Genomic DNA, 105,630 nt, shown 5'->3' with positions numbered 1-105,630 from the left:
AAATAAGTTTTATAAAAAAATGAATTTGCTGAAAGGATAAATATATGTTTTGGTTGATGTGATGAGAAAGGCTGAAAATTATTGCTATATATTATCAAGGAAAGATATATTATCAAAAGTTTTTATTTTCATGAGGAGGTCGTAGATTGGTCTAAAATAATGAAATTCGATGTCTTATAATTCGTTTAACTATGATTACAAAAAAATGGATTTTTTTTTGTATAACTTGAAAGAATATTTTACCTACAACTTTTAGAATCAGAGCGCTGCATAAAAGTTTAAATTTAGTAATTTTTTAAGCATCACATATATGGATTCGAGCGACATAGTCTGTGCGTGCATTCGCGCGCGTTTCTGTGCGTGTGTAGTTAACTAAATAATTTTTTTAAATTTTGAAGAAAGAAAGGGCAGTAACAGACTCATTGAACGGCGAAATAAATGTTTCGCTTTTCAAAAATGCAATTTCTAATTTAACATTCATGCAACGTTTTAAAAGGCTAATAAATTGAAATAGGGGAGTAAAAATCATTATCAATTTTTTTACGAAAATTATTTTTGTTTGAATGGCAATATCTATTCTTACAACTTAACCATATCTTTTTTAACATTATGTAATGCATTTATGATTTTAAATCTTACTTATATTTTTAATCGCTCTCTCATTTTTGCCGTTATTATTATAAATATTTAATTATTTTGTTATCATTCCTAATCAAATGGCGTCGGTTATAGTATCACACATTTATATCTCATCAATTTATATTAATTTCACTCAGTTTATATTTATATCCCTGGGTTTACATTTATTTTATTCCAGTCGAAGAATAAGAATTTTGATTTCTACTTTTTCTGATCTCGATAAAACAAAGAAATAAAATAACTTTTTTATACTTTTTGAGTTATCAAAATGATTTCATTCATTTATGCACGAAAATCGTATATTCTGCATTTCTATTAGGAAAATAATTGCATAGTGTATGCATAGAATTCAAAACTGAAATTTTTAAAAAATGCTTTGTTCTGAAATAATTACAGTTTTTAATACTTTTATGCTTTTACTTTCTTATATACTGCTTTTCTCATCAAATATTTGTGGACTGCAGTGATAAACTCTCGGCTTCGGATATGGCGGCTTATGGGTTGGGATATGAAGCATCCCACAAAATCCGCCATGCACATATGTCTGATAGGCATAAAAATATCATCACTAGCCATCAACATCTTCGTGTTAATGACTAGCGATACAAAATTCGCCGTTGGTGACTAGCGTTTAAAATTTCATTGCTAGTCATCATCTCACCCACGTGTTCGAGTTTGTGAGTCGGGGATTTTTGGAGAAAACAAAGCTAGCTCAAGACTTGCACTCGGCACCTGAATAACACGTAGAATTACACGGTTCGTCCCGAAACAATTTTCATCTTCAAACCTGAATAATAATTAATTTATTTAGAACAAAATAAAAAAAAAATGAAAAAGCTTAAAATCACTAAGATAAAAAGCATTTCATTTCAAAATTGTATAAAAGAAAATAAGTGGTTTATTTAAGGAATGAATTAAATTTATTTCCAAAAACTAGACCTTCTTTAATTTAAATTAATCTACATTACAAAGATTAATATTTTTTTCAGTTCCTGTTCCTCTTTAACATGTTCCACGAACTTAGGATTCCTCATTTCAGAACGAAAAGAAAGAAACAAAAATGAATCAAATATCAATAATTAATCACAATTGCGGACAATCAAATTCATTCTTGCATGATTTATGTAAAGTTTATTTGCATTTTTAGAAATAAAAATTTTCTTGTGCATTTTATATGATTATAAAAAATAACGTGATTATTTTTTGAATGATAATTCATTATAAGTGTTTTTCATCTTTAAAAATTGATCATATAAATGAAACATTATGGCGAAATATTTTATATCATTTGAAAGAGAATCAGATGTTTTTCACAGTTGGAGAAGTTTGATTTCTTTTCAATTTTATTGATTTTTAAACATTTTGAAATTATTAAAATAAAATGTACAAAATAAAAAAAAAAAAATGACATTATAGTTTGAGACAACTGAAGATACTCGTGTTGCGTGTGGAGAAAAAGTAATGCCTTAGAATATTTCTCAATTAAAAATGACTTTGAAAAACGCTCTTGAATTATTCTTCAACTCAATACAAAAATGGACGAATATACTTAGTGAAACTCCCACTGTTTTTCGTTCATGGAAATGGCATTTCTGTTTCAGAGTCAAACACAATACGAAACCAAAAACAATAATTAAAAATCAGAATAATGATTTTCATTAGTGATTTTCGTTTTCATTCATTTAAATAAATTACTTGTATCAAGAATTCAGTTTGAATTTCTAGATGACCAAAGATGGAGGTACCCATGGATACCATTTTTTTCTCACTTTTCCCACACAAAGTAAATTAACTTTATTTCCTCTTATCAGTTGAGCTATCTCGTGATAGAGATTGACAATCATTTCCTCGATAACGTTTTGTTACAGAGCTCTCAAAACCTTTGCATCAATATAGTAGGAAATCAGTTCACGCTGTAGGGAATGCTGACATGACTGGAAGCTGACGGTCTTTACATTTGCTTCCTTTAATTCTCCAATATATGCAAAGAGTCGCATAAATTTAAAGTAAGTACAAATATATTTTTAACAATTATTTCACATGATAAGTCGATATTTCTGTTAAGTATATTAAGATTCTAATACAAGATATTGATATATCTTTTATTGATTAAATTTGTGAATAAATAGTTCTCTTGATATTATAAATTTTATCATAAAGGACACAAATACTTTTGCAAAATAATAATAATTTTTAATTAATGATACGCGTAAAAATTTCCACTCCAATGGGCTAGTAATAGTGCACAGAAAGGGACAAACTTCAAAACACGATTCAGCGGCAAAAATATACTGAAAATTATCTTTAAAATGTTTCCAAAAAGGAACCTTATGAAATATTTGAAAATAAAGTATTTCAAAATTTAAAAAGTCTGCTAATCGTCTTACATTTCAATATATTTGATTCAAGAATTCCTCTGATACTTGTAATATAGGTGAGGAAAGCAATTTGAAGTTGCTACTTTATTTGTTTGTTTTCAGAAAATAACTTCATTGTTTAAAATCTGTAGTTACTTGTTATAACATTTTATAGATCAGTTTCTTTGGATAACATGTATAAATGTTATTTGGTAAATGCCCAATAATATGTTAATTAACTTGATTCTTTTATTAATGAGACTTATTCCGTTTTTGTAAAGATGCAATGTTGTTATAATTTTTAATTTACTTATTTGTGAACTAGAGTGGTGATATTTATGAGTTATGTGTTTCTGTTGATAATACAGCATTTCAATATTTTCATAAACTAATTATCAGTTAATCAATCTTAATAAAATGTTCATATGATATGAGTCTCTCCATCTGACAATAAATTTGAGAAAAACTGATTGTAGTAATACATAATATTCATAATAATTAAAAATCAATATATTAAAGACTAAAAGAAACACACTTGTGTTAGAGAATTGAAGAATAGAAAAAGTTTTTTATCACAAGAACGGACGTAAAAGTAAAATCGTAAAGGCCCGAGAAGCTGACTCCAATATTATTAAAAATTTAGCCACAATAATAAGACAGAATATTCTAAACATTTAATAAAGGGTAAAATATATAATAAATATGATTAAAAATAAATAATTTCCAATATTTAAGATATAGTTTTCTTAGAATATTTCCATCGGCTTTATACTTTTAAGATTTTGTTTTGACATTGTTAGTCTCAATTTAAAAAATAAATATTTTTTTTCCTTTCAATTCAGTAACAACAGTATATTTATCTAAAGTTTTCAATTTTTACTATTTATATTTTTCTGTCACAAACGTGGCACCACGTAGAAGCTAATTTGACAAAAAAAAAAAAAAAGAAGTAGAATATAGTTATATTTTGCTACAATAATATGGGATAAAAGGAGTCCTAAAATTTTGTTTGAAAATCTGCAGATTTTCTAAAACTATTATCCATGTCATCTAAATCACATCATTGAAAACTATTTTGATATTAATAAAAAGTTCCAAGAATAAAATATCAAAACACATAAATCAGATTGCAATGATAAAGGTCAAGAAAGCCATATTTAACATGATAAATCTAGCAAGTAAAACAAATAAAAACAAATTCTATAAATTTCTACTGAAATAGCTTCATTATTTTAACTATAAAGCACAACGATGAAATTTAAGAAAACCCCATTTAGCATTATAAAATGAAAAATTACCGTCGGGAGGGCTAAAATGATCCAAAGAAATTGGTGAATTCTGTAAACTTTGTCTCATTTATTTATATCAAATCACAGTCGAGAAAACCTCATTCAACATTATAAAACGAGAAATTCTGATGGCTCAAATTGAACAAAACAGCCTACACATTTGATAAATTTCAATTAATTATAAAGTGTAGTATCGACGTTATTTTCCCTGTTATCACAGCACAAGAAAGTAAATAAATATTTTATGTGTATTTATGTTATTTTTAACAATATTTTTCGTCAAAAACATTAGTCTTTGAGTCAAAAGAAGATATATAGTTTATTAAGTCAAAATAAGATTTATAGTTTATTTCAGTTCGAAAAAAATGTGTTCCAAGTGTAAGAATATTTTTGTTTAACACACCTATTAAACCAACAAAGGAAATTTAAGCCTCTTTATGTCCTATTTAAAATGCATAAGTGTGGTATTTTTCAATATATTTGAGTGAAAGGGATTTTGAAAATACTTAGAACTGTGGATGAATCAGCAGAATTCTTGTTCCCTTAAATGCTATACGTGCCTTCGACAAAGGCTCGAGTTTTTTCTGAATAATTCAAAAAATTCTTGTGATGGGAAAATAGGTGAAGAATTAGTTTTACATTTAATCTCATTTGAATTGTTCCATATTTGTAAAGAAGGAATTTTGTAATCAATTTTTCAAGCTGCTCCGCCGTACTAGAGTTTCAATAGTTATACTGTGGTGTTCCCGATGATAGAATAAGAATTTCATGCTTTCAGAATTTCATTATTAATTAATTATCTACTTTTATTTACCTTTAATTCAAAATGTAAAGAGCCATCTGGTAGTGAATTTTTTAAAAACATTTACAAGATTCCTTTGGTTATAAAATGAATTATGATATACGTTAAAGACAAAAATTTCAAATAAAAATTATAATGTATGCTTAAACATTAGGAATGAAAATTATTAAAAATCTACAGATTAAAACAAAAATCGTAGATGATTGAGAGATTAAAAAGGATAAGAAAATAAATTAAAGCTGAAATTAATATTAAAAAATCATAAGCAATAATTAAAAATTAAAATGTATTAAGAGGGTGGACAAATTTTAATTTCCCGGCTTCGTTATTTAGAGAGCTAACGTAAATCAGTTTCATATATTTTTGAGATTTTTGCTTGGATTTTTACATTTTTAATAAAAACTATTTTCTATGAATGAATGCTCTATTAACAGCGTTGTAAATCTTTTTTAATTATTTAATGTTGAATGTTTTCACAATGTGTGGTTTATGTCAATGCCGGAGTACAGAATATTGACATTTTCCATGTCTATGACAAGATAATGAAACTCAGTATCAAAAATTTCACTATAACTACATTATTTCCTATAAGTGCAAATGTAGTTGAGCATTTCCCTGCATTGTTAGCTTCGTATTAAGAAAGATAGAGCAGATATTCTTTATGGTTACTGAATTAATGCTACATTAGTGGCCGGCAACAAAATGTGAGTTCTGGAAAATGTAAGAATTATGGCCATATCTCTATTGGGAACCGAATATAGAGATTCTGTTAGAAAATTCCCTGCCTTCTTAGAAAACCTATATAATCAAACAGGATTGCACGATTCCGTCAATTCTCTATTAAGAAAGATAGCGATAACCAGCGAACGATTTTTCCAAAACAACATATTTTGACATTAATCAACTGCATTGTATTTTTTGCCAAATATTTTAAATTCAAATAAATTTAACTTCAAGCTTAGAAATTGTTTTAGTAAAATCATTTTTAAATGGCAAATGACATAATTTTAAATAAATTCAGTCTGTCTGAAACCAGGAATTCCATGAATTGTTTAATAACTTTAAAATGAACCAGAGTGAAAGAGAAAATCTTTCAAATCATGTATACCATTCTTCAATTCAAATATTTTTTTACATATTTCATAGAGGTAATTGCTTTCTAGCACAATTATATTATGAAAATTCATAATCCTCGATTTCAGGTTTAATTGGAGGATTTAAAGACTTTAATGAAATGATATCTGGAAGGACACTTGATCCTTCTTTATAATGTAGACATTTGATTTAAAAAGATCTTATAATTTAAAAAAATAATTCAGTATTTATTTACATTTCTATTGAGCACAATATTCTTTTATTTATTTATTTTTTAACTTAACTTTAACTTATTGCAATAAAATAAAAATACTTTAAAATGGATTTAATCGAAATGTGGTTCTTCGGAGCTAGAGTTCGGTAATCCCTTAGAAAGTGAGCCAGCATATTTTGATAATTGTATAATCATGCGAACAGGCTTTGAATCACTTCATCACTTCTTATGAACAGAAGTTAATATTAGTAAGTTAACAGACCTCTTAGCAATTTAATAGCTTTCTGCGTGCATTAAAATAAAACATGACTATGATTTTCGTATTAAAGTTAATTCAATTCATCTCTTTAATTAATAATTAACAAATTATTTACTTAAAAATGAATAAATTGCGCTCTGAAAATTCCCTTTTGCCTTTACTTTTCTGAAATGATTCTAAGCATGCTCATGAAGAGTCTTACGACTTTTCATTGCTTACCCTTCAAGTATTAAGATTATTGCTGAAAATCTTGAATGTGTATTCATAAAAGCTCTTTATTTCTTTAAATGTGCAATGAGACACCTAAACTAAGAAGAAAGGCAACAAGTTTTTTCTTTTTATGCAATTTCTACATATTGAATCAAACGTATTGATTTTTCAACGTCCGAATAGATGTGCTTTTCAACTTTGTTAGAAAACAATAATCTCAATTAACACTGAATAGTAGCAAAAATGGAGTGAAATTTTGAAAGCAAGTTATTTAAATATAAAATTTTCTTTCTAATTTCAAAGAACTGACTATTTTATTTAAATTACAAACAGTGAAAATTACATATTACATACTTACAATATTCACGTAGAGCATAAAATTTCGAAAAGAAAATAAATCCTTAAGATTTAATCTTGGATAAAATTATAGAAAGCATACAAATGTGGATCATTTTTATTCTTTATTTACTAACTTGCTTTGAAAGACAATTCAAAGAAAAGCATGAACATTTTAAAAAGCTGAAACATAATTAAAAATATAAAAAAAATTCTTGGCAGTTAATGTTTGTGCATTGCTATTAATCTTTTTAAAAAATATTTTCAAATTAAATAATGTGTCCAGATATTAGTTTCAGTTCCAGGGACTATCAAAACAATTCTTTTAAGCTTAGAACTACCTAAATGATAAAACATGGTGCGTTAATTTCAAGTAAACTTTTTTTAAATAGTCTGCATAACATTGAAATCGAAAACAAAATAAAAATATAAAGGTTTTTATCAACAGCAAACAAACTAGGAGTGTTTTAGTGCTAAATTATATTTGAGATATTTGAGATAGCCATAACGTTCCTCTAAAGCATAAGATTTCAACAAGAAAAATTGAAAATTTAGAAACAAGTAAAATTATTAATAGCTTTAAAAATGTGAATCACTACTATTCTATGTTTTTCTATTGAGTTTATTTAAATGTAAAATATTTCATGAATATACGTTCTGAAAATTTAAGAAATGGGAAATTTATTAAAATTACAAAAATATTTTTATTATTAATACTCTATATTTTGGCATAAATAACTTTAACGAATATTTTTGAATTTAATTTAAATAACAATATATTTTTTCCATATTACGGTGAAATATCCAAAAGTTATCAAAGTAATATAAGATATATTTAAATATTTATTATAATTTAATATAAGATATATTAAAAATTATGATTTTGTAACCTTTTTATATAATTTTTAACGACCTACAAATCGAAAACAAAATCAAAGAGGATGTTCTCCAAAATTCCTTAAAAAAAAAAAAAAAAAAACCTTACATTTAAGTGTTGAATTATTTTTGAGTTGTATTAAATTATTTTCGTACGGCGGAATGAAATATGTGCCTACAAGTTTTTCAAGGTTACTCTATGTGCGGTCAAATTTAATATCACGGGAAAAGTAAATAAGTATTAAATAATAATTCAATTCTAAAGTATTTGAATTCTTGAAAAATTTACCTTAATTATTAATTTAGGATTTTCTTACTAACAAATAAATGCACTTAAGTATTTTTTATATATTTTAATGAAATGAAAAATTTTAAACAGATATAGCATTTAAAATTATCATGTTACAAGAATTTAAAATAATCAGTTAAATGAATAATTAATATTGAAATACATTAAAAATTATTAATTATACAATAAATCATTTAATAATGGTTTCCGTAATTGAATTTCAACACACATTATAATCTAATAATTTGCAATTAATAGAATTGTTATTTCTTATAAATTTATTTAGTTGGAAAGTATGTCAATAACATTTTTCAAATAGCATGCATGCCGCCTCTCCTCAGCCCAGCTGCCTAGTCTAAAACCCACCACCTGCATGCTGTCTCAAATGTTGTATGCTATCTCAAAACGTCATATGTAGCTTACAGTTCTGGCTGTTAAATTAAAATTTTATACTTTGCTGTGTATGGGATTTGACATACAATATGTTTATACAGCGACGTATAATTGCGACGATAAATATCTTATAATGAATGAAATCTATTCAACTTTTTATTTCCTTGAAGGAAAATTGTTAATTTGGAGAGGGGGGGGGGTAAACAAACTAAAGCAAATGATTTTGTTAGAAGGAAATGGAATATTGAAAATAAATATATTCTTATATTGCTCATTTTTCTTGACAGAGCTGATTTTATTTCAATAACATTAATGCTGTCTGTCATAAAGGCTTTTCATATTTCAGGTCAAAATGGCACCGTGGGCTTTCATGAAGGTGAACTACCTTCCTATGACATTAGGAGTGGTGTTTTCCTTTGGACTAGTCACCTGTTTTGTAGTCGCTGTCTTAAGAGGAGACGTCTCTCCTTATATGCCATTTATTAGGTAAGATAAATATAGATTTTTTTCGAAAACTTCAGCAGTTCTTTTATGCGATGTTCTAATAATAATTATAGCAAAACCCAATCTATAACCTAAATAAACCCAATCTTAACCTAAATAAATTATTATATCAGTAAATGTAGCAACTGAGATTATTCGTGGTTTATAAATGTTTTATTAAACTTTGAGGGGTTTTATTTAAAGATGACATAGATTAAAGAAAAACGACTTTTTTCAATTTTCCCAATGACTACTCATTTGCCTCTGTTTAGAAGCTGCGGTTCTAGCAATGGGCAGTACGGTAGAACGAAAATGGCCTTAATTTTTTTTTTTTTTTTTTTAGATTTTAGTTTTGTAATAGTGTAGAAAAGCTGTCTTTTAGGTTCAAAGACAATTTTAAAAAATTTGGTTGAAATATTACATTATCTTAATGTGCCTCAAAAAGCTTGAAATTTGTAAAAAAATTGAAATAAAAAAAATTTAATGTACCTTTAAAAAGCTTTCTTAGATTTTAGTTTGGTAATAGTGCGGAAAAGTTGCCTTCTAGATTCAAAAACAATTTTAAAAAATCTGGTTACAATATTTACATTATCTTGAAGTGCCGCAAAGAGTTTAAAATAAAAAATTTGAAATATTTATAAAGAGCTTTTGAAAAAAATTCTTAGATTTTAGTTTGGTAATGGTAAAGAAAAGTTAGCTTTTAGGTTCAAAAAAAATTTTTTTTTAATTCTGGTTGCAATACAACAATATCTCGAGGTATCACAAAGAGTTTAGAGTTTCTAAAAAAATTGAGAAATTATAAACTTTGATAAAATAATTTTATGAATTTTTCGTTCATTTAATGTTACAAAAAATGATTTTAAATACGTATATAAGCATTGCAGCTGGAAAAAATTATTAATTACAAAAAATAATAAATAAAAAAATATTTTTATGTCAAATTTTGTGTTTCTTATTTCTGTATTCTTAATTATTACAAATGTTACAGCTGCAAAATGCTTGTTTGTACTTCATTGTCACATTAAACTGTTTTTTTAGTTAAATTTTGGCATATTCACTCGTGAGTCAATATTTTCTCTTATGTATCCTTGTCTTGCGATTGAACCACGGACATTTTGAGCCGATTCGGCAACCAGTTTCACAGCTCTTTCCACTGCTTGCATGTGTCAAGGAAGCCGGGGAAAGTCGGTAACCGAGTCCCATATACTATTTGGTTCAGCTTCAGATGCCTTCTGCGTAAAGTCTTCGAGAGAGTCACTGGAAACATGTTTTAAGAAGGGGGTGGGGAGGCGTTAGCAGTTACGTCATTTTCAAACCATGAGATCATGTTGATATAATCCTATACATTGAAGTTTATCTTTGGAACTTTAAACTTCCTGACTCTGTTTTTACTTTCTATTCTTGCTTTTAAAACACGTCGTAAACCAAGCTCTCTTTGAATTTTACGTTCATCACTTAGCATGGACAAACCGATGTCTTCTAAAGCAGCAAACTACTCATTTCTTTGAATAATCTGGTCAATAATGTTCTTGAGATCATTAGAGAGATAGCGTGAATATGAGATAAGGTTAGAAAGATGTTTGGAACGATAATTACGTGAAAGTTGTAGCTTAATATTAAACCACACAGGTACCTGATAGTTTTATCTTTTCTTGTCTATTTGATGGATCGGGGTGGTTTGATTCTTTTTGTAAAGAACACTGTTGTTCTTCAGTGTCAACTGATCTCGACAAAGCTACTGATTTTAAACCAGCTCTGTCCTTGTCCCCGGAAGCAGACAAATCTCCGCCTTACCTGAATAAAAACCGCTTCGGGGACGATTCAGTGTCATAACTGTGCAATCGTAAAACTGTTTTTATATTTCTATTCATATGACAACGCCTATTTAAAGCTTTTCATTTAATAATTGAGGCTCGCAAAAATCCTTAAAAAGTTGCAAAAAGTGCGTTTTTATGAAACTTTAATGTCCTTGCCTATACCAAAAGGCAACTTTTTCGAGCTATTACAAATTCAAAATCAAAAGTTGATTATTTCTTAAATAAAACATTGAAATGTCGCAAAAATTTTAATTTTATGAAACTTTAACGTCCTTGCTGCACCTCAAGACCTACTCCAATATTTTTTCATATTTATAATTTATTTTATCAACACCAAAAGGCAACTTTTCCACGCTATTACAAATCAAAAATCAAAAATTGATTTTTTCGTTCCACTCTAATGCGCAGAGCTGTTGAATGTTGTTAATGTCTCTCATGATCATAGATTAATTTTTGACAGATAGAATGCCCACATAAATTTTTAAAAAAATTTATCCCTAGATGGGTTTAATTCTTGATGTTTATCATGAAAATTGATTTAATCGGGATAAATTATAAAAATATAAAATATAAGGTTGAAGAAAAAATATTCCCTTCAGTAAAGGGTTTTACTTTGCGCAATTTTATAAGTCATTACCACTGATTTAATTTGACAAAATTATTAAGAATCAAGGTCCTACTTCATCCTCCATTTCCTAGAGAGATCGAAAGAGCGTAACTTCATAATTCACTTTCTATGGAGAAATCTTTTGATAAACGTCGACAGCCAAAACCGCTGAACCAATTTCAATAATTTTAATTTCAAATAAAAGTTCACGACCTCCAGATATGTCATCAAGGGTTACCTGTTCTCCCCTATACTCTACTTTTGAAAGAAATTGAAGGAAAAAACTTCATAATACATTCTCTATGGGGAAATCCTGCGTCAGTGTTTGCAAGACCAAACTACTCACCCGATTTCAAAATTTTCGACTTCATATGAAAGCTAAGAAGCTTAGATATAATTCATGACCCTTAGATATGTCATCAACGGTTACCTACGGTCCTTTACACTCTGTATTCGGGAGAAGTCGATAAAAAACTATTAAACCGCACATTCGGTATGGGGAAATCCTACGACAGAATTCGTAGGATTCAACCTTTAGACAGATTTCAAAGAATTTTATTTCATATGAAAGCTCATGCCTCTCGATACATCATCTATGTTCTTTTACATCCCTTCGCTATTACGTGAGATTTTATAAAATAAAATTTTGGCTCAGTCCTCAGCTTCGAAAATTGGAATAATTTCGCCAATTTTCACCTCCAACTTGACGATATCGTTAGTTTGAATTATAGTTAACCAAACAGGATACTCTATCAATATTGTGTAACTTCTATTTATATTATTATAACTTATATTCTACTTTTGTCGCGATAAGATGTAATTAATCAAACTTGGCTGACATGACTTCATTAATCCTTACTAGTCGTGTTTATCGTCCATATTAATGAAATTAATGAAATCATTAATGAAATCATCAAAGCGGAAGAATTTTGAAAAAAGTATATTGTTTCAAAATAGCAGAAATTTCTAATTTACATTATGGCTGCTTTATAATGATAGAGCAATCTGGTTGGTTTGCTATGCTTGCAAAATGACGACAAAAACAATCGAAATCGCTTTCGTCGTTGAGTTTGGGATTATATTTAACTTTTATTTTGCAATATCGCTCGATAATAAATGTGGGGGAGATAGACGGTACTTGATGAAATATCAAGGAGTCATGAGATTTTATACGAAATAAGAACTGACAGAATCTGTTCTCCCATTTTTTTTTTTATTTAGTGATTGTAACTGGAAAATTCTGTCAAGGGTTTTCCAGTCAGAGAATGAGCAATGTATTGTTTCTTTTGAAATTTCTCCCCGAAATTGTAGATAATTGAGAAATAGGTACAGTTGATTTCAGATAAAATTCATATGACCTACTTATGGCCAGTGGAAGCATTAATTTAATGCGAAATAAAAATTGTAAAATTGCTACAGTGTTTGTCGGTCGGGGAATAATTCTTTGGTTTCGCCAAATGTATTTAAATGCATAGATGGTGAGCAAACAGCTAGTAGCCAAAATGGCTTTTCTTCTTATTTAGAATAAATCAATAACCTTATGTCCAAATTAAAATAACTTTTAAAAAAATGTGCTGACAATTGTGAAGCGCGGAATCGCGTGTTTTGTTTGCTTCCGCCCCTCCCATTAATGGCTTGAAAGATTCAACAAAATACAAGAATGCTTCCACACTTATTCAAAAATCTAAATCTCAAATAACTTGAGAGCTTTCTTTTTTGTTGATTCACAAATTATTTTTAGCATCCAAGAAAAATGATCTAATTTTTCTATTCCTCAGACTAAAAGTAAATGAAACAAAAATAATTGTAAAATTAAATTATTTTTCATCAATTTTAATCTATAAAATGATAAATTAAACTGAATACAAGTCACATTGAGAAACTTTACATAAAAGTATACCTGATATAGATAGTCAAATAATAATATTACCGAGAAGAATGTAGAATAATAGATAAATATATCGCCCTTCATTTATGACGACATATTTAAGTTTTCCTAAGACCAGTTCGATTACCTGTTGCTCTTTTTGATGTGGATTCACTATATTGACTCCTATTTATCTGCATAAATGGGCCCTTCCACCAAAGTTACAAAAATCGACTCATATCGATGTGGAACCTTATCTTATGTAGCATAGCATCTTTATAAGACATCACCTATTAGTAGAATTTCAGAGGTTGTTCTGCGCAGATACAGAGGATTGGTATTCACGCGCAACCTTCGCATTTTTTCAATTTCTTAGGTACATGGGAATTTGACCTCTATTCTTGTTCGTAGATTGTTCTTTGACTGAGGAAGCTTTATCTGGCGATAGCTGTGATTTTTGCAATAATTTGATGGAATTTTCATTCAATTACACTTATATGCTCGTTAGAATGAAATTAGAACTGAATATCTCTTCTGCAAAAGAGATTTATCTCACATACGCACGTTCACCCAAGATTTTTCTTGAGTTTCCAAACGAATTTTCTAGAACTATCCGCTGAATTTTCTGGAACTATCCCTTGAATTTTCTGGAACTATCCCTTGAATTTTCTGGAACTATCCATTGAGTTTTCTGGAACTATCCATTGAATTTAATTTAAGAAATACACTGCTGGTCATTAAAATTGCAACACCGGTAAAGAATGTCAAAATCATATGAAAGGAAGAAGAGATTGGAATATGCAAATTATTAGTATTTCGGTGCATTCAGACGACGCAGGAGGCAGAAACGACAACTGAAGCACTACATAAAAGAAAAATTATGTAATGGATTTCTCATTCAAAATGTTCTTTGTAAGATCGGAGTTTGATCAGAATATCGTGTTATTGTAGCCATGTATTGTATCGTGTTATTGTAGCATTGCAAACCATGGTCATGGGCCCCTGCGAGTCGGACCATCCACCCCTCTCCAGCTAATAGAGATGTGTGAATAGAATACGGTGTGGCACAGACTTGAAGCAGCATATGGAATGAGTTGCTCATTTCTGTTATCCAAACGTAGGTCCACTCCATGACTAACCAGGTGAAGGCCAAGCGTAGTAGCTGTTTTTACTAATTTCGCACCCCTGTAAACCCCCAGACTGCTTACAAATTTAATCATTTTGTCTTCATGTCATACGGTTTATATACAATAAATATTTTTTTTTATTTTTGTATTTTCTTTCCTTCATGATGTTGCAATTTTAATGGCCAGCAATGTAATTAAATTAACATAATCTGTTTAAAGTAGCTGTAAACAGAATTCTTAATTCTATTTTGTTGAATGGAAAAAAGAAGTAAGTACATTTACATACATTTCCTACTTTCTTAAACGAATTTAATTTCACTTTTTTCTTGTTTAATAAGATAGAATTGTGTAATAGATTTCCATCACTTGAGATTAGATTATATTTCTGAAATTTTATACAGTTGTGCTTTCCAGATGGCAAAACAGTTTATATATCTAAATATAAATAAAGGTTATGGTGGTTCTGTATGTATATATGCATGTAAACTCCTCTTCTAAATGACTGGGCAAATTTCAGCCAAAATTGACATACTTATTCTTTAGGAAAAAGAAAAAATTGTCAACTTTTTAAAATGAAAGCGTTATTCAAATTTTAATTTATTTGAAATTAACCTAAACTTCACCGTCTGTATGCAGTAAATTTGGAGCAAATTTTCTTACAAGGCATATTTTAATATCATCACAAAACACAAAATTATACAATTTAAATTATATCGATTTCATTTTGGTACAATATTTATTTCAACTGCTATTGATTTTTAAAAAAAATTGAAATATTAATTTTGAATTACTATACCACAATTTTTTTTGAATTCCTGTTTTATTTTAATACTTATATTTTAACCAAGATTTTATTTGTTCCAAAGTAGTGATTTAGCACCATACCGAAAAGCCGCCCAGAATCAATAGATGAAACTGTGGCAGGAAAAATAAATCCCTTGCGAACAAATGAAACAGATACATGGATGTTTTAGGCTGATATATATTAAACCAATGTTTTCCTTTTTTTCCCGTAGAAACATCAGAGAAAATTGTTCCGAAATAATTGATACTATCATAAAATTATAATATTTACCTTTATAAAGGTAGCAGTTTCTTTTTTGTGCAATTTTTCTCTCAATTGTTATTGTTTCTTTAGAAAATTTATAGCAGGTATGTAAGAAATCAAAAAATTGCAGGCAACTTTAAAAAATACTCTTTCACTGTTTTTTTAAATTACTCTTTTAGTTTAATGTATCTTTTGACAATGCCTTCGTTGATCTTAAAGTAATGATGAAGCAATGCTCAAAACTAAACTTAAGACAATCTCTCAGTCTAAAACAAGCTTCCTTATTTTTCAACATATGTGAATAAAATGTGCATAGTTAATTTAACAATTATTGAAATCTTTGTGTGTGTGTTGGCACTCTACAGGCCAGACCGTTGGACCTACAGGCACGAAATTTGGTACATTTATATCTTGGAGGTCGGGAATGTGCACCTGGAATCTCTTCAGTTGAATTTTTAATTATAATTATTTTAATTATTAATTAAAAACTAACTTTCCCGCCAAAAGAAATACCCACCGCCAAATGAGTACGGCTTCAGTTTTTTTCCCACGCTAATAAGGTTAGGCTTAACATTTTTCGACCGATTATTTCAAACGATTCTGTTTATTTTCTTAATGTTTGATTCATTTGATATTAAACATTGTTAATTAATCAATCTTTCAGATTCATTCTGAAGTACTTTTGAATTAAAATAAAGCAGAATAAGGGAAATTAAAAATTTCTAATCTGCATAGCGTCTAATCTGCATAGCTGGCTTATAAAAATTCATTTTTTTCACATATATCAGCATTTGTGAACAAAATTTGCAGTACTAACAAATATGGAGAGTTATCGGCGGTTTTAAAAATTGTTTGCTTCAATCGATACCCTAATTTTAATTAAAAAAACATTTCATGCTCTAAAAGAATTTTGAGTAGCATAATATTTTGTACAAAGTAGGGTTTTCTGTTAAAAATATTACATATGAAAAGGCTTTTATTCTGGAAATACCAGGTATATTATTCAGTTAATTACAATGACTGGACGGAAAATAGATTACGCAAATTTTATTGATATTCTGGTGATAAAAAAGGCACCTACATAATCGAATGACATGCATTATGAAAGCGCCGAAAAAATTACTTTATTAATAAGCATTTGGGTTATATTTTCAATGCACGATCTCCTCTTATGTATAAGATGCTGCATCGGCATCATTTTCTTTTGTGTGAAATTTATCGCCTTATGCCTTCCACAGTCTACATATAATACTTATTTTCATTCCATTCCTTAATGAAAGTTGAGATATTTCTAAACAAGGAAAATTATTTCATGTCCCTCCTGTGGATATACGTGGATTCTCTTGTTAATTCTTACTTTAACAGACTCCATTTTGCCTTTTTTAATTGTATAGCTAACTCTATAAAAATTTAAGGAATAACCCGATACATTGCTTAAAATTACAAACTCATTCCATCTAAAATGTTGTTTGGTATTAAATTTCGCAATTTTTTTTAGCAGATTAATTTTTACGATTTAACATATTTTCACATTCAACTTAAGCAGACGATCTTAGCTTAAATTGGGTGTCAAACCCTACGACATTTCGCTTCCAAAAACTTCTATGCCAAAGTTCTGCATACACCTAAGAAAATGGGGGTAAATGAAATTCGTATATAAGTTATCTGACGTAATAATATTAAACAGTATCAATGGTAAAGATACCTTTTAATACGTTTCTATTAACTCGCTTTCTGGTCTGTCTGTCTGGCTCCTTGTTTGTCTGTTCAGTGCAATTTTACAATTGATTTCAAACTAACTTCCTGATGAGCTAGATACTTTAAACATAGCTCAGAACTAGTTAACAATGCAATAATAGTTCGGTTTCTTGTGTTTGATACAAATTTTTTCATCAGGTGTAGTTCATAGAGAAGTTAGTTTATAAATTTCACACACACAAGACTAAAAAGCAGAAAGTAATTACAGATTTTTAACTCCATATTGATTGCCCTAAAAGCTTGTGATTCTGAATTTAAAAAATTCTCTTAATCTGCTTTAAAAACGCGGCATACTAGAAAAAATGTTATTTAAATATTTAACTTCTTGAGTTGATAAATAATTATTTATTATTGAGTTCCATTAAATAATTATTTTTATTATATAACACTGAATAAAACTCCTTTCTCTTTGACGTGTTTATTGTTCGTGAATATATGCAAGATAGTACATTTTGCTTGCACATGAAACAACAATGGTACTGCATCATTACTCATATCAAGCGCAAGAAATTATGTAAATAAAGCAAAAAGAACGTCAATACTCGTTTATTCTGTATAGCACATTTATCTCTCATTTAACCGGATAAAAATTTATCGAACGTTTCAAAAATCAAAATTGAAGCCACCGAGCACATTATCAAAGCAGATAAGAAAAGAACAAAGTAATCTCTATATTATTTTTTTTATGAAAGCCAGATAAAATAACAATGCTGTTTGAAAATTCGATAATAATGTTAACTGTTTCCCACATCTTATGACACATTTGTTTCTCATTATACATATTTGTGATATTCAAACATTCAAAGTGATACAAACTTAAAATGCACCCTAATTATTCTAATAGTGCGTCCCTGTTGGACTTGGTAGACTCTTGACATTTGTATCAGAGTTCATAATACAATACTATTTGAAATTTTAATTAACAATTTCTAACTTTTATTGTCGTATACTTTCTCACATTATCTGCATTTGATAACAAGTATTCATAACAAAACATAGCAAGGATTGATTCAATTGAATTTTAATGAATCATCTTTATATCAAAATAACAAATCTTGGGTTAAATCCATTTCATAAATACTTTCCATAAATCATCTTTATATCAAAATAATAAATCTTGGATTAAATCCATTTAAATCTGTTTTTCCCCTAGGGGATGTCAATATGATAAATGAAAAACACAAGTACATAGATAAATATTTTTTTTATCTGGTACCAAATCCGAATTAAAGATTTGTATCAAATTATGGATCTAAAAGTTCGAGACAAAGGGAATCTAAAATTCTATTGATTTTTACTGTTAATTTTCCTTTTTTGCAGAAAATATTATTTTTGAACAAAAGAAAAATTTAATATTCATAATTGAATTAATAAATGTTATAATTGATTTGTTTCTGTCTTTCTAGCGAAACTGGCGGGAAATATCCCGAAGCTGGTCTCTTCAGTATTTTCCTGTATCTTAGTTCTGTCCTAGGTAAGTAAGGATTATTTTTACTTTCAGAACAAGAATTATATTTATTCTCAATAAAAATATAAGTGCTCTTATTTCAAACTCATAGATTATAGAATTTTATGATACTGACGTATGTTGCGGGAGACTTAACTAAAGGAAATATTCAGTTCTTTTCATTCGCTATGCTTCTAATATCTTAAAAATCATATAAAACATAATCAGTTTATTCATAAATTTTGGCTACCCAAAGACAAATTCTTCGTATAGATTATTTACCCATAATGACTTAAGTCCAAAATGCATCAAATGGGGAAAATAACTTTTCAAAGTTCGCTTTTTCCTATAGATATGAGCAGTGGTGGTCTTGTGGTAAGATATGAGCTTCAGGACGGGAGGGTTCGAGACCTAATTCCATCGAAAACCCAACATGTAAGTGGGTCTGTTGCACGCTAAATCCGACGGGGGCCAATCGTCCTCCCGTTAGTGCAGCGGGGAAGTTTGGAAATAAAAGGATACTACCAGCTCAGGTGCCGTCCTTGTCAGGTGCCGTCCAGATTAGCAGGTCCGTCCCAAAACAGCTCTAGTGTTGCTTTTAAACGGGATGTTAATGTAACTAAACTAATCTTATATGATGCATATCGATCTTTAGAGCCAATAGGTTAAGGTATTCCTTTGCGAATCAATTGTTTTCTTAAACTTTCGCTACGATGGTTCTAAATAGGTGATATTTTCAACTGGCTAAAACAATATAGTTTGTAAATTTAATTTTTCAAAATTGTGTAAAGTGATAAACAAATATGGTATATAAACACACAAAAAAATCTTTATAATATATTATTGGGTTTTGTTTAGAAAATTTAACATCCCATTTTCAAACTACACGAAGGCTGTTTCGTGATAGATGTTGTAATTTAGAGATTTGGTCAGATAACTTGGATCTCATTTTAGGAAATTTTCACACCACATCAAAATTTTAAAACGCTAAACAAGGCCAAATGAATCTTATTTCGTGTTAAAGATTAGAAAATATTTAATTACCACCGCAAATTGATTAAAGTGCAATGGGTTTTTATTTTGTTAATATTTATTCATTTGAAGGGATGGTTCGCTTAAACGCACAACAGTGCAACAGCTCCATCATGCTCTATTGCAGAAATTTAACCACTTATTTATTTCATTTTGTACATATTATTTTAAACAATCAACATTCTAACACCATTTATTATGTTGAGTATCAATAATATAGGAAAATGAAGGAGAAAATACTACCGTTTTTTTTTCTTTGTAAGAAAGAGAAAAAATCTTGTTCGACAATTATTTGCTTCAATCTCATTTTTTTTTTTTTTTTTTTTTTTTTTTGCTGCTGCTGCTGCACATGCTTAACAAAAAATCCTAATTCCCTAATTCTTTTTTACCATATGATTTTAAAGGAGGAAGAGTTGTAAACAATAGCAATTAAATAATGTTAGAAACAAAAAAAAAATGTTTTCCGATTGCTGAAATAATTGCGCGAATCCCCAACTTGAAAATAAATTATAAAATAAAAGATAATTAATGATAAATAAAAAAAATATTGTAAATCAGCTGCAACATGTGTCTTTATTTTAAACCTAAAGTTCAGGATTTAACTTCATCTAACCGCAGCTATGTAATTCTTTTTAAGAGAGATTAAGTAATGCAAAAAAGAATTAGAAAATATATTTTTGAAAAAATTAAATATAAATCAATAAATGCTAAGTTAAAATTTCTTTTTTAAAAATCTGACTATATCAAATAAAAAAATATTATTAATTTTATTAACTTATTACTAAATTATTCAAAATGAATTAAAAATTGAAATTTTAAATTATGCAGCAATACACCATTGTGCAATATATCCTGCAAAGTTATAGCCTCCTACATGATTAGAATGCATGAACAAACATTTTTCACTAATGTCATTAAAAATATTGAAAAATAACCCGCTTTTTCTAAAAATATATATAGGTGATATTTTTCTTTATATATGATACATACATCAAATAGTTTCCTTGAAGATTTCACGTGTTTTTCGGAAGAAGGCATGTGAATTTTTTACATTACTCTTACCATAAATCTGTAACTAAGATGTTCTTTTATCAACAAGAGATAATTATGGAGTGCATTTTTCAATAAAATAAGCTAATAACAGTTGCTTTCTTTTCTTCTTAACACAATTACCTTCAAATTTTGGAGACACCATTTATGATTTATAAAATTTCTGATTTTAATGGATTTTAAACTTTTTAAACTATATAAAAGCTCGTTTGAAAAACATCTAAATGGAATTCTTGGTTCTTTACTCAACTGATAGTTCCACAGTTTATTTTCCCCACAAAAAAATTTCAATATCAGCAAAACTAATTCGATAAAATGCAAAATGTTAGGTCACATGGCGTAAATTACAGATAAAATCTTAAAGAATTGTATCTACAAAAGATTTAAAGCTGTTAAACAAGTATTAAACAGAAATGTTACAATGAAGCATTGTTTCCATGGCAGCCGTCAGTAAACTGTTTATGTAGTTATTAAAACAGCAGAATTGTTATTGGCAGGAAATCTAGTAAAATGCATCGCATTCTCAAAATGGTATTATTTAGTTTCTCTAACAATTTTATTAATTTTAACTATGGCATAATAGTTTTTGTACTATATATTTTCAAACTTAACGCCAATTTAACTAGCTATTTTTTTCTTTAAAATGCTCTTTCTGTTGACTTTTTTATAACACTTAACCAATACAGTATTTATAACTGAAAATGTAAATCTAAATGTTACAAAATATAAGTACATATAACGCACATTTCCCCTTTAAACAAGGGACCGGTTTCAACCAAATCTGAGATAATTATCATCTGAGTATAAACACTCTGCGCACAAGACTTCTCTATCGCAGACACTAGGAAAGAGATGGTGAGTGAAAGTCTTAACATACATTAAAAAGATAATAGGATACCTTATAAAAGAGAGCAATATTAACACTTAACACCACATCACACCTCCATTTCTAGAGCTCATGTGACACCTTCCCGGTTTGGTATAGATGTACATGGATTTTATTAAAAAAAAGGAAAAAGAAAAAAGAAAATTACACAGCAATCAATTGGAAAGAAACATACAAATAAGAAAATATGAATACATATAACTTAATAAAAAATGATAAAAACTAAAATGAAAAATAAGATTCACGAGTATTTTCAAATTCTAAATGCATAAAACTTCCTAAATGCTTCAACTACTGTTTGAAGTATTATGATTCACCCCAACATTACAGAGACTTTTAATTGGTAAATCGAAACGAATGCGTAATTTTCATGATGGTTTTAAAACATATTTGGTTATTCCTGAATTGGAGAATGTAAATCTTGAAATCTCATTTTTTCAATTTGAGAGAAAGCGTGAGATGCCTATTGTTTAAATTTGAAATTGGAAGTGTTTGAATTAAGATAAGTTTGAATTCTAATTTTTTTTTCTTTTTATTGAATAAATTCATAGATCACAGTGTTTAGTGAAATTTCAAATAACATTATCTCTCAGAAATGCGTTTATTTTAGCGTAATAGTTTGACGATACTCGTAAGGTATCGTCTTAGGTATCGGTAAGGAAATATCTATAAACCTACCACTGAAATTCAATTGAAAATGGAAAAAACAACGCTTTAGGGGGGCGGGAAGGAATTTATAAGTTTAAATTATTGTAGGAAAACGGAGTTAAAATTCCGTTGCAGCGTTTATGATAGCCTCATTTGATTTATTTGCAGGAAATCTCGTCATTCTAAATCGATGCTTTCAATGAAGGTGGAGAATATAGAAAGGGGAAAATGCACACTTTAAAACATCTTTAGCCCTGGCAATGATATGTCTCTTATTTTATGCGATCAATCATGCTGCATTTTTTATACAAAAAGTCTTATTGTCAGATTTACAAATACATCAAAATTTTTTGAAATAACTGCAAAGAGGATTTGTTGCATTCACTTGGAAACCACTTTTGGGTTATGTTGGGATGGAAACCTTGTCAGATGACTAAGACGATACCTAAGCTGGCCATCCTCTCCAGACTTCCGAACCATAATAACAAAAGATTGACTCACTGCATCAGATTTAACATGCATCAGACCCATATCTTTAGTAGAATAGGGTTTCAAGCCTTATCACTAAGCCAACGCAACCCCAGCTACGAATGGTCAGAATCTCATTACTAGGCCTACGTGGCCCTAGTTACAGATGGGAAGCAATTGACTTTGATGACAAAATAAAGGTGAGTATATGCTTCAAATATTAAAAAATAAAAACAGAAACATATAAATATGAAACTGACGGTAGAAATTCTGCTTCGATTCATCGATTTCACTAATAACTGGTTTGGAAATTAGTTTCGAATTCATTAATTGCTAAACATAAATACTCACCAGAGATTAAGGTGGCATATGTCGGTCCCTTTCTTTTCTAGGAAAATTCACATTCCTTTCGATGGAGTATTTTTCGTGTGAAGGAGAAGGAGGGACATTTTCAAGAAATTTTCTTTTCAATCTGAATATGATGAAAAAGATTAAGCCAGTAGTCTTGTTAAACAGATTGACACGACTCATTTAAAGGTGCTGCATGAAATGCATGAAAAAAAAATCAACAATCAAAATAAATCTTATGAAAAATAAGTTCATAATTCTCAACAAATTAATAAATCAGTGTTATATTTAAGGATTAAATAATTAATTTTGTTTTAGGTTTATCTACTATGTTCACTCGTTTTCTGATAGTAGATGAATTAAATAGAGGAATTGACAGAACCATCGATATTCTTAATAGATCATCAGTTGTCATCGGTTTTATTGCTCTCATGGGCATGGTGGTGGTTGCTGCATATCCGGTAAGAAATTGCAATTGTATTTTTGTATGCCTCTATTTAATTTCACTTGTTTCATGTTTACAGTTTTTGAATTTTACATCTAATTATTCAATAAATTCCTAATGTTCTGAAATTTTACACATATTTAGTATTTATTCTCGATTACAATGCAATATTCCAGAATTTTTAGAACTTAAATATCAATTATTCGATGAATTTTACATTAAATTGTATTCCGTATAAAGGCATCGTGTGAGAATTAATTTAAAAAAAAAATTCTTAGCATGGCTCCAAGGTAATTATAATAATGAATCCTCAAACACATTATGAAGTAATAAGTAAAAAACAATAATAAAAGAATAACAATTCTTAATAACAAAAAATAAAAAAAGCTTTTAGAAGTCAGTTTTTATTACTGTACTTAAAAGTAGGAAACATTCTTTTTAATTATTATTATTATGAATTTGAATGCCAAAGCAAAAGCGTAAAAGCGCTAGGCTCTGAAAAAAATGCTCATAGTAGTTGGAGTTTTAAACACATTCAAATGTATTTTAATTTTTTAATGAAATTTTTAAGAATATTCCCTCTATTGAAATTAGTAGTGACTTAGTTTTCTTATGATATAGTTTGGAAGAACACTCACTTTTATGTTTTTACTCATATGCCCAGATTTTTTAGAAATCGTTCCTTCCAATTTTTGAAAAAAATAAAAAATAAAAGCGTGTTTTCTCTTTTTACTTTTATTTTAAAGATTATCAGCTTATTCCCGTTCCCATCAAAAGCATTTCTTAAAAATTTACGCTTTGGTAATTTGAATGAAAAACTTTCTTTTATTAAATAAACGTATACAAATTCAAATTTATAAAATATTTTCAAAGAAAATTTTGCTTCTAAAATACATTACTAGGTCGGAAAAAAATAAAAAAGCAAGAACTACGCCGCAAATTTTAACTAAGTCACATTTTAAAGATTTGAATAGATTATGTTAAGATTGTCAGATTTTATATTTACTTGTTGGACAAATTTGGCAGCTTTGAGCAGACTTCTGATCGAGATATATCTATGAATTAGACTGAAATATTTTGTCCGCATCAATAATTATATAATTATTTTATAAAACACAATACCAAAAGCTTAATGTAATATGCTTTTTCTCATCTTTTTTTCGATTTATACTACTACCCCATTCTATCTATATATTTAAAATAATAAAAAAAAAAAAATCCACCGTACCAGTCTCCAAGTCCCAACAACTAGTTCAATTCTGTCATTTTGTGTTTCATATGACATACATGGAGGGCAACACACTTCAAGGGTTGAATGCCCTCCAGTACTCTCTGATTTTGAGGTAAATAGGCAGAAAACACAACTTCATAATGCATTTTCTGCGGGGAAATCTTGCGATATAGTTCACCAGACAAATCCACTAACCTGATTTCGATACTTTAGAAAGCTCATGAAAATCAGATACGTCATCAAGGGTCTCCCGCCCTCCTCCAGACTTTACTTTCGAAAAAACACTACTTCATTGTACATCCGCTTCGGGGTAGAGTATTCGTCAGCCCCAACCATTGAGCAGATTTCAAAGAGTTGTATCTCATATCAATACTTTTGACCCCTCGATACATCTTAAATTCTTATCTAACTCCTTTCTCTCCATTTCGAGAGATAGTGTAAAATAAAACTTTGGCATAGATCTCAACTCCAACAACTGAAATGATTTCACCAATTTTCACTCCAACTCGCTAACTAAAGTATGGCTAACCAATCAGAATACTTTATCTTTACTGTACAGTCAAAACTCTGACCTATATTATTGTAACTATAGTTTCATCCTACCTTTGTTATTATAAGATGTGGTTCGTCGATGTTGATTGGCATGACTAAATTATTCTTTGCAATACCAGCCGTCTACGGTTACAATATTAATGCAATTAGTACAATCATGTCGTTAAATTTCGATGAGAAGCATCTTATCAAAACAAAATAAAGTGCTATTTTAAATTGTGACTACATAATAATGATAGAGCATTATAATTGATTAACTAAGCTTGCAAAGTGATGAATTTAAATGGGACGAAAATGGATGGAAATTCAGTCTTATTTTGCAATATGTCTCGAAAATGGAATTACAGGATCTTTGATGACGTATCTAGTGGCCTTGAGCTTTCATATGAAAAAAAAATGGGTAAGATAGTTACATTATATTTTTATATATTGATTGTCTGGTGAAATCTGTTATGATTTCTTCCTTACTACAGAGAACGTAGAATGGAGTAATGCTTTAGAAATACCTCTCGGAAACAGACGATGATTGAGAAGGACACACCCTTAATTTGTTATGAAATTCATAAGATTACTAGTGGCGTTAATTTCATATGAATTAAATACTGGGGAAACAGGTTTAATATTTGTGACAGTAGAATAGTTCTTCGAGTTTTGCCATTTATTTTAAATTTGTAGAAGGTGAGCGAACAATTGGTCACCAAAGGCGACTACTTTAAAGCGATTTCATGAGTTTACATTGAAATTGTTACAAATAACAAAATGCTTTCGGATTCGTGCTAGCACGTTTTCTTTTCAAATGAAATATTCAAGTTAAAAAAAGTTTTGAGATTGAACACAAAATGACAGATGATATTTCAAATTCTAATTAAGCAGAAATATAAGCAACAGACATGTACAGGACTTTTCTGCCATGATGGTCTGTTATTTAGTATGAGTATACAGAGTGGAGCAAAAATATTTTTCTTTTAAATCTCATTACGTTCTTGAAAATGTTTTAAAAAATTAAACATTAAGAAAAATATAGTTGTTGTTTCTTATTTTTACTTTTTTCTCACATTGAAAATGCTTTGCATCTCCTTAACAGATGACAAGTATACCTACCGCCCACGGAATCGGTGCCAATGTTCTGTTCCTTGGTGGGGTCATTTATGCCGCTCTGCAAACTTGGTTGAGCTACAAAATGTCACCATATTACAATGGAACAAAGATCTGCCATATTCGATTGACCATCACAGTGTTTACAGCAATTGCACTCATTGTCAGTATCCTTTATGTTAGAAATAGAAAAATATGATATGTATTTATGTATTCAAAAATATTTTCCCATGACTACTTAAGACTTGCTTATCCCAGAAAGGCTAAATTAAGTTCTTAAAACATCGGTATGACTAGCCAGCAGCTTAGCCGTTAGGAACATTACATCTATTCGTAACGTTCAAACTGCTTTTATACACCAATGATAAAAAGAAAAAAAAAGGTTGAGGATCGGCGCATAAACAAAAGCACTTTTCTTAAGAGTATGTTTATTTTAATTAGTGATAAAGAAGAAGAAAAGAGAAATAAATTGCATTCTCTTATAACTAAAGCAAGATTAACTGATCGCTCCCATTCAAATTTCTCTTCTAAGGATTAAGCAGATATAAATTCAAATATAATGTAAATGGTTTAACATTAATGCTACAAGAATTCCGTGTACATAGAAACAAAGCGATTCTTCACTATTTGAAATATAAATGCAAAAGAATTTTAAAATTTAGGGCCAATTTTCAAGATCAACAAGCACACACCAAAACAAGTATTTTTTTTGTTGTATTTTGCCTGGCAAAAAACAAAACTCCAAAGCGTTAGTAAACACTAAATGATTGGTACTTAACTATTTGTAACCGGTGAGTTGAGGTGCAAACGCAGGAATAATTTAATAACTGTAAAAAGACGTTTAATAAACGGACTGGATGCTTCACAATGGCGATTGAAAACTTGCCGAACTCTCTTGAACATGTCTCGTTTGTTGCTCATTGAACTAAAAGCTCTCCCAATGTTCTCGTATAAATACAGAATACCGTGCATTTTGCAATTAACTTCATACAATAGTGAAGAAAATCAAGTACTGTTCGTCTCAGGATCCCGTGACTGGCACTTTTAGATGATTTTACTATAGAAAGGAAGGTTACGCAGTAAGACCAGTGCATTTCTGGAATTCTTTGTTAGATTTTATCTTGAGCTTAAATTCCGCCCAGTCAGACGCCTTTTCTTTCACTTCATTCCCTTTGTGGCAAAATGTACGCTTCCTAGCGCATGCGTAGAATCTCGGAGGGTTTTCCTATCTGAGAGCTCACAGCATGCATTTAGACTATCTTCTCTGTGACAGACTGGATCCAAAATTCAACTTTTTTCCGTTTTTTGTGTTAAGACTGCATATTAGATTTCATTTACGTATATTGTTGCATTTTTGAGTTGTTACAAACGCTCAAACACTTATACGCGATAAGACTACTCAAATAGCATGTGAATTTCCGTTCATGGATTGATCTAAAATTTGATGCACGTCTGAGTTTCTAGTTATAAAGCAATATTTCAAATTTCATGTATCTCTCTAGTTGCGTTTTTGAACTGTCATGTTCACTCGCAAATGTACAGACATATCTCGCCCAAAATTTTACATAAATCTATACCTATCTATGAAGAAAACAATGCTTGCCATTTTTCATTCGATTTGTTTGTCATAATTTCGACTCATTATTTTCAAAATCTGGCAGTCTGACTTATGCAGGATGACCAAGAAATAACAGAAGGTGTTCGGAGCCCTGTAGCGTGCTATGTACTGGACAATATAACAAAATTTGGCCACCATGCACATTAAATATGCAGTTTTGATTTGTCAAGAAAAAAAAAATGAGTGCCAAAAAACGCCGATAGAGGTAATCCTGGAGATGCAAGCGCATAATAAGTGGAAAAAGAACACATAACTGCCAATGGAAACAGTAAATAGCAACACGCAAATACCAGTGAAAAACGTTTATTATAGCTACTTACAAATTTGGCTCAAGGTGACCACCAGCTTGATGTTCCAATAATTGCATGCGGTACATGAGGTTTTCGACGGAGGTTCGCAGCATATCGGCATTTATTCGATGGACATGTAACGTTATTTGATCTTTTAAAGTAGGAATGTCAGGAACATTGATACACAACGCTTTTCAAGTGAACCAGAACCTCCTCACAACCAGAAATTGCCAAAATTCAGATCAGTGTCATCAGTTAATGGGTGTTGTCTTATACGGATAAAATTTTATATTTTGCAATATCTTCTGCATCGTCGAGAACAGGGTACCTGTTTGTCGTGCTATTGAATATGTAATGCTGATAATTGCTATTGAATATGTAATGCTGAATATGTAATGCTTATTAGCTATCGCCTGATCTATAACGACAGGTGCAACTTCTTCACCGCGTTCCTGCTTGATAACTTTACGTCCTCGGCCTGGTTGTACACCAAGAATTCCTGTTGTTTCAAATCTTTCAACCATTCTTCGTAAGTAAGTTGTGATCATCGGTCCTCTATGTAACTGTCTTAACCACCGGTATTCACGAAGAGCAGCACTGGCATTTTCATCCCTCTGATAAAACAGCTTGACTAATAAGGCGCGTTCACGAAGTGACATAGCAATCGGCGGGAGAATTCTTGCAGAATGACATAAATATGTGGGTTGGATTGAGCTTGGGTTAGCATTACGGGGATAAGCCCCGGCAGGGTCTTATCCCCGTAATGTTGGACTGCAAAGAGCCTAGCTTTCGTTCCATTAACATGACCGTCTTCGAAAAACTCTGAAAGTGGGAACAAAATGACATAAATTCCCGCGACCCTTCTTTTATCTTTGATGTCATGTCACAAAGTACCTATATAAGCAAATTACATAATAAAGCTTTCTATCGCAGCTCCAGGATTTCCCCTATCGGCGTTTTTTGGTGCTAATTTCTTTTTCTTGACAAATCTAAACCACATACTTTAATGTGTATGGTGGCCAACTTTTGTTATGTTTAGTCCAGTACATAACACGCTACAGGGCTCCGAATACCTCCTGTTATTTCTTGATCACCCTGTAAATATAAGTTCAAAAGTATCTTTTTCTGATTCAAGAAGGCTCTAAAGTGAAGATTCATCAAAATTTCAAAGTCGAATTTTTTGACAATTACAATACTTTATATGTGTATACTTCGTATACGAGAAAACAAAAAGAAAAAATGAGACGTTGTACTCCTATTTATACGAAAATACTTCTTCTGGAAGTGAGAACTGTATATATGATTTTAATCTTCAATCGGATTATAGGAACCCCAATGACCCTTAAAAGTCTGTAGCATAGTAAAAAGTGCTGGGTAGTGTGCTTCCTTTTTTATGAACAATTTAGAAATTTGCGAAATGAATGCTTCACATTTGGTATGCTCTTCCACATGTAAAATCTTGCCCCAGAAATTTTAAACCAATTTATAAAATGAATAAGATCCTCTTATATTCAGCCTTTTGTTTTGATTTATACAGACGTAAATATAAGATTTTACCCCTTCGTATGCACCAGTTTGTACTTTTTTTAGTATTTAAAAGCATTTTTACAAAAAATATTCCTATCCAGTTTTACAGACATATTCTGGGGCTTCAGATTTTATAAGCAAATCATAAGACGTTAGATTTTTTTAAAATTTTTAAATCATTCTGAACATGAATTTAAAAAGTAACTGCCAAGCAATACATAAGCTTACACTTTAGGTTTAGTTGATTTTATGACCAATACGGTACATGTGTCGCAAATAAATATTTAAAATCTATAAAAAATTCTTATGGTGCACTTGCATTAAAAACTTTTAATGCTGATAAATACAGAAAAGATAAACAGTGGAAATATTTTAAAAAAACAGCATTTGTGACAACTTTGTCTGCACATATCTCCTGTAAAAGCTACTTTTAGATCATTTTTGTGTCATTAAACATTTGCTTATTTTCATTTAATATAAATTAGTGTCGGTTATTATGCCTCTTGGTATGAGCATCTGGAGCACAACAAAGCACAGTCATTGGACAGGAGGAAAAATGCCTGGCGAAGAGGTAAATTATTAAGCGCTTAAAATCATCTAAATGTTAATAAGTAAAAATTACTTAATAATTAGAAATAAATCGTAAGTATTTATCTCGATTTCTGAAAATATTCGTTTGAAATGTTTTCGAAATTTTAGATTATATTCAAACTTACTTCAAGAACAATGTATGATACTTTCTTTTTAAAAAATGCATTTAAATATGTAATGCCAGGATTAACTTACTTCTGAGCACTGTTATTTTCTTTGCATATACCATCTTTCCATACAGTTGCTAAAATTTAGATATCCATAATAAGTGAAGTAAATAACAAACGTTTCAAAATTTTAAAATGAATCTGTAAAAGTGGCATGCGTACACTTAAAAACAATTATATTAGTAAAATCTATCCAACAACATTATTATGATATTTTGAAAATATTTTACAGCAATAGAAATATCGAACTACTTCGTGGAGATATCGCATAAATATCCTGTGCAAATAAGGAAAAAAAGAAAAGCTATTCCCATTCATTTAAAATTATAAATATTTGATAAAATGCAAAAATGTAATGAAAGCTGAACTTCGGGATGCTAAAATGAAGATTGAAATATCTTGGCCTAGAATAAATGATTCAATGATTTTTCAAATGCTAAATAAGTTTTACAAGTACAAGATCTGCAAAGATGGGCTATAAGTAAAAAGATGCATAACACACTAACCAGATTAAGTGGAGCTACCATTCAAGAACTGTATGAATACATCACTGGTGCTATGAGGAATATTGATGTAGATTTGATGCTGATCTTAAGTCATAAAAATTTGTTCAATCTTAGATAGAATGTGCATCTTTCTTTTTTTATATATTACGCACCTTTATAGTACTTATACTTCCAGGTAAAAGGTGTTTTGAAACCCGGGAATTCATTTATGCTATCTTGTATTTTAAAAGTAAATAAAGTCTAAATTTTAGAAGATGCATCAAAAATAATAGAGACGTAAAAGAATAATTTAAAAAATTCAAAGTGGATGTAAGTTCTGAATTCCCAAAATATCCGAAAGTATTCCTTCATAATTGCCCTAGTGCTTGCAGTTGGACCGAAGGCAATAAGTGAATGGATTTCTGAGCCCCACAATCATTGGACTGGAAGCAAGATGCCACAGGAGAAGGTAAATAAGTTAGCAAAAACGTTTTGCCTCGGACCCTTTCCATTTATCCTCTACACGAACCAAAAATTACTAAAATAATACATTTAAATGAAAGCATTTTTGGAATGTTGCTTTTCCTAGGATATCACAAAAGCTACTAGATTGTTTTCTGCAAGGTGATTCAGAATTCATAGAACAAACATGAAGAAAAGATGAAAAGTGCTTCTTTATTTGCCTAAATTAGCTCCACTATTAACTGTAATTACTTGAAAAAACGTTGACAGAACAGTTGACGTACATTTTCAAACAGAATCAATCTGAGACCTCTTCGCTCAAATATTTCTCTGTACTTTTCCGGAAAATATGAGATAGTTTTTTTTTTTAATTGTACACCAGTCTTTCCAATGACTTTGTCGATAAAATGCCTTATAGAAGATAGATGCGATTTCAACTTTTCTTACAGAAAAATATTTTATAATAATGTTGTGAGTGAAAAATTTATGTTTTCTTACATGTCTATGGCCTCACTTGAAGACAAGTCTTAAAATTCGTCGCATGAATTCTGAAATTTCTTGTATAATTTTTTTTCAATAACAATGATTTGAAAATTAATTGTATCCTTTGGAATATAATATTACAATCTTAGAAAATGAGGTTTTTTTTTCAGCTTTGCATTGTGCGTTGTATTTTCATGGTAATCCGTCTGCTATGTTCTATGACTATAATTATTTTTTGCCTCTGATGTTATATTTTCAATGTTATTCCATATACCATGTTCCCAGATTATAACTTCCATATTATTCATACGAAGAAAAAAATCAGGGTCATTTAATTCAAATTTCGTGGTTATATAAGACATAAATTTCTCTGTAGTTTCTTAAGAATTATTCCTCAAAATTAACTTGGGAGGGGAAACACTTTCACTGTAGATTATTAAAATCATAATATCTATAAGTTTAATGTCACCATGCACAGTAAAAAGTTGTTCCCTTTTTCTAGAAAAGTGGCACATAAATTTGTGAATATTTTGAAATTAAGAGCGGCAGAATTCATACATCGATTGATTCATTGTTTTAAGGCAATGAATTCTTGCTGATTTTCAAGTATCATAATATTTGATTTTTGAACAGCATATTGTATTTTCGAACTTAAACCGATGAACAATAAGATATTTATAATAAATTAATTATAAATCCTTTCAAAATTTGTTTAATAAAGGATCATACTAAACATATATAAAGCAAAAATATTAGGTATTATTTGATTCAAATTTAAACATTATTGCAAAAAGAAATGTGGAACTTAGAGAAACAATTTAAATTAATATTGTAGATAGCTATGTTCACTTTAAACATGAATATACTATTTTCCAACTGATACGGGCATTATATGCAGCAATCGTATGTTTAATTTTAATTTCAAAATCATTGAGCATCTGGCATAACAAAGACTGATGGGGCGTCACAACATAATGTGCAACAGAATGACAGGTGTATTTATGATTGCCAGTTGTTTGCATATTGTTGGCTGATGAAATTCCTACGAAAAGAATTTCATATTTTTAATAATATATTCAAAGAATAATATCTATTTCTTGAATCTCGTACCACGCAATGTTAAGACAATTTTTGTTAAATTAAATTACTTGCAAATTATCTTCCTATTGTATCAACGAAATAATATTCTCGTAAAATATGAATGCAGTTTTTATTTATTCAGTTCTTAAATTTTAGAGTAGCGATTTACTTTCGTTCCCTAGGTATTATCAAAGGCAAAAGCATTTTGTTTCTTTTTAATTGACTTTAACTATATCCGCGAAATATCTTTATCATTCTAAGCATTAAATAAAAATACGAAATCGTGAAATGAAACGCCGTTTGTAGTAAAAGAATAAAGAAATCTAACAGCTTTTTTACTATGGAAAAGAGCACCGATAATTTAAACGATTTAAACGAGAGATGATCCCAAACTAAAGGTTTGGTATGGACTTTCATATGATGCTGTAATCTGTTGAGATAATGATTAACGTTGGCGTAAACTGAGATATTCATGAAATGTACATTATTCTTCAGTTAGAAAACATTTACAGTCGAACATCCACAATCAAAAAAGTCCAGCCATTTCGGTAGAATGTTCCCCATTTCACTGGATACTTCCTTCACTTGAAGAAGTGGTTCTTTAAAAATGGATTAGTCGTAGAGTATTAATAACTTGGCCTCCACGGTAACTCAACATAACTACTTTAGATTTTTTTGCTTGTAGATGCTATGTGAAAAAAAATGTGCATTGTTTTTTTTTACATCTACATCTTAAGGGAAAGGATAAAATTAATAATCATCTCTGTTACGCTGGCAATATTTTATACACGATTTGCCACAATGCTTGGTTGGAAATCGAGTTTATGTTGGGCATTCATCGTGCTTCGAATGTAGCTCAAGTAAAGTTACACTGAAACTATCATAAAAAATGCTAGTTATTTTATTCATTTAACTACTTCCCATTTCTCATTGTCGTTATTATTTTTTATATTAAAGATATCGGACACTCTTTATATATTTATCATGTGCCGATAAGTTTGGAGCAGCTTAGCCAGATTTGGTTCATGTGCCGCTAAAATCTAACTACCAATTCCTTTATATATTACCTAAATCTTATATCGTTTTCTATTATGAGCTTTAAAAATCCCTTGTAATTCATAAATGTCAATTTCATGAAATCTTCCCTATTTTTAAATATTATTGCACAAACTTTACAAAATATTTATTCAATATAAAATTCTTGAAAAATAAATAAAACAATTTCTGCGTAAATATATTTAAAAAAAATTTCTGTTACTTTTTTCAAGAATGTTTTCATTACATGCATTTTTATCTATTGTATTCATCACTCATTAAAAATGGATTTTAAAAAATATCCCACATAAAGAACAAAAAATAATTGATAAATAAGTAAACAGAATAAAATGTAATATTATATTCCTTTTGTAAAAAAGTGTTCGATATTGTATGCTATATGATATTCTCGATATGCAATGTTATTCGAGAATATGTCATGCTATATGACACTGCAAATATCATACACTCTCATAATCAGTGCGTAACATTTTTGTGCTGCTGAAATACTCAGTACATTTCATAAGCAAAGCAATCTAATTATCAAATTTCTAAAGTTTAAGAATGATACTCATTAAGTTTAGGAGCAAAGAATTAGCACATTTAAATTGATTCATTGAAATCTTTTCCTAATCCCAGGGTTTTGGTCTGATGGTGGTGAGTTCTGTAGCTGAGTGGACGATGGCCATCATGTTCCTCGCTTATTACTTCACTTTTATTCGGGAGTTCCAAAAAGTATGCATGCACTTGCGAGTTCAGATGCTTGTGCAACACTTTGACGAGGAGCCTCATGAAGTTAATGTGGCAGTTGCGACCGAACGTACACCGATTGTTATGTGATTTACAGTCGAGGGAAAAAACGGGAGCCAACCAGCTTTATTCTGGCGTCGTTCATCGTACTGTCATAAAAAAGGTGTTATTTGAAAGGGTTTAACGTACTCTTAAAAACTTTTAAATTAAAAATTTCGTAAGGAGTTATTTATATATAAAAATAATAGCAAACTTCAAAATTTTTAATGATTATACCCATTTTTACCCATCAAATTTAAAATCTACATCAAAAGTAATTCGCGGAAACCAAATTTCATTAGCTAAAGCGTATTCGTTTCGAAATTATGAGCTAACAAAATTGTGACTTTCTAATGTAAAAATTAAATTTTGAACTTTTATTTATATCTTAAAAACCTTTAAAGTTATTAGCATAAACGTTTTTATTCCATAATCCATAATGGAATAAAAAATTCTTGAATCAAAACATTATTTATTTTGTATTTAATATTGATATTTTGCATTAATATATCTCTTAATTTAAAATCTAATTGATTTCCTAATTTTTATATTATAGTAGTCTATGTTAATTTCATTCTAAAATGTTCTCTTATTTCCAGATCCAATGTCCACTTTTTTATTTTAATCAATTCTACAAGCGCTATAGAAATCTGATTATATATATATATAATATTACAATCTGTAATTCTTTTTATTGATTTCATTAATCCTTTTAATATGAGTGATTAATAAATATTAAATTTTTAAATCCCAATTTAATTATTTAATTAAATTAACTTTGTTCTATTTGAGTAAATATGTTCTAATATAAATTTTTAATTATTAAACTGGTTACTTCTTACAAAACCCCAAAGGAATAATTATTTTGATAATGATCTATATATTATAATTATTCTTATTTATATTCTTCTAATTATATATAATAATTCTTATAACTATAACTTTCTTTCAAATTTCTATTCATATAAAAAGCAACAAAATATGTGAAAATTAGTTTTAAAAAGTGCTACAATAATAGAAATTAAAGATATGAATGAATATTTAGAGTGATGTTCTGCGGTCTGCTTTTCACGTCTGTAATACGCATATATCCTGTATACATGACTTCATAGAATGAAATCTTTGACAAACAAAAAGCATTTTCATAGAACACTTAGTAATCCATAAAACAGGGGAAAAACTTACATACATTTATCAGTGAATGAAATGCACTACTTTTTTTGTAAAATAAAACAGTGTGTCATCTCATGTCTATTCATGAGTAGCAAGCAGTGATGATAGTATATATTGATAAAGAAATGCAGGAATGAGGCGGAAAAGAATAAATTCCAGTTAATTTTTTTTCCTCTGAATTAGTAAATATTAATATTTAACACAAATTGGCAATTATTTTAAATAATAAAAAATATATTTAATTTTATATATTTTACTCGTGCATCAAAACTTTCCATTTTGGCACTTTCATTGTAATGGAGAATCACGCTCAGGTGTAATTAAACAAAACTTGCAATATTCTTGGATAATTTTTTCCCGAAAGGTATCAAGTTTTTCTAAAATTTTGGCTACAAATATTTTTTTATGAATGAAAAAGCAAACAGTTTTACCATGTGGATTGAAGCTTTAAATATGCTTTAAAAATATGTCAAAAAATACTATTACCGACATCCAGAAAATATCAAAATCTTACACATCTAAATATGGAAACATCCTTAACAAAAAATGCCAAATATCACCCGATGTAATCATGATATATTAATCAAAAGTTGTAATCTCAGTATTTTTTGCGTGGGAAAACTATTCATGATATTAAAAAAAAAAAAAACTGTTCACATGGAAATTTTAAAATTTGTACAATTTTAATTGAATAGACAACCCCTACTAAAATTGTAGGCACAACACCTTTTAATACTCATTGCTATCTTTAAAAAGGTACATTTAGTTTTCACACGGGAATGTAAAATAAAAATGAGTAGCTCCTTTTTTCCCTAGACTGTAAAACCCAGGTCTTGTTATAAGTTACCATAATCCAAAATTTTGTTTGTAAATAGCTATTCAGTTACAGTATTTTATTTATTTCATTCAAAATAACAACATGTATGTTGTTTCATCAGCCATATCTTACATGGCATATATCAGTCATTGCATGATGATAAATAAATGTTGTTTCTTTTATAATGAAAATGTTGTAATGAGCGTCTTTCATCAACAATAAAAAACAAACGAAAAGCAAAAATGCACGAGATACATTATATTTTGTAATATATTTCCTTGCCTTCAGAAAATTTGTGGCTATTATTTTAGCAACAAAGAACTTGTACCGAATTTAGAAAACATGTTAAAAATGAATTAAATTTTTGAAGCAACTCTTTTTAAAGAACATTTTACAAGGTTTTCAGAGATACATATTAAATGTATTTAGAAATAATAAATCATACATGATCATTTTATGAACTTATGTACCTAACCAACACTTTATATAAAAGACATATGATATTTGGTCATAAAAAGTTTGCATATTTTAGTTACAGAGATATAATACATTTATATTTTCCAATATTTTAATATTGATGCCATACAAATTATCTATACTACATCAGAATAAACTGAGAAAAGTATTTATCAGTCAATTTCTGCGAGGATTATAATAATTATTACTTGTGAGGTGATATAAAACATACTTTGATTTGTTGAAACAAAGAAAACATGAATTTTTTTTTATTGTTTATTTCAAAAAATTGATTTTACACAATGAAACAAAAACAGAACTTACTGACACCGAATTTGCTGGAAAGTAAGACATAATATATACATAATCTCAAAATCTACATGCATTTTTGTGTAAAATCCTTTTACTTACGAATTATTTAATATAATTGTTCTTTCTATAAAAAAGTGCGAAAGTTCATAATTTTTATTTCAAAAGTTACAAGCTTTTTTACATACAGTGAGACAAATACAGTGTTTATTGTCAGAAAATTAGCTAAAAAAAGCTGAGAGAGCGTGACATACATCTATAAACAATCGGAAATATATATGTTAATTTGCCAGTCTTAAATAAGTGCACAAGATGGTATTTCACAAATGTCATGAAATTAAAGAAACAATAGTAACTATCCATTAACAAATATGTATTAACTCCTTTATAATAAATATTTAAATCAGAATATTATAATGAACTGCAGCATGAAATAGGCATAAATTGCATGATTTATTCCCGAAAAAGTCACTCAAAAATGAGTAAAATTAGTGAAAAGTTACAGAATATCTAAAAAACGCTTTAGACCTTTTGCAAGGAATTATTCTAATTAAAGCTACTCAGATCACCTAAACAAAGATTATGTAAAGATTTAATGAAATAACAAGATATTATTTGATTCTGAGAACCTAAAATACAAACTTGAGGGGAGAATACAACAGTCTCGAAATTATTGAATAACTTACATAGAATTTTGTACTAATTTGAAAGTTCAGAGCTTCTTATATATGGACATAATCAACACATCGGCTTATAAGCCTCTCTCTGTTTATATAATACTTCCTCACATTTAGACTTTAAAGATAAATATTAAGATATCAGTTCAAAGATTCTATTTAAAGTCTTCGTAATTATTTAAATCAGGTAACATGAACTCATTAAAAATTTATTTATACAACTATATCACTATGCATTTTATACAACAGTTATGCATTTTATACAACAGTTATGCATTTTATACAACAGCTATGCATTTTATACAACGGCTATGCATTTCATACAACAGCTATGCAGTTTATACAAAAGCTAATACTAAATTCTCTTACTAAGATTCTAGTGGATTCCCTGAGAATATATTAAATTATAAAATGGACGTAACAACAGGATTTTCATGTAAAATGTGCAAAAAAATCTTACTAATTAATCTAACTAAATCTTACTAAATCTTATTTTCATGTAAAATGTGCAAAAAAATCTTCATTGATTTATAATAGCTTTAGTAGAAGTACATACTAGACAATCCTAAGCGTACATTTACACATATTCTATTAAGTTAAATTATTAATTGTTCTAAACATACAAAGGAGTCGATTTCTGTTTTATAAAATTTAAATATTGTCAGTAAAAATACTGTCATTCCATACAAAATAAAATCAAATGAGTGTTTCCTTATGTTTTGTAAATAAAATAGAATAAAATTAAAGCATACAATATTCGAAACAAAAAAGGAAGTGGAAATGTTCTAACACATTTAGAATGGAATGTAATCCTTTTATTTTTCCGCTATTTCCTGAACATAAAATAAATTATAAGTGAGCATTTACTTATATGATTTAAAAGGAAATATAATTTCAGCTTTTCGTTCAAATGTAATATTGATCACAGAAAACTAAAAATGAAATTTATGTCATTAACATTTTTAAGTATCTTCGTCACTTTTTGGAGTCACTGGAACCACTCCGATGGTGAGGTGAAACTTGCGAAATTCAATCGAGAGAGTGGATATAAAAGAAAGGAATGCTCCATACATTACCCACTCAAAGAAAGCACTACTGAACATCAAACCAAAGATCTGAAAAAAGTTTCATTAAATTTATTATTAAAAAATATACATATTTTTAAACATAAGCAAGTCATTTTCTCATGGGTGCAACGAAAGAAACTATAAAATAGACCTTGGTTAATTCAAGGCTCAATGAAACCACAATGAAAATTCGAATCATGAACAATTCAGTCTAGATATGAGCAGAAAGCAGTCGAGAATTATTTTAATACGTTACAGTTTTAATAGATAAAACAAAATTAATAATCAAATAGTAAGTAATTAAGATAATAATTATCAATAAAAATTAATAAACTTTAAAATTTAATAAATTTCAAAATCTTAACAAAATAAATCATAAAAAAAAGTATAAATAATCAAATAATTTGGATAAGCAAACAGTATAACTTCAGAACTTTCAATGCAAAAACTATACAATGAAACTTAAAAATAAAAAAGTAGATTTAAATTTTTTATAGATTTCGTAAGTGAAAAATGTTTTACTGCTGTTTAGATTGAATACATTGAACGCAATAAAATTCTCAAGAGTATTAAAGGATAAAAAAAAAAAAAAAAAAACTTATTCACTAACGAACACTGAGAGAACGCAATTTACTGGCGTATTTTGTGACAGAAAAAGAAAACGAAATTAAAATATTTTTTTTTAACATTTTATTTAGCTTTGACTTAGAATTAACCAGAATAATTTTGAACTGTGAATGATAATTGAATTTTATTAAAAAGAAATTCAAGAATCCAGAGAAAATCTCATAACTACTGACGAATTCGAATATTAATAAAATTAAAATTAGCCAGCTTCCACTGTATTTTGTAGAGTGGCATGCTCACCTGTTTCATTTCCCAATATGTAATCCTGTTTAATTTCCCACATTAGTAAACAAAATTAGCACAAATTTATAAAAAAAAATTCAGTGGCGGTCTTTAATTTTGTATATTCAGTAAATATAATTTATATATGCAAATTTAATTTTTCTGTATAATCTGAGATTCCTTAGATATTACAGATTTACCTTACAGATGATTTTAAACCTCCTTAATTTAAACTATAGTTCACATGAATCATATAATCTAAAAAAAGACTAACAGGAATTGAATAGATATTAATTTTTCTTATTGCCGAGAACAGAATTTTAAAGCCTTTTCAAAATATAAAATGAAAACCGAGTTCTTAGAAGAACAATTTAGTAGACAGCACGCAAAGGATTTACTGTGCATCATTACAACCAGTTAAACAGCCCCAGATGTATTTTGAACTAATTCCAAAAATTGATTAGAATTTGGTTTGAAGCATTATTAATCGACATTTGATGTACGAAACTCTATTTCAAACGAAATTTGTTTAACAGAACCGAAATCTTTCTATAATCCTTAAATGTGTAGTGCCATATATTACGTCATTTATCAGTGATGCCGTATTTCGAATACAACAATATGCTATCAAGTTAAATTGTCACTAAATATAATTGGAATGTTTATTAATGTGACTTCAATTAGTAAATAACGAAGTTCATAAGGGTAATGAAAAAAATAATGTTTTCTTTTTTCAAAGCAAACTTTCATTAGAGCACTAAAAAGTGGCTTTTTTCTATCAAAAGTATGAACACGAAAACAAAATCAAACTTTCTATGGCTCTAAAAAAATACCGTACACAAATCTGAGTTTAATTGCAATTACGATATATTTTGATTTTTATGATGGATTATGGCATATTTTGATCTATTTATTGGCTTAATTTCTATAATTATCAATATAGTATTGTTTTTAGTCTCTCAAGTATTTACAATTTTAGCTTCACATCATTATTTTTAATAAAAAAATATTCTAACTTTTAGTGCACTCGAAAAAAATTATTATTTCTTATTTTTTAGTCCTCAGTTTATTCCATAATTCATAGTTCTAAATGTTATGGGATCTGAAACCCAATTTTCATACCTAATGGCACCAGTTCTATGGAACCAAATTTTAATGAATTTGAATTGATTAACTAATAATGTAGGGAGGAATCTAAAATATCGTATTAGCAGTAGGAACACAAGATTGTACAAAATTTGAGACTCCTAGCTTATAAAGTAAAGAAAGAATGAAAAATTGATTTCATAATTCCATCCTCATAAATATGACATAAATTAAGTCAAATGAAAGTATATAAAATATGGTAATATCTTTACTCTCACCTCATCGTCTGGTGTTTTCAAAGCAGGTGGACCAGAATTGACTTTGTTCCATTTGACAAACGATAATGGGAAGAAAATCACAACTATGAAAGCAAGTTAAGTTCATTAAAATGTTCGCAAATATCACACACTTACATAATGTTACTCAAATACACAGTAAAATAAAAAAATAAAAGCCTCAGTAAATATAATACATTCCCATACTATTAATATAAGTTTTAAAATCCAAAAATGTTTCTACGATATCTACCCAAATTCTAAAGTTTCATTAACGACTAAAAATGAGCATTAAAATGTAATAAGGTAAAACAAAGGTATTTTTCTAATAGATTTGTATTTATGAAATAAAATAAAGAAATTTTCAAACTCGAGTTCGCTTGTTTCTCTATTGAACCCTCCTTACAAATTAAAATGAAAAATAATAACTTGATCCTATTTTGTTACTCTAATCAGGACATTATTAATATTATATTCAATACATTATTAATTAGTAATATTATTAGATTTGTAAAACGCTTCTAGAACTGATAGAATTACTTTCAATATAAAACAAAAGTTGCTACACTCAACATTAATAAAAATATTTACACATGATGGCAAATTATGAAAGAAATTTAACTTAATGTACAATAAAATGTGCTTTTCAGAATCAATGAACGGTAAAGATTCGCAATCGTTATTTAATAGCAAGAGTAAAAATATAGTATGGATCGTCACAATACCTTTCGTGCAGGTTCAAAGCGAGGTATTAAACTAGAAATTTAAATCAAATAACGTACTCAAAATGTAACATTGTTTCTTAGAACCTAATTGTTCATCCGTTTAATAAATGTTTTCAGAGGAAAAAAATCCAGGAATTTTTACCACGAAAAAATTATGAAATGATTTCTTTTCTTCCCATATATTTGAATTATTTTTATAGCACTTAGTCCTAAACTTTCGAATAAAATTCAAATATTCATGAGAAGGACTTTTCACGAAGAATAAACCATGCAAACACAATAAAATCGGCTTATAATATGCCATTTAATTAAATTCATAAATCTAAATTAAGTTTTATGAATCTGTTTAAACCTAGTTTTGATTTATAGAAAATTTCCTTCACGGCATTTTTGACGCTTTTCTTTAACAGAGGATAAATTGTTAAAATCTCCTTTAATAAAAAAGAATTATTAATAATATAGATAAAATCTTGATTTGTTTAGTGAAATTGAATGCAATATATCATTTGAAAGGATACGTAAAAATAACAGAAGTAACACGGCAACACAAAATAAGATTCTCAATCTCTTCACTAGAACATTTGCCCCAGGTACGTAATGGTTAATAAATGTTTGAAGAATAATATAGACCATGGCAAAGACGAAATGTACTCCTGCAGCTAACATGTGAGCCCAAAACACTGTTGACACCTGAAAAGAATCAGAAACTTTCAGCAACATATTATAAAGTGACTTTTGTAAAGCATATATTAAAACTGTTTGACTTTAAAAATTGGCTAAAAGATCATTAAATTAAAAACACATACATTTTTTTTTCATAATCATATTCTATTGAAATGTTATAATATCTGTTTACACGTAATCCTGTATGAAGAAAACGAATTTCGATGCTTTCGTTCTATACCATGCAATTTGTAAATGTTACTTCAATGTGTATTATTCCATCAAATTTGTGACGTTTTGTATCTTCCATACAAAATTATTCAAGAATTTTTCCTTGTCAATATTCATCAACTGAATTTTAATGAAATTAAAATAATTTTAAATTATATTAGCAGCTTAATAAAAGAAGAGTATGCTAAGTTTAGAAGAGTCACTCAGATTTTCACTTTTTATAAAATTTCCTTTCATAGCTAAGTAAAAAGTAATGAGTCTATTTTGATTCCTTTTTTTAAGGTAAAGAATAACTCAAAACTTGTAATGATTTTATCTAAAATTTCTCCATTTAAAGCTTTCATCTGAATTCTCAGATAATCCATCAGGAACGTCATGTCATTTGTATCATATAAGTCTTGCTTTCACATAATTTCAGACCAAATTTTTAATTTTATTGAAGAGATTCGCAGATATTTAGAGCCACTTAACAGAAAGAAAACATTTCAAAATTTCTCATATTTTACAAGATCTTCCTAATTACCTTGAAATTTTTTGAGCTGAAGTAAACAAATTATGAATTATTTGGTGTCAATATATTACTTCCAAACATTCCATCCCCATGGTTATTCAGTTAGTTAAATGCATGAACTGGTAAATATGAAAGCGGTCACATTTTTCATCAAATTTCCTCCCTTATATAAACTTGCAAAAATTTCTAACGTGCTATTTGAAGATGTTATATTATGCAGAGTACAACCGAATCAATATAAACTAAATCTTCTTTAATGTTAAACAAAAGAAGATATTATTTTCAAAAATCACAATGGAAAGCTTTTCCATGAAGAAGTTAGTAAGTCTCGTTAAAATTTTTAGTCAGTTACAAAAGTGTTTATTACATATAATGCTTGCATCTGCAAATGAAAATCAGACCTTCTCTTAGACTCAGCTATTTATTTAACGAGTCTGTCGTATCAAATTAACAATAGGCAACATTCCATGTCTCATGCAGATGATATTTATATTGATTCTCAAGTATTACATACGCATGTTCATTAGTCTTTCTCGTAGTTGATTCGGCAACGAGAGAATTCATTTTCAGATAAATGTGAAAATTAAAAGCTATAAAAGAATTTCAAAGAACTTTACTGACTTCTATCAAAGATAGTTAAAGCAGAACCTCTGCGGCTATTCATTATGAACTTATAACTTCAATATTGCTTGTTTTAAAACTTTACATTTATTTTAAAATTCAGTTATTGTTTTATTGAATCTTTTAAACTATTAAAAGCTGCATCATGATGAGCTCAAACCTCCCGCTAATGTATTCACAGAACCACAATAATCTGCGTTTCAAATTAAATGCCATGTAAGCCAAATACAAATTTAAATTATTGAAATAAAATCTCAACATTAAGAAATTGCTAAGAAGCAGAATTAGAATTTTATTTATTTAGTTTCAGCTCGGGCTGCAGAAGCATAAGTCTAGCTATAAATATTCAAATTATGACACTGAATATTTCGCAATATTCTGCAATGAACATTTAATAAGTTTGTTGTATTTAATGCAAAAAGTTTTGTAATTAAAGAAAAGAAATAATCATTCAAAATATTATAAAATGACTCACTGGAAACGCACCGACGCCAGCTAGACCAGCCATAGAAATTAGACCAATAATAGCGCCAATATCATTTAGCTTCATAAGTCTCTGGTCTTCGTTTACTAACAAATATCTCATAATAAGGTTTCGATAACACACAGCCACAGCTCCTGAAAAAATATCATTCACATATTTTAATAATATTTATTAATATTTAATTTAGAAATTTATTCATATATTCAGAAAATTAATAGATTGAATCCTATTGTATCAAAAAATTGCATTCATTCAGATACAAATGGCTCTTAAAGTGTTAAAATGAAAAATGGTATCAAATAATTTTAAAAATATAATAATTCTGGTATCTTGTACAACAGCGAGAAATGTTTAAGAAATACATTAACTGGCGAAATGACTTAATTTTTAATGCTTGTTAAATAAACTTTTCAGTAATTTAAACAAATTTATCTGTAATAATTTCTAATAAATGTATGTTCTGAAAATAATTTCCCACTCACTTTAACTCTGCCTTCACTGTAACTTTAACTTCTGAATGACGCGAGTTATTATTTTCCCACAGAACCAAAACTCATTCGTTTCTCTCTGATGCACTTGTCATGGTTTTTATAAAGATAACAATTGAATTATTTCGTTAAATCACGAAGAATAAAAATCGTTAAAGTGCTCTAATTAATAAATTTAATTTGTTTTAAAGTGGCCGCCTTTTTCAGTGATGCAGAGCAGCAAATGTTTATTGAAATTTTCAGCAATGGGCCGCAAGTCTTCTACCTTTAATCTATCCCATTTCCGCCAAAGTCATTGTTTTAGAGAGTCCAAACTTTTGCATGTTTTAGAGCAAGCCCTAGACTCCAAAAAGGACCATACACTGCAATTATGGGATTGAGATTCGGCGAGTACAGTGCCCACTCTCCAAATGATATCACGTCCGGAAAATGCACCTTGCACCACTCTTCTGTTTTTTTGGTCTTGTGACCTGGTGCTGAGTTTTGTTGAAACTCTCACCTTACATTGCTGTTTGTTGAACCTCTCACCTTACATTGCTGTTTGTTGAAACTCTCACCTTACATTGCTGAAGTGCGTTTTGGCCAACTGAAATTCAACAACTTCTAAAATGTCCCGCTGTATAATCTTGTCTCAAATACAGAGCATAATCTTGACAACGTGAACATTCGGTCTGAAGCATTGAAACCTCTATTGGCGTATTCTTTCACTACGAGCAGACTTAGTAAAATACTGCTCGCAAGTACCGTAAGTACTTGTGAGCATTCAATGCGTAGCATCCGCAGTTTTCTTCACATAGAAGCAGAATATCAAAACTTCCTGCTAATGACGAGATTTTGACTCGAAAACCTTCGATCGATAAATTTATGATGCAAACGCAAATTTATTAATGTGGTGATCTTGTTATGTTGACGGTTGACCACATTTACTATGGGACATTTTTGATCTGCTTATTTCAGCCTATACTTACCAATGCAGTCATCTATCGAGAAATGGTGGAAACAAAGTTGTACATCTATATCAATTAAGGACAAAAAAAAACTTGCATGAACGGATAAAAAATCTTGTATGAAATTATATTAAAAAAAAAAAAAAACTTGCAATATCTTTTCCTTGAAGAATAAAGACGATGATATAATCCGAAAAAAAGCAGACTAATTTTCATTTATTCTTGTTGACGATGTTCTCTGCTTACTTTTTCGACGCATAAAATTGATTGTACGTTTGTTTAATTTGAATTATTTTTGATGTGTTTTTTAACTGGTGTTTAAGATTAATTAAGTTCAATTATTTTGTATATTTATGTTCTATTATAAGTCAATAGAATATTTGAAACAAAACCTTTTATATATGAAACATGGAATTTTTTATTATTATTATTCTTACCATTTGTTATCATTACTCTCCCCTTATTTCTTGCTTGCTAATGAAATCAAATATTTAATTCGACACATTGGATATCTAATTCTATATATTCTGTACACAATTCTATTTGTTCTGCATTTCTTATATATTTATATTTTCCACTACAGTTTCTTAACTTGTTTGGGGAAAGTATTGAACGTATTTTTATACTTTTGTGGCAATAGCAAATATTGGTAAATCGCTTCTCAACTATCTAGCCCAAGCCACGATATATGGAAAAGAAAACGTTTTAGGAGCAGAAATGGACTTGATTATTATAACAAACATTACTCTGATTATCTCATCTGAAAAAAATTATGGCACCAGTTATGATACATATTTTCTCACAGGATAAAAAAAAAACAAGGCACAACGCAATCATGGATTAAAAAGGAAAGTCCCTTTGGCTCCTCTTACAACATGCGTTTAAATATAGATATATTTCCCTTTTCAGAAACTTCAGAATTCTTTAATTCTTAAAGACACTATTCAAAACTCAATATAACTATAACCTTTCTCTCTTAAGTATCATAACAATTTTTTTAAAAAAATATGGTATCTAAGTTAATTGCCAGAAATGCGTCACACTCAATTGAAAAAATGAACACTTACCTGCCACACTTCCAAAAAAAAGTGTATAGGTGAAGATACACATCGCAGGAACCTTGGCACCAGTTTCACTGAAAAATGAAATGGTTTAATTACAGAGGGAGAGAAAAGGAATTAAGGATGATAAAAGGAAATCTCAAACAAGCAAGAATAAGTAAATCTCAGCATCTTCTAAAACAGTCATCAGTTTCATACAACCATTGATATGTTTTCATTACAATCAACGTAAATATAACTAAGTTTAATTAAATAATAAATTAATTAATCCACGCTAAAATTCTAATATCATATGTATTTATCAATAATGTGAATTATAATAAACAAATTAATAAATAATGCTTTTATGCCAACATACAGGAAAGAAAGTTCTTACATATTTTACTTTCGTATTCACTCGTTTTTGGATGTGAATTAAAATTTTGGTTCAGGAAACTTTCAGGTAAGAAACAAAGAAAACATTTTAAGATTCGTTACTACCACAAGATTTTCCATATCATCTTTCAGTATTTGAAATATTTTTTGCCAGAAAATATTTAGCTATTGCTTAAATTTTTGATTTTGTACTTTAAATTATTATAGACAAAACCGTCTTGTATATTACAAATAACTAAGAATAAAAGAAGAGAAAAGTAAAGACTTCAGTTTATGAATCTGTATCTAAATAAAGAAAAAAATAAAATAAAAAATATTAATCAATATAAAATGTTGAGTCTTTCTACGACAAAAATATAAAGCAAATAAACTTTCAAAATTCATAAAATTATAAAATTCATAATCCGACGCAATAATTTGTCAACAAAACACAGCTGAAAGGCAAAAAGTAACCAAAAGTTTATAATAAGAGTAACAAATTTATTTTTAATGTTTTGTAGAATTCTAAAAGAAATGGCAGGATATTCGTAAACAATAGAATTATTTCTCCCTAATTCAAGTGTTCGTCTTAAAACTTAGAATAGTTTACAATTCATTGTTTTGATAAAATTCAAAACAAATTATTGGGTATTTGGATGAAGTGATGCAAATATCTTTCGCATTTTCCCTATAAAACCACCATCTGCGTTTAGAAAATTACTTTGCATTTATGCTTTCCTCTTTAACGTTTTGACGTCGCTTGCAAGAAGTTTTTGAAGGTCCTCTCTAATTCCGTATGTTTACAAGGTATTCGAGTCTTCAAGAATAAAGCAGGTATATTTCGCATATTCCCCATAAAATTACCGTCTACATATACAATATTTCCTCGTATTTATGGTCTCCTCTTCGACGTTTTCCCATCGTTTACAAAATCTTTTATTGGTATTTTCGATTCCCTATGGTCAGAATGCATTCTAAATCCCCAAGAATAAAGCAAGTATTTTTTTTCTTGCATTTTATCCATAAAATTGCCGTTTACATTTACAATATTACCTCGTGTTTATGCTTGTATCTTTGACATTTCCCCATCGTTTATAAGATTATTTTGTTAGTCCTCTTATATTTCTTATGTTAACAGAGTATTCCAACCCTCCAGTTTTCGCTTAAAACCTTTCAGTTTTTTCGCTGCGTACACCAGTCCGGGGAAATAGAGCGGAAGAAAAACAAAGTTAAATATGGAAACAACCATCAGAAACGCATTATATTATTTGTAAAGGGGTTGAAAATAATGTCAATAGTCATTATGAACTTGAAGGACAAACAGAGGACATAAGGAAAAAGAGATGCAAACAAAAACCAATTTTGGATAACATGTTTCAGTAGTAGCAGGGGGGCAATTCCCCCCCCCCGTCGGCAGCGTCTTGCACCCCCGTCGTTAAAAGTGTTTACCCCTTCAGGATGGTTGTAGAGAGATGAGCATTATCGAATACGATTATTTAAAGACAGCTTTGAAGTTAATATATTGCAAACAGTCGAAATATCCAAGTAACGATTAAGGTGTTTTGACTATATTTGGCAAAATAATCGATATAATGGTAGGTCGATAATATGATGCATTTTACGGACAATTTTTGATAACCAACTAAGAACTGAATGTAATGGATGTCAAAGATGTTAAGTTCGCAGATTTTCAGACATCTGTTTCAAATGTTGTTCATTCAGCTTATAATAACAGACAAGCTAACAAGTGAATAAGATATCGACAAGGTGATAGGCTCATTTTGTTGGCAATTTTTGATCGGCCGACTATGAACTCAATGCGGTGAGTGTCGAAGACGTTAAGTCTGCAGACTTTCAGACATTTAATTGAAATGTCTTTCATTTAACTTATATTTTGTACTATTTTAACTTATAATTTGTTCTGGAAATATATCCGACTTAATAAGATATCGCATTCTGCCGACAGTTTTAAGGCGGCCAATTGTGATGAATATCAAAGACTATATCTGCAGATTTTCAGACATTTGATTCAAATGTCATTCATCAAGCTTTTAATTTTCACTACTTTTAGCAATATAACCGACAGATGAGATGAAGAAGACATGATATATATCACATTTTGCCAAAAAGTTTTGATCGGTCGACCAAGATTTCAATTCGATGGATGTCGACGACGTTAAGTCCAAATTCTCAGTCATCTGATTTAAATGTTATAATGTTCATTCAGCATATACTTAATATTATATTTAGCAGAATAATCAATAAGCTGGCAAGTGAATACGATGTCACATTTTTCTCGATTAATCTTTTTCCCTTCGGCTAAGATTTTATCATGGATTATGGGAAAAAAATTATCTTCATCGAACACTTCGATTACCTGCTAGTAGAATTATTAGAGAAATTAAAGCTTTTATATTATTCATGAATAGGACGATAGAGTCATTTTTCATAATTCATCATTCAAATTCAAGTTCTAAAATTAATCGTCGTCTTCTTCATCTAATTGTTACTTACTCAGTAACGAATTGGTAAATTTATTTTATTCATTTCACTATGAGAATTGCCTGACTAAAATCTAGTTAATGATTAAATTAAATTTAATCAAATACTCTTTTTTTTTTTGACACGGTTGTACATATGCATGCGAAAAAAAGTTACTTTACTGTAGCGAAATTATGTGGCTTCATTATAAATTACTGAAGTAAGTAAATTGTACAATTGCAAATTAAGTTTATTTACAGTAAAATATCTGTTTTCTTTCACAATCTAATTTATCAAGCTACAATTATTACACTAGGTATTATCGACTACAACTGACGACAAAAAAAAAATATTTGTAGTATGGTAGTTTTTTAGCTACACTAAAAGAGTTGAACCAAGTATGCACTAAATTACTTCCTAAATTATTCAAACTTTGCAATCAATATTATGACTATGTAATGGGGGAACGTATCTTTTTTTTTTCTTTCAATTACTATTCGCAGCAAAAACTATATGATTTCAGATGTTTCTAAATTTTTAATACATTTTATATAAAGATGTCTTGATGAAAGGATGATTAAAATTGTTATTCATAGAATATTCATATATAACACATTAACCCCTTGTCATACGAATTTACTTAACTTCCTAATTAGATGGTAAATCTTATTTGGGATAATTATTGTTATTTTAATCCCTAGAATAATATAAGGGCATTTGAGGTAATGATGCGTTTTTAAGTGATTTTTGTATTTTAAATTACTTAATACTTTCCTTGAATTGCAGATTTAAACTTAAAAATTTAGTAATTCCATAGCGAATAAAACTCGTCATTGTATATGAAGGGGTTAAGAAAAACCAATGTATGCAATTGAGACTCACTTTTTGGGAGAAAAATATTAGTTTGCAATAACTTTGAATTATAACCGTAAGAACGCATGCTTAAAAATGAAGATAGGGGAATTCATGTTCAAGATCTGATTGTTTCGTAATAAAATTCACTGGTTTTTTAAGTCTAAATATATATTGAAAAATAAATACATGGGGGATCTAATGTTTAAGCAGAACATTTTTCAAGAGATCCTTTCATATCTTTAGTTAGTTTGTAAGTATCTATAGTAAGTTTGTACATATATTTACAAAATATTTTCAATAGTATTCTTAAGAAAAGACATCATTGTATCTTTTCCGCATTTTATATTTATCATGTCAGAACTATAGTAAATTTTTTTGTTATATTAAATGTAATTTGTTGCATTTTTGTTGTGCACTAAAATTCTCGGATTCGAAACATATCTGAATTCCTGCTCGTTGCTGCAAATATTTTGGGGAGGGGGAACTACACTGAAAAATCGATTTTGGTGAAAAAATCGAATATTTTTTACTTATTATTTTATATTTCTGAAAAAGTTTCTTTTATAAAACTTTTTCTTTGAACATTTATTTTATATAGCTTCTGATATAAAATAAGAGCATGAACTTGTTCATTTAGCAAGACACTTCATTATGGCGCAATTTGTGTTCCTATCTATATGCTACAATCTAGAAAGGAATGTAACATATTTTTTTCTAATTTTAGATCTCAGAGAAATTAAATCTCAACAGTCTCATAAAGAAATAGGCTCAAATATTGACAATTTTTGATGGTCATTAAAAGAAACTGAGAACAATTTTTTTACAAATTCCTTTGTAAAGTTTTAACTGTGAAAGAAAGGATCAGCCTCTGAATAAAAAAAGAAGTTAAATAATGCTTGATTTTCTTTAATCAAATGTAAAATTAATTATTATGAGTTATTTTGAAGCCAAATGAGAGATATTGTGCTTGCCTCCCTGTCGGCTTTGTCTTGCCTCCCCGTCGGCAAATCTCTGCCGCCACCATTGCAGTAGGAAACAGTCATGCCTTTTTTCTTCGAGAATAAATATTGTTAATATTGTAAATGTAATATTATTTATTAAAATTTAAATGTTTCAATCAGAGAAAGAACATCTAATTCCACTTAGAAGGTTCATGCCCATACTATGATAATGATAAAATTAAAACAATACATTATACAATATTTTGTATATCCTTCCCCTATCCAGAAGATTAAGAAAATTTTAAAGGTAATGTCTTATAAGTAACTAATAAATGTTCGATACATATTTGGTGTAAGTGCTTGGAATAATAAAGAAATGCTCTATAATATTAATAATGCCAATTTTAAAAATAATTTACATCTTTTTTTATGGAGCATTTTTACCTATTTGTGATTTCCCGCAATTTCCACACACACACCCGTTAATCACAATAATCTCTGTTTATACGGCTTAGTTCTGTGATAACGAGGCTGTGAATAAAATATATATATATATACTTTCGCCTATCACACTATTCTTCTTCTGAGCTCTTTAAAAATGTGAAAGAGGAGTCATACCGTATATAGTGGAGTCTGTATAACGTAGAATAAAAATTTTCTATAAAACAGAAATAATGTAACTTAGAGAATGTTAAACTTTAGTTTCATTCATTATTTTAGTTTCATTTCCCAATAAGATGGATATTGTTCTTTGTGAACTAAAACATGATAACTGAGGAATAATTTCAGTGTTAAACAAAAGCTTTTTGAAAATGTTTTAATACTTTTTGTTTTGTTTCTCTTTCTATTTCATCAGTCTGGTCACATCTCTTTTACGTAAACGGTTAAAAATAAGGAAAATTTCATAAGTAGTAAAAGCATCATCAACTGAATATTGAGCAGAGAAGTCTGGAAAGATTGACTTTCTTTCCTTATTTGTTACATAAATTTAAAAATGCAGTGCGTAGAATATTTTTCAGACAAGGTTGTAATTGCCGCTTATCTCATTTGGTTTAAATTCACAAGTCAAGAACAATATCGTTCGATTGGCGCAGCATGGACAAATCAGGCTTTTGTGCCAAAAATATAACCCAACCAATCAAATCAAGAACTTAGATAAAGGGGAAGTGCGATAGCTTGTATTGGTCAAAGCGATCTTGAAACGCTTAGGTATCACATGAGGTAGCAACCCGATTTTAACTCTAGAATAGAAGGGCTGGTTGCCTTTTTGAAAAACTTTCAGGAGGAATAGGTAACGCAATGAATATCACAGTTGTTGTTTTTACTTGCTGTAGATGTTGAATCTAAAAACAAAATTATTAAAGATAGAAAGACTCTGAAATTGTTTTCTTTATACAAGACAATAAATTCTGTAAATGATATAAGCCCCTTTATTTTATAGGCTTTTATTTAACTTGGTTTATTCCAATTTTGTAAGAATGAAATTTTTCTGTCAAATTTTTATCGTGACAAGCTGGAGCTTAGATATTTTCTGCAGTTATGTGATCTAATATTTAAATTTTTTGAGATTTTAATTATTACTCACATGATTCATTTGAATTCCATATGATAGGCTGCACTTGGTAGTGAATTTTAAAAAATATAATTACAAGATTCTATATTATTTATGATAATATTTTCTCAGATATACTAACAAGTAAAGAGTGGAAAATAATAAAAATAATTTTAAAAGAAAATCACAGTATTTTTACCATCCCCAAAAAGTAGAATATATATATGAAATAAAACCGTAAAAGCATGAGGCATTGAAAACCAGAGCGATAAAAAAAAATCAGAAATCAAGCCTAATTAATACCATAAGAAAACAGAATCCTCAGAATTCATTCAAAGTTTAAGTATGAATATAGTTATTAAAAAAACTCCCCCTTTCACTTAGAACCTAATACGACCAATGTGGATTATTCACCTTCAATAATAAATTATTTTATTAATGATTATTTCCGTTTTCCCGCTTTTTAAAGAATATTTTAATAATTAACTGTTGCATTGTTTTTGAATTGATTTTATTTTTGAATTCATTATTTATTATTTTTATTATTTTGAATTTATTATTTTTTGAATTTTATATCATTTATCATTCCCATCTTCCCTTCCTCCCTTTCTAAGCTGTGCACTCAGGTTGTAAGGAAGGCATTGCAGATAACAACTCAGAAAGGTTGATCGCTTAAATCAAATAATCCTTAAATTAGAAATGAAAAATTTCATTCAATAATATATTTTTTAAACTAATAACAGTTTCCTCTCTAAGCGTGCTAAACTAAGCTCTCAGGCTCTAGGGCATTCCAGAATGAAATTCAGAGAAGAAGAATAACAATTATAATAATTCTTGAATAAGAAATTAATAAAGTTATTTAGTTATATAAATTTAAACCGATGGAAGTGGTCCCCCCGAAATTTTCTCACATACTCCCTAATAAAGGTATCCCCCTCCCCTTATCATTACATAAAAATTGTTGACATTGAGCAAGTCCCAATACTCAGATTTTTATATTCAAAATCCAGCACATTTGCAGTTTGTGCTCCATAGTATATTTTGAAGAAAACCTAGTATGCATTTTGGAAGTTGTTTTTTTTTTTCAGCCAATTAAAAATCAAAAATTGACACAAAACTACAATTTTTGTAACAAAATCACCTACCTCATTTTCTTATCTAAGTCTTCCATTTTTTAGTTATAGCGTTTTCCTGCATGGAAATGTACAGACCGACAAATGGTCAACCCAAGGATGAATTTTGCTACAAATATATATTTTAAATGTTAAAAGCGGGTTCGAAATTGTATCTCTTTGCGTTTTGTAGATATTGTATTTACAAGCATTCGGTCAAAAACCGGGGGGGGGGGGGTTGTATTCAGGGAAGTCTGCTAAGTAGAGACTAGCCAAAATCTCAAGTTTAAATAATTTAGTGATTATAATATTTCCTTTATGTACACTAGAAAGTAAAAATATTGAAAAATATTTTTAAATACAAACTGGAATTACATACTATTTGAAAAAAAAAATTAATTTATTTTTATATACACATTCAAGATTTCAGACAGATTTAATCTGAAGAAATTGACAAAAAGTACTGTTTTAAACGCTTTAAATATTTACTTCATTACTTTTACCTAAAATATCTAAAATATCATACAAAAAATATTCTGATTATTCTGTCTATGAGTAAGGTTTTGATTTAGATTTTTATAATTGATTTAATCCATCTAAAGCTTTAGTTGCTGTTTTTCAGATTTTATAACGTAAATGTATTTTATACTGCGCAGACTTGCAGCTTACCCAAGGCTAACGCACTCTAGAAAACACCATTGAGCTACTAGTTTTACAGCGACAACCTTCCCTTAAGAAGCATTTCTAATTGCTCATTTTTTTTATCTGATTATTTATTTATTTTTCCTTTTCTACAGGAAAGTCAAACTCGTTTGTTCTCATGTTCGGGCACTGAATAACGTCATTAAGGAGTTTTGGAAAACTCATTCAATTTATTTGTGCCGATCTGCCGCTTTTTCCACAAATGCTAAACATAGCAAAGAAAATCCCCTTCAAACAGAGTTTTTCCTTACAGAAAATTATTTGAATCAAACTGTTTTGAAAGATTTTCGATTCACTTGAGTGTTGACCTTGAATCTAATTAATAATGTAAATAAACTGAAAGAAAAGCTTATAGAATTTAAATAAGAGGAGGAAAGCAATGAAATCTTATTCATAATCTTAAAAACTTGTTTCATATATTAATTCTAATTAAAAATAAAAATATTAGATAATTGAAACAAAAGTTACTTAAAGGCTGACGTTTCTCAAATATTTTCTCAGTTGTCATTTCCCAAACACTAAAATAATAACCATTAAGTATTCTCCTCTCAGTTTTCTCGCATATTCCCATGATATCCCAGATAGCACAGCCTATTGCGCAACATTGTGCGATGTATTATTCAATATTTAACACTATTATACAGTACTGTGAATGTTGTTTAACATCATACATATAAGTACAATATATGCTTGCAGTTAGAAAAAGCACATTCAAACTCAGACTCTTTTACTCAGTCAAACTCGTTTATCCTCATTTAGGACATTCACTAATATCACGAATAGATTCCGGAAAATTCATTCAATATATTTGTGCAAATATTTCATATTGTCCACAGTATAATAAGACAGCAAAGAAAAACAGTTAAAGTACCTCTTCATTTTCATCATTAAATAAACATAAATAGATATGTAAAAACAAAATTTCACTTCTATAAATTTAGTATAAAGATAACTTACTAAAATTAATTAATCTAGCACGTTGCATTTTTGAGTTAGAAAGTTCACATATGTAATTAAACAGACTGACACACAATCAACCAGTTAACATATGTGGCCCAGAAGTTTATGGTACAAGACCGTGAGTCAATTTTTTTTCCATATATATTGCCTTGATTGAAATAATAAAAAAAATACCAAATCAAATATATACATGTAATGATGTCTTTTAATTTAAATCCTAATTAATTCCCTAATTTTTATCTTCAATGTGTCTTGTTAACTTCATTCTAAAATGTTCTCTTATTTTCTGATAAAATTCTCACTTTTTTTATTTAATTACGTCTAACAAGTGCTTGACAAAAGTGCTGATTCCATCATTCCCACGCCAGGAACGATAAGATAAAAATTCTTAACCCCTGTACATATATTTAAAAAGATACCTATGATTCTCTTGCCTAAACCGATACGTGACAAAGAAATACCTATCAGAATCTCATAATAAAATCAAACACTGAACGGAAAAATTTCTGTCACTTTATTCTTGTGTTGCGATGGAAACAGACGTCATTTTATCATCGCTTCGTTCTTCTACAAATTATGACACCCACCCTGAAATAAATCGAAGTCAGAAGTTTCTTCCGTTCGGCCACACATTTGCATAATCATGTTTGCACGCACACACACACATATATATATATACAGTGTATTGCCGAATTCGACCGAAAAATTCAGAGGGGTGATAGTAGGCATCAGGAGGATAAAGAATCGCCATACAACATGGGTCCCGAACAACGTTTAATTGGTGAAAATCGCAAAAATATAGAATGTCAGAGAACTGTTGGAAGCTGTAAAAAAATAATGAAAAATAACAACAGGTGTTTAAACTACGAATTTTTTTCTAGTGAAAATACATTCTTAAAACTTTTTTTTCATGCTGGTAACATGCGGATTTCATGATCTAGGGGGTCGTAAATCACTGAAAACTAAAAAGTAGGTTGGAACCCATATTTGTAAAAATATTAAAACTTCAAGCAAAATAAAAGCTTGAAAATATAAAGAATTTTATATTCTATAATTTGATATAAGTATGTAGTGTGAGAACTGTGGAGTTTTAAAGATATTAAAAAAAAACTAAAATGAGAACCAGAAAACATCGCTGCAAAATCAGTACCGATGTTCTCAGAGAGCGTTGTCAAATTCGAAAGAAAATTCAGAGCAAGGATAATAGGCATTAAATAGATGAATAATTACCAGAAAACATAGGGTCGCAGGTAACGGTTTTCAATGAAAATCACAAATCGGGTGGAATTCACACGCTGGATGCTTAATGTCACTTAGGAAGATGTACACTTTTCTGCTAAAGTTTTATTATTAGATAAAACCTGCTTTACGCGATAAAGTGCCTTCACTATCTCGTCGAACGTACAACACAAGTCTGTTATTAACAACTGGGCAGAGTCATCTATTTGGACCGTATCTTCTTCCCGAACGCCTCAGCGGCAAAAAGTACCTTGTTTTCTTCCAGCACGTTCCTCTGGATTTACTACAGGGAACCTCGACAATTTGGTTAATGCATGATGGAGCATCAGCATATTTTAGTTACATTCGTGAAATCCGACCTGTTGTTTGCGAATGCAGTACAACGACCATCAATTCTACAATGCTCATTAATGAATACTTGCTCGCTAGTTTTATTTTTCTCGAACGCATGAAAAATTTACATACGAGAAGGCTTCTTCTTGATTACTTTGTTTCTAATCCTCACATTAACAGGGCCATTCACTTCGCCAGTCTTTCCGACTTCTGTTTCTGACTTTACCTACGACCCTGTATTTTCTGGTAATTTTTCATCTATTTAATGCATGTTATCTTTGCTATGAATTTTCTTTCGAATTTGACAACGCTCTCTGCGAACATCGGTACTGATGTTGTAGCGATGTTTTCTTGAATATCGTTAAAACTCCAAAGTTCTCACAGTACAAACTTATATAAAATTATAGAAAATAAAATTCCTTACATTTTCAAGATTTTATTTTTCTTCAAGTTTTAAAATTTTTACAAATATGGGTTCCAAACTACTTTTTCGTTTTATTTCATTTAAGATTCCCTAGATCATGAAATCCGCATGTTACCAGCATGAAAAAAAAGTTTTAAGAATGTACCTTTACTTGAAAAAAAATTCGTAGTTGAAACACCATTTGTTATTTTTTTTATTAATTTTTTACAGTTTCCAACAGTTCTCCGACTCTCTATATTTTTGCAATTTTCACCAATTAAACGCCGTTTGGGGCTGCATGCTATATGGTGATTCTTTATCCTCCAGATGCCTACTATCACCCCTCTGAATATGTCAGTTGAATTCGGGAGCACCCTGTATATATATATATATATATATATATATATATATATGGAGAGAGAGAGAGAGAGAGAGAGAGAGAGAGAGAAAATATATCTAATACAGAAAGCATAATAAAAATATTTGAATTTAGAATATCTGATTACATAAAAAAAAGAGTTATTGCAGATAAGGAATTGTATTCTTACAAGTGATGTATGCAGTCTTTCCGAATCAAGTTTATTTTTCTGAAACTTAATATAGAAAAACACTAAAAGGATGCACACACAAAAACATATATCGTCAATTAATGAAATATCTCATTCCTTTTTACATTACAAATCTAAGATTTATTTCAGTAGTGGAATAGTCTTCTTTGAGGCTACATATTTTGGGACGGATTTTACAGCTTTGAACCTTAATCGAATGAAGACAACGACACCTGAAATGGAATCTATTATCTAAACGGCAACACCACAAACACCAGAATCTTCAAAGCCAGTAGATTTAAAGTTCATTAAACCCGACATTTAAACAGGATCTTCAATATAAGGAATAAAGTTTTCAATAAAATCGACCCTCTGACCGAGGAGCCAAAATTAGTATAAGGTTAAGTTTTAAGGGAAACTCCATTAAGAAACAGATAGATACGGCCAGAACAACCTTGATTGTCAATTTTGAAAATGACCTCCCAGTTCCGTCTAAACTGATTCTAGGCTCATTTCTAAGAACATGTCAATAGAGGGTTCAGTTTAGTTATATTAACGTCCCTTTGTGAAGCAACACTTCGGCTGTTCTAGGACGAACCTCGTCATTTCGAACCGCAGTCAGATGAGCACCCCCCTCTCCACATCACACCACACATGCATGAGGACGTTTGGCCCGACGGATTTAACATGCAACAGACTCCCTTACACAACGGCTCTGCGGTGGAATCGGGTCTCGAACCTGAAACCCTACGGTTCACGAGCCAAGAACTTACCATCAAGCCACCGCAGCCCACGTCAATAGCGGGACTGACAGATAAAGCAGAATTGAGCAAATGCTCAGCCTTGATCTGCTTCTTGGAATTGACTCTCCCCCATCCTCATACCAACCAAACCAACTTGAAACCAAGAATTGATAACAAGCTCTGTTTTAAAAAGTTCGATTCTAATGACGGTTAGGGTTTAGAGACGATCCCATACATGAAAAAATAGCCACTCCTGTGCAGTTTTAACGGTATGAATAGGATCATTATTTTGTTGAAAGATGTGTGGTCTCATAAATCTTAATTTTGAGGCCCTTAGAAGGATATTACCTTGGAAAATAATTAAATAGTTATGCATATTCGTTATTTCCTAATTTATAATTAAATTATTTTTTCCAGAAGATACCACAAAACTCGAAACATCTGTCTCCTGTTTAGCATTTCCTCTCGTATTCTTTGATTAGAACAATGCATTTGCTTTTCTTCAAAATTCTCGATGTGCATCAGAACAATGATTATTGAATTTACTCACTTCTGAAAAAAATAAAAGAATTCCAAAAGTATGTGGCCTTTTCTTTTGAGCTCTTCTGCTAAGTCAATTCTTCTCTTGGGATTAACTTTTCTTAAGAACGATTTTTTTTTCAAGACTATGGTATATTTCACTTTAATTATGAGGCAATTTTGTTTCGGAACTTTCAAAATTTGTTTACTGCATAAAATGCTACTTTTGGCGAACTAATCTTTAGATTTTGTCTTCATATACTCACCAGACATTCTGAATCCAGGAATAGTGATTTATATTAAATGTTTTCCTCAACTTGGAACTTTCCAAATAATGTTTGCACTATCCCAAGACTTTTCCTCATGCTTTTAGAAATTTGCTGTTGAGATTTATTCCTTTTATAAAGTTTCATGATTAGATCTTACAGGTTTTGTGATATCTCTTTGTCGTGAGATATCTCTTGGTGAATCTTTGAAAAATTGGCCAACTTACAAAAATTAAAATAAAACTTTCAAAACCATCCTAAATAAACAAGACGAGGCAAAAGTTGACCTTTTTAATCTTTTCAGAAGCATGTGACATTACAGAATATCAGAGTACAAACATACTTTTGGGAAAGATAATTTTATTGGTGAAAGATATTGAGACAAATTTATTCTCGAAGAAATGATGTAGTTCCGTCACTAAATGCTCGTTATTTATAACGTTTTAATCAAAAGAATAAATAATACCGAATCAGAACAAAATTTGAGCTGTATTGATCTAAAATATTTATAATTTATAATTTGAGATCTAAGTCGCATACTTAAATTTGCAACTTAATGTTATATTACGAGGTAGGAAAAGTGACTTTACAAATGTCACATCCACTTCTCCCTAACTTAACCACAGAAAAAAAAAAAAGTAGATTATCATTTTCGTTTGCAAACTGGTATATCAAAACTGAATAGTATTTTTTCACTGTAGGATTACAATCAATGAAGATTCTTAGAATTCTTAAACCATTGATAAATTTTAGGAACACCCCGGAAATACACAATCTCATATAATCTATTCCCAACAACAAGGTTTGTTTACTTTTTCCTGACAAGCTTCTGAAAGCTCCTGCTTGCAAAGTTTCAGCTTGAAAAATCAGCTCTAGACTTTTTCCATGCATATTATTAAAAAAAAAATTATAAAATACATTAAACCAAAGTTCTGAAACGCTTTATTTGCGATTTAGAATGTACAACTCGAGCCATGATCAAATTTTCAAACTTAAATTTTCCGATTTTTTTTTATTTGTAGTCAAAACGGGGATCTAAAAGCTGAAATGTTTCATCGTTAAATCTCAAGCCGAGGTATCAGCCACGAATCAAAGGCCACGGTGGCCTGGTGGTAAGGTCTCGGCTTGTGAGCCGTAGGGTTTTAGGTTCGAGACCCGATTCCACCAAAGACCCGTCGTGTAAGAGGGTCTGTAGCACGTTAAATCAGTCATGCCAGACATCCTCCTGCTGGTGTGGCGTGGAGAGGGAGTGCCAGCTCTGGTGTCGTCCTCGTCATCTGACCGCGGTTCAAGATTACGAGTTCCGTCCCAAAATAGCCCTAGTGGTGCTTTACAACGGGACGTTAATATAACTAAATTAAACAGCCACGAATCAAATTATCCCTTCTCAAACTTACAAACTAAAATTAAATTGTTCGAAATCGCTTTAATTCAATACAAAAAGTGCACTTAATCCACAAATACTTCATGTATTATTAGTTGAAGCTTGACAGTACATTTCCACAATGTAGGGGGTAAAATTCGGTTATTTCTCTGTTAGGAAAGAAATTGATTAAAGGTTTAAAAAGCCTAAATTCAATGCATGATACTGAATTCAAGCTTGATAACTCAGACAAAGTTTTGAATTATTTCAAAACAGATTTGAAACATCTACATAATAAACTGGTAGAATCTGACTACAATAAAAGGATTAAAATACTGCAAGGTCGGGTTATTTTTACTACTGTTCTACAGAATGTTTTAGCATTTTCGCAATCTAAAAATTCCTGTTTGTACAGACTTTTCATGTATACTGACCTAGTTTCCAAGGTAATTATGACGTATGAAAACGAGTGGAACCAAAGGATTTTGTTTTTCCGGAATTGCATATATGCATGCATGCGTTGTATCTAAATTCTGTAAAATCTAGTTGGAATTTATTATAATGGCTACTAAATCGTTCATATATTTACTATAGCAAAATTTAATTTTGTAAGGTCGAAAATATTCTAAAAATTCAAGATTATATAAAACATTCATGCATTCTGGCTTAATTTCCTAGGCTTTCTGATATTTCTTGGAATACAGAGTTTGCGTTTATTCAGAACAGTAGGTATTATACATGTGTTAAGCATTTAAATTCAATCGAACAGATGAAGTGTATTCCAACCGCTTCTAAATGACTCAAAAATTTATTATATTAAAACTTAATCTTTCTAAGATATTTCTAAAGCTAAAGGTGAAAAATAATCTAAAAATTTCAATAGGGCATGAGATCTAGGAATTTTGTTTCTCAAACTCGTGCATATACCTGTAAGAGTTGTGCATCTAAATTCAATCGAACCAAATGAAGTTTATTCCAATGGATACTATCGTTCAAATATTCTTTATATTGAAACTTAATCTTGTTAAAACATTAATGAAATTAGGAGGGAAAACTAAAATATAGTGAAAAAAGTTAGTGAACTCTATTGATAAATAAAATCAAAATCTATTAGAGATACTTTCAATTCAGATTAAACTCAATCATATCTACAGCTTGATTATCTAAGAATTCAAAAATAGATCTGGGTACCAAATAATTTTGTCTGACTTAAAAACTCTTCTTTAGTAAACCACCAAATTTCTAGAATTAAATGAATGAATTCAGATTCATCAAAAGACTAACTTTCCTATAAAATGAACTTTCCAACACGAACAGTTTTGTTCTAGGAATTCATGTAATAGAAGCAAACAACATATCACCTAGTTGCTATAGCAATTAGCTTTGACCTGTGTCACGCAGGGGGATCTAGGATTTGTATTCCAAATTGCTGTTAATACTTTGAGGCCGTTAATTCTTCCAGCTAGTTGAATTGAAAGTCGAAAGCTCGATTGATGTTTTGAAATAACTACAAATGTAGATTAAATTTATTTTTCAGACAATCATTTAGAAAAATTACGTAAATCTTAAGTTTATCTTGGAATATTTAAGAATTATTTCATAGCAGGAAAAAGTTTTTTTTAAAAACAAATATCACAAAACAAAGCATTTCTTTCGGTAACCAAGACAAAGCAGAATAACTTTATCGAAGAAATTTTATTACAACTATTTAACTTAGTTATTACAAAAGAACACTGTTTGAAAGAAGAAACAGAAACCAAACAAAATAAATTATATTTACCTGATAAATGGTAAATAAATAGAAACATCTCCACTTCCATAAGCCACAATAAACGTAATTAAAGCCCCAGTTAATAAAATGATAACTTGGACAAGGGGGGCCCATTTAATCTTCTCAAAAGTGTGAAGAACAGGATCCATGGTGTATTTGTAAATAAAGAGTATCCACTTTTGTCACAGGAGCAAGTCGAAAACTTTCACTTTTAGATCAAAAGGCTGCTTTCTGTGTTTGAATTGTGACAAAAACCTTAAGGCTATGACCATTTGGAAAGAACCACCAAGGTAAACAAGAGAAAAACACCACAGCACGTGCTTCGAAAGCGGAATGAGTTGGACGATAGGTCCTGCCCTTGGCCCCCGACGAACGTACTCTGCCCTGTGAGAGAAAACAAACCTGAGATAACTTCCTCCAAAAACTAGTTACCTCCAAATTCATTAATTATATGGTGCTGCCATCTTTTGGAGGATTACAATTTCAGGAATATCTACATAAAAAAAGGAGCCCAGAGCGAATAATAAAAAAGCATTTATTTTATTTTATTTTTTTTGAAACGCAGTCTAACTCCCCTTTCCCTGATTTTTTTATACTGAGGTGTGAAAAGCCTGAAAGTGCAATTAAATCTAAAAAATAATATATAAAAAAATTGATTTTTTTTTTTTTTTTGCACTTAGACATTATATGGAAACTCTAAATGCTAAAATAAATCCTCTGGTAACACATCTAAAAAGTATTGGTAATTAAGTTTATATCTATAATAATATGTTATATTCGCATACCCTCAAATTTATATATCCAAATTTACAACTAATAACGCTTAATAATATATCTAGCACCCTGTGATAAAGTTAAAACGCATTACATGAAGCAAAAAGCCATGCAGTTACTTAAAAACTTGAAGATCCGATTCAAAGATGAATTGAAATTAACACATTATTTTTTCTACGATATGTAAAATTAAATTCCGCTATAACTAGAGTAAAAATTATTTATATACACAAAAAAAGGGACACAATACTTCCGAAAATGTTTGAAAACCTTATATGTCGGAAATGTTAAAAATTCGGCACCCCCGTCTTTATTCACTCGATAGTGTGTATGATTTTGTTGAAATCAGTTTATACTTAAAAAAACTAAATCGTACTTGATGTTGCTATCGTTATAAGTACCAGCAGAGCTGCTGCACATAATTTAAAAGTAAAGAAATAAATTTATAAATGTATATATGTGATAAAATTATCTGATAGATGCATAGTTGTTATGTTTATATCATCTTAGATCATTATATAGATTTTTTTTTGCTTATAATTTCCATGATACGTCATTTTATTTTAAGTCCTTTTTTTTATGAATGTGTGTGCGCATGGTAAAAATATCCATCTGGTTTTTTTTATTATTTTAAATCATAGCATAGATTTTTATTACTTATCATTTCTATGGTAGGTCCTTTTATCTTTAATGAAAATTATTTCTAGTTTTTAGCATTCAAAGGCCAGAGTCCAAATTCCTGAATATCAGTCGTTAAGAAACTATTGGCTCATTTTTTCCCTGATTAATAGAGGTTTCGATGAATGAAAATAAATATTGTCTTTCAGGCTTATTTTCATCTTGTTTGCGCCGTGGTTTTTCCCCCCGTCTTCTATTGACATTCCAAATTAAAAAAAAGCTTGGAAATTTAATTTTATTATGAGTCTATTCATTATTTTAATTTGAGATATAAATCTCAATTTTTAGTCGCAGTTTCCGATAATCCGTTTAACTGCCCGAATATTTGAAAGATGACTTTTTCTGAAACACGTATTATAACTCTTACTGAAAGATTTTAAAACTTATACAATTCTAGTTATACTATTGCCGAGTATTCGCTACTTTTGCCAGAATCGAAAAGCAAAGCTATTTGTTTTGACATAAATCCGAAAGATTTAAAATCTCTACTCCTTGTTTTTCATGCAAAAACAAAAACAAAAAATGAAGTTATCTAATATGAGATTTGCTATAATTTATTTTGTTTAGCACATAAAATAACCATTAGCTTTAAGCCATAAGCTAATAACCACAAGTTTCTAATGAATCCTTATTCCCAATTAGGGAAGCCCATTGCCTTTGGAAGCTTTCAATTTTCTCTCACTTTGCTGAAATCGTTTTAATTTTTGATAATTTTGGGAATAAGAATTTATTAAAATCGTAATTTTCTTTTTAATTACAATGAACTGATTCTTTAATTTGGCGCCCCTGGCAACTGCCACCAGGACACGTGTCCTGTCTGCTCTACTCTAGTTATGACACTGAACACAATGTACCAAATATTCTTAGATTTTGTGCTGAGATATAGAATTCAGAATGCTATCTTCAAAATTTCACATTTTATTTTTTAATTATTAATTATAAATTTGATTTAAAATGTGGCAAAAAACAAGATAACTTGATAATCAATCTAAGCTAGATCGAAACGTCCAGGGCCCTAGGGACTAATAGGGTTCTGAACCAATTTACCTTATAGGTAGATCAGAAACCCTTACAAAATAATAATTTCTAGCCAAATTGATTCCTGTATTATCGAAGAAGCAAAAAGTAAGCTGAGAGAAATTTATAATAAGTTGTAGTTGTCTTTATTAAAAATTAAATGCTAAGTTATTATTATAACAAATTTCAAAATGAAAAATTTTGCATTGTGTATTTAATTGTAAGGAATACCCTTATTATAAATAACACTCAGTTTTATCTTTTAATATGGGTTTTTGTCTACTTGGTGAAATAAAGAATTTTCTTTGGGTGGCAGAAAGAACGATGAATACTCATATTTCTTCTTCGTTGAAAAATAATATTTGCCAAACAATAAACGAAGACTTAATCATTATCCGAATAAAATTTATAAAACATAGATAGATAAGATTTAAACAGCTTGATAATTTTTCTGGAATTAAAGCAAGGAAAATAAATATACATCATTTTTTTTTTCTTTTCCATTTGTATTAATCAGTTATAAGTTAAATATTGCATTTTAGATAAGAATAAATACTGTATATATTCTTTTCATGAGGTAAAAATTAAAAATTTTATTTATGTATACATCTTGTTATAAACTCGGAATCAATTCCATTTAAGTGTTGTAGACCTCGAAATTCAGAGGGCGGCGCTAACACGAGATTTCAGTTCATCTTCAAGAATAAAATTTTTAAATCTAAAGACACCATTCATTTATTTAAATTAAGAGCTTTAAAGTAATAAGAAAGCTATTGAAGGCGGATTTTGATGTTTCATACCAAATATATGGAGACAAATACAGTAGAAAAGCGAGAATTAATGTTCCAGAGCGTTGTATAATATTGCCTCAGATTGTATCACACTTTAAAATGTTGAAGAAATGTACTAATACTTTTCCTTCGCCCCATTCTTTCTTTTCTAGTAGGAAACGGTACAGAAATGGTTTTGCTGATTGATTAAAAGGTCTATCGCCGATGCTGGGACATACCTCTTCCTTTGTAGATGAGCCAATCATAAAGGGATTTATTTTGCGATGATCGCAGTGTCCTTATCTGCGGCTAACCAGGAATTCATATACGGAATCTGCTAGAGCTGGGTAATTACAAAATACACTTTGCTCTTCTTCTCGTCACTACACCTCTTAAACAGGAACACTCAATAAAAAACAAAATACCGAGGTGCTTATTTTTTACTGCATGATATTTCAATATGATTTAAGATGAAATAAAATCATCATATGAAGTTTTTTCCTTGGTTAAATCAGCAATTTTGAGAGGCGGAAGCTCGAACTTTTTGATCGTATCATTTGAAGGTCTTTGTTAGATTTTTTGCATGACAAGAATATAAAAATGAGTACTAAATGAATAAAAAGTTCAAATTTATCTTTTACCTCGTTAAACTACAGGAAGTTTCTCTTTAACAAAATTTTGGCAAGAATTTACAGGGGATAATACAGAAAGCAGATAATACAGAAATTACTTCAATTTTAATTTACTTGAGCTTTGTACTTAATTTACTTGAGCCATATACGAGAAAGTCAGAAAAGCGATATCTTAAATCTCAAAATTTACCAGTATTCTCTTTTACTTATTTACACATAGAAAATTTATTTAAAAATTTATCTACATGAGGATTATAAAGGAACTACTTAAAGATCACTTTTTCCTTGTTGAGGAACATCGAAAATCACATTAAAAAGGCCTCAAATAATTCAAATAATCAACTCTATTCTCCTAATAGGTATATGATCGCTTCACTATGGTTTTTGCTCCCCTAGTTGAATCTTATCACTCCATTAGAAAAAATAAGATGCATTTCATTTCCATTCACTTTTACTTCATCATTTGAATACCGTTAATATATTAATATATTCTTTTTTTTGAGAATTATTATTGTATTAGAAAGAAATTTTCAGAATGCCTAACGTACCTTATCCGAAAATTACCTAAAAATCGCTCCTACGAGTTGCGCTTTCTGAAGAAACACGAAACAAAACAGAAGGTGTCGGCTATTCTTAGATTAGTTGAAAGGAAACTTCATCAGTCACTTTCATCACTTCAGGTGACATTTCGAGCTTTGAGAAGTGTTTCATTTTCGGTAAGATCAACGTTTACAATTAACATGTGTTTGTATTTAGTCTTTCTTTGTATAAATAATGACTAAAAACGATGTGATATAATCGTCAAATAAAATTTAAACATCATTCTTAGCATTAAAGTGTAAAATAAGGAAAGCTTTAAAATGTGGTAAACTAAAAAGTGCTTTATCGTCTTCTAAATAGTTCAAACAAGCTTGTAAACAGTTCATTGTGTGAACATTTTCTAGGTGAGTGTTCTCAATTTGTTAACACTGAACACTTCTTTGTGTTTTTCCAACATGGTCACTTTTAACGCTAACAACGTCTATCGGTTTTAGTTCCAAAATTGTAAATAATTTATTTTTATTTCTTTTTCTCTTTATATACAAGAATAGTTAATAATGAAAAATGTCAGATTTTATTGAGACATTTTAACAAAAAGGAAACTGTAAATCTGTGTTAATTTTTGCATCACATTCATCAAAGGAAGTAAACTATTTCCCAATTTGCCTATCGTGTTCTTGCGTATACAATAATAGTAAAGCGCAAAACGCATGATTGATAATATAGATAAGTTGTATGTACACCAAAATTACAGATCAGTGTCAAATTTTGTGCCTAAGTCTCTAAGGGGTAGGTCTTCTATCAATCTTCTGTGACCTCAAGAAATAAAAAACGCATGAAGAGAGATTGATGAAACTCGCCCTATAGTATTTATATCAAAACGCATTACATTATGTATCAAATTTTTCATTTTATATTGCTCATACAGCATTATGTATAAAATTTTGAAATAATTCCTAAAACCTTCGATGGCAGAATTGGCTTCCCTGTCTATTTCTTAAGCGCAAGCATGCGAGAAAAAATATAGTAGGACATTTTCAATTTTTAATTTCATCTTTTGATATAAAGCGTTTATTTTTAAAATGCACTCCGGTTAAATCTTTAGAGAACCAAACTCTTCATCCTGTGATTTGATATGGAGCTTGAGTCATAAAACTCTACAAAAACTCAGCAACAGTTATTAATATCAATTAACAGAAGAAAGGATGCTTTAAAAAATTGCATGAATATTTAAACACACTATTACCTTTATTACAAGCATTATTTACCTTTATTACAAATTAATAGTTCTAAAAATGGTATCTAGTAGTGCTTTCTTCAATGTAGTTCTATGTTTGACAAATGTGTTACTGTTATCCAAACAAGATGTGGTAAACCTAAAACAGAAGTTTGTACTTAGTTTGTTTCCTTTTATGTCAAGCTCATTCTTATTTTAACATTTCAAAATACGTCAGTGAAATTTTACATAAAGATTCCAATCATTCTTTTAAAATATTAGTGATCACGTCAAGATTTTGAGACTTGATTTCATATAAGAATGAAATCCATAATTTAAGAAGACATTATTAAAATTGTATTCTGTCAATCGTTTGAAAAATCTATAAAATAAAAATGCCTTTCGACAACTTTCCTTCCACCTGTTGTGTGGATATTTAAAATAGGGGGGAAAGAATAGATGTATATAAATTATAAGAAACGAAAGTGATTTTAAAAATTCGCTGGGAAATGCGTCATTTCATAGCTTATGTTGGATTATAAAAAATAATAAAAGACTGTCATATTTCATTCTATGCACAGATGATAAAATATGTTTGAATTTTAACCTTTCCTAGGTTATTTGGGATCTCAAAAGAATTTCCAAATTTATTCCAATTTCTTTGTCATATACAAAGCGAAAGAATCGAAATCATCAAAAAGATTTAACACCAAAGTATTGATTGATCTTCATATTTAAGATCTTTCTGGGTTCGAAAATGCAACTTTTGTAATTAGGCCTCATTATTGATCTTTCCATGAACAAAACGTAAAAGCAGAACGAACTACAGGAAGGAAATTTGGCATCTAGTCTTTACATCAAAATTATATATTTCTATCAAATTTTGGACGAAACCTGTAGAAAGAAAGTCTTCCTGTTCTGTCCCTCCTTGTGGATGAGATCATAGTAATTTGTTTTTAAAATATGCTTGATAAATAAAAAAATTAGGGTTTTATCACCAGAATTATAGAATTGAATCAAACGGGGAAAACACCGTTCTGCTAGTTGACTGTTTATAGGTCTATCTATTCGTGTTGGGTAAGCGCGAAAACCCAAAACTGCATCAGGTTAGATGCTTAATACAGCATTCTCCTCAGCCACGCTTTTCGCGAGACAAATTGAATAGCCATGTATATCAAAGGAAAATGTAAAACTAGAAACCTCCAGCATATCTAGAGGGAGAGTCTTTCCTCTCGACTTTTTCATATAAATGAGCCGCTATGGCCAAGTGGAAAGGCCACGTCATTGGGGCTTGGCATTTACAGGATGGAGCCCGAACAGCCGCCATGTGAGGGGACCCAGTGCACGGTTAATCCATCGGGCTAAATGCCCTCCTCTTGATGTCGCACGGAAGTTCGGGGGAAATGAGAGCATCTCGGATATCTTCCTCGGTATCTGATCCCGGTCAGGTGTCACTCTTTTCATCTGAAACTCATCCTAAAATAGTCTGTTTCTACTTTAAAACGAAGTAGTGCACATATACTGTCTGTTTACAGATTCGGAAACTCTCAACGCTTTTGCCTGTGCATCAGTGGGCATTGATTTAACCAAATTAGGGATAAGATGAAAGATGTAGGAATAGCAGTTTCTTTTTTACCAAGACATATATAGAAAAGTTAAATAAATTCTGAATTAAATCAAAGTAAAATTATTCAAAAATAAAATGAATATCACTTTCGAAAAAAATAATTAAAACAAAATTACGCCAGACGTAATACATCGAAAAAGTACTTTTTTACTCATTGCATATCTCACCCTCTGGAGAAAAATAGCCCAAAAGTGAATGGCGCTGATTCTAAAAAGAAAAAAACTGTACCTCGTTTCCTGTTTCACAGTGTAATGTAGAAAAGACAATAGATATCCTTCTTCCTAACGATTTTATAAAAATTTTAATTTAGATCTACAATTTTGGTCGGCAAAGACTGTATACAACATTTTATTCATATGTTTTCAGTTATCACAATCTCATGTACTCGAAAACATAAACCGACATATGGCGATCCCTTTGATGAATTTTTTCCAAATTTTAATATGAATTTACATTTTTGATGATGTTTTAAATTTAAACTATCGAGTTCGCATGCACTCAGATCGACAGACAGATGAATTCCATCCGAAATTTGATAGAAATCTAACAATTGGGTGATAAGATCACAAACTAATTTTCATTCTTTTTGTTCAAATTGTTTTAAATTATTGTATTCAATAGACAGACAGACATAGCCACAGACAGACAGGCAGGATTCCAAAAATGCGCTCCACTGGGAAGATTGAAATATTCATAAAAATACCGAAGTCGAATTTTTTCACGATTTTAATATTTTCTCTTTGTACACTTCGTTTAAAAGAAGGTAAAAATGCTGAGGGAACCTGAATGGACAAACAAAAAATGTTTGAACTGCAAGAAAATTCTAAAAACTGGAACGGAAATTCGGAGAAAAATTTATGTGGTCTTGATTCTAAGACTTTTGCTATGTGTATCAAATCTTAGAACTAGCCTGCCAAACGAAAGAGATCCGAAAACAACGATGAAATCACTATACGAAGAAGCTAAACATAAAATGTATTGTATTATATAAATATACAGGAAACGACGTCAAGAAAAAATGCAAAACAAAATAAAATGAAGAATTCAGAGCGATGCTGATCTCAAAAATCTTTAATAGTAATTTTCTACAATGCTCGTACCATCTCTAAAAAGAGTGATTCATAGATATTTTTCATAGATTCAAAATACTTGCTAGATCAATGACCCCAGCTTTGGCGACAAACGTGGTAGTCGATTGGGGATATTCTTTGGAGTTTTGATGGCGAAGAGAACTCTCCAGTTGTACATTCTGAGCTCTAGTACTGTTTCGAATTAATGATTTGCCGTTTACTTGTGTTGTACGCTTCTATAAGCGCTGCTTTTTGAGCTGACCTACACTGTGGTTTTCATACCTGTACTTTGTGAGTTTCGTGAAATAGTCATTTTCCAATATCCAGAGGATCGGAGTTTTTTCGACGTTTTACCCACTGGACAGTAGAACTACCAGACAATTTTCGTAACAATATTCGTAAAAGGGGGGGACGACGGAATTTTGTCTTCGATTTTTTTTATTCAGCTTCTGATTTTGTTAATGTACAAGTGTTGTGTTATTAAAGTTTAAAACCCATTACTTCGTAATATATCTAGTTCTTTTACGAAAAAGGGATGAAACACAAAATAAATTTCTAATGTATGATTAAACTAGGATTTCAATTAATGACGAGTTACACCCCTTCAAAGCATATACTAAAAGAAAGATATAAAATAACAAGCTAGATTTCAACTGAGATAAATTAAGTTGATAAACGTAATTAATAAATAAATTTAATTAATTATGCTAAATTATGTTAACTTCAATAAGTTTCTATTAGTGATAAATTATGTTAATTGCTTGAAGTTTATGAAGTGCCAAATATTAAAAACTTATCTCAACTAGATATTAGTTGTGTTTCATTTAAATTTAATTGCTATTCATGATACACTCAATTGGGTAGTTTTAAGCATCAAATTACGAGAGACATAATTTAACATTTGTTTTGTTTAATTTGTAAATGAACCTTCCTAATAGAGTCAAGCTCCTGTATCATTAAAAATTTAAACGTCCGGGTGATTAATCCTCTAATTGCAAATTATCCTTCACAGTATTGGGACTTCACAGTCTTATTTCTCATGTAAACTAAGCAGATAATCATCATAATCTTTCTTCTTTAACTTTCAAAAGTGAAAGAAAACCGTGGGAGATATTCAAACTACAATACAAGGCAAAGAATAAAAATACATTAATTTGCCACTGTGGAATTTAAAGCGAAAAAAAAAAGACGTTGAATCATTTTTTGATACTTCATGAAACCATTGGACTAATTCTATTTTGTCATTTCTATTTCAAATAATTCTATTTTGTGTAACACTTTTACTTATCATGTATTAAATTATTTTATATCAATATGTATGAAAACTACATTCTTTGTTACATACTGTTCTTTCAAAAACTTGTTTTCTTAGTCATTAATTAAATTTAAATGTATTTGAATGCATGATAAATCTAAATTTATTTGTTTTACGCTTATCATGATTTAGAAGTGCTTTTATATTTATAATTAATTCATTACTTTAATCAATCAATTGCTTTAATTTAATTAATCAATTACTTTAAATAACATTATCTATTATTTCGTGAAATAGCTCTGTATTTTAGGAAATAACTAAATTTTGTTTTTTAACGGTAATGTATAAGTGAATTTTTGTTTTAACTATAAAATTATTTCAGCTAAAGATTTTAATCTATTTTATTCAATCACGTTAAATTCACCAGTTTATATCTGTTTCCTTTTTTAATACCTCCCCGAATGAAGTATTAATGATTAATATATACTTACATATTCACTTGTGCATATCAACATTTTCAGTAATATTGTAAAAATGCATATTTATTTGAAAACTACATACAAATTATATACATAAAATGATGCAACTTTAAAAAAAATCACAATTCAAAACACATACTAAAAATAACTGATCTTTAATATACTAGCTTTGATTGATAAATGATTATATTTTTTAGCGAAAACACAATAATTAATATTGCACTTCATAAACGGTCACTAAATATGAAGGGATTACAAGATTTAAAGTAATAATACAGTTATAAAATAAAAAATGATGCACAGAGAAAAAAATCTAAATTATTTTATTTAGTGCAAAATATCAGTTATATAAAGTGAATCAGTGTGTAAAGTAATAAAATAAATGATATACAAATGAAAAAAGGAATACTGTATACATCGAATTTATTTATACATTAAATGCCATATCAGTCATCAGTAACCGATAGTAATCTTTTCGTTCAGTTCACGTCAGCATTTTTTGGCCAACAGTTAGCTTACTATACAAACCGAATTCTTATCATTTAAACGATAAAACAAATATCGGTTACCTGATAAGGACGTATATTAAAAATTGTAATATACGTTCAGATTTGATCACATAGTGTTGATCATATTTATTGATCACATGTAATAAAAATTATAAAATTAGATAATAAAGCAATTAATAACAGAATAGCGCGACTAATGAGTTGTTTAGCTTTTAATAATATTTAAATGGCGTATATTCTAATAACGCTGTACTAAATTTAAGCCTACACTTTAAAATGTTCCATTTTTGCATCACTTTGAAATTTGCATTTTTCAATTGATTGTGTTTAATTTAGAAATTGATTTATAAAATTATTTACTTACAAAATCTCTGGCTTGAAAAATGTTTTCTTGAAAAAATATTAATTAACGAAGAATATAATGAGTAAATAAATTCAATTAAACTTTACCATCGAAATTACATTTTTGGAAAAAAAAATTCCTGCATTTCTTACTTTCATTATATAATTTTAAGCATTTGCTTTTCAAAATTCAATAATCGAGCATTATTATAGGGTAAATATTTTTTAAATGGTGTAAACAGAAAGGCAACGAAAGTAAGCATAGAACTTAACATGTTAAACATCTAAAGAAACTCGTTACATCAATAATGGAAAAAACAATTTTTATGATTTAAAAGTAAAAAAGAAAATGCATTACAATTATAAATACATAACTATAATATATCCAAAAACAATCAGGTTAAATATAAGCAATAATGCGAATAAATTATTTTAATATAACAAACCTTTTTTAATTCCAGTGTTCTTATGGTTTAATTTAGTCACATGGTTATTTGATTTCAAATTTTAAAAAAAATGATTACAGAGATAGTTATTGATTGAAAAAAATAAATTATTGATTATAGATCAATTTTTATGTAAAAAATTGAATTTTATTTTTAAAAAATTAACAGACTAAAATTAGCATAATTTTCATCAACTCAGAAAAGAATTGTATAAAAAAATGGAGTGTCCATGAAAATAATTTGTTACAGGACAATATATTTTGTCTCAAATACATAGTCAATTTGTATACCATTACATTTCATTATTTAAAAAAAGCATACATTTGCATTGATTTTCGTAAGAGGAAGTAAAAAGAAACAAATGTTTGATAAAAGATCATATTTCCTGTTTGCAAGAATGAGGTGTAATAAAAATGGCACACACACACAAATATATATATATATATATATATATATATATATATATATATATATATATATATATTCTTCCAAAGAAGATGAGAGAAAACTTCAAACATAATTTTTCCACAGATTTTTTTTTTTTCAAAACAGGAATCTATTATTTATTAATTATTTATTATTTAACAGTGGTTTGAATATAAGTGAAGTTTCGAAATACATAATTCCGGAATATAGATTAAGAATTTTTATATAGAGGAAGTTTTTTTGAGACAGGCATTTTCTTTCTTAAAATAATTTCTTTATTTAAAAGAATTTTATTTAATTTAGCTAAATTACATCCAAAACCACATAAAAAATTTTAATCTTATAAAAATTTAGAAAATCCTTTTTTGAACATAAAATATTTATATGTATAAAATATTATAGATAAATATTATATTTATATATAATATTTATATAGTATATATAAATATAAAATTAGCTACATAAAATTCTAAATAATTGCAATCAGTAGAAGTTTTCAATTATCATCTAGTTTCGAAATTTGATTTCGTTAATGACAATTCTTTAAACATTCTAGTATCGCTTTTCTGTTCTTTCTTGAAGCACAACTAAAACCAAGAAAATGGTACAGAAAACGGAATAAAATGGCATAGTAAATGAGAATTATTTTTGATTAATATATAATCAAAATAAAAAATAAAAAGCGTGGTTGATATAAAGTTTATATAACAAAATGGCACTGGAAAAGAATATTACTTTTAGAATATAACTGGCCACTAGTTATTACCATATTAATAAATTTGATGAAACTCTTATAAAAAAATTTAATTACCTCGAGAAATTCTTGGCATTTTAAGATATAATTCCCATAATTTATAATGTGAAAAAATAAAGAATTTCAATCAGTTCTAGAAGAGACGATTATTGAAATCAGCATATAATTGAAAATAAATTATAGAAATGCCCAGTTTAACGGCGTAACTAATAATCGAGAACTTCATTTTTCTCTTAAAATCTGTATCCATTAAACAACAAAAGTATTGATTTATTTTTGCGCACTTGTATGATACTCATCAATCATTTTGGTATCTTTTTCAGGGAAGAATAACGAAGATAACTATCACTTAACGTACTCTTTAATGCATTTATGAAAACTGATTAATGTGTCAAACTACGCGATGCATATGAACGTGATAGTGATACACAGAGATGAATAATATTTGAATGATGAATGGAATTTTATTTTATTCTTAATGTTTATAACATAACTACTTTTCCAAATTGATCGCTTAACTGAAAAATATAATTATCTCGCATGATGCTTTGATATTTGAATTTCTTTGATATTATGCACAAAATTGAGTTAATAGGATTCAAGTATTACAGCTGAAAATTAACGTTAAACAGAGATTTGACTATTTTATGCTTAATATTCATAATAAAATAAACTCCTAGAATAACATTTATCTTAAAATCAAAATAAACATCATTTCAATCAATTAAAAATGTTTACATCAATATATTGTATATAACAAGAAAATTAATAATCGAAATACCAAGTCACTTATTTAGAATATTTTGTATGTTCTCAGTAGTTGAGTTTGCTTGTTCTAAGTCTTCTGCCTAATTTTATTACATCAAATTAGTGTTCAATTCCGCCAAAAATTAATTTTAAAAAGTAAAAATAATAAAGAAATTTTAATACAAGAGACAGGAAATTTCAGTGCAAAGACAGAAAATTTAAGAATGAAAAACATTCAAATGACCCACATTAAAATAAAGGAAATATTTACAGCAAAAAAATTAATAGTAATTTATATGCAAAATATTTTTTTTCTATTATTTTATAGGTTAAAGAATTAGGAAAATATTTCTACAATACTGAAAATTCGCCATTACTTTTAAACCTGATTTGTCTCCATAAAAATTTTTAATTATAAAAAAATCTTCCAAAAAATTAACAGTAAGAATATAACACAAAAGAAATTACTTAATGTTAGACAGAACCAAACAAAATAGTATAGCATAATCAAAAAAAAAAAAAAATAGTATAGCATATACAACATTTTTAAGAAACATATACAATCAAAACAGGTGATTTACATGTAGCATGTAATTACTTATAAGCTAAGACAGATGAACAAAGTAGCTTGACTAGAGTTTTCCTTTCATTACATAACACAAAACTAAGCAATATCATTAAAATATTAATATTTATAATGAAAAAATATGCAGCAAAATCTTAATGATTTAGTCTAATGTAGACCAGGTATATCAAAGAAACTTGAATAACACAAAAATATAAAAAATATGTACATATGTGAATAAATGAATGTATTGAATATTTGTTCATAATGAATAACTAAGCTTAATATAAAATACATGTATTGCAACAAAAATAAAAACACATTAAAATGTTTTCAAAAATATTTGTTCGTGTGATATTTAAATATGCGTTCTAAAAATATTTTATTTTTATCAATAAAAACTGATAATTTTTCTCCAGTTTATTTAATAAACATTTTAACGTTCTTTATTTAATAAAATTTTTTTTAAAAAAGTCTTTTATAATATTCTTTATAACCGAAGTAAAAGGTAGAAAATATTTATTTTATCGAAACTGTGTACGTCAAGGTAAAATCGTAAAAGCCAGAAGTGCCGATAGAAAGATTCAGAAATGAGTGTTTGAAATGCATTTACAATTTATTTCTTTTTAAGATTTTTTTTCTTATGATTCTCAACACTTATTAATTTTTTGTAGAATTTCTTTCAGTGCCTTTCTCTTTTACGATTTTGTTTTGACGTCCATATTCTTGATATATAAATTTATTTTCTACAATTTATTAAAATAATAAAAGAAAGATTTTAAAAAGATTTTTCGTTCCCGTTTCTTCATTTAAACAGCGATATATTTTACAATTTATCATTATATATGTAATGGAATCTTGCAATCAATTGTTTCTCAAATTCGCCACCAGATGGTGCTATTCATGTTAAATTGAAGCAAGCGATTAATCAATAATTAAGTTCTGAAAACAATAAAAAGTTCATTTTTTTTCAGGACATACAAAAGCACGAAATTTCACAGTTCTAGTGTTAGAAGAAAGAAAAAATTGATTGGATAATTCCATCTTTACAAATATGAAGCAAATCAACTAAAATCAAAGTGTGTTAAAACAACTTTAGTTTATATGAAGGATACAATGATTTTTAAAAAAAACCGAGTTCTTGCATATTCCGAAAGAAGAAAATAGAGTTGCACATTTTACAAGATTTAGAAATATCTTCCCTTACTTTAAAATTATTCACTTATCGTATCGGAGAAACATAAGAATTATTAAATGACTTATAATTAAATATATCGTTTGCCTTTATGCAGAAACAGTTGGGTCTAGTTTTAAATGAAAATCCTCCTCTAAAATACATATTTTGAGATATTGATATTTTTAAAAAATATTATTAGAAAAGAGCACTAATGCATGTAACAGCATTTTTGAAAACTAGTAATTGCATTATATGCATTCTACAATGCAACGAACTGTAGGTGGGTCATTTTTACGGATTAATATACAAAACCTGCCATTCAAAAAGCAAAAATGAATCTTAATTCCGTAAAATAGACATCCTACTACGCAATAAAATAAATTCAAAATATTATGGTGCAGAGAATTTGAATTATTCAAATCACTTTAAATCTAAAATTTTGATATCATTTTTTTTTTAATTTTCGATTGCAGAAAACTTGTCTATTATATAAACGGACAGCAGTTAATATGTTAAAAGGCAGACTCATTCACTCTTTTTTTAAAAATCAGAATATTTCTCTTGGAATAGAAAGTTAGATTATTTATCTTGAATGTTCTTCGTTTACAGAAAATTCAAACTTATACTCTAAGAATGAATAAACATAATTGCACGAGACGATTCGGTTGTAAAATTTCCGTTGATCAACAATAAAATGATGAAATTCTGTAAGCGAATAGACTTTGTACATTAGTTTTTGGAGCATTTTCCTTCGGTAGAAAACAAATTGTCTCTAAGCGATTAAATGAAAAAGCTTATACTTATAACCATTTTACAAAATATACTTACGACATTTTGGCATATAAAAAAGCAATAAGCCATGTAAAAAAAATCCAAAATTTCTAACGCGTATCAAAATTTGTACGAAAATAAATTGCATTGGACATTTAACAAAGCAAAAGAAAAACGCGATTGGCACCTTCATGAAAATAATATAAATGATTCATGGCGAATAAATCATGATTCAAGAGCAACTATTCAAGGCAAATAACTTGAAAATTTTCATGAACTCAATAAAAGTCTTGAGTGTGTAATTCAGGCATAATCTATTACGCGTCAAGAGCCAGACAAACTTGAGCATCAAATTATTTTTTCATTAGCTGGAAATGCAGTTTTCTATATTTTGCTCATGTTGGTGGATGCAGATCGAGAGATCCATCGCCCCGTTATCAAATGCCTGAAAGTGATGGCAATTTAATGCTCTCAAACGAATGTCAAATACAGCGAAGAAAAGTATCATCAACCATTTACACGAATTGCATAGTACATCAAATTCAGATAAAGAAAAGGACTCTTCAAGATCAAGACAAACTTGGGTATCACAAACAATCTTCTTTATGAGCTGAAAAACGAAATTTTCTATATTTTGCTCATGTTGGTGAGAGAAGCTAAAGAAATCCGTCGTCCCGTAATGAAATGCCTGAAGGTGATAGCTACAGATATGGATTCACTCTCTCTAATAAAGGTCAGAAAGTACACAGCGAAGAAAAGTACCATCAACCATTCACACAAACTGCTCAATACATTAGGTTCCTGCAAAAATAAAAAATTCATTTTGCACAAAAAGATAGTAAGTAGTTATAAAATAGTCGATTTTATTTTCAAAAATGTAAAAAAGATAATCAGACACGCTCAAAATTATAAAAAATGTTTCGGTAGACTTTTTTAACTGCCTGCTTTTCTTAACTGTAAGTAAAAGTCACAACAAGAGACTATATATAAACAGCAATGACACGTAATGCACCAAGGCAGTACAGCAGTAGTAGGCAATGAATTTAAAATAAAAATGATATTTAGAATGTTACAAAAGATGGAACAATTGAAAGGTTTAACAACCGAACGTTTTAAATGATTTGTTAATTTATTTATGGCCTTTTTAGCAAATCAATTTTCTAAAATTACAAAAAAAAAAAAAAAAATTAAGGTTTCAAATTTGAACTTTTTGTAGAAAAAGAAATAAATACCAAATCCTATGATGTATCTCGTATTGTTAATGTATCAGGTAGGATCTAAAAAAAGGACATGTAAAATGGTCTTAAATGAGTTTTCGAGCTATCAGTTTCTTGCTGTAGATTCAATCATTTTCACTAATTATCTTTGATCCGTGAAAATGCCGATTTCTTATATCTTGAATGTCAATGTCACCCATTCAATCAGTAAATGAAGATGTAAAACTTTTTGATATGAGTGTGTTGACTTTCAGTTTTCTTTTGTGGATTAAATATAATGAAAGTTTGCTGTCCATGTTTTAATTAATGAAAATAATTTCTAAAAAATAGAAAGAAATAATGAGCATCCATTAATTTATTAATTCTTGTAACCTCTTTTAATATTCAGTCCTTCTTTCGATATTACGGATGAGTTGAAACAATCATTTGTTTGATCGAATTCTTGATTTTGCACCGAACTAGAGAATTCTCTTAGTAAAACGCGTATTTTCAAGCTTTAAAATTCAAATATAGAATACTAAAATTCAATTATAATATAAATATGAAAATTATTTAAAATAAATAAATTTCATGCAATATTCAAAACCTAAAAAAAAGCAATTGAAATAAATTATTTAACTATGCAACATGCGCCTAATTTGCCAAATTCAGCACTGTTTGTAAATGATGTATGCCAATATAGCTAACGCGCTTGCATTCACTTGGAAAAAGATGGCCACAATATGAAAAGCTGAGATTTAATTAAAGATGCATTTGAAGTTTGTCAATTTAGGCCTACATTCTTCAAGATAACTGGACATTGGTTGCACTGAAAAACTGTTTCGATTGCTCTCTCCAAAAGCAAATATTGTGACTGAAGCAGCGACATTTTTTTCTTCGAAGAAATAAACGGGAATCGAAATTTTCTAAGAAAATAGAAACGTAGAATTTTCATATTGTAGCTATCTTTTTCCAAATGAATTGCACCTTTCCCTGTTTGGCATAAAAAGCACTTTTACTTACCATTACAAACTTCATCATAATATCAGTCTGCATATAAATATTGTCAGAAGCTGTCTTCTTGTTTCCGAACATCGTGCTTAAAGTAGCTAATTATGGATTAAGGAGAATTTCAACTGCTTTCAACTTAAAATTTGAAATTTTTCCTATATATATATATATATATAATTTTCAATGTAATAGAAAAGGATACATGTCGCAAAACATATTGAACACACCATAAAAAGTATAAATCGAATCATAACGATTCGACCATTTCCTTCATAGAAAAAGAGAGAGATGGCCGTTTGGAACAGCATGTACAAGGCGCCAAAAAAGAAAGCAAAGAATGCACCCATCAAAGGTGCAATAAGCACTGAAGGATCCTGTAATAAATAAATAAGAAAATCCCATATAACAAAAAAAGTTAAGCGTCTATTTTTTTAAAAAAATTTAATAATAAGTAAAATGTTTGAACCTCTAAACGACTAAAAACGCCTAAAACGGGTTAAATTTTCTGAATAGTTTCGCTACCATCTTCTTTATGGATACCAAATTAATATTAATTTCTAGCTATTCTACTTGCTGTAGCTCAGGCCATGAGCCAATAGGGATGGGTGATATTGTAACAACCTGATATTTTGTATCATGTATGTAGAAGTATTAGAAACATAAAATTGATACAGATCAAAAGTATCAGCTCTTGATACCGATAAATTATCGTCTCTCCTTCGTTCGTTTCGGTTGTTTGATACTGTATCGAACTGAAATAAAACATCAAATCGATATAGTATCACCCAGCTTTAATTCGCCATATTGCCTCAGTGGAACTATTAGTATGCATTATGTTTAATTTTAGCTACCTATATAAAATATGTCTCAGCTTACTTCGAATAAAACGATTTCTATTGCATTTTTTCTCGGAGGGTTTCTTAAATAAATAAGAGCAATGGAATTTTCTATGAATAATTAAATAAATATTTTGAAATAATATTTTTATTCGAAAAATTTCAAACAACAAAATTATTAAAAGCAAAATAAATCGAACACAAATAAAAATTAAACTTTGAACATGAATAGAATTTTAAAAATATAAGGATTCAAAAAACATACTTAAAAATATTTATAAGTAAAAATATTAATATATAACGATATCTTTAAAACCAAAATGAGAAATCGACATAGAGCAGTTAAGTTACAGCCTTAAACTTACCCATAAATCATTTTTTCCTAGATCCATATTAACTGGAAAAGCTGCAACGATTATAAGTCCTGTAAACGAAACAAATCCTATCGACAGTCCTAACTTGTTCAGTATATTTAGCCGCCAATTTCGTGCTTCATTTTGACTAGATACGTGAACGTAACGAACGGAGATCATAATACTTCCTATAAATAGACCTATGATTACTTGTACGAAGCAAAAAAATTAAATAATAAGAAATGATATTCAATGCAGTGGAATTTAGCTAATTCGAAGCAGACGTGACAGTAATAAAAAACGGAATTAAGAAAAACTGGGTCTAAAATTGTATACTAAAAGAAAAAACTTCAATACCATAAAATGTCCATTAAATTTTTTTTATAATATTTAACAGTTTTAATAAATAATTTATAACTGATAAATAAATAGTCATATTTATAGATAAAATGATGACCATCATAATTGCAAAATTTTAATAGTTTAAAGAATAATGGTTTTAATAAACAGCAATTTAAATAATTAAGCAATATACAATATTTTGAAAACAACAACGTACAATAAAACATTCAAAATAAATTTTACATGTCATAATAGCAGAGATATTCAGTTGCGAAAAGAAATCAACATTACAATTTTACATATCGTTGATACAAATGAAAGTTGTTGAATGTGCTATAAAATTAAATACAGAATTCGATCATTTACATGACAATTTCGATTTTTACATTCCATAATTCTATTAATTACATGCTGATTAGGAAATTTAAATTCCCTTCCTTACAAAAATTATGCTATTTGAATTTCATAAATAAAGCTCAAACTTACCAATAACAGCTATAATATACAAAGCAACACTGCAAATTCCACTCTGAGTGATATCAGAATCACTTTGCCTGCAGAAATAAAAGAACCATCAGATACATATACAAAAGATTTTTTTTTCCATTTACTTCTCTGCAGTTATATAAAAAATATTTAAAAATTAATTTTATATATTCAGCCTCTGGTTATTTATAATCTGACTGACTGCCATAGGAGAATAGCCATTTACGAAAATAGTTAAATGAAAATTGTTTTTAAACAATGGAAGCACGAAAGACAGTAAATATGAAGTGCATATTGGCTAATGTAAGAAGTTAATGAAATTTTATGCATTCTTTCTAGTCCTTTTATCACAAAATAAAAAATGCTGAATTTATAAAGAAATGTTTTCATCTTATGTTTATTACATTTTACATGTTTGGATAAAAATAGAGTAAATACCAATACTGAAATACTTAAGTAAATAAAAGCTTTTTAAGACAATTATTATTTTTCTCATTTTGTTAATAAAATTAGTAATTTAAAAAAAACATAATTTATAGCAAATGTTTATGTTTTAAATATAGGCTTTCTTAAATATTGTGTGTAGAAAAGTCAATGTTATAGTAAAAGAATAAACACTATGCAGTTATATTTTGCTTTAGAATATTTATATGACAAATAACATTTCATAAAACAAATCCTACTAATTATGAATAATTTAAAAAGTTGTTCAAACATTTTCTTAATGTTCATCAGCGAAAGACAATAGATTTTCTGGAAAATTAACAACGATTTTACTAATAACTTTTTAATAAATGGAGTTGCACGCCTGAAATTACAGTTGATTGTTTATCTGCCCATGACCGAAAAAATCCCCGTAAATGTTAGAGTGAGTTGTTCTTCTGTTGGCATACATTGACATGGTGGAACTTATTAACAGATGCACGTTGCAACATATTCCTGGGAAATGACATTAATCAGTAATGTAACGTTTTCCCAAAGTTCCTGGCGTATCTGGAAATAACACGCTGACTAAGGATGTTTCATGAAAATACTACATTCTTAATGGATGCTGTTTTGCAGGACATATAGCAATATGTTCGGATGCATTAATGCAACAGAATGATAACGTTAAATTTGCATATTTACTGAGGTTCTTATTTGTTGCACATAAATTAACTTAAGTTCAATTGTAACTAACTATAGCCATGTATTTTTATTTATTAAAAACTTATAAGTAAAAATCAAAGACATATTTTTTTAAAAATCACATTAAAGATTATAAAAGTAAAAATGGTATTACAAATTTACCTATCTGGTTTATTACGTTTATTTACTCTCAAAAAACACTGAAGTCAAACGGCGTACAAAATATGTTTGCACATGCAGGAGCACTTTCATTTTGTACACATACCTTGAAACACTCTTAAGAACAAAAATAATTTCCATTAATTGACTATTGTCTCTGGTATGAGGAATCCGTTCTTAACGGATTATTGATAACAGCAGGCATTATCGATAATTAAGGCAGTTACTAGTTTCATTACTTTCTAAACAAGGTACATTTCATGATGTCCTTGACGTTTTATTTGAAATTGAATTTCTTTTATTAATGAGAGATTCTGCATTGTAATAGGTGATGACCAGATTGTAACTGATATTTAATGTTTAAGAATCTAAATTATCCTAGCTGAATTGAACTAAAAAAGCACGAGTGGGAGAATTAATAAATATAAATTTTGTTCCTATGTCCAAAATAGATATAATAAAACAAATATTATTTTTTGAGTGGAAAAAATGTCAAGCTTATGTTTCAAAATTATAAAAAAATATGTAATTCGGAAAATTATAAAAAGGCAGATTCATAACTACGTGATGTGCGTCAAATGCATCGTATTAATTTGATTGAGAGATTGATATTGCTTCTTAGGAAAAAAGGAACAGACGTTTCAGCATAAAAGAACGACGAGTAAAATATTAAAGGACATTAACAGTTATGTTTTCCATGTGAGAGATAAGGCATACAAATTACTTACTTTGCAGTGTCTAAAAATAAGAAATTGTACTGGCTATACTGGCAAATACTAAAGAAAAAAGGAATAGATTCATAAGAAAGCCTTTTTGTTTCTTTATAATTTGCCATTGAGAAAATTAATTGAATATTTAATTTTCTAACTTCTTGGTGTCACAAACAATACTTTTCTTTTCGTTGAAAAAAAAATGAATAATAATTGAAAAAAAATGAATAATAGATCTGATAATTTATATTCCTCCAATTTATCTCCAAGCATTCATTTTGCGAAAATGCGCAAAAGGCAATGCGTTGAATGGAAGCTGTAGGAAATCAATTGAAATGGTGAAGGCATGCCCCACCCCTCCTTCCAAATTAAAAGCACTTGTTAAGAGTCAGAAATTAACTTAAAGGTTTATCTTTTCTATGTGTATATTTACATTTGGTGAATTTATAAATTTAATTTTTTTCAGAAGAGCAAGCCTGTTGTTATAATATCCATTACTTTCATACTAAAAAATTTTCCTCCTAAAAATTGCCTTTTCATTTAGCTTATCTATTTTGATAATTAAATTTTAATGAGACATTTTTAATGAAAAGACGTTTTATTGGTTAAATAATTGCAATAACCTCTTTTCACAGTAGAAGATTTGACTAATGATTGAAAACCAACATGCTAAAAAAACACTCTTTCTGTTAGATATAACACACAAGTATACTATTAATATTCACTCAAATCAGATTTATAACTTTTGACTAAGTTAAAAATGTTTCACATTAAGATATGCCAATAATTTAGCAAGAAAAAAATGGTTTTTCTGCACGTCAGAAGACATTCTTGTTGATACTTTCATTCCATACACAGACACTCCTCTTGCACCTAAACAGCGAATAAGAACAAATTATTGCATACATTCCAAAGCATCATTCACACATAAAAATAAAAGGAAAATTCTAATAAAATTATAAGACAAAGTAATCATGCATATCAGAAAGGACATTCTTTGACACATTACAGATTTTAGATTTCAACTAAGAAAATAAATAGAAATAAGAAATGGAGGTAACATATTAGCATTGTCAGTTTATCAACTCAGAAATAAGCAAAGGAGGGCTAAAAAGTTTATTTTATCTCTTATTAAGAGAAAGATCTTAAATTGAATGTCAGATTCTCACTTTTCTGCATTTTAAATAATATCCGCTTAACTTGCCATTTTCTCACTTCTGTCTCAATCAAAAGAATGAACTAGAGATAGGAATAAGAGTGAATATAGTATACAGGCAACATGCAAGTTTGTAATACTAGCTATGCCAGCTTATCAATTCAAAAAGGAACACTGCTACGAAAGATGTTTAAAAGTTCCTTTTTTTTATTAACGCATAATTATGGCCTTAAATATCAGGTGTTTAGTTTTTTTGCATTTTAATTGGTTCGTTAAACAGCAGATTCAACAGATGCTGCGCCTACTGCTTTCTCAGTCACTGGTCAAAAGAGTAATTTTAACTTCGTAATTTTTTCTCTCTGAAAAGCAATAAAATTTAGTTGAATAGTTGATATGTGACAAGAGAAACAAATTAAATAATACGTATTAAGAAGGCATTGTTTTTTCTTCGAACGAACAGTGAAGAAAATTGTTTAAAAATAAAAAAATAAAAGAAAGCAGTTTAAAAAAGGAGGAAAAGAAGGGAAAAAAGATGCCAGTTTTTGATTTAACCCTATTATAAAAAATAGACGTTCACTCTGTAGCTCTGTAAACACACAAATAAGCCCTTTCCCTGTTTATATGTCATTTTAACACGTGCATTAAGGGATTTTCCATACATATTCGAGCTATTCTCTGGTGCAGCTACAAACAATTCGACACTCTTTTTTTTTTTTTAATATTCTGCAAAATAAGAATAGAATTTCAAAACTAAGTGTGGTCGGAGTTAGGGCTACGCCAGTTAGCGAGTTTTCGGAAACATCTATTTTTCGATATTGATATCATTACAATGAATCGTGGTCCACGAGGAATCCCAATTTATTGAGTTGATTTACACAATTAATTTTTATTTTCGATGTTTAACAGGTATTTACTCAAACTTTTATCGTTGGTGCATTTGCAGAGTTTTTACAACTGTATATTTTGCTGCTGCATTGGCCTTATAAAAATCTTTTATAATTTAACTATCCTGTAAGGGTCCAACGCAGAATTATGTGTTTTAGTATAAAAATATGAAATAAAACAATTAAATATGACCAAAAATTATATTAAATATATTTTTTTTATTCAAATATAACTATTGCATTATATATAAAGTTTGTAATATAGCAAAATAGTTACGTACGGCAAACTGTGCCGCTGCACATTCCTCACTAATGAAGCCAAAATTCAATAGGTTTAAATTTGATTCCTTTCTGTAATTAATTTATTTCCATCCAATTTATATCAAGCATTTAAACTGATATTTATGCAGATTTCAAGTTTAATTTTAAATTTATAAAATTATTTGATTCAATGAAAAAAATTTCTGGTCATAATATTCATTATTCATTGAAAGATTTAACTTAGAATTTTATGCATATATTTATTAAAGAGTAAAATTAAAACATGTTACCAAATTTCATTACCCTTTATATGATATTTGCAAATAGACTAAATTTAGTTCATTTGTGTCATTTTTTAAAATATTTATTATATTATTAATATGTTAATACCCATGTATTAAAAGTTTAAGGTTTAAATTGTATTATTTTTTATAGTTTGAAATAATTTACAAAACTTTTTAGTAAATAATTTATTGGCCTATTGATAATGATAAAAGTATGATGGCAACAAAAAAAAAAGAAAAAAATTATTAAAGGAAAAATCTGAAAAATTAAAATTGCAATTTTACTTGCCATTTGATGCATAAATTTTACTTCTGATCAAACTTTTGATGCAGATCAAAATTTCACAAATTTCTTCTTCGAAATTTCGGAATTAGCTCTAAATTATATATTAAAATTTTTCCCTCTTTTAATTAATTTTTTTCTACAGTATGTGCTTTTAATTTTCACACATATGAAATTTTTCCTGCTTTATATTTCGAAAATATTTCTTCATTTCGATTTGACAACATATTGTCCATTAAATTTTTATTTTTTTCATTTATGCTAAAGATTTTATTAAAACAGCAGATCGGTTCCCTCGCCATTTGATCACAATCCACATTTTTATGCTTATCAATCTTGAATGAGTTGATCAAGCTTGACTGATCTTTCGATGTTTAACGAATTTTTGGTATTTAACGAATTCGATATTTAAAACACTTTTGATTCTGATCAAATATTCATACCATCGAAAATAAGTCTGGAAATATCTTCCGACAGGATTCGAAGGGATCATTTTGGAAGCACTTCGGGAAATTAATAGATTTATTTATAAATTATTCTTATTATAGATATTCCTTTATTCAGATTTATTTCAGATTGCATCTGAGTGGCATATATGCTGGAATGTTTATCGTTTTTATTTTGTATTTCATAAGCCTCTATGTCTTTTCAAAAATATTGCTAACGATTCTATAAGTGCATAATTCATGCTTCCTTTCTGGTCTATCCTTTGCATTTTACCCTCATCAAGTCGCTCACGACCATACATTTTTATACAAAAGAAAAAAAATTCTTAACAGACTCTACCAACCCTTAAACTTTACCCCATGAATTCTGAAATACCCGCCCAGCTATTTAAAAAATTAAAGGAAATAAAATTCAATTCACACCGTAAAATTTGCCGTGACAAAAGAAAAGGATTATCTAATGAAAAAATTATATCCCTTGGGCTAATATTTTGTACTGGGCAGGTCTATAAAAATATGGATAGTTAATAAATTACGAAAATAAATCTTACCTGATTAGTGGCAGTAGAGGTCTAACATTTCCAGCTATCAAAGCGAATGTATAAGGAAGTAAAATGGATAGGATAACAAGAGCTGAGAAAAGTAAAGCGAATTTACCACTGTGTTTCCAACCACATTGCATAACACGGGTATGAAACGAAAAATCTGTAAATAAAATAAAAGTTTTACTATACAGATATTACTGTCTTGTATTAGAACTCTGCTGTCCAGAACTATACAAATACGTAATATAATATTCCTTGAGCGAAGAACTACTTTCGGTCCTAACAAAGAAACAGCACCTTCAAAGTCCTGCTCTGCAGCCTCATTGTAGTGATGAGGTATTCCTAGGCGGAGTGGGTGAAGTATATCGGTATATACCCCGTAGGATCACCTAAAGCATGAAGGCTATAATTCTTATTTCAGCTAAAACAAACAACTAAATCAACCTTTTCCTTCTGGTATTTCTTCGGAGCAGTTGAAGTTTCTCTTTTTTCATTACCATGGAGGTTTTTTTTTTTTTTAAATTTATAAAAATGCTAGACTATCTACATTGAGTAACAAAAGCAAAGAAACGGTCAGTATTCCTAAAAACTAATTCGGCACCGATGTGCATTACAAAACAAAACTTCCATTTAACTCTCTTGAAAAGTTCAAATTTTTTAGTCAGCATAGATCTGATATAGGATAATCAAATTATTATACAAGATGATCAAAATTAAAACACCCCTACACTGAGTTCTCTATACAGCGAACTACTCAGTGTAAAGGCTCCAAAATTGTCGAACATATTATTCAAGACATGAGGAGACGGATTACGCGAAAAAAATTAGTTCCACAAATACCGATAGATGGCGTTATGCAACAAAAAAATAAGCTAAAAAAACTCAAAATATACATTTGTAACACATTTTATTCAAATTTATCAAACATTCAATCACAAGGACCTTATCGATGCTTACCAACTTGTTCAACTGCGGATTCTAATGGGTCGATTGAGATGCTTCTCACATGCAAAATGATACTGTCTTTCAAATTTGCCAAGATTATTAGACGTCCTCGGTAAACAAGATTTTATTAAGTATCCCCAAAGCAAAAAATCGCAGGAATTAAGGTGTTTAGAACGAGATGGTCAGGTTGACAGCAACACACGACTAGATACTCTATCATTAGTAAAATGTTGCCGGAGAAACTGCTGTACACAGAGTTCAATGTGTGGAGGCACTCCATCTTGCATAAAGGTAATTGAATCAAGACATTGGCTCTGTTGTATTTGGGGAAAGACATTTTTCCAACTTTATACCTTTTATGCCTAGAATAGTAGCAGCAAACCAAGGATTTATCCAAATTTTTGTGCTTACAGTGCGAAATTGCAGTTACAATAACAGTTTCAGTTTCTTCACTTTTTTTTTTCATATCAACAATGGAAAAATTCCATACCGCATGTGGGGTTTGTGTGTGTGTGTGTGTGTGTGTGTGTGTGTGTGTGTGTGTGTGTGTGTGTGTGTGTGTGTGTGTGTGTGTGTGTGTGTGTGTGTGTGTGTGTGTGTGTGTGTGTGTGTGTGTGTGTGATTATTTGTATCAAGCATGTTATCTGTTGTACAGCTCCATCTATCGATGTTACTGAAACTTTTTTTTTTCCTCGCGATCCGTTTCCCGATGTCTTGAATGGTATGTTCATCAATTTTGGAGTTCTCTGTATAGAAAGCTCAGAGCAGGAGTGTTTTAATTTTGATCGCCTAGTACATGCTCCGAAAAGTTAAAATTATGTAAGTTTATTTTAAAGTTTAGAAAAATATATAATTGTCAAGAAATGGATAATTAGTTAAGCATTCTAAAGTATTTTTGCTTAGAACAATTATATTAATCAGAGAACTTGAAAAAATGAGAATTGTTTGGGGAGGGAAGAAACTTCTTAAATTCTTTGGAATTGCTGTAATTAAATTGATTTTTTTCAGTATGCAAAAGTTCGAATAAAGTTTCGAAAAAAAAATTGGAAAGCGTACTAAACGCTGTTCACTATGAGGAAAGCTTTTTGTTTATTTTCTTTTGGAATTAGTTTAAATTGAAAATAATGTGGGAAAAGGTAAAATCGTCATAATCCGAAAAAGAACAAATTTTAAAATTGATGTACTTTGAGTTCAATTGACCGATACATTTATAGACAATAGTTGTATTTGCATACTCAATCAAATTTAATAATTGGATTTGTCTGCTTTGCACACAAACATGTAAAAAATCGTATCTGCTTAAAATAAATATGTCAAGATTTCTACAAAACGAAAAAAATCAAATTACAGGTAATTCCATTACTTAGATCTAGACGATAGAAATTTATCTAAAGTTAATTGAAGCAAGATTACCAAAAAACATATTTTGATGCAGCAAAATTACTATATAGCATATTTTGATGCATGATATAAAATTATTAAGATTTTGAGAATGGATTAAATAAAAAAAATGAATAAATAATAATCAGAAGTCATCAACTTACGTGGAAACGGTTTTCTTGGTGATTCAAACTTAATATGAGGAACAGAAGCGCTTCGAAATTTCTCCATGGTCTGAAATAAATAAGCCAATGAACAGTATCTGTTGAATTAGAAATCCTACAAAATCAACAAAGGCACTTCCTAAAACCTACAAAATTCGGTAAAAAGGGGCAAATTATGCTCAGATGCAGAAGAGGCTATGGTTATACTTAGGAAAAATTTTAGTTACAATTCAGAAGTAATATAGCATCCTCATATAATTGCCATTGATAAAAAATCTAGGACATCTTTTCCCCACTCTCTGGAATGAAATGATAGCTTCAGTGTAGAAGCTTCCTATATTAATGACGCATCTCACTTCATAAGATGTCCTCTGATACCGTTGACATTTCAGGCGAACCAGGATGGTATCATTCCATGCCTTATTGGTAAGCATATTAGCCCACTGTGATTACATACAATACTGTCTCTATTAGCTTAAAACGCCCAACAACATTTTCCAGCGCTGAGAATCTTGAAAACAACGTGGAGATATCGTACAACATCTTGAGCTAATAGGAGTTACAGTAAAAAGGCTCATTTTCAGTGGAGTACACTTTGCAACAACTGCAGGAGGCTAATGGTTTCCTATCTTATCAAATTTTGGAACCTCACTTTTCACTAGAAAAAGAGTTCTAATTATTTCCTTATAATTCCGAGGTAAATTCCTAACGCTAGCTATATGGGCGATTTGCAGACGTCAACGATTAGCTATGACATAAATCATATTAAATGTTTCCAGGCATGCAGAATTTATAATTTGTATTAGGAAAAAAACTTACTAATTATAGTAATTTTAATGAGATTCTTAACATTTTAATTCTAAATCATAAGAGTATTTGCAGCTTGAATCTGCAGTGATAATCCATTTATATTTACTAGCATTATGAACTACTGGAACTAAAATTCAGAAAAATGAGCAGGTATAATTTTCACGTAAAAAATTTTTTCCCCGGCATTTTTATTATATATGCCATTCAAAATAGTGTTGTATTTGTTATTTTTGACCAGTTACTGTTGGTCTAGGTAACAAATCTAGGAACCAGGGTTTCGTGATCATGGGGAAGCGTGAAAGCTACCATAGACAAATTGACCATGCATTTTTAAACTAAAAACAGCAATAAAAATTCATTTTCAAGTTTAACAGCTTTAATATATAATACATACATAGTTAATATGTATAAGAACATTTTAATACATAAATTTTAATAATTATAATAAATAATTTATTGGTTAAAAAAATAAACTTTATTAAAAGTATACTTTATGATAATGATACTTAAATAGTACTTATACAAAAAAATATAAGCATTTTAATTCAAATTGATGAAAATATTAGCATTGCACTGTATAAATATATGTAAAATGTGGTGATTTCTCCATTGAAAAAGAAAGAATGTAATATTCAAAACAATTTGGATATGTTTTTAAAAACCATTTTATATATTCCTTTTATATAGGTTAATTTATATTCCGTGAAGTAATTTATATATTGCCAGTAAATCAAACATTACTAATCCAGGTACCAGCAAAAGCAAAGTCAAACTTCCGTGACACGACTTCCTACCAATTTCATTTCCTGTCTAAAGAGGATAATCATAATGTATTCAAGTTCGGAACAAGAATTCTTAAGAAGCTTTTTTTCCCAAAAATTACGTATTAATAAAAGTCTAATTAAATTTTACTTTATTTCTTTTGAGATAAACTGCTACTTATAAATGAAGATCAATTAATCAGCGATGCTTTATTCATATTCGGGATATTTTCTCGACCCGAAAAAAGAATAAGGAATCTGGAATTTAAATATAAATTTCTCAAATATAAGTAAAAAATGGAACAATCTATAATATGTTATTCAATACTCAAAAAGAATCAAAAACCGGATCTTTTTATATAAATTATTTAAGCGTACGCAAACAATTGGAACAATTCATAATATTTTAATTATATTCATAATATTTCTCCAATCCGGAGAGAGAATCGAAAATTCCTGAATTCCAGAAAATTCCAGAAGAGAATCCAGCGAGTGAGGAACATTCACGTTAGTTGAAAGAGCTATCGATGAAAATTGGCTACTTTTACAATGGCCTTGTTGCAAAATTGAGAAAATTAAACTAAAATGGGTTTTTATAAGTGAAAGGAAAAGGGAGCAAAATCGCTTCTGAAAATTTAAAAAAAAATTCTCACGACAAGCTGAAAGGAAATGGTAGATTCCTTTACATCTAAGTTACTATCTGGCATTATAAATTTTTGATGTTAGAAACAGTCAAAATTAGGGCTTGCAAATCCTTTTCGATCCCTAGCTTCTAAGATATTGCAATTTTCGAAAAACTTTAAATACGAAAGTTTTCGTCTTAATGACGCACTAATTTGGCTAAGTTAATTTATTTTTCCATCTTCAATATTAAGAAAATTATAGAGAAATGAAAATTTCAACCTCCCCACCATTTCCACCCCCTTTGAGCTTGATGAACCATTTATGAATATACGAGATTTTTACATTTCTAACAGCATATTCCGAGCCAGTTAAAATCCAAACAAAATTACTATATAAACTTTTGAACGAAGGGTAGTTTTAGGTTCTAAGGGCCATGTTCGGTGAAGAACTGAAGAAATTTCCCCGAAGACTTGTCATGAGAACCATTGAAATAGGTAGTCTTCCTATAGGAATCTACCTAAAAAACCGAATAAATAATTGCATTCCCAAGTAAAAACGGATAGAAAAACATCGACTGATTTCTTTTTTTAGTCCTCCTTTTATAACAGCTTCTGTTATGCATCATATCATCTTCTGGTTTCACTCATCATATCGCCATCAAATCAAGACGTGACTTATCAGAAATAAGAACTTTGAAGCACGCTTTCAACAAGAGAAAGCTTTCTAATTATTTCTTGATAATTCCTAAGTAGATTCCTAAGAAACTATTAAGTTTCTTCCCGAATAATCTTCAAATAGCTTCAAGATAAGCTAATATAATTTCTGAACAATTTTCTCAAGAACAGCGATTTTTAGATTTATATTTTTCAAAATAATACATACGAAATCGCAAGTCATTAATTTTTACTATGCATTTTTGAAAACATAGTCTAAAGTTTTTTCATAAAAGTTAATTCATCTTTGCTTTGCTTTTGGTGACTATAATAAACCATTTAAAATTTATGTATTTAGTTAATGTTACAATAGCAATATTTATAATTATGAAATATAATTTTTAAAATAAAAAATAAATTATTTCAAACAATCCTTCATATAAATTATGATTTTTCTTTCCGTCAAACAGTTTAGGATATTTTTAAATATATTTATTGAAATCGGATGAATAATTAAATCAAAATACATTTTCGCTTCATAATATGTCTGAATGTCTTTTTTTTTTTTTTTTTTTTTTAGTTTGCGATTTTGAGGATCAGTTGCTTGATGGCACGAAAAGAAAGAATTTAGAAACAAAACAAGAATATTAAAGTGCGTGCATAAACAATTTTCCTAAAAAATTGTTTAGAATTTTTTCTTTTGTTGCAATTTATATTTTATTCTTTTACCGTGTATTATTCATCAATCCCTAAGGAGCACATATACGGATAGAGAAAACCCAGGCGCGACTCCGTAACCGCAAACTGCCGTTTCTTGCCTTGTAGGCTGATCTTAAAACGAAAAACGTTTCTGAAGATTGTAACTCACTAATTAATAAAAGTTTAAATACCAGGTTTACCCCGAATATTCCTCAGGTAGGTTGAGTACAAAAGACTAATTTAACTAACTAAACTATACCACCATAGGGGTGCACCACGAGTGCGTGCATAAGTGGTTTTCGATTAAGTAAGCCGGTTATCGCTTCTGTGGTGGGCAAAATAGTGCTTTGAGAGATCTAGCAGCCTCCGCTCGATGATGGAATGGACCTCCTATTGGAGTGATGTAGCAATTGATGGTCCTTGAGTTTCAACCTCAGTTTTCCGTCTGCCTGCTATCGCGCGAACGGTCATTCAGATTAACCCGGGTGTTTCGACAAGACAAGGTAATTCCTGTTTGTAACTCGAAAAAGGTATAAATAATTTCTGTAATTGCTTCCCTTAGGAGTTTAAATGAATCTTAAAAACTTAACATGCTGCTGCAAAAGAATCAATTCTCTTGCTATTTAACTACGAGTTCTTCCTACAATTGATTCTGATTAAATCAAATAAGCAATATCTGGAATAAAAACGGAAGCCAGCTGGAATATTCTTCGCTCTATTTTCCGGTATACTTTTACGCTATAATACGTTTTGTGTTAAGCTTCACCTATGATGAAGACCATCGAGTACTTACTTTGGATGTCTTCCCATTGACTATCTGAAATTTAATACAATTCAAGATTTTTGATGCCAATTCGTTTTCCAAACTTGTTGTGGATTTAAATTATCAGGTTGATATGCAAACGGATAGTAAAACAGACCGGCAATCAGCCAGCGGACAGCAGATGGTTTGCACTGTAATTTGTTAAAGATCTGTAATTCTAGTGTGCAACACTATATTCCGAATTTCATCTATCTACTTTCTATCTACATCTATCTTTGAATTATGTTTTTCATTTGCATTCGGACAGACAAACTATTTGTAGATGGATATTTCGTCTACAATTTGTCTGAAATCTACAATTTTGGTGTAAACCACATACCATGTTTCATTGTTACTTTGCATTTTTGAAATGCAGTGTTCACAAGAAGAGAGGTATAGTTCCATATATATATTTTCCGATTTGCTGAAGGTTTAAAACCCTGAGATTCCTCCAAATCTTGAGGTTGAATTTTTTGATAATTATAATAATATCTCTTTCCAGAAATTAAAAAAAATATATCTGTAATATACTTTATTCTAAAAAGAATACAGGAAAAGTTTTTTTTTTATTAGATCACAATAGATTCTCGAATTTCTTACAGTCTTCTTTATTTGTTTGAAAATTCATAATTACATTTTCTCAGCTGTTAAAAAAATAAACCTCATTTCTTATCCAAAAAATTTTTAAAAAAAGAAGTTATAAAAATACGCAAGTAATGAGTCATTTGTTGCCATACATCTACTGAATTAATCTCAATTAAGGACTGCTGCATACACAAAGACAATAAATTCAAAAGAAGTTCATAAATAATATTTTTGAATTTTTAGGAGTTTTTTTCCCCTGATTACTCACGACAAACTACCATTATTTTAAAATTCAATAAAAATATTTGAAAAATACTCATTTATCGCACACATAAGGAATAAGGAAAGCATTGATTGGATGACAAACTTCTTTGAAATGAAGCAAAGCAGTCTTAAGACAGATGGTACTGTTTTCTCTTAACTTTTCTTTTTAATCGATCTTTCATGACACTTGGAAAAATAGTTGCAGATTCAAATATATAGATAGCATATAACTCCAAAGATACGTTTAGAATAGTTCTAGCTGAATATCAAACTTTTAATTTTAATACAAAGTGAAACAAATGGACTTAAGACTGATGAATATTTACTACTAAATTTTTGCAACAATGTATTTTTTGTTAACATTCGAAAAACAATTTCAAAATGAACCATTGTCATACACATAAGATTTTTACGAAAGTATGGCTCTTAATTCAATGCCAAAATTTCTACTAGTTAGGAATCAAAAAGAAGCAAACGGACTTACGTTTTGATAAAACGAGTATCCGCAGGAAGCGTCCGTCCTCTCTTTGGTATTATAATGGTGTGATTTTCCATTGAGTGTTGGTTAAAGCAAATGCAGTCGTGGCCTAATTTAGGCTATGAAATGGCCTTCTGTCGCTTTCACGAGACGTATCAAAGGCCGCTAAGTTCAAACTTCTGCTCAAGGTTGACGATGGTGTGAAAGTTCGTCGAACCGCTATACAATCCTTCAGTAGGACTTAACAGATCAAGTAAACAACTTTGTGATCGCACGCAAGACAAAAGGTTTCCGTTTCAGATTCGAGGAGGTATGCTGGATTTATTTCTTCACGACCCATAAAGATTATTAAGACAACTTATCGCAAAAATGTTTTTTAAAAAATGAGAGGAGGGGGGGGACGATAAAACCTTCAATTTGATGTTTTCTTTAGGGCTAATCCACATTTACTTTTTTCTTCGTATTTCTCGTACATATTTATTAAAAGAATTATCTGATTTCTGGGAATGCAGGGGAACTATGCTCATTGTAAAGCTTTTCATTCGAATTAAAATTTTAATTAATTTAAATTTTTGCTTCGGTTTGTTAAATTTCATATTAACATAACGTTAAAATACCTGATATAGCTATATCTCTTTGTTTTTTCTTAATCCAAAAGCAAAATTTAAAAGAATGAAAAGAAAGATCTTTTATTTCTTAATTGTTTTTATTTATTTAATATCTCCATACCTAGTGCTATAATAATAATTGCATGACATTTAAGTCTTTTAGTTCAGTAAAGGACTGGACACTTATATAAGGTTTTCAATCAAAAAAGCAGCGAAGAACATATTTGTTATTTTTTTAAAGATAAATACGCTGTTCGTGAAATAAAACAGATAATAATGAAAACTATATGTACGTTACTATGCTAATTCGTTTGACTAAAACTGCATAGTGCATTTTATGTCTGCTGTTTTTAAACGCGTCAATTCGCAATCGTTCCTTCACCTACTATGAGTAATGCCTCCAGCGCATTAAAAAAGTTTTTTTTTTTTTTTTTTTTTTTTTTTTTTTTTTAGTAAATTCGGTTTAGTGTATTTGTATTTTAATTATATTTACGTTCTAGTTTTGAAATAACTAGAAGCCTAGTTAAAAACCGACCGAAAGCCTTGTAATTTTAAACAGTCATCTAATAACGAGAGAAGCACCTGACCTACCTCCCCTCTCTAATGTACTACACCACATTAGCACACAGCTTTTTGACCTTAGACATCAGGTTTAACATGCATTAGGCACACAAACACACACAGCAAATCTTTGTATAATTGACCTTTTGTTAAGAAATCTTCATTACCTCTATTTTCTAGATCAAAAATCTTTTATGCAACTTTTTTTTAAAAAATGAAAGGAAAAAGGAAAATTAGTTATGCAATTTACTAAGAAAAGTCATTAATATTCTTTAAAAAAATGTATAATTTTAAAAAATGTTTCATTTTCAAAATTTAAGAAAAAATATATTTGAAACCTGAAACATTAACTTTTCGATTTCTAATGTTTATAAAAGTAATGCTTAATAAGTGTTTGGATAGTATAAATGTATCAAAAATATTTTGAAAGACATTAAAATATAATTTAAAACTATTCAGTAATCTGACTTTTCAACTGTGTAATTCAATTTTTAAATGCACAATATTTTAATTGCGGTTGTTTACAATATTTGAACTGTTTGACTATTGAAAAAAATTAAATATAAAAAAATCATCGCAAATAAAGGGAACCCAAAGCAAAAACAGCTATTTATTTCTAATTATTTATAATCGTATCAAATTTTGTTTTATTCATGCATTGTTTATTAAAATTATTAGTTTTTGGTATTGTCAATCTTCTTGAAATATTTTCAGAAGTTAAATTATTAATTTTAGTTGTTATTACAAAATAACTAATGCATATAAAGTTTTTAGACATATTTATGATGAATTGTTTCATCTTGGCCAATTTTGGAAATATAAATAAGCGATTTAAGCAAAACAATGCTTATTTTGGAGTTAAATATATAAAAAGATAAAAAAAACAATTACTGCCCAAATAATTGCCAGGTTTCTATAGGCTAGTAAGAAACTAAAAATGGAAAAATTGTGATTTTGGCTGATTTTTCGCATTTTTAAAGACCATTGCACTCTTGAGACTTTACTTTACAGTGGAAAAAAATAGGCCATGATTTAATATTAATTTTCTGTTTTTCATTCATTTCGTAATTTTAATTTTGGTGACTGAACAGGTCAATGGACATCCAGAAATATTCCGGATTTGTCACATTTTTTCTTCGTTTTCAATGTATTTGCTTTTGGCCTCCATATTATATACCGTTCTTGAATCGCCACTGTTTTTCTTCGTTATCAACATATTTGCTTTTCAGCTTCTTATTACATAGAAATTTAGACTAAAATTGCTGGGATCAACTATTAATTGCAGTACAGCGGAGCTTCAGCAATTCGTACTTTTTATTCCAATTCATCTATGATTTGAATTTTTTTGCAGGTGTCTCTTAACCCTGCTGTTCTGTTCGGATCTATATGACCCGAAATAAAATTTATACCTTCGTAAAAATATATAATACAGGGAAATTTTCATGAAACTTCTTGACATGTTTGGTAAATAATATAAATATATACTCTTAGAGGGATTTAAGTTTATTCTTATTTCGAAGGAATATTTTTCAATTTATATCTAATGGTCAATATGACCGAATGCAAAAAAATCATTTATTTTACTCATACATGTTCAGTTTTGTTTGGAATAATTCAAAATAAAAGAATAACAATAGTTTCTGTAATTTATCCGTTTTCGAAACATGTTTCGTTGACGTATGTGTTTGGTCACGTGGTAAGAGGGCGCGTGCAAGGTCTATAATTTTTTGGTCACATGGCAAGAGAGCGCGTGCAAGGTCTATTTTTGGTCACATGGCAAGAGAGCGCGTGCAAGGTTTGAAATTTGATACGATTGGCAGGGGGCAATCTCTTTGCTCTTATTGCAACGTTTCTTTTTTTTCAGCTGTATTTCACTTTATCACTTTATTATTATCGCAGAAATTTGAGTCACGTTGATATAGCTAAACTAATAGAAGCTTCTGACAGCGAAAAAGAAGTGTCGGAGTATGAAATATCATACAAGTGATGAAATTGAGAGTGAAAGTTCTGACAACGATTTTGATATCGATATTCAATAAATGAACTATGAAGGTAATATTCAGTCCAAGAATCGTGAAATAAAGTGGAAGTTAGATCCGCTGCCACATTCTTCTCGATCAACCACTGCTAATATTATAAACTACTCCAGGGGTCACAAGATATGCAACGGCAAGGATAATAGACGTAAAAAGTGCATTTGAGGTAGTATTCAATTCTACAATTGAAAACGAAATCATAAATATGACTAATATTGAAGGAGAAAGGGTTTATGGAAAAAAGTGGAAAAATATTGAAAGTAAAACTTTTCAATCATACATTGAATTATTTTTGTTAGCTGGTGTTTATAAGTCTTATGGAGAATCAACAAAAAGCTTATGGGATAAAGAAACTGGCAGAAATATATTTCGTGCCCCAATGTCCTTCGAAACATTTTGAACCATATCGAAAATTATTCGTTTTGATAATAAATCCACTCGTCGAGAAAGAAGAAATTTGGATAAATTAGCTGAAGTGCGAGATATCTGGGAAAAGTCGATAGAAATTCTACCAAAATTATATAATCCAAATAAAAATATGACTGTAGATGAACAATTAGTAGGATTTCATGGTCGATGTTGTTTCAAACAGTATATACCAAGTAAGCCATCTAAATAGGGGATCAAAATATGGACTTTATGTAACAGTAAAACTTCATATGTACTGAAAACACAAATTTACACTGGAAAAGAACAAGGATCAAAGCCACAGAAAAATCAGGCAATGCGAGTAGTGTGTGATCTTACGTATGGGTATTCGGGGCACAATATTTCATGTGATAATTTTTTCACATCTTACAACTTAGGACAACTTCTTCTAAAACGGAAAATGACTATGCTTAGCACCATTAGAAAAAATAAATCAGAGCTTCCTGAACAAATGCCAAACAAAGAAGTTCATAGCTCCCTATTTTATTTTACAAAAGACACAACAGCGTAAACTATATTCCAAAAAAGAACAAGAATGTTATTCTTATGAGCACTTTGCATCATGGAAAAAGAAGTTAGCAACAGACCTGACAAAAAATCATTAATGATCTTAGATTATAATTCAACTAAAGGGGCTGTGGATACTCTTGATCAACTTTTAAACGCATACACTTGTAAAAAAAGCCTATTAAGATCTATTTTTTAAACTTATATTACTATTATTTAAACCATTTCTTAAATGACACCTGTCAATTACTGTAAAAAAGGTTAGTTTTCTGAGTCGGGTCATATTGACCCGAACGCTACATATGTGAAGTAAATACGAACAGAATAGCAGGGTTAATATGTTAAAATACTATGATTAATTAAATATGTTAAATATTATCTGTAATATAATCTTAATATGTTAAAATATTATCTATAATTCAAACTTATTTTGGGCAATGCGAATTTCAAACATGAAATTGTAAAAAACTGTGTTTTGTTTCAAAATTGCTTTAGTTACTAAAATATTCCGTTTCCTTGAGTTTATTGTTTTATTCGTAGTTTACGCAGCAAAGCATTCAGTCAAAGAAAGAATTAAAATGCTTCTAATTTTATTTAAAAATCTTTGCACTGTATATTGTTTGCAGAATACGATTGTTGCTTACTTTATTGGTGAAAGTATTATTATCAGTTTTTTAATTATATTTATCTTTTTACTTGCTGAAATTACTTATTCCATATTTATCGCCGGGGGGGGGGCACCTCGAAATGAGGATGAGATGCTTCCGGCATGGTGATTGGATCTCGCCACCCTGGAGGGTACACTAATATGTGGGGGATCTGACTCCTCCCATCGATGACGGGACGTACTTCCTTCGGGGAGGGTTGTACCGTGGCCCTTAGGACTCAACCACAGTTCCCGTCAATGTTGCTGTTGCGGCGGTCCGGTCATTCAGTTTTTATGGTTTAAATCCGTGTGCCTTCGTGGCGGGTCGTTAGATGGTTGACTTATTCCATATTTATTAATTATATATTACTTCTTGAGAAAATTGAATATTAAATGTTGGCTACCATTTTTAACTAAAGCCATCAGGATTAATTACTTAAAATTTGTCTGATATTAATTCTGTGAAAGTTTCTGGAAAAATCCATAATTTACTTATGATTCTGTAATAAATTCAACTCATGTAGCAAATTAAACTTTGCCCCTGTAAAATATTTTTAACCTCACCTTTCAAAATCTAATAGTTGTAACTTTAACTCTCTAAACCTGATTTTTTTTCGTACCACTCCCTAACGGGCTTCATTTATAATGCTGATGTAGAAAATTTCTAGTTTTACGCCCTTATGGGCTTATAAAAGCTATGAAAGTGTTTGGAACAGCCTCTTTCTACTTTGAATATTTCTCCGGGGAGCTTCAAAGCTGCGTTTCTTAAAAAAGTCGTAAAATTGAAAACCTGAGAACTTAAAACTATTCTTTTCTTTTTCTTTTTTTTCAATTAACATAAAAATTCTTAAAGAAACTAATTTCTAAACTTCTAGCTTATTTTAAAAATGTTTCAAATACGCAACTTATGTCTCATGCACTAATTTAATAATGTCATTAATACTTGGTCAATCATTGCTCCTGTAAAATTCGATAAATCAATAGGTAAATAGTAAAGAAAATTCATAATCAATAAATTGGTTAATTTTTTCATCACAAGTATCAAAAGACAAAACCACAAAATTTCAGTTAAATATCTTAGGATGAAACTTTTCATTATGAAAACTGGGTGAGATTAGACTGTCAAGTATTGGACTACCTACAGAAATGCACTATTTTTTCCTTTATATAAAGTATTTGCAATTGAATTTTGTTATCAAATGTTGCTGTGCATTTTTTCTTTCACATAAATTTAAAAACAGTCTAAAATAATTCTTATAAATTCAACTGTACGAAGATGTTTTTTAGTCAAATTTTTTACATCTATTTTTTTCGCCGTAAATAAACTTAATTGAAAGGAGTTTTTAAAAACATACTTTTATTTAGTATACAAAACAGCAATACTTTATTTTAATTACGAATTTTTTTTTTATTTTAATTCTAGTTCATAATAATACTCTAGTTCATAATAAATTAATGTTATTCAAAATCATTGTTTTCTTTATTATCAAAAATTGAGCATAAATTTCCCTTCTAAGTTAGAGTCACCATTCTACCACCATATGGAACTTTTGCAACATTCCTTACTTTCTTGATAGAGGGTCAAAATAGATCTCACATGCAGGAGCTGCACTGTACTTTCTTAAGAAGTTTCACCTCATATCATGAATGTTAGGGAACAAATTCCGATTTTTCCATTTTCCTTTCAATTTTTTTCTTCCTGGACCCCTTGCTTTTATTTTTTTAAATGCCTTTGCTGTACCTTCTATGTTTCCGGTGGAACTGCCATATCTTAACACTTTCAACGCTACCGACGAGATGTCTCGTCTTTCAGATACTTCCAGTTACAGGTTTCTGTGGGCTCAAATTTGTCCCTTATGCCAGTTTAGATAGGTTGAACTTTCCGATTCTTAAGAAGTACTTTCTTAAGAAGTTTCAACTGATATCATGAATGTTAGGAAACAAATTCGGATTTTTCTATTTTCCTTTCATTTTTTGCTTCCTGAACCCCTTGCTTTTATTTTTTTAAATGCCTTTGCTGTACCTTCTATGTTTCCGGTGGAACTGCCATATCTTAACACTTTCAACGCTACCGACGAGATGTCTCGTCTTTCAGATACTTCCAGTTACAGGTTTCTGTGGGCTCAAATTTGTCCCTTATGCCAGTTTAGATAGGTTGAACTTTCCGATTCTTAAGAAGTACTTTCTTAAGAAGTTTCAACTGATATCATGAATGTTAGGAAACAAATTCGGATTTTTCTATTTTCCTTTCATTTTTTGCTTCCTGAACCCCTTGCTTTTATTTTTTTAAATGCCTTTGCTGTACCTTCTATGTTTCCGGTGGAACTGCCATATCTTAACACTTTCAACGCTACCGACGAGATGTCTCGTCTTTCAGATACTTCCAGTTCTGTGGGCTCAAATTTGACCCTTATGCCAGTCTAGATAGGTTGAACTTTCTAATACATATCTGAAGAATACCTTTACTTTTTCATTTTTTTTTTTTTTTTTTTGTATAAAAAATGTCAATAGTCGGAAGGATTGATATTTGTCTTTTCATGGAGTTTTTATCGTCGGTAGCGTTGAAAGTGTTAAGTGTGGAGCTGCCATATCTGCCACGACTTAAGTGTGATTTGAAACAGTTTATGGATGATGTTGATCAAGAAAGTGGCACACAATAAGAAATAAATGCAAAAACCGATAAATAGAAAACAATAAAAAGAAGTAAGATGATGAGGTCGTCAACTTGACCCGATCATCTCCCCCAGTAGGAAATTTTAGAATAATTAGAGTTTTTTGGTACGATTAACAAGAAAAAGTAATAAATAAATAGCTACTATAAAATGCATATTGTCTAAGGTAGCTATGTATAACAAAGGAAAACCAAACACATTTCCTGATAGTCAGAGAAATTTACGTTTCATACCTTAAAAAATGCAACACTGTTAAAATACACGAATATCTAATAAACAATGAGATGGTGGCTTCGCTACGCGAATGTTTAGTGCTTAGCATTGTAGATCGCAGCAGTCTCCGTATAGTTGGTG

General features: G+C 29.2%; 3 protein-coding genes across 4 annotated transcripts; 1 reads left to right on the top strand and 2 right to left on the bottom strand.

The window, feature by feature from the left end:
* Window positions 1-2,508: 2,508 nt before the first annotated feature.
* LOC129960306 (DNA damage-regulated autophagy modulator protein 1-like) lies at window positions 2,509-37,060 on the top strand. Of its 2 annotated transcripts, none has more exons than XM_056073644.1 (7): window positions 2,509-2,645; window positions 9,106-9,245; window positions 18,873-18,940; window positions 23,664-23,806; window positions 26,658-26,835; window positions 31,730-31,815; window positions 35,046-37,060. In XM_056073644.1, exons 2-7 carry the CDS (start codon window positions 9,112-9,114, stop codon window positions 35,244-35,246), a joined length of 810 nt encoding a protein of 269 aa, XP_055929619.1. In that variant the 5' UTR covers window positions 2,509-2,645; window positions 9,106-9,111; the 3' UTR covers window positions 35,247-37,060. The 2 variants fall into 2 exon arrangements, with proteins under 2 accessions (XP_055929619.1, XP_055929618.1); XM_056073643.1 differs by lacking the exon at window positions 31,730-31,815 and adding an exon at window positions 30,589-30,674.
* Window positions 37,061-37,949: 889 nt separating this feature from the next.
* Window positions 37,950-64,149, bottom strand: LOC129961064 (DNA damage-regulated autophagy modulator protein 2-like). The gene is made up of 6 exons (XM_056074874.1): window positions 63,787-64,149; window positions 47,642-47,709; window positions 45,131-45,273; window positions 43,148-43,319; window positions 41,908-41,990; window positions 37,950-39,742 (listed from the first exon to the last, which is right to left on the bottom strand). Exons 1-6 carry the CDS (start codon window positions 63,924-63,926, stop codon window positions 39,590-39,592), a joined length of 759 nt encoding a protein of 252 aa, XP_055930849.1. The 5' UTR covers window positions 63,927-64,149; the 3' UTR covers window positions 37,950-39,589.
* Window positions 64,150-79,257: 15,108 nt separating this feature from the next.
* LOC129960886 (DNA damage-regulated autophagy modulator protein 1-like) lies at window positions 79,258-97,863 on the bottom strand. The gene is made up of 8 exons (XM_056074596.1): window positions 97,824-97,863; window positions 92,142-92,211; window positions 89,659-89,812; window positions 83,797-83,864; window positions 82,981-83,156; window positions 81,982-82,153; window positions 81,792-81,877; window positions 79,258-80,373 (listed from the first exon to the last, which is right to left on the bottom strand). Exons 2-8 carry the CDS (start codon window positions 92,206-92,208, stop codon window positions 80,200-80,202), a joined length of 897 nt encoding a protein of 298 aa, XP_055930571.1. The 5' UTR covers window positions 92,209-92,211; window positions 97,824-97,863; the 3' UTR covers window positions 79,258-80,199.
* Between the last annotated feature and the right edge of the window lie 7,767 nt (window positions 97,864-105,630).

Source organism: Argiope bruennichi, chromosome X2 (assembly GCF_947563725.1).
Source record: "Argiope bruennichi chromosome X2, qqArgBrue1.1, whole genome shotgun sequence".
In the NCBI taxonomy this organism is placed as follows: Eukaryota; Metazoa; Arthropoda; class Arachnida; order Araneae; family Araneidae; genus Argiope; species Argiope bruennichi.
Note: the sequence above shows the minus strand (reverse complement) of the source record. Positions and strands in the feature narration are given on the sequence as shown.

Bases quoted from the DNA above. Each gene is read 5' to 3' on its own strand.
- LOC129960306 (XM_056073644.1), top strand. From the start codon at position 9,112: ATGGCACCGTGGGCTTTCATGAAGGTGAACTACCTTCCTATGACATTA. The intron at 9,246-18,872 runs GTAAGATAAATA...CTGTCTTTCTAG, and splicing joins CCTTATATGCCATTTATTAG to CGAAACTGGCGGGAAATATC. The intron at 31,816-35,045 runs GTAAATAAGTTA...TCCTAATCCCAG, and splicing joins GCAAGATGCCACAGGAGAAG to GGTTTTGGTCTGATGGTGGT.
- LOC129961064 (XM_056074874.1), bottom strand. From the start codon at position 63,926: ATGGATCCTGTTCTTCACACTTTTGAGAAGATTAAATGGGCCCCCCTT. The intron at 45,274-47,641 runs GTAAGTGTTCAT...ATATTTTTTCAG, and splicing joins TTTTTTTGGAAGTGTGGCAG to GAGCTGTGGCTGTGTGTTAT. The intron at 39,743-41,907 runs GTGAGAGTAAAG...AACTTTTTTCAG, and splicing joins TGAAAACACCAGACGATGAG to ATCTTTGGTTTGATGTTCAG.
- LOC129960886 (XM_056074596.1), bottom strand. From the start codon at position 92,208: ATGGAGAAATTTCGAAGCGCTTCTGTTCCTCATATTAAGTTTGAATCA. The intron at 89,813-92,141 runs GTAAGTTGATGA...TTTTATTTACAG, and splicing joins ACCAAGAAAACCGTTTCCAC to ATTTTTCGTTTCATACCCGT. The intron at 82,154-82,980 runs GTAAGTTTAAGG...TATTTATTACAG, and splicing joins TAGGAAAAAATGATTTATGG to GATCCTTCAGTGCTTATTGC.